Source organism: Puma concolor, chromosome C1 (genome assembly GCF_028749965.1).
Source record: "Puma concolor isolate L17-30 chromosome C1, mPumCon1.1.hap2, whole genome shotgun sequence".
Taxonomy (NCBI): Eukaryota; Metazoa; Chordata; class Mammalia; order Carnivora; family Felidae; genus Puma; species Puma concolor.
The window spans coordinates 220573504-220716523 of record NC_141674.1 but is presented as its reverse complement, the minus strand read 5'-3'; the positions used below and the strand labels follow the sequence as shown (position 1 = coordinate 220716523).

The 143020-nt window shown below is 51.8% G+C and overlaps 2 protein-coding genes across 9 annotated transcripts; both read right to left on the bottom strand.

Annotated features, from left to right (window-relative positions):
* Positions 1–41095: 41095 nt before the first annotated feature.
* ASB1 (ankyrin repeat and SOCS box containing 1) lies at positions 41096–57520 on the bottom strand. Of its 2 annotated transcripts, none has more exons than XM_086720103.1 (5): positions 57343–57520; positions 53297–53438; positions 50761–51063; positions 42729–43114; positions 41096–41462 (listed from the first exon to the last, which is right to left on the bottom strand). In XM_086720103.1, the coding sequence occupies exons 1-5, from the start codon at positions 57389–57391 to the stop codon at positions 41335–41337; spliced, it is 1008 nt and encodes a 335-aa protein (XP_086576229.1). In that variant the 5' UTR covers positions 57392–57520; the 3' UTR covers positions 41096–41334. The 2 variants fall into 2 exon arrangements, with proteins under 2 accessions (XP_086576229.1, XP_086576230.1); XM_086720104.1 differs by having other exon boundaries at positions 50761–51146; positions 53297–53443; positions 57343–57499.
* Positions 57521–78326: 20806 nt separating this feature from the next.
* Positions 78327–139396, bottom strand: IFT54 (intraflagellar transport 54). 7 transcript variants are annotated; one of them, XM_086720096.1, is made up of 18 exons: positions 139129–139396; positions 136303–136371; positions 135768–135929; positions 133889–134032; positions 133363–133785; positions 130844–130915; positions 129871–129946; positions 127193–127294; positions 125661–125756; positions 122346–122447; positions 120147–120167; positions 119196–119259; positions 118705–118788; positions 117545–117668; positions 117308–117344; positions 112498–112574; positions 81626–81849; positions 78327–79969 (listed from the first exon to the last, which is right to left on the bottom strand). In XM_086720096.1, exons 1-18 carry the CDS (start codon positions 139249–139251, stop codon positions 79804–79806), a joined length of 2166 nt encoding a protein of 721 aa, XP_086576222.1. In that variant the 5' UTR covers positions 139252–139396; the 3' UTR covers positions 78327–79803. The 7 variants fall into 7 exon arrangements, with proteins under 7 accessions (XP_086576222.1, XP_086576223.1, XP_086576224.1 ...); XM_086720097.1 differs by having other exon boundaries at positions 119196–119256; XM_086720098.1 differs by lacking the exon at positions 127193–127294.
* Between the last annotated feature and the right edge of the window lie 3624 nt (positions 139397–143020).

Below are 143020 nucleotides of genomic sequence, written 5' to 3'. Positions count from 1 at the left end.
GTTCTCACATGTGCACACACATACACATGTATATATCAGCACATGCATGCACCCATACATGCATACATATGCACACACATTCGTGCACACATACACGTGTACATATGTGCACACACTCCCACCACCACCAGCACACCCACCATGTGGCCTCCACGTAGCATCACTCTAGATTTCTCTAGATACTCTAGACGACATAGTCTAGGTGAGACTCTTGCCTTTTGCATTAGTGTCCTGGGGCTGCCGTAACAAAGCACCAAAAACTAGTGGCTTCAAACAACAGATATGTGTCCTCTCGTGATTCTGGAGGCTGGAAGCCTAAAATCAAGGTGTCAGAAGGTGCTCCCGACTGAGGCCTTAGGGGAGGGTCCTTCCTTGTCTCTCCCAGATCCTGGGGGTTGTTGGCAGCGTTCCTGGGCTTTGGCTTCGAATCTCCAGTCTCTGGCACTGTCTTCACATCACCATCTCTTCTGTGTGTCTGTGTCTCTCCTCTTCCATATCTTATCAGGACATTTATCACTGAATTTAGGGCCACCCAAATGATCCCAGATGGGATCCACAATGACTCCATCTGACGATCCTTAACTTCATTACATCTGCAGAGACGCTTTTTCCGAGTTGAGTCACGCTCTAGCGTTCTGGGTATCAGGACGCCCATGTGTGGGGCCACCGACACACGGTACAGCAGCTGGACTTAGAGCAAAGGGTGGGGGTGTGGTCCCGCCGTCCACTGCTCACTCACAACGGCCCAAAGCAGCTGCCCACCCGTGGCCAATGGAGGTGGGCGCCTGGGGCCCAACACCCAGATAGGGTGGCCACCAACCTGGACAAGGCAACAAAGGGAGCCTCTCCAAGATGGTCATTAGGAAATCCCGGCAGAGCTCTTGAACCCAGCCTGCTTCTCCCTCACTCCCCTGTGCTGATGTTGCCAGAAAAGCAACTAAAGCTGACCCCAGAGCCAGCCAAGGCATCCTCCAAGCCCCAAAGTGCCCAGGGATCGGGGCTCACCCAGCTTCAATGCAACTATCACCCCGTACCCATGGAGGAGGGCACCCTTTGCCCACCCCAGCCCTCTCAGCTCCAGATGGAGGTTTATCCCCAACGCCCACCACCATCCACACTGTTGCCCGGCATCTTGCCTCAGACTCAAGAGACCTAGGAATCCAGCCACACCCCTACCTGACCACCTGACCCCCTGTCCAGAGTCTCCTGCTCTTGAAACAACAGCCACACCATGTCAACCCTCACGACTTCCCTGGACACTGGGCTTGAGGGTTCTGGCCACTTCCCAAGAGGACCAGCCGGATGGAACAGTCGCCGATCATTCCCCACCCCCAGACCTCCAGGGCCCAGCTCATGTCACAGAGAAGCCGTGCGTTATGATGCGTGTGGAACTGACCCCTCATGGGTGTCCCACCCCCAGGGCCGAGCAGTGGCTTGGCCATCCTGCCAGCACCGTCCCTTCTGAACACCACAGGGGGTGGCGGGTCCTCCCACATTCTGAGTCTGAGCTTGTCCCCCAGCTGCCCAGATGCTTCCAGCAGAACGAAGGCCAGGAAAGAGTCCCACTCCACTCGTCAAGCGGGGAAGATAAAAACTGGTAGGTTTGGGAAGGGGAGACCCGTCTTGGATGGGACCCGTGGGCCCCGGTAGGTAATCATCCCCCGGAATTCGGGGGTCCCATTGTGTCCCCTGCCGTGCATGGCTGGACTTTAATAAAAGCCCCTTCCACACACCAGGGCATCCGTTCCCAACGCCTCGTGTTCAACCAGCCCTGGAGAAAATTCCTTAATAAACTATGAGTGTTAATACCCAGTGCAATAAATAAGACGCAGTTAAATTTTACCCGGGGGAAAAGAAGTAGGTACTTCAGAGTCGTAAAAACATAGCTTTTCCACAAAACCGTCAGTTTTAGACATAAATAGAAGACAAAAGGGCACTCGGGTTTGTTCAGACTGTTCCATTGGTTTATACTAAGTGCACACAACATAAAAATCACCTACTCAATCTGTAAACTCATCTTCTGCATCCTGGACATGAAAAGCTGTAGCTGAGGGAGGTGTTTTTTTGGGTTTTTTTTGTTTGTTTGTTTTTTTTGTTTTTTTAATAACTCCAACCCATTCGGTGGTATCCAAACAGTGAGAAGATACGAATCTTATTTTTAAAAACATTATCTAGATTTTCCTTTAAAAATTAAGAAAGGAAGCACACCAAGGCAGGCAGGCAAGTGGGGGCAGCTTCCGGGACCCTCTCAGTTGACCCCCCCCCCCAGGAGTGAGTGGCCAAGAGGGGCCTCAGTATGGAGACTCCTTTCTATCTGGCCGAGGGGGTGCTCCAACTCCACCACCATCCCCCACAAGCACACACACAGGCATCCCTAAGAAGAGAGGATTCTACTGCTTCAAACAGGGACTAAATGGGGCTCCCAGAGAGGCACTGTGTCACAGGCCAAGTGCAGGGCCAGCCCCCAGCTCTGCCCACTCGCCAGGGACCCAGAGTGTGACTTAAAGCCACTAACTCACTGAAGCCACTTTTCTTAGCTAAAAACCAGAGCCCGAGCGGCCCCGCCCAGGGTGGCTGAGTAGAGCAAAGTCATCTGCAGCATGTTCCGAGGGCCGAGGACGGAGCCTGGCACCAAGCGAGCCCGGTCTTAATATGACGACCAACCACCGTTACTATTGCGGGGTGGAGACGCGTACTCGTCGGAAGGGCAGATCACGCGGCAGGAAATCGGCGGATCTGCAAATTGGGAAGCAGCCGCACGGCGTTCAACGACCTGCGTGGACACGGACAGAATTGGCTGCAGAGTACGAGTGAACGCCTGTGGGTCGTCACTCTAAATTCCGTGCATGCATAGCTGATAGAAAGAACAACTACACTCTTTTTCAGATAGAGTTCAAAAATACTAGGCAAGGATTGAGCCTGGGGGGCTCAGTCGGTTGGGCGGCTGACTTCGGCTCAGGTCACGATCTCGCGGTCCGTGGGTTCGAGCCCCGCGTCGGGCCCTGTGCTGACAGCTCGGAGCCTGGAGCCTGCTTCGGAGTCTGTGTCCCCCTCTCTCTCTGCCCCTCCCCTGCTCACACTCTGTCTCTGTCAAAACTTAGAACACTAAAAAAAAAAAATTTTTTTAATCAAATACTAGGCAAGTATCAAGCTAGAGCCAGAGTAAAGACTGGGAATTTTCAGCAAGGCTACGAGGCGCCCCAGCTCGCTGACACGGCAGCCCTGCACTGGTACTTGTGTGGGGGACCCCCCCCCCCCCAGAAGCCTCAGCTCCCGCACACGCGCCCAGGACTCTGGATTGCTACCAGTCCTAAGGAAAAGCAGCTTTGGGCCACGTCCTCTCACCTCTCATCCTTTTCGCTCAGCTGCCTCCCTCTGAATTCTGGGACCGCCCGATTAGGTTCCCCCTTCTGCTCTAACAAATTACCACCACTTCAGTGGTTTAAAATAATACACAGTGATTATCTTACGGTCTGGAGCCTGTAACTCCAAAATCAGTGTCTGCGCTAAAATCAAGGTGCCTGCAGGCTGTGTTCCTTCCGGAGGCGGCTCCGCATCCAGGACGCCTCTCCCGGCCCCAAGATCCTTAACTTAACCTCATCTGCAAAGACCCTTCTGCCTTGGGGGCCGATGTCCACGGGCTCTGGGGACGAGGACGTGGATATTTGGGGGCTGTTACTCAGCCTGCCTCAGTGTGGTAGTGATCGACGCGACCACGGGGCAGGAGGTCAGAGGGGTGCGGGTGGTCACTAGAAGCCGGAAACGTCCAGGAAGCACAACCTCTATCGCGCCTGAGAGAGGCCTCCAGGATGGCCCGAGACTAGATTTGTGCGGCTGAAGGCACCAGGCTGGTGGCCATGTGCGCACTGTGTCCGGGTCTTAATTTATAGCGGAGACCGAGCGGTAACACGGAGAGGCTCCCGCCCTTGAAAGAAGGTTCGACCCTCCCACCACCCCGGGGACACACACTCGCCACACCACGGGGGGCACACGGAGCTGGCCACACGCGGAGGTCAGACAGAGGCACCGGGCTGCGTCTCTGTGGCCATGGTGGCAGGAAGGAGCCGGGGGAAACCGTGGGCCCACGACAGCTAGTTTGCCGCGAAGACATACACCGCGTCGCGAGTCTAGCCCCGTGACTCAGCAGACACGTGGGGAGGTCGGGAGTAACATGTCAAACAGCCGACGCGGGATTGGCAGTGACTGACATGTGATTGACACGGTATTCCAGCAGCCGTAGGAAACCAACACGCGGCTCCTGGGAGGCAGCCTTCCGCCCGCTCTGCGCCGGGGGCCTGGCACCAGAGAGGAAGCCCGGAGCGAGGCTGGAGGGGCCGACGCCTGTGGGTGTTCTCGTCCTGAGTCCCCGGAGAGTGCAGGTCGCCCTGGGGGCCCGCACGCAATGGAGGGTGGCAGTGAGGAGGTTTCTGGATGGCCCTGCTCAACACGCCGATCCACCGGGCTGATGGTGGTCTGGGCTCTCGTGGCCCGAGGAGAACCCCAGGAAAGCAAACCCCCAAACACCACGGCCTTGGGAAAGCCGCCCGAGGCTGCGGAGAGCGGAGCCTGGAGGCGCAGGAGGTGGAAGGCCCCGGGACGTTCTCGAGATCTCCGCGGCTCAGCGTCTCAGGGTGCGCTGAACTCGCCGTGGCCTGGGGGGGAAAGAATTACGGCTTGTGAGTCAGGAAAGCGAGAAGCAGCCCGGGCTCTCCCCCCGCAGGAGACACCAGGGTGGGAAGTTCAGGATGAATTTCAACTGTGAGGACCAAGGTGATTTAGAAGGTAAAACATTTGTGTTTGTGTCAGATTTCTACACCTTCCCCCGCGGCGGCCCGGCGCCCCTGCTCCCCACACCGCATCGCTCAGCCCGCGCCCCCCTGATGACAGCAGGCTTCGGGGGCTCACGTCTGCAGGTTAGAGCCCTCCGCAGCCCTCCCGCTCCCCCGGGGCCCACCCGGAGCCCTCCCCGGACCTGATCCTTTGGCCGGGCCACCCGGGGAGGGAAACCCGCCCTCCCGCCTGTGGTCTCGCCGGCACCGAGGGCCCGGAGCACACACTGCGCCCATTGTACGCGAGCCCGGGCTGGCCGGACGCCAGACTCACCCCCGTTATTGCATATTTTTTAAATCCCGGCATTTATGCATTTGGTGTGGTAGCTTTAGGTTGCTGATGTACTTAATTTCACCACTATATTGAGTTTGAACGCACTGAAAGGAAAACACGCAAATATGAAACAACGCCTGGCCCGCCTCGGCCCGGAGAACAGGTGTTTCCTATCTGTGCCTCCCTTGCTCTGCTCTTGGCCTGCTGGCCGTTCGCCTCCCCAGGGGCTAGGTGTGCCCAGAGGTGTTTTGTCCTAAACGGCTCTGTGATAAACAGGCAGGGCCCAGGGCCCTGCTGGACCTCCCCTTGGGACAGCTCTCTCTTAGGCCTTTTAAATGTAGCAGATTCGGCAAGAGGGCTGTCTGTCACGTAAACGGACTGAACCCCAGGGTTCACCGTCTGCCACCATCGGGTATTTCTAACTCCCACTGCAGGTGACAAATAAGACTCACGTGACTCCCTGCGGACAAGGTGCGAGATCGACACCAAATTCCACCCCTCCATCCTTCCAGAATTGTACCCTACAGGTTGGTAAAAGTGATTTTAAAAAATAATACTAGGGGCGCCTGGGCAGCTCATTCCGTTAAGCGTCCGGCTTCAGCTCAGGTCATGATCTCATGGTTTGTGAGTTCGAGCCCCGCGTCGGGCTCTGTGCTGACAGCTCGGAGCCTGGAGCCTGCTTCGGATTCTGTGTCTCCCTCTCTCCCTGGCCCTCCCCGACTCGTGCTCTGTCTCTCTTAAAAATAAATAAACAGGGGCGCCTGGGTGGCGCAGTCGGTTAAGCGTCCGACTTCAGCCAGGTCACGATCTCGCGCTCCGTGAGTTCGAGCCCCGCGTCGGGCTCTGGGCTGATGGCTCAGAGCCTGGAGCCTGTTTCCGATTCTGTGTCTCCCTCTCTCTGCCCCTCCCCCGTTCATGCTCTGTTTCTCTCTGTCCCACAAATAAATAAACGTTGAAAAAAAAAATTTAAAAAAAAAAAAATAAATAAATAAATAAATAAACATTTAATAATAATAATAATAATAATAAAGGGGCAGACTAGCAGAATCAAGTGACCAGCAGGGAACCCCAAGTAGTTTGGAGAAATTGCATTCTCCCCAGGGCCATATTGGATTCGGGCCTCGTCTCAGGCCAGTGACAGAAGCTTGACTTGGAGTGATCCTCCCTCCAGGCTGGAAGGCTACACCAGCATTCAGCCCAAGGGGGGGCGGGGGGGAGAGGGTGCCATCAGCCCCATGGCCTGAGTCCCCCGGGGCAGCGTCCCTCCTCCGCCACTGGGCCGGCTCCCTGGGCGGCCACAGCAGAGTCAGACAGCACACCATGCTCAGAGGGGTCCTGCACCTGGTGGCCAATGTCTTGAAGTTCTTCATAAATTCCTTCGGGTTTGTGTTCGGTAAATGAAGTCCGGTGGGGACAATGGAGCCTGCCACCTGCCCAGCCCAGTGACCTGTACCTGAGGGCTGGGGGCAGGCGCCAAGTCACAGGGTGGGCCCGGGGCCCCTACAAGGGTCTGCACTCGCACGACATCATCTAGCAAATGAAAACCACTACGACAGGTCAAAAGAGAAACCACAGGCAAAGTTTTGTTCCTGCTTATTGAACAAGGGGCTGTGTTTTCGTTCGGCACTGAAGCCCACCAACGGTACAGCCACCTGAGCTAGTGCCCGGGGTCCACCCTGGACGCAGGGGAGACACCGCTGCGGGGGCAGTGACATCGGGGCCAGAAAAGGATCCGACATCCTAACTGTAAAGACGAGGCAGTGGAGGCCAGAAAGGAGAGCGAGGTCCTCAAGGTGGCCCAGGTGGGTCCGAGTCAGAAAAGAGGGGAGAGTGCGGGGCGCGATCCTGGGTCAGAACCACTACCCGGCAGGTCTCCCTGCAACAGAGGAGTGAGGCTGGGGCCTGTCACCTGGCCAGAGGTGACATTTGCATGGGGGGCACCCCCGGGCTGCTCCAGGCCCCTCAAATCTGAGCTAGGCAACCGCAAAAGAGGTGAACTGATTTCGTTAGCCCCCAGCCTTGCCCCTAGCCAGTATGGAGCTGGGTTTAACAGGGAGAAAACAATCGGTGACTCTTCGATATCTTCAACCTCCCCGGGCGGCCGACACAGCTGTTGCCCCCACCAAGAAAGCACTTATTATGAAACTATAAATGAGATCAATATAAAAACCTTTTTAATGCTTCTTTTGCTCTGACTAGGACCCCAGTAAACACATCTATCTGTTAAACACATACAGCCCCGGAATGTTTCATTAAGTATCAGAGTCCTCTAAGTTCCTCCTCAGGCCCAGCCCCATGAAAAGAACAGAATTTAAGAGCCGCGAGAACGTCCACTCGGCGGGCCTGCCACACGCCCTGTCACAGGGCCCTCTGTAGGACTGAAAAGATTCTGGCTGGGGATGGAGAAAATGCATCTGCCAAAAAGGTTATTATTACCTTAGCAGTGATTCATTTAAGTGGTTTCCCGGGAGTGGTGTTTTATTATGATTTCTCAGCTCTCAGCTTGGTTCTTTCCCCTCAGGGGGGACCAGGCAGGTCAGAGCACACAGGCGGCCCATTCAGCCAGCCCGCCCCCAGGGCCTCCAGCCGCAGCAACCTCAGCCCTGCCTCCTGCCCCAGGTGAGCTGAGCCCTGGGGTCCCTGAGGTGGGCCTGGGCTCAGGAGCAGTCCACATCCTGGGAAGGAAAGCCGCGGGTCAGGCCATGACGCCCTGCCCTTGCTCCAACCCTCGCTATGCCAAAGGAAGACAGAGACAAAGCACTGAGAAAAGAAACTTTCCTTGGAACTAAGGTTTGCAAAGGAGCCAGGCTTCAGAGACAAGGCTCACCAATAAAAACACAACGGGGGGCGCCGGTCGGTTAAGCAGCAGACTCTTGGTTTCGGCTCAGGTCATGATCTCACCGTTGGGGAGTTTGAGCCCCGCATCAGGCTCTGCACTGACAGCACGGAGCCTGCTTGGGATTCTCTCTCTCCCTCTCTCTCTCTCTGCCCTTCCTGCACATTCTCTCTCTCCCTCTCTCTGTCTCTCTCTCTCTCTCTCTCTCTCTCTCTCAAAACAAATAAATGAACTTTAACAAAATACATTAAAAAAATAAAAAACAAAAACACTACCGGTATTTGGCCAAAATGTGAGCTTGCTGAAGCTACCAAGTTGGCGGTCAGTCTCTTCCTGGGTTTGGTGGGGAAGCAGCGGCGTGTGACCTGATGATGACACACAAACGATGATGACACACAAAGCAGATGCTGGGGTACGTGCTGACATCGCAGGAGTGGGTGCTGTCGGGAGTCAGTGACCTCCAGGGCGAGTGCAGGTGTCCTCGCTGGGGGGAGTAGACACCTTGAGACGGGGCCTTCACCGCCGACTTCTAACCAGCCTTCCCCTACCCCCTGCAGGAGTGAAGGGACAGCCATTCTCTTCCCATGACACGCTGACCAGAGCCACAAAGGGTGCGCGAGGAGCCCAGGCCAGATGGGGAAGCGCTCCCCGTGTAGCCGCGAGCTCTGGGGTCGCCGAAGCGGCTCCTTCACGGTCTGCCCGCCTCCCCAGAGAATCAAGGCATGTCTTGGGAAATGTGAGTCTGTCTCTCAACGGCCCAGGGGGAGGCCACCCCCCACCAGATACGGTCCCCCCACCCCTACACTCATCTTCTTGTCCACTGAATCCTCTTGAGAGAGAAGAATCTGCCCAAGGGAGACCCTCCCTCCCTTCACAGCGACCTGACCCTCCCACGGGGCCAGCCAAGCACCAAGCCTCCTGCCCAGCCCCATCTCACCTCTTACACCTCTTACACCTGCACCACCCCGCACAGGGGCCACTGGTCAAATATACACCAGTGTCAAAGATTCTGTGTGAAACAAGGACATGAAATATCTCATTGATAATTTTTATATGGTTTACAGGTTGAAAAAATATTTTTTAAAAAAATTTTTAATGTTGATTTATTTGGGGGAGAGAGACAGAGACAGAGTATGAGCAGGGAAGGGGCAGAGAGAAGGAAACATAGAATCTGAAGCAGGCTCCAGGCTCGGAGATGTCAGCACAGCACCTGACATGGGAGCCGAACCCACGAACCGCGAGATCACGACCTGAGCCCAAGTCAGAGGATTAACCGAAGTCAGAGGATTAACCGTCTGAGCCACCCAGGCACCCCGAAAAAGTATTTTAAACAAAATATACTTAAAAATATATTAAAATGAATGTCACCTGTTTCTTTGTACTATTTCTACTGTGGCATCGATACAATGTTGAATTAAGTAGCCACATTGTAGAAAAGGACAAAGAAACAAGTCTCCAACTATCTCAGGGCCAGGAACTGACTCCATCGAGAAGACTTGTCTTATTTGAGGGTCCCCCTTGGTAAGATCAGTCTGCCCCAGGAATGAGATACTTTCACCTTTCAGTCTGAGTCAGGGTGAAAAGAAGAACGTCTGGGCTATTGCCTAAAGCGAGCGCCCTTTTGAGGGGTTCCCCTAGGAGCCCCTTCAGTTACGACAATCCGGAACTGAAGTTCAGGAATGGTGGCTGACTTCCCCGAAGTGGCACAGCTGGCTGGTGGCAGAGGAGAAATTGCAGCTGAGGCTCGGGGTGACTCACGTTTTCCCCTAGTTTATTAGGTTTTTACGTTATGTCGGTGCAAAGAAGGAAGGAAGAAAATTGGATGTAATACTAATCTGATTTTGTGCCTCTTGTAGGAGGAGGCGGCGGGTAAGGGGAAGGAAGTGGAAGAGGACACCTTCACTGCAGAATACAACGTGGCTCTTGGATATATACAGATGCGGGGGGCAGGGGGGTGGATCCAGGCACGTATCTTGCCGATTTTGAAAGAAGCAGTCTGACAATGAACCGCGTTCACAAAGGAAACCAGTGTTGGCTGGGAAAGCCCAGGCCCAGCAGGTGCTCACCTGGCCTGTTGGCGCCAGCACATCTAGTTTCTGCCTCCCGTTGGCCACCAAGCCATGAAAAGCCCCACTGTAGGACGCCTGGGTGGCTCATCAGTTGAGCGTCCGACTTTGGCTCAGGTCATGATCTCGAGATTCGTGGGTTCGAGACCCCGCGCCAGGCTCTGTGCTGACAGCTCGGAGCCTGGAGCCTGCTTCGGATTCTGTGTCTCCCCCTCTTCCTCTGCCCCTCCCCTACTCGTGCCCTTTCTCTCTTTCTCTTTCAAAAATAAACATTTAAAAAGAAAAAAAGAAAAAAGAAAAGCCCCACTGTGTGCACAGTAAGTATGCAATTACGTGTTTCCCCACCAAGATGTCACCAGAAGGTGTGATAAGAATCTCATGAAAGCTATAAGCCAGGTGCACACAGTTCATCCAAGAGTCAGTGCTCTGTGCATATTCGAGGAAGGAAGGAAGGAAGGAAGGAAGGAAGGAAGGAAGGAAGGAAGGAAGGACTGTAGTCATGGCATCCAAGAGCTCAAACTATATCACTAACCGCTAGGGTCAAATGGAACCAACTGTCTTTGTGACCATGGTAGGGACAAGAGAAACACAGAAATCCTTCCCTTCACCCAGGTCAATAAGGCACAGGTGAGGTGTGAGGGCCAGGGGTGAGCACAGAGAGGCCCGGGGCTCAGGGGACACAGCAGGGTCTCGCCACCACCCCCTTCCATCCTCACCCCCATGGACTGTCTCCCTCATGTGTCGGAAAGGGGGCTCTGGTCCTTCTCAGCCTCCTTTGGAATCTGGAAACCCCATCCCTGCTCTCCTCTCTGAAGGAGGAAACAGTTTGGGTTAGTGGAGACCGCCCACATGCTCCCCCTCTGTCACCTTCCCGATCTGCGGGAACACTTACGCAGACCTTTTGGGAAGGACTTCTGGTACAGAAAGTAATCACTGGTTCAACTAAAAGCTGGAGAGAAATGACAACAGGGAAGCCAAAGTCCAACGTCTCAGTTATTAATTTTATGAACTACACAGGGTTGCAATCTCTCCTTGCAGCAAACCCCCTTTGTCATGGATGAATGTAAACATACAAAATTTCATTGGCAATTCTGGTCAAAACATTTAAATAGAAAAATTTATGAGCAAAAGAGTGATTTTATTATTCAGTTCTGTTACAAGCAGCCCCCTGAGTTTTAGCTCAGATTTGTTTCAGCTGGAAGGCGGTCTTCTGTTCAGTCTCTAATCCCTTCAGCCCAATTAACATGGAACGGTTGATCAAACGCTCTTGCGTTTTCTTTTTTTCTGATTATAAAAAGAACGCATGTTCCTTCTGCTTCTGGGAAGATGAAGCAGACCTACTTTCTCCCTCTTTCTCCCACCCAGCAGAGCTGGACACTCTGGACATTATATGCAAAGCAAACACAAAGCACCCTGAAAGGTAGTAGACCAGCTGGAGCCCTCAGAACCCGAGGGGCAACACATTGGGAGGTGGGGGGGGGAGCGTCCCTGTCTTCGCTTTTGCCTAGTATATTCCAGACTTGAGAGATCAAGGAGGCTGCAACCCAGAAAGATCAATGGGCAGAGACCCAAAAAAGTCCCAAAAAAGCCTGCTCTCTGCAGGCAGAGGATCAGAAAAGAGGCTGCGTGGCCGCCGGGCAGAGAACTTGTAGACAAAACTGTTCTGCTCCAGCCAAACCCCACAGAGAAAACTGCAGCCACTCCTTTGCCCATGAGAGCAAGCGAGAGTGGGGAGGCCAGAGGAGGGCTGCAGGCTTCTGGCCAAAGTCACTCATCACACCAAGAACAAGGCAGATCTCAAACTGAGTGAAAAAAGATAACCAAGAGATGCTGACAGGAGGATGGCAGAGAAGTAAGGATGATCTGTCTGAGATTTTAAAGCATCCATGACAAAAATGCTTCAAGAAGCAATTACAAATATGATCACAACAAATGAAACCATCAAAAGCCTCAGCAAAGAAATAGAATACATTTGTGGTGCAAATTTAAGACCTAAAAAGTCCAACATAAAGCTCAGCAGTTAAGTTCAACAGCAGAATGGGGAGGACAGACGAAAGACACAGTAAACTGGGAGACAAAACAGCAGACATTGTCCAAACTGAACACGGAAAGAAAATGTCCCGGAGAATGACGCTAAAGAGTCTCAAGGACCCCGTGGACTATAACAGGAGATCAAATGTTCATGTCATCAGAGTCCTGGAAGGAGAGGAGAAAGAAGGAGGGGCTGAAAACCCTTCAAAGATATCATGGCTGGAAACTTCATCAATTTGACAAAAGACATAAGCCTACAGATTCAAGAAGCTGAGCAAGCTCCAAAGAGGATAAACCCAAAGAAACCTACACCCAGACACATCCTATTAACGTCTAAAAGATCAAGACAAGGAAACGATCCTGAAGGAGCCAGGGAAAAACAACGCCGTACTATAGAAAATAAAACAATTCGAATGACAGGAGATTTCTCATGAAAAACCAGAGTCCAGAAGGAAGCAGCACAAGAGTTCAAGTGCTGAAAGACAGAACCGTCTGCCCAGAAGGAGCTACCCAGGGTAAATACTCTTCCAGAATGAAGGGGAATCAAGACATTCTCAGGTGAAGGAGAGCCAGCAGATGTGTCCTAAAGGATGACTTATGAAGCTTTCTGAGCAGAAAGCAAACAGTAGAAGGAATCAGGGACATCAGAAAGAAGGAAAAATACACATAAGAAAAAGACATGGAGAGGGGTGCCTGGGGTGGCTCAGCCGGCTAAGTGTCCATCTTTGGCTCAGGTCATGATCTCACGGTCCGTGAGTTGAAGCCCCATGTCAGGCTCTGTGCTGTCAGCTCAGAGCCTGGAGCCTGCTTCAGGTTCTGTGTCTCCCTCTCTCTCTGCCCCTCCCCCACTCATACTCTGTCTCTCTCTCTCAAAAAAAATAAACATTAAAAAAAATTTTTTTAAAGAAAAGAAAAAGACATGGAGAACTACCATAGGCTTTCCTTCTCCTTCTAAGCTTTCGAGATTATGTTTGATGTTTACAATTATAACACTGTGTGGGACACCTGGGTGGCTCAGTCGGTTAAGCATCTGACTCTTGATTTTGGTTCAGGTCATGATCTCAGCGTCGTGGGACTGAGCCCCAAGTCAGGCTCCACACTGGGCATGGCACACACACTCTCTCTCTCTCTCTCTCTCTCAAAAAAAAAAAAAATTGTAACACTGTGTGATGTGGTTCTAAATATATGGAGAGTAAATATTTAAAAGAGGGAGATCATAAATGGAGTAAAGGGACATAAAGAAAGGTAAGTTCCTATACGTCATTCCGCTTAGCAGAGAGGGACCCGGTCAGCCCTGTCTGAAACATAGCATCCAGGGCACCAGTGCCCCACCCACACTGCACTGAGGGTTAAAATCTGCACCCAAGGGGCTCATTGGCCCCTGTCCACTGGGAGAAGTGGGCCACATGGCTGGGCTGACCACCCCCCCCCCTTTCCTGGCAGGGGGCTATCCTTTCTACCACCTCTTGCAACCAGATGGGAAGCCACATGCTTCTTGCTGAATGTCACCTGGAAAGCATAATGGAGTCACTTGAAACTGCTCTCTGCTCTGAAGGGCTGGGCCTGTCTGGGGAAAGACTGGGGAACCTTCCAAAGGAGGTTTGAGCTCCTATCATCACCTCTACCTGTGTGAGCCTTCCATTAACCAGTCACTGCTAGAAGTTGCTATCTGGCCTCATCAGGGCTGTCCTGGCAGTGTATGTTCAGAGACCCCTCAGCTGAAGCCAGTGTCGGGGATCAGGGCAGAGTCAGACTGAGTATTCCCTGTGCAGGTGCTACCAAGGTGGACCTATAATCCAAAAGAAGAACAAGAATGAAGAATGAACAAGATCTTCCCCATCACCAAGAGGAGGAAGGACGACATGTGGGGCACAGGTGTCTTAAAGGGATTCCAGAGTAATCATGAAGAGAGGGGGTCCTGGAACATGGGTAACTATAGGGCACAGGGTTTCCTTTCTGGGAAAAAGACAAGGTACAGGGTCTCCCAACCACCAGCTGGCTTGTGTTCAAAGGGGTCACTGCCTTGCCATCAGAGAGGTCCCACTTTTCGCCTGTGGGACCGGTTTCAAAAACATTGGAATGCAGACAGCAAATAGGGACCAGGGGACCCAAAAAGAATCTGAACTTTTAGAGGCAAGCTGACAGGGAGCTAAATCTTGAAGCATCCAGGCTGGATCGATGACAGGTTCTGCAGACACGTTTTCAGGGACAGGGAGATGAAAGACGAGTGTGCAGCAGAAGGACTCAGAGCTGGTGCCAGGGTGACCAGACAGTTTGCGCCAACAGTGTAGTTAATGGTGAACACATGTCTTTGCTCTGGGGGCTGGAGTCTGAGTGGCTGAGGTCAGTCACATGGGCACTGTATGCGTATGTGACTGACTGTGAGAAGGAAGGGAGACGATTCATTTTCAGAAAGACCAAACAAAAGCTGTGCTGTCCAGTTAACAGTAGGTTTACAACCCGTTGGAAATGTGTACGAACCCTCCCCACAATGGAGTCCCAAACCCTTAGACGCGTCACTTCCTGGTTCTTCTTCCCCGCTGCATATTGTGGGCACAGGTGACTTCCGGGTGAGGCTGGGACCTCTGTCGTGCTCAGCCAATGAGGAACCAGGGGAGGGACTTACCTTTGTAGTGCTCAGCCAATGAGGAACCAGGGGAGGGACTTCACGCTAGGAGATAAATTGTCTGCTGTAACCTCCCCCAGCGTACCTGCCCCTCAGACCCTCGCTCTTGCAAGAACATTGATTAAAGCCTCCCTTCACTGTGCGCTGAGTTTCCGCCTCCCTCCTTTGATTGGGACTAAGCACACTGGCCCAATTTACAGCAGGCAGCTTATCTCCTAGCACGGAAGTCCCTCCCCTGGCCCCTCATTGTCTGAATACTACAGAGGTTACAGCCTCACCAGGAAGTCGCCTATGCCCATGTAAGGTCAAAAAGTCATCTGATTGGAACAAATGTACTTTCCCTGAGGTGACACAGAGACTTCAGTTCTTTGGCGCATGCTCATTGCAAAGCCCGTGAAAAATAAGCCCGCGAAACAGAGCGGAGCGGGTAAGAAGAACCAGGAAGTGACGTGTCTAAAGGTTTGGGACTCCATTGTGGGGAAGGGGAGTCCGTACTTATTTCCAGTAGGTTGTAAACCTAGGGTTAACCGGAGAGCACAGCTTTTATTTGGCCTTTCTGATAAGGAACCATCTCTCTTCCTTCTCACAGCTCGATGGGCTTATTTCTAACATGACCCCAGGAAAAGCCCGGGCCACCAGCAGTCGGGCGAGCTTCCTCTGTTGCCAACACTCCACACGTGGTGTCAGCCATCGCGGTCTGTGTGCCCTCCTAGCGTGGCTATGCACTTCCGGCCAATGAGATCTCCAACAGGACCCACCTGTTGTTTAGAGACACACAGAGGAGAAAAAAGCAGACACCTTCCACGGCCCCGACTGCCTGTTTCTGGCACATCTGGCCGCAGACCATGCTCTCCAGAGCAACACTGCTGACATTTTGGGCTTGGTCACGCTGTGTTGGGGGGGGGGGGGGCCTGTACTCTGCCGGCTGTTGAGCAGCATCTCTGTTCCCTATCCATGGGACGCAGCCCTTTTGCATGTGGTCACTAAAAATGCCCCGGGCCATGGCCGTTGTCCCATGGGGGCAAAGTCACCCCAGTTAAGAACCACTGCTCTAGAAGCACACAAGTAATGTTCAGCTACTTTCTTCAAAAGCACTTTAGCTTTCTTTATGAAACAGACACACACACACACACACACACACACACACACACACACACCACAGAAAGCCAACTTCCCCGAGGTACCAATGAATAAACATCTCAGGGCAGGTGCACATGAGTCGAGGCACCTGAGCGGGAACACTTGCTGAGGGTGGCAAGGCCAGGGCCTACTGGCCACGTGTTGTGAGCACAGGGCCCAAGACGGATGCCAGGCAGGTCTACACTCCATTCGTGCTTCCCGGGAGGCCGCGGGGAGCCCAGCCAGCCTCTGCCCGGCGAGAGCGGCTCGGAGAGCCTGGCCACACCACACCGCTGTCATTTGGGTCCCACGAGACAGCCTGTTTTCCAAATCCCCGGGTGCCGTGGGAGGAGTCTGAGAACGTGGAGAACGTCACTTGAAGCAAGACATCAGGCGGTGAGAGCACAGTGGAGGGGCTGACACATCCAGCCGCCCAGCCAGAGCCATCCACAAAGCCCGTGGTCAAGGTCGCTGAAGAAAACTTCCATTCCTTCATGATTCACATCCCTCCTGGCTCCGCAGAGAGCAGAGGCAGAGAAACAAAAACTAGTTGTTGGACTCAGAGAACATTCCAGGGCTCCAGGACTGACACACAACGCTGGGGCTGGAGCAGCCCCTGGTGGGGGGGGGGGGGGGGTCAGGCCATTCTGACGGGCGGCAACCCTGAGGCAGAGGAATTCCTTTTCTCCGTGTCCATCTATAAAATGCTGCTGGCAGTTGGTGCATTTTCCCTTTGAGAGGAACCAGAGCCATTCTGACTGCCGCCCCTGGCCCCTGGGGGACAGGCCCTGCCGAAGGGGAGTCCGTGCAAGGGGGAGTTAGGTTCTTGGTGTGCGGGCGCCAGGGCCAGGGCGAGGCCCGACAGCAGAGAGGCTGTGGAAGGAGCCACGTGGGCTGAGGTCACTCGCCCTCCACCCAGGACTTTGGGGGGGGGGGGGGCGGTGACAGCTGACCTGGGGGAGGGAGGGAGCACGCGGGAAGGAGGGGAAGTTTGTCAAGACTGACGATTGCCAGAACAGAGTAAGAGGCTCAAAGTATGATCAAAGGGCGGCCTCTCCTGCTTTTGAATAATTCTAAACACTGTATAAGAATGTGGACTCCACCTCAGGCCTCCGGCCATGTAGGCCAAAGGTGAGGCTAATCAAAGTAACTTCTGGAATGTGCGGCTGGACCCCAGCGCGGAGGTGCAGCTGGGGGAGGCCGGCGGGAGGGCCCTGCGTGCACACACCAGCCCCGCCTCCCTGCTGCACCTGGGGAGCCGGTGCCGTTAGAAAGCGGATTCAGACCATGTCCAGGGTGCTCATTAAACCTGAACTTTAAACCATGCCCTTTCACCCTTCGGGGCCTTGGCACAGGCCCCTATCTGTCTACCCTCCCCCATCCCCAATCTACGAGACTGTTCTGGAAACATCCTCTCCCCACGAGAGCCCCAAGCCCCAGGGCACATCACCGAATAAGCTGGAATCCCTCCTCTGGGGCCCACACGACAACCAGTGAGTCACTTTCCCATCCTTTTCTTGGGTCACAGGGCTGAAGGTCCCAGAGGGGCAGGACCAGGTCACCCTATTCACGGGGCACCAAGAGCAGTGGCTGCCACTTGACTGGGGCTCCAGAAAGGCTGGTGGAATGGGTCCATTTCCTGGAGCTGCTCTAACACAGAACCACAGACTGGGGGGTTTAACGCCACAGAGCTGTATTCCCTCGCAGCTCAGGAGGCCCGAAGCCCAAGGGGGAGGCAGGGGCAGAGTGGGATCCTTCTGGAGGCTCTGAGGGAGAATCCCTGGCGAGCCTCCCTCCAGCCTGTGGGGGCACCGGCAACGCAGGGTTCCTCGTTCCTCCTTCCTCTTCCAAGGACACCGGTCTTGGGATTTAGGGTCGCTCTTTAGGGTCACACTCCAGTAGGACCTCATCTTAACGTATTTACGCCTACAAAGACTCCAGGTCCAAATCAGGCCACATCCGCGGGTAGTAGGGGTAGGACAGGACGGGATTCAGCCCACTGTAGGTCAGTCCCGGCCCAGAAAGCAGTGTCCGCAAGCATCCCGCCTCCCTGGACTTTCCGCTGCCTGCGCTGGTGGTGAGCACTTCCCGCCCGCAGAAAGGTGACTGCGTGAGACCAGGTGGCTGTCGGCCCTTCCCAGTGAGGGAGCAGTGGAGCCCCCACACCTGCAGTTCCAAACAAGACCAAAGCCTCAGTCACTAACCATAACCAGATGTCAAACACACACACACACACACACACACACACACACACACACACACCATGCCACAGTTGGAGGAAGACCCCTGTGGGGGTAGGTGTGCAAGTGTGTGTGTGTGTGTGTGTGTGTGTGTGTGTGTGGACACCCACAGCTGAGCCTCAGTCTGCGGAACTTGAGAGCTTTCGTGGACTTGATGTGCTTCCTTAGATAACAATTACCTTTGAGAGGGGCGCCCGGGTGGCCCAGTCAGTTAAGCGTCTGACCCCGATCTCGGCTCAGGCCATGATCTCATGGGTTCGTGAGTTTGAGCCCCGTGTCAGGCTCTGCACCGACGATGTGGAGCCTGCTTGGGATTCTCTCCCTCTCTCACTGCCCCTGTCCTGTTCACTTGCTCTCGCTCTCTCTCTCACTCTCTCTCTCCAAATAAATAAACATTAAAAAATGTCTTTAAGAAACCAGTCGGGGGAGGTGGGAGAAATCGTATTTTTCAGGCTGCAGTGAGTCGTAAAGGGCAGCTGTATGAGTCAGCTCAGGCTGCGGTCACGAAGGACCACAGGCTGGGGGGCTTCAGCCCCAGAAATGTATCCTCCCACAGCCCTGGCAGCCAGACGTCCACGACGAGGGGCCGTTAGGGCTAGTTGCTGGTGAGGCCTCTTCCCGGCTGGTGGACCGTCCCCCTCCTGCTGCGCCCACACAGCCTTCCTGAGGGAGACGCTGGGAGAGCCCTGGCCTCCGGTGCGTCCTCCTCTTCCTCTGAGGACACCAGCGCTCCGCCCGCGTGGCCTCTTTTAGCCTCCATCACCTCCCGAGAAGCGCGGTCTCCACATACAGTCACCTCGGGGGCTGGGACTTGAACACACGAGTGTTGAGGAACACGCTTCGGTCCATGAGAAGACGCGACTGGAGAAGACGCAGCTACTTGAAAGGACACAAAGCACCAAGGAGAAGGAGGCCCAGTGGGGCTGGAGGAACACGGAGCACGGCACACCCTCGCCCAGGAGCCTGGCGTGGAGGCGTCACCCCTGGAACTATGCCCGCTAGAAACACTTGCAGCTCCCTGACTCCCTGGAGGGGCCCGGAGTGCTCGTGTGAGGGGGGTGAAGAGTGAGGGTCTGAGAGCAAAGTGGCACCCCGGTCTCCCTCGCAGGGTCCCCGGTGGCCTCAGTACCATGTGCGGAAGGAGGGCTTCCCAGGGGACCGCGCACAGACTCGCGGGAGCCCAGAGCCAAGGGGACTCCAGGTGTGGCGGGGTGACTAGGGGACCCGGTGCCACCTGTCCTGAGAACCCGATGGTCGGCAAATGTGAGAGACGGACAGAAGAGCCTGGGTCCTATCAGGCAGTCATAGCAGATAAGAGCTGTCCAGCCGTTCTCTGGTGCTTTCTTCCAACACTCCCCGGGGGCCAGCCCTGTTTCAGCCTCCAGACCCCCTCGACTGTGCTGCATGCCACACTGGAATACCCAAAGCTCAGAGGGCTCCCGGGAAGCCACCCGAGGGGCTTTACTTCCCCTCACGGCACACACAGACAGTAAAGGGGGGTCCTTCCCTTTCCCTAGAGGAGCTCGGGGTGGCTCAGAGCAGGCTCCGGGGCTCAGGGGCACCAGGCCCTCGCAGAGCCCCCACCCCCTCACCAGTGGGTTGGCACTTCTCTCAGGAAAATGCACAAACGGTACTCTGCTCGTGAAATCGGTGTGCCAACTACCAACACCCGCCAAGGAAAGCCCACGATTCACCCCGCAATGCGGCCCTTGGCTTCTGAAGAGGCCACCCCAAAGCAGCCAGCCAGCAGAGGGCGCCCCGCAGTCCCCGAACCTCCCTTCCACTTGGGCTGGCGTCTCCAGCTCCGCTCCTCAGCACCTCTGCTCACGGGAGGTGGTGATGGCCCCATTCACCGCACATGGAGTGGGTTTATTTGCTGCCGGGACTTTCCAGTCGCTTAGGGTGAAAATAATTGCATCCACATGGCATTTGTTTATAGAGGATTTCACTCGTGTTTCACTGAGTACCTTCCTTTTAACTCAGTGACTGAACCACCACCCACCAGGTTCCCCTTCTTCGGTTACCGTTGTTTCCTGTTCCCTGAGCAGAGTTTGGGTTCTGTTAAATGGTGTCAGGTATGGCGCAAGAGGGCCTCAAGTGTTGAGTAAGGGTTAAAGATGGCCCACCACACATTAACTATAGAGACCCCCTCAACCGCGTTAGCCCTCTGGGCCTCAGTGTCCCCCCTCTGTAAGGCAGCAACAATAACTCTGCTGACTACTTCATGGGACAATTACGAAAATCAAGTTTAAAACTCATCTGATAAAAGGCAAGCTGCTGCCGAAACAAGCGGTCTGGAATTATTTCATCAATCTGCCCGATCGTGACAGAAAAGCTCATATCAGACCAAACTCCCCGCCAACAATAACAAGAAACGCTGGATGAAACACAAAGATCCCAGGGAGAAGAAAACTGATGTGAGTCTGACACCGAGTGCCGCTCCCACCCTCCAGGTGTTTGACAATTCATCAGCAGCATGGATTGGAGAGGACTGGAAGCCGAGCAGAAAGCGGCTGTGAGAGAAGCAGATTTCCGATTTCCGTCAGTCTCACAGGTCTGAGAGAGAGAAACAAAAAGCTGGAGTTCAAGGAAGCAAGTCAGCCAAAACGTGAGGACTTTAGGAAACAAGGAGAATGCACAGAGGTGAGCCCAACACTCTTCACCAAAGAGTGTGATCTCCTCAAAGTGATTCCTGATTTGTGACCATAGCCCACAGGCTGACAGGTCCTGGAGATAGCAAGTCAAGAGTCCAAAAAGCCAAGCAGAGCTTCAGGCAACCCCCACTATGCTGTGGAGTCGTTGGAGTTCAGGGCGCATCAAGGAGCACAGCTGTGAGCAAAGACAATCCAGAAATAGACTTGGCCTTGCGAAGACTAAAACCACCTCAAATCACTTCACCATCTCATTACATTAAATCAGTCTACCCCTGATCTAACTGCCTGTCATAAACCAAAGTAAACCCTCTCTAAAGGAAGATAATGTCATTCAGAACTGCATCAATTTCTGGTACAATGCCCAACATGCAATCAAAAATTACCAGACACACTGGACACAGGATCAGGAGGAAAAGTCACAAGAGAATAATAACATAGAAACGGTTCAAATATCCATCAACGGTAGAATAAACAAATTAAAGCATAGCATATTCATATATTGGATTTCTACATACCAATTAAAAAACTGCTATACAAAACAATATAGATAAATTCATCCATAATGTTAGTAAACAACTCAGGCATAAAATTACATAATACGGGACCCATTTATAGGAGATTCAAAGACAGGCAAAAGTAATCCATGGTGATAGAGGTCAAAAAATGGTTATCTTTGAGGGAAATATCATATGCAAGGGATATGATGGAGACTTTGGGGTGCTAGGAACTTAAAATATCCTGATACAGGTGATTATTATTTCAATATGAATATAGATAAAGATGAGATAGAGATAGAGATTGAGGTAGAGATAGAGGTGGGTGTGTGCGTGTGTGTGTGTGTGTGTGTGTGTGTGTGTGTATAACAAATCATCAGGCTAAACATGGGATTGATACATTTTATCATATATAAATGAGACCTTATTGAAAAAAGAAAAGAGGGAAATAACATTTAAAAAAAAATAGAACTCAATACATGACTTTAAAAGCAAAGTATACAGGGTGCCTGGTGACTCAGTCAGGGGCCGCATCTCAAACCTAAACTCTAAAATTGTACATCCAACTATACCCGTTCCATATTTTTCACTAGGAGGCCTCAAAGATACCTCAACGGAACATTTCCAAGACCAAGTCTCATCTAATAGCATCCACATCAGTGAATGGCAAGACTCTATCCAGTTGCACGGGGTAGAAATCTAGGCAGTTGTGACACCTTGATACCTTCCCCCTCCTCTGCACTCATGACCTGATCAGCCACCAAGACCAGAAGGTCCAACTCCCTAAACAATCCTAACATCAGCACGCTTTTCTCCATTCCGCTCTCCTACCCCACCGACCACCACACCGTCCAAGCTGCAGCGTCCCAGCTGGCCTCAGGAAAGAGCCAAATCGTTGGCTTCCCCTAGACACCAAGACTGGCTCTTGTGGCCGGTAGAGCTTTGCAAGACGCACGTCCCATTGTGACTTTCCCTACTTAAAACCGTGAGGTGGCTTCCTGAGGCTGTTGGGATGAGGGCCAGAGTGCTCACCTGGCCTGGTGCACACCCACCATCTCCACCTGCTGGCCTCCCCAGCCCCCTCACTCCCCTCTCCCTCCAGCCTCACTGGCCTGCCTCCTCTCAGCCCCTGGGGTGGCGCGGCGCCCCTCCTCCACGGGCCTCTGCACAAGATCCCCCTCTCCCTCCACCCTCAGACCTGCCCCTTCTCCTAGTAAACTCCCAGATTTGGGCTAGGTGTGGCTTCTCCTGGGGAGCCCTTTCCCCCACTACTTTAATACCTGCCTCATTAAACAGTGCTCCTTCCCTAGCTATCCCCTGCTCAGGTTCATTTAACCTTTGAAATAAGCCTAAGCAGTGGAGGATGTTCTTGGTCTCCCCGCCCCCCCCCCACCCCGCTCCCCGCACATGAAGAGACTTCTCTTCCCCCAGAGAAAAGAAATGGCCAAGGTCACAGAGCTGGGGACAGGTCCCTCTCACTGAAGGCTCAGTGCACATCCGATTAATGGAGAGAAAAAAAACTAGCCGGCAAGTAGAGCTCACTTAGAAAATTATGACACTAAGAACAAGCAGACAAGAAAAATGCCGTGATGAGGCGTTCCTTACTTTGAAATTCCTTCCCTCCTGCGTGTTCTCTTTCTCCCTCGCTGTTTTCCTCTCTCCCTGCATTCAGTAGCTAACCTGTCTCTCTTTAAATAATTCCCAAGGAAGCAGCCTGAACAGTCTTTCCCACAGATTTGAAAATTCCCTGCAATAAAAATGTCAAGGGTGAAATAAGGCAATGCATTTTCTCAGTCCCACCTCAGGCCAAGTTACACAGTAAAGGACCAAAAACTGAACAATAAAACTCGGGGTGAGGGCCACCTTTAACTTGCTGGAGCCCTGGCTGAGGTCCGTATTCAATGCAGCGGGTGGAACAGCTGAAGCTGTCACTCTCCAGCGTTCTGGTCCATGGCTGCAGTCTGCTCAGCCCCCCTCCCCTGCCCCCTCCCCTGCCGTGGCAGGTACAAACCCTGGAGGAACTCCGATCCACTCTCACAGGGCTGATTGCTGCCACACTGTCCTTTCTCGCCAGAAGTAAAAGCTTGCATTGTGCCGGTTCAGAGTTCCTCCACCAGAAGCCCTGAGGGTCCCACGTCCCCAAGGCTCTGGAAGCCGTCCCTTTTGTGGCTCTGCCCTGGGTACAATGCACCTGCTAAACTGAACCCAGGATGGTGATCACGTGTGTCCCAAACGGACCAGTTCTGCCACGCTGACAGCACATCCGAAGTGGAAGCCCGGTGCGGCGGGGGGGGGGGGGGGGGGGGGGGGGGGGGGGGGCTAGGCTGATCCCTGCACCAATGGAGACTGTGGAGACTGTACGTGCAGGCATCTCACACCCAGGACAGTAAGTGACCAGGACCTTTGTCATCACTGTCTTTCACCAGGCAGCCTATTCATGCTTCCCACTGACTCTGGACCCATGGCGCCGGCTCTGGGTCTGTGACATGCCTCAGGACCACTGCCTCTTCTCTGGGCCTGCCCAAGATAAGGTCAGGGCCCAGACTAAAGACCCAGGTGTGGGCCCTCCCGAGGGTCCTCATCCCCAAGATGCCCCACAACGGGCAGTGCCACACTTGTAAAGCCGATTTAGATTTGAAGGGCCTTTGGGGGGAAACGCTGCTTGTTTCTAGAGGCAAACCAGACATGGGTGATGCCCCAATGATGTACTGATCCCCAAGTCTTCGTTCTGTTCCACTGTTCATTACCCTGGATTGGAACCCCCACACAAACTCCCCATGCGCAGTCACGGGCAAATCCAATCTCCGCGCTCCTCTGAGGCATCCTTCGTTTCGATGCTGCCATCACGGACAAGAATGGGAAACGCCAAAGATACTTGGTTATTCACCAGAGACTATTCCTCCCTGTGATTTTGTAGGTAAGGAAAATCAGAGCCAGAGCACGGATACCCTGCCCAAGGCGAGAGGCCCAGCTGGCAGCAGACCCAGAGCCCTCCAAGGCCTTCAAGTAGGTTCTGTGTCCATAGGAAGACTCACGTTAGGGAAGGTGTACTTGTCTCCTTCAGCAGGAAGACCCTACAGGACTCTAACACTGTCCCCACCGCCCAGGGGCCTTCTGCTTGTCCCTCCTGGCTCCGTAAACCTAGTGCTTTTGGTTTTCGTCCCATTTTCTGTAGAGATTAAGAAAATGTTTGAAATCTAAGGTCCTTCTAAGTATCAGTGACAAGGGAGCACTGGGTTTGGGGCTTCCCCTGAGATGGCTGATGTGTCATGATATAAACCTAGTCCAAAGGAAATCAGCATAGACAGACGGACACACACACATGCACACACAGGCACACACACACACACACACACACACACACACACACACACTCACACACCACAGTGGTGTCAGAGGAAGCCTGGGGGAGAGTCAGGACTTTCAACACTGCCCAGTGGTAATGAGGAGACCACCCTGCCACCCACACCCCTACAGCTTCTGGGGAGGCATCCTCTCCACCCCCCAGGGTGTCAACAGAGGCCACGAGGGGAACCTGGACTTCAACCCCACCTGACAGTAACTCCTCCCAGCGACGAGGTATCAGGGGTTACCTGCTAAGGCAGGTTTTATTTGAAATAAAACCCCAAATACCCAAAATGTTCAGGATACAACCAAAAATCACTCATCATTCCAAGAAACAGGAAACTCTCAACTTGAATGAGAAAAGACGGTCAGCAGATGCCAACACCAAGCTGATGCACACAGGAAGTACCCGGCAAGGATTCTGAAGCAGCCATCATAATAATGCTTCAACAAGCAATTACAAACACACTGGAAGTCAATGAAAAAACAGAAGCCTCAGCAAAGAAACAGAAGACGTGGAGAAGCTAATGCACATTTTATAACTGAAAAAATACCGTAACCAATGCTTTTTTTTAAAACTCACTGGAAGGCTCCCCGGCAGAGCAGAGAAGGCAGAGGAGAGACTTGTAAACTGGAACAGCAGAAACTTCCAGTCTGAACATCACAGGAAAAGTAGGCTGGCAACAAAAATTCACAGAGTCTCAGGGACCTGTGGGGATGATGACGTAAGATCTGACACTCATGTCATCAGAATCCTGGGAAGGGGAAGACACACACACATACACACACAGAGACAAGAAGCAAAGCAAACACCAGGAAGAGTAAACCTAAAGACATCTGCACCGAGACACGTCATAAGACTCCTCGAAGCTAAGGACAAAGAAAACATCTTGAAAGGAACAAGAGAAAAACATCTTATTTATTTATTTATTTATTTATTTATTATTGAAGTAATCTCTACACCCCAACGTGGGGCTCGAACTCACGACCCCAAGATCAAGAGTCGCAGGCTCTTCCGCCTGAGCCAGCCAAGCGCCCCCAGAAACATCGTACCTATATAAGAAAAGCAATTTAAATGACATGATTTGTCATCAAAAACCACGGAGACCAGAATGACGAGGCACAGTATTTGCCAAGTGCTGAAAGAAAAGAACCAGGCTGAGCCGGACTCCGCTGACCGCTCAGTTCCTTCTGTGAAACCAGCAAGGTCAGAGCCAGCCCGGCCTCTCTACCCCTGCCACCCACTGAGCCTCCCAAGTGAGGCCCATTTTACCAGAAATCAAGCACAAGCATACACGTTGACTTGTTGAGGATTTTCTGTATTTATGTTGTCAAATAACAAGTTTTGCTTTCAACGTTCTGATTCTTATGCTATTTATTTATTTGTTTTCCTCGTGAATTGCCTCAGTGCACCCAACTCGAAGCCCTACATTTGTCACCATTGCCAGAATGCTCGTCATAGGTTTCCTCCAAGTACCCTGTGCCACAGCAGGGACACCTGCTTCCATTCCCAGTTGCCAAGGTTTTTTTTAAAACACTTTTTCTACATCTACTAATACAATCATATGATTTCACCCCTTAATCTGTAAATATCAGATATATAATTTATTGTATAATGTAAACATTATTAAGGAAGGCCAAAACACAAACACACCCCCCAAAATGTGTACTGCCTCAAAAATGAGAAGTTTAGGGGCTTCTGGGGGACTCGGTCGCTTAGGCATCCAACTTCATTTCAGGTCATGATCTCGCGGTTCCAGAGTTCGAGCCCAGCGACAGGCTCTGTGCTGACAGCTCGGCCTGCTTTGGATTCTGTGTCTCCTCTCTCTGCCCCTCCCCCACTTGTTCTCTCTCTCTCTCTCTCTCTCTCTCTCTCTCTCTCTCTCAAGTATATAAACATTAACAGCAATTAGAAGTGTCACTTGTGTAACAACCCCAGGTGGAGGTTCCTGATTGGCAGGAAGCCCCCCCCCCACTCCCGCGCTAGGCTATACTCTCCCCTCCCCGCCCCTTCCCGCCCCCAGCTGTCTGCTAAACCGCGGAGCCCGCCTTCGTCTGCGTCCAGGGAGCAGGCGCCTGGGGAGGGAGCACGGACTCTGGCGCAGAGCCAGCGGCTGCGGATACAAACCCAAGGGGGGCTTAACGCATCCTACTTTCCATGTCGCTAACCCAGTTCGCCGGATTTCCTTTCGGATCTCGCCTCTGTGCCTGAGCTAGGCCAGGGTGCCTTTTCCCTCCCGCATCTGCTGGGTTCTGTCATCAACCTATGCGAACTTCGCAAAACGAGTTTAGTCGTGCCAGGGTTGTGTAAACGCACTGCCTCCCTCCCATCAGCTCGAACTCCCTTTCGCAGCCGGCCTCCGAGACCGCGGCGTCTCTCCGGCGCCGGCGGCCGCCGAGCCAGGCTCTGCCGGTAGAGGGGGCTAGAGGGACGCTGGAGGAGGGCTGGCCTTCCTCCCTGCTCCCCGGGCCCCGGCTGGAGTCGGCGCACCCAGGGAAGCCCGCCTCCCGGGAGTGTCGGGACACCCGAGACGGCTTCCCCGAGGACAGGTCAGCGGCACCCACCGCAGGCAGCTTCCTGCAGCTTCTGCAGGTGGCCCAGCCACCTTCTGGAGAGTTCAACGACACCCCATGGAGGGCTTGCCAGCCGCGCCCCAGCAGGCTCCTCGGCAAGTCTGGTGGTACCCCCTTTCCCCAGGGGCAGTTTCCAGGTGATCGGTGTAGACCTCCCAAAGGTGGGGGCGAGGGGAGCGGGACCGGGAAGGCGGGGTCTAGCTTCTGCTTGCTCGGAGTTCTTGCCCACCAGTCTTCCCCAACAAACATGGACCAACTCCAGTCCAGATCAAGCCAACACATTCCTCTCCAGTCTGCTGAGCTGAACCGGCACCATCTCCAACAAGGTCTCAATCTCCACGCCTTAGGGAGGGAGTCCTCCCCTCCACATTCTTCCTTCCTTGTTACTCTCCCTCAGGGTGTTCCTTGGAACCCTCTGGCATCTCCACATAGTAGTTAGATCCCCGGAAATAGTCAATATTCTTCACATCACACCTGCTTTGTTCAGATTGTGGTGTGGTTACTCTGGACTGGACTGGACCCTGACGGGCACAACACTGGTACCGGGAGTTTCCCAAGGGATAGACGTGCATGGGCGGGACCTGGGGATTAATTTGTACTCTTAATCTTAGATATACGTGGTTGAACTCAATACCTGTGGGAAATGCGATGCTAGTAACCCATGGCATGCACTGGTGTAAGACAAAAGTGTAGACATAAAATGTAATTTATAAAATGTATGATTATTTGATGGCAAAAAAATAAAATCAATCTTTTCATTAAGAGTAGTTTGTATTTGTTTTTAATTTTTTTAAGTTTATTTTTGAGAGAGAGAGACAGAGGATGAGCAGGGGAGGGGCAGAGAGAGAGGGAGACACAGAACCCGAAGCAGGCTCCAGGCTCCTAGCTGTCAGCACAGAGCTGGACGCGGGGCTCGAACTCACAGACTGAGAGACCATGACGTGAGCCGAAGTCCGACGTTCAACCGACTGAGCCACCCAGGCGCCCAAGAGTAGCTTGTGTTTTTTTTAAGAGTTAATCAAGTTCTGGCCTCCGGCTGATTGGAATTCTGACCAAAGCAAGTGCCTTGGAGCCCCAGTGGTTGCTGAATTTGTTGTTTTATGGAAGTAATGACGACTACAGAAACTTGATGTGGGACCGCCTCTTGAGTGCATGAGTGCTCACACAGAGAAGGTGACAAGTCATGGTGAGACCCAGAGAATTTCAAGGACAGCTGTAAAGGAAGCTTCCTCCTTGTAGTCACAGGGCTGATGTTTCCCTTTCTCAAGGGAAAGCCAGGACACTGACTGGGAGAGGATCCTGAAACTCGGAGAGGGGACATCTGGTCAGACCCAGATGCAACTGACCATCATAAACCCTGAGTCACTCTGTGCCTCTCTTATCAGTAGTAAGTTTGCCCCACGGTGTCTTAGAAGATTAATCTTCCTTTGCTTGAAAATCCTGTGACGACCTTGCCAAGGAAAAGGGATGCCTGGAAAGGGGATATTCATTCACCACAATACCCTCTGTTGCCACCAGACCCATAACTAGGCCCAAAGTGCAGAGTGCTTCAGAGGGACACACGGGTCCACGCTATGCCCCAGGAAGAACGGTTTGCACACCGAAGAAACAAGTAAGACTTTGCTCGTATATATCAGCAGAAATATGGGGAACATGTGTGGATTCTAAGGGTGTTGGAACAAAGCGGATGGAATATAACACCAGGTCAGACCAAATTTATCGATGATGGTAAAGTTACTAGAGTCCAGATTTAAGGTTCTCACTTGGGCAGCGGGAGGTGGCTCTAAGGGCGTATTTGGTTGCTTAAAACTGAAACCTAAACTCAAAAACGGCCTCCATTTAACAAGGTGATAGGAATGTCGGACTGGATTTATCGTGTGAGACCTGCACCTTTATCTCCTAACTACACACTTCAAGAAGGCCCAGGAGATACTCCCTTCACGAGGGCACTAAGAAATACATTCGTGAGAGGAGCACCCGCATCCTTGAAAAGCTCTGGGATTACTCTCCTTGGCAGGTAGGTGTGATGGAGGGGATACTGCCACTGGGATGGGCTGATGGCTCACTTCAGCGGGGGTGATGGGATCTGGAGGAGCAGAGGCCACACAGCAGGACTTGACCACCAAAGGCAGGGGGCTGCATCTGCCACAGAGGATGGCAGGTATGTAGCAGTCAGCAGAATGCCACAGTCCACAGGGATCTCTGACAGTGGTTAACTGAACGCGGCGCCTCTAGAAAAGAATACTGATGATAAGACATGGCAAAAAAAAAAACCACTTTAGATCCAGTAGCCCAAAACCTGACTTGAGTCTCACCTGTGGGTTGTGACTGCCTCTCAGCCAGTCCCTAGAACTAACTCAGTGTACAGGCCTCCAGCCCCTGGCCGAAGGGGAGGCTGGGTCCCCGGAAGAACACTGCCACCCGGCCTCAATTACACCACCTGGATCCAAGCCTTCCCAAATCCATTCTCCACTTGTCAATAGAGGGCGCTAGGGGGGTCCTGCGAGGAGGAAGGGGCTTCTCTTCAAAGTTCCATTGCACTTCCTTCCTCCCCACGCCCCAGCACTGGGCAGGTACGTGACACGCTGGCTTCAGCAGCACCCAGCAGCTTCGCGGCGTTCCCAGGGAGCCCGGCCTGCCCCGGCTAGCTTCCCACCAAGTTCCATCTCACCCCCTACACTTAGGCGGCTGCCCAGCAAATTTCTCTGGCACTCCAGCAGGTGGACCAGCCAGTGGCCTTCTCTGCCCTAGAGTGGGATGCAACCACTACAGACCCCCCCTTCCCCTCCCCCACGATCTAAAAGTAAAGCATTCCTATGCAGCCTCCGGTAAGCCAGAATACCACAAAGCAAAGAAACTATGGCCATTCATTTATATGGAAAATTTTTGAGGGTTCCCAGACCCCAAAATCACCTTTTAGACTTTTCTGGTTACCTCAGGACACATCTTGCTAACAGATGCACAAAATAAATCGAGACAGAACACAGATGCTCACACAGTTCAAAGCTACGGTCTCCTGGTGCTGAGATGCCGAGCGCGGGTTCCTGGGGAAGGAGCTTAGCGGGGCCGCTCTCACCGCTCGGGGTACGCGCTGCCTCCGTAATGGCTCACTGCACGATGAATGCTCAACATTACTTTTGCTTTTCACCTTTTTCACAGAAGTGAAAATGCCCTTCAGATTTCTTTCAGTCAGCAAGAATAGGCACTAATACAGGTCTATGGTAAAAGTGAAGTGGTACTGATGCAAACTTTCAAAACGTGGAGGATACCTGTAGATGTGGACGGTGAGCATAGGTATAGGAGATCCGGGTCTGAAGATCCTGAGAATTTCTGCACACGCTCCTCTGGCGAAGCTACAGTTGCCAGAGCATCTAGAAATGCCCATTTACAAGGGCACATCCCTCCTAACTGGGCCAGTCTTCCCCACTCCCTATCACACCTGGTGTTTCTGCACTAATTATGGCTCCTACATGGCCCCTGCACGCCCCACAGTCAAGGACACCTGCCTCCTAGGTTCTGGACTTCAAGGGTCATGGCTCCTAGGTAGATCGTGGGAAGCTTTCTTCCCAGCTCAGCAGTGCTGGGAAATGTGGGACATGCCCTGGGTACAACAGACCAAACTCAGGCCGCCTGAGATGCACTGCTGGGGACTGGGGGATGGGCAGCCACACCAACCACCTCTTCAGGGTGACCTCCAGACCCCAAAATAATCCTGACATCCAGGCCACAGCACTGAGCCCACAAAGCCCTTCAGTCATTCCCTGGAGGTCTTGGCGGGCAATGCAAAGCAAGCCAAAAGCGGACTGAGAGTTCTTCCCTGTCATCAACTCTCCCCCACCACGCATCCCCTCAATGCTGCAGACCCCAATTCTGCGCTCAACCCACCCCACAGTCAACAGAAACCCCCAGACCAAAAAAAAGGTGGCTTAAACAATAAGGCTTTTATTTCCACACCCAGCAGATTAATGGGAGGAAGGCAGTTCCTTGGGAAGTTTGACCTGGAAGCTGGACGAAGCCAACAAAGAGCCCTATGAGGCCAATAATATCTCTGAAAAAAAGGTAAACGATCCCTATAAGCCACAAAACGAGCCCAGCTGAGGTCCTCCTCGCCAGAGCTGAGACACACATAGATCCTAACTAGTCAAGCAGAGAATAAAGTCCGCTGGTGGCCTCAGGCTGCTTCTGAGTGTCCCCAGGGACTGGGAAGAGCAGTGAGATGAGTCCCTCCCAGCTGGCAGAGCTGGTGACGGGGCTTCTGTCGCAGGCACTGAGAAAGAACTTTGGCTGGGGTCCCCGCAGGTCAGAAAGTGATCGAAGCTCGGAAGAGCCTCCCACACACCTGGCACTCATTAGGAATATAGCCAGCGTGGGTGTGTAACCCTACGACGTTCAACTTCCGACCCATTGCATCCTCTCGGAGGCTATTCTCAGAGGTTCTCTCCTGCGCATTGGGTCATGCTCGACAAGGAGAACGCATTCCCTGCACACTTAAAGCCTTTCTCCAGTGTGCTGCTGAACGAGGTAAGGCCCTTGGCTGAAGGTTGTCTCACACTGGCTGGCTGCGCTCAGAAGGCCTTTGTGGAGACTTTTCTGGTGCTGAATGAGGAAGACTCTGGTGCAAGGCCTTCGTCCCCCTCTGCATTCATAAGGTCTTCCTCCAGTGTGAATTTGCTAGAGGTGAAGGCGGCCGGATCTGCAGCTTAACGCTTTCTCACACTAGTCATCCTTCCAAAGCTCTTGTGCAGCGCAAATGTGGCCTTGGCAGGTTTTCCCACATCCGCTGCACTCCTAACAGCTTTCTAGGCTGGGAACTGCCCAGCGCTGCATTATAGCAATTCATTCTGCGCCTTCAAAGGCAATCTCTCCGGTGTGAACATCCTGATGCTGGCTGAGTGAGCTCAGCTGTGGCTAAGGCGCCAGCACTACGGCGCTTCGGGGACCATTCTCTCGCGCACCTTCCCCGGATGCGGCCTTCCCACACTGGCTGCGCCCACGAGGCTGTTCTCCAGTGGGAACCGTGCTGCTAGCTGCGGGCGGCCCGCTCGCGTCTGCTGTGCCTTCCCGTGGGAAAGGCGGCCCCAGCCGCCCCGCTCCTGCGTGGAAGCCGGCGCGGGCGGGGACGGTCCTCCCCGGCCCCCGGACTCGGCGGCCCCTCCGCAGGCTCTCTCCCCGCAGCTGCTTCGGAGCTGGTTCACGCGGAGGCCGAAGCCTCGCTCGCACGCCTCCGCACACGCAAGGTTCTGCCCGCGGCCAGGCCTCGCCCGGACCCGCCCGGCCGCCCCGCCCCGAGACACTGACAAAACACCCCGCCCGAGGGAGCCAGCCCCGTCGCATCACCGCGCGGCGGGCTCCCAGCCTTGTCCGGAGGGGCGGGGGGGTGGGAGGTGGTCCCACTCCTCCCGGGGCCGGCACCGGGCCACGTCCGCGGGCAGCGGGTCCTGAAGGCTCCCGCCCCGCCCGCCCTCTCCGCAACGGTTCACCGGCACCGCGAGACCCCGCCCGACCGCCGAGAGTTCGGCACCAGAGGCCCCGCCCCCTCCTAGTCCGCGAGCACGGGAACACCCTCCCGGCTTTTCACTGGCCCGACGCTGTGTGACGTCACCAAAATGGGCGCCGGGAAATGACATTTCCACACGGGGCGGGGCTTCGCTGCCTCTTAAAGGAAACGCGCCCAAGACTTACGAGGCAGGTGCTCCAATGACACTTCCTGCAGAGCGGTGGAGGCTGTGGTTACTGTCCGAGCACCTCCATAGAAAGTTCTATTTTTCCAGAAATTTGTCCATGTTCTCTAAATTTTCACTTTTCTTATCACAAAGTCGTTGATGATATCCGTATTAATGGATAGCAACATTATCCGTAACATTGCCCTTTTTAATAGGGATTTGTATGCCTTTTTGTCTTGACTAGCCTTTCCGAAGGTGTGTATATTTTACTTAGAAAGAAGCATATTTTGGCTTGGTTGCTGCCCTCTCGTTTTTGTTTTTTATCAACGTTTATTTATTTTGGGGACAGAGAGAGACAGAGCATGAACGGGGGAGGGGCAGAGAGAGAGGGAGACACAGAATCGGAAACAGGCTCCAGGCTCCGAGCCATCAGCCCAGAGCCCGACGCGGGGCTCGAACTCACGGACCGCGAGATCGTGACCTGGCTGAAGTCGGACGCTCAACCGACTGCGCCACCCAGGCGCCCCTCGTTTTTGTTTTTTAATGAATTTCTGCTCTTTCTTACTTTCCCCCTTCTCTCTCTGGGTTCATTTGGCTGTTACTTTCTTACCTCACACTATCAGCCTTTCTTTTAGGCTTCACCCCTCCATCTCTCCCCACAGAAAATGAGGATCGTATGTACAGCTTTCACTCACACACACTTCCCCACCCTTGACCCTCTTCAGAGCTTTATGGCTGTATGGTTCGAACTCAGTGTTGATCCTATTAGGGCCATGTATGTCAATACTAACCCCTGCTGAGTCAGCTAGTATTACCGGGGTCACTTTTTCTTTCCCACCCATCCTTTTCTTTTCCTTGGAGTATGTCCCTTGGTTTCCTAGGAACTTGTCAATAACTGAATCCCAACTCCTGTACAAGTACGTTCAGAGGCGAGAAGCAGTCTAATAACTAAGACATCTCTGGGGCTCGCTCACATCTAATCGAGACTGGATGCCTTCTCTTCTGATGTACAGCCGCCATCCTGGAAGCTTTCACTGTGCCAGCTTCCACCTTGCGCCTTGGCGTTGGGTCTGTTTCCTGTATACCATGTTTTCTCCTCTCTTGGTTTACTTCATTTTGGAGGAATAGTACATTAACTAGTGGTTTCTGCGGTGTATGTGAGACATAAATTTTTAAAGAAACTAAATCTTTAGCTTGACTTTTAAGCTAGCTCAAAATATTCCCTCCAGAATTATGAAAGTCAAGGTCCACATTCCTCTACGGTCCCATGTGGCAACTGAGGACCATGATACCTGATACTCTGTATGTGTCCTGTTGACTCTCTCCAAAAGTTGTAGCATCTTTTCTCTCCGGTATGGACATTTCAGTGATGTCCTGTCAAGAGTCTTCCATTGTGTTAGCACTACATTGGCTCTTGTAATCTGGAAAATTTGGCCTTTGTTCTCAGAATGCTCTTGATCTGTTGGAATCCACTGCAAGACATGTGACCATTTCTTTGCTCACATTCAGTACTGGTATGTTAGGTCTTTGTCAAAAACATACCTGCATATGAATTAAAACATAAAGACGAGGGGCACCTGGATGGCTCAGTCGGTTAAATGTTTCATTTCGGCTCAGGTCACGATCTCACGGTTCAAGGGTTCAAGCCCCGCATCAGGCTCTCTGCTGTCAGCGCAGAGCCTGCTTCAGATCCTCTGTTCCCCTCTCTCTCTGCCCTTCCCCCACTTGCACTCTCTCTCAAAAACAAATAAACATTTAAAAAAAACAAAGATGAATTTATTGCAGGGTTTTCGGCCTGCAAACCAGGTAATGCAAGGCTCCAAAAGCAATCAGTTCCAAGTTGCTCACAGACTAAAGGACACATACAAAAGTTGTTTTGCTTTTTCAGCTGATTGGTTACCTAGTGGTCTTCTTTCTTATTTGGATCAGGGTAGTGGAGTCGGGGAGTGGGGGGGGGGGGGGGGGGGGAGAAGTCCAAAGAGAGAGTGAACAGACCTGGCGTTTGGGGGCTGGCTGGTGTCCTCTGCTGACTTCTAAGAAGAGCTTTCAATTCCTGTAAGGTTAAGTTTCCTTTACGCGCCTGCGCTGATGGTCTACATTTTGTCCCTGACATAAGTGACTCCATTTTAGTCTGGTTCTACACCATCAGGCTGGTGAAATTCCCCAAGAAGTCTCTTTCTGCTCTGCTGCTGCCTACAGGATAGGAGCCCGATTACCCAGCTGCAGACTTTACACACGGAAGGCTGGATGCGGCACACCTCCCTTCAGGGCCCACTGGGCCGGGGCAGGCACAAGCATCCCACCGTGTGTAGCGGGGAGTCCTGGCGGTCCCGTGACCTGGCTCTCCGCCGGTCCTCACACTCTCACCCTCTTTCACGGCCACTTCTAAGGTCCCTGGAACTGCCGACCCCAGAGCCTTTGGGAGCTTGGCAGTAAAGTCAGATTCTCAGATACGCTCACTTCTTGCAAGGTCGTTTTCTCAGATGTGTCTGTAGTAGTTACCATTCATCTATTTTCTTGAGGTTCCAAAATTTTGTTGCCATTCAGTCATCTTAAGGGATTTATAGTTTTTTTAAAAAAGTGAAATTCCCTATCATTTTAACAGAATTTCGGAAAGGAGTTCTGGCAAACAGCCACAAACCTACCATACAGGAGACTGGAAAATGAAGACTATTCTGGGAATTTAAGTGTCCAGCTAAAACTGTGGGTTCTATTATCACAGATAAAAAAATGGACAGTGAAGGAAAACTAGCAATTCTGCCACACAAATTGAGCTGGTTTTGAGACAGAGACAAGCCACCTTTTCAGTAGAGCAGGAGGGGTGTGTGTGTGTGTGTGGGTGTGGGTGTGTGTGTGGCTGGGGGTGAGGGGGGGTCGGGGTGAAGAATGAAGAAAATATCTGAAATCACACACACAGAGAACGTGCTAGAGCATCACTGAGATATGAGATATGTCTTTATTTAGTTCATCCATTCCTGGGTTCATCCCTCCTGCTGTCAAAATAAGTCACGTACAACATGGGCCCAGAGACCATGGTTTTTCCCACAGTTCTCCAGCACCTCCCCCCTGCAGAGCACTGTAGGGATGTCACCTTACTTGAAAGCCATGGGTTTCAAACACTTTAGGGGCACGGTCTCTTCAAACTGGAAACCCCACTAAGTAAAACAGGTTCCATCCAGCAGTATAAGCCTGTGCCACATTCTGGGAGCCTCCCTACAACACAGCAAGATCCTTCAGGGCAGCTCCCAAAAGTCCCTCCTTCCATATTGTTAGAAACTTTCCAGAGAGAAACTTTCCCGAAATGTGTATTCAAAGATTTCACAAGACCCATTTCTACCCATTGAGATAAACAGTCCCCCAAATTAAGGCATGGGCAGGGTGAATTAAAGGGTAATAAAGCATTTATTAAAGTTACAACAACGTATCGAAGACATTCATCACACTTAGAGAAACTCGTCACCAGGCACGAGGGCAGGCACAGTCACGGTCCCCGCTGCTGCGGGGGACACTCATTCATCACCAAAGCGGAAGGGAGAAGCAGGCCACGGTGAACACACCCTGCAGCACGCCTCCAGGGACACTGGCCCCCTGCGTGTCACACTCTTGTGCCCAACACCCACAAGCACCGGGAGTCGTGCAAACGGAGCCGAGCAGGGACGCTGCTGTGGTGTCGTACGTACGGGAAAGCTGTGTGCACACCCACCATACTCCAAATGCATTTGTGCACATCTGGAAGCAAAACAACTTAAAAAAAAAAGATCCCCACGTATTCCAGACACTGAGCAATTACGTGTTAAGGCAACAGAAGTCACCCCTTCTCCCTGCCTCACTCCTCCAGCTGATTGTCTGCCCAGAACTTCTAGTATATGTCGTGTACGTCACTACCCTCCACTTCAAAATCCGCACGTCCCTCCGTGGACACAATCCCACAAACCATTAATGAGTGCACATCAGTTACTCTACTCCACACCAAGGGGGTCAGGCTGGGGGTGGAGGGGAGGATGAATGAGTAAGCCAGAGACAGAGGTCACATGGCCAAATGAGGCACTTCCAGCGAGCAGACACAAGCTGGAAGGGAATCCAGACCCCTCAGGACTGGTCGCTGAGTGCCCGGCAGGCACAAGACCCACCACTAGCGTCGTCACCAACATTCAGCGGTGCCACAGGCCCCCAGGGCCTGAGGTAAGGGCAGTCGTCGCTGAGAAGGCCTGAGAAGGCCACGCAAAACTTCCCGGGGGTGCTTCTCACAGACCCAGGAAAAGGCCAGAGGCCTATCACCACAGGGAGCTTCCGTCACTGCCAGGACGTAAGCACGCCCTTCCTAACGCCGCACGTGGTGATCCTGAGATCAGCGGGCAGCAGAAATGCTGTGATGCCCTCCCGTCAACAACGTATAGGCTGTTTGAAGAGTCCGAGAGGACTTCTCATCACCATGTAAACACACACCATAGCTAGACCGCGGTTCCCTGACTTTGAGACCTAAGAGACTGGCAAACTTAGAAAGAAATTCTGGGGCTTAACAAAGAGCAGCCAATATATTATAACCAAGAGCATTTTAAAAAATAAAAATATTGCCCTCTATTATCTCCTTGATTACATAAAAGTACATTTTATCACCCAAATTAGGAAGGTCATTATCTCAAAATAAAATATGATCCTTTAGGTCGAATAAACTTGACTTTGTACGTTATTTAACACATGTCCTTATCCTTGTGACCTGCCCAGAACCCCCTGTGCCAAGGCCTACGCTGTGGGCTCCCATGACCTTCGTTGCCCCATGGGACACAAAGGACAAGCCCGATCCCCAAGGTCACAGACTCTTCAGCACCATCATCACCTCTAACGCATATCCGCTGAGAAGAAGGACAACAGTCACAGGGAGAGCAGTTTACAGTCACAGGGACTGCTCATGCACAAAGTGCCATCACACGCTCTCCCACGCGTCCTCACGAAGTCCCGTGGGAAGGCACAGTCAACCGGCTGCCAGTGTGAGAGCACAGCCTCCACGTCACCTGGGACCTGCCCGGGCCACACGGCAGGGAGCGGAAAAGCACAAAGCGCGTCTCTCTCGGGCCGATCTCCCTTTGCTCAGGCCCACGCTCGCGGCACGGCACGTTCCTCTCCTCCTTCTGCCCCAACCTGTATTTACGGAACCAATTCGTGGGAGAGGGAAAAAAGAAAATAGGACGGCACTTAAGCCTGAAAACGGAAACACAGTCAACGTGAGGAAACTGCTAACTGTCCTCTCTTTTCAAAATCACCTGACAGGTGTGTGTTGACGGAACCTTAGCAAAGATCAAAACAGAACATCAAAAGCCAAGCATCGCTGCCTTAATCCCTTTCCGTGAGCAAGGCAGGGCATAAATAAATAAATACATAAATAACATAAATAACATGAAAAGGCACGGCTGGGCGTGACATCGATGGCTTTGGGAAATGTACTCAAAATCCCCACCCAGGATGCCAGAGCTGAATTCTCAGATATCGACGCTGCCCCGGACCCTAATCCCTGCCCATCTGTCCACAGCAGCCAAGGCCCCTTGTGTGGGGACAGTAAGGACACTCCTGACACCAGGCTGGCGGGACACCAGCAACTTCCCATTGGTTCGCTGTGCCCCTCCCTGGGGACGACTCTGGGCCCAGCCAGGCAGCAGCCTCATCACCACATTTCCTTGCTACCCCGGACTCGGGTGCCCCATGCCTCAGAAACGCGATTTTATGAAGTGTTCTGACAGTTACTCTCTCTTCTCCAGGATCCTATCCTTGCCAACAAAAGGAAAGGAGGCTTTAGTACAGTGTCACTCAAAACAGGTAGGAATGACCTTAAGCAACTATCCCTGTTTTCAGATTTGTGTTTGGCAGCAGAAGTTTCAAACTAGAGGCTGAACCTCAAAGTTGCTAGGATTCCAAAACAATCAGCAGAGTCTGGCTGATCAGACCTGTCCTCCTCAAAGGAAAAGCTGAGGCCCCAGTCCCCTGCAGACTGCCCTGGGGCACAGCGACGTTCTAGGGGCAGAGTGGGAGACACCCCCGCCACCCCCCCCCCCCCCGACTCATGCTACCTCCCTGGCCAGGTCTGGGTGAGGCCCAACTATGAGGATCAACTCAGTCCATTCCTTTTAGAAAGACCCTGGGAAAATGGTTCCACCCCCCAGAAACCAGCCCTGCACCTGCTCCACTGGGCAATGGACGCTGACACCACTCTGTGCTGGGCCCCTGGCTCCGTGCAGCCTGAAGGTTGCGCCTACAGGTGCGAGACCTCTGCACTGGCCGCATGCCCAGGTGCTGCTTTCCAGAAGGTCCGAGAACAGAGCTACCCTCCTACCCTGGGCAGGGCTGGAGAGGCCCTGCCCCTCACAGGCCTCTGCAGAAAGCACCCAGCGGGGCAGACTCCGTGAGTGCCCCGAGTCCGGACGCAACTCACCCAGAGAACCTGGGCCGCAAGGGGACCCAGAGCCGGAAGAGCTGAGAAGTAAGGTGAACTACCACCTACTCCGGACTCCTCTCTCAGGCCTACCAAGGTGACCAGCCACGGCTTTCACACCTCCAGTGACACGCTGCCCCTACCAGCATCCAGTGCACCCACGGGGCGCTCAAGCTCCCCTGTGCCCAGGCAGAGCCCTACCTCCCCGAGGTCCTGGCACAGCCCGTGGGCCTGCTCCCACCCCGAGTGCACAAGGAGCACCCCCAGCCCTTCTCAGCGGAAACCCTGGCAGCACTCGGCCGCAGCTCTAATGGCGCTGGTCCCCAGCTACCCACACCCGCAGCTGCCGACTGCGCCAGGACCGACCCCGGCTCGGCACGCGCCAGCCAGCCAGGGCCCCAGGTCTTTGGTGGCGGCACACAAGCCCAATCTCGGGCTCGGACAGCCATCCCACACTGACACCACGCACGGCCAGAGCTTGTGACAGGACCGCTTCAGCCGCATAAAGCCTCCAGTGACTTCGTCTCCCCTCTGAACCATCCAGCGACTCCTCTGCCCTCAGACCTCACACAGGCACCCACAGGTCACAGCACAGCTTTCCAGGGGAGCCGTCCACCGCACACAAGGCGGGGCTTAGAATTCTCTCCCCGAGCCGCATACGACAATGACCGACACCGCCTGTCTGCTGGGCTACGCATACAACGCTGTTAGTCATTAAATAAACCTGTATCATTCATCAGTGCCATTGTTACAAACAAGGTATCTCTTCTTACAGAATATCTACACGCAGATTTGCAATCTGCCCATTTCTAAAGCCTTCTAAAGGTTAGAGTCGCCATGATTCCACACAATGGTCCTCAGAGGCTTCAAAGTGCCACATGTGGTTTCTCCAGAAGCAGCATCTCCTGGAGGGCTCTGCAAGGGCAGCCGGCGGCCCGCCCCGCCCCACCCCTGTGGACACAGCCGAGCCGCACAGCCCAGGCGTGAGTGAGCCCTGCCCACAACCGCAGCCTTGGGGATGGTGACCCGGCTCATGTCACCTCCCGGCACCCCAGCAGGCCGGCGGAGGCCCTCTGACCTCACCGCTATCCCCGTCCTCGGGTTCTAGGAGCAATGACCAAGACGTTCGGTCCCCAACGGTGAAGACCAATCAACCAAACACCGCATGTTTTGTCCTCTGGACACCAAGCAACGGAGACTGTGGAACCACCCGGAGGACGACCGAGTCTCCCCGGCCCAGGGCGCGTGAGGACTGGGAGGCATCGCCGCGGGGCCTCCCTTCTGTCGGAACTGGCAGTGAATGCTGTTGGAGCGGTCCTTGGTCCGAGTATAGGCGTCAGTCTACTGGCTACTTCTTCGGTGTGCGCCTCCCAAGATCAATCCCCGTCGGGAAGCTCCTCAAAGAGAAGCGCGAGACCCGGTGGCGCAGTGCCGGGCACGGTCGGTATCAGGACGGGGGCAGCGCTGCGGAAGGTGCCTCTTTAGATGGTGAGCAAACGCAGCACTGAGACAACACAGCCGATCTGTGAGGCCAGGGGACCCTCGTGCAGCGAGGGCAATTAACGGAGGACACCGCCACCACAAGAAGACAACGCTCCAGTGGCAAGGAAGGGCCGGTGTAGACGGGTGCCACAGGCCACCCCGGGGGCAGGGAAAACAACCCGGCACGTCCATGAACTGCGTTCCAGAGCTCTACTTTTCCACCAAACTCTCCTCGCCTTTAGGCATTAGGAGGCCTGAATCAAACAACTGAATGGAGAAGTACAAACATCAACGGAAGTACAGTTCTGGCAAGTGCTAGCGGTCCTCCCTGCCGGAGCTAGCTATCCGCAGGCCTCCAACCTCAGCCCGTCCTTGCACACGCGGCACGGCCCATTTCGTTAATATGCGACTGTGAGAATCCAAAACAGAGATACCGAGGAAGAGCGAAATTAGGTTTTGTATGAACTTTTCAGCCGACAATGACCCAAGGACTGTCCAGTGCCCCCAGCACCCGAGATGGAGTTACAAGCCGTGGGAACAAGGCCGTTTCTGCTTTACCAACAGCCAAATGGGACTTGGTCTGAGGACAGGGGGTGGTTGGTTCACAGGGGCAGGACCGGGTGTCCACTTTCATCAGTCACCTTCCTCTTCGCGCAGTCGACCGCTGCATCTGAGCTCTACTCGTAGAGCAGAAACTTTTTTACGGGGTCCGGCAGAGGCAGCGAGGGAATCAGATGGAGTCGGTATTTGCCAAGAGCTCTTCTCACAGCCACCCGGCACAGGTTCAGCAAGGTCCTGGGGACACCTGGAACGCCATGGAAGAGAGGGACAGAGAGGGAGGGAGGTTAATTCCTCTCCTAAGCCTGAAGACGGAAGGCTGGCTGCGACTGACAGAACGCACTGATGCTCACTGCCAACTGCCCAGCTTCACAGGGGACAGGGAAGTCCCTGGCGAGGAAGGTCTTGTCACCTGCTCCTCCCCCGCCTGCCCAAGGGGTGAGAGCTTCGTTCCCCGGGGCACCTGCTCACCGTGACGGCCCCTCCTTGACCGTGTTTCGTTTCCTAGAGAGAAACAAGGGCCGACTACAGAAGGCCCCGCCAGGTGTCAGCAACTGACCTACACGCGCGCAGTCAGCCTCCGCTCTCAGTCAAGTCCAGAAACTCCAAGGAGGGCCAGGACAGACAGGCCAAGCAGTATGTGAGGCGTGCGGGCCCACAATGTTGCTCTGGGACAGGAGAGCCCAGCCACGGCTCTGCCCCGTGGAGCAGGCAGGACGCAGGAGGCTCCACTCCCCTGGGGTGGCTCCCGCTGACCACCGACCAACTCTTCCGGGGAAGCCCCGGCAGGAGCGGGTTCTAATGACAGCCTTCGGAAACCCCAACCACAAAAACACAACAAACTAAAGTTCTATGAGAGGTAAGGGTGGGGGCAAAGGTATTCAACCCAGATGCCCTCGAGACCCAGGCGAGAATGAGGCCGGGTGCGGGCAGGTCGCAGAGGGCATGCAGCAGCCTGCAGAGGCGCACAGGGTCAATTTCTGAGTCCCAGAGACAGACTCTGGCAACAAGACCAAGCCCCGGATCAACTGCAAACAGCCCATCGATTTGTTAATTCGTTAGCAAAACCGTTCTTCCGAAATAAGCGCACGATGGGCTTTATCCTAACAAAAATCAGAGGTACCACACAATAAAAACAACATATTTGTGTGGGACCGAAGAAGGGGGTGAGGACCCCTGAAGGGGGCAGGGCCGGCAGTCTGGTGTCAGGCCAACATTTAAAAACCGTGTGTCAGAGAGAGAACTGGGGGGCCACAGAGCAGAGCAAAGGGGTAAAGAGCACATAATTTCAGGCACTCTGAGAACACGCACTTCCACGGATGTCTTTGTATCGACTCCTGGTGTCTAGGAATTTGAAAAGAAAAGACCCATCTGGAAGTACTCTCGAAAATTCCTAGCCGCAACTGAAGATTCTGACTAAGTGCTCAGTTGGAGGCTTTTTTCATCCCTGCCACTCGACTCCTTCAACTGACCCAAACAGCCTGCGAGTCAGAACGGAAGTCAGGCCACTTACTTCTGGCCTCTTTAAAGACCTGCAGTGCCTCGGGGTCTACCTTCCTTCTGCCTCTCGACTCTGGGCCCAAGGAGTCCCACGTCACCAGGCTCAGGTTGGCTCCAAACTCCACGAGCAGGCTCACGAAGGCGGCCTCGCAGCCGTGGCGCAGGACGGCATCCATGACGCAGCCGGGGGAGCCCCTGTAGAAGCCCTGCGTGTTGACGGGGCCATTGCAGTTGAAGTCGGGGTTCGCCCCCGCCTGGAGAAGCAGCTTGAAGCACTGGAGGTTGTGGTAGGCTGCGCTGATGTACAAGGGGCAGACCACCAGGGAGGTGAGGCGCCGCGAGAAAGGGGGCCGGATGTCAGGAGTCAGGTGGTGGTTGACATCAACGTCAGCCCCGTACCTGCAGGGGAGGCACAGGGACAGTCAGACCCAAGTCAGCAGCTTCCCACAGCAGCTTCCCACGGTTGTCTTCCCTCGGGAGACAACCTGACCTCCGTGAGCACCGGGGGGCCGCACAGGAGACTCCACAGATCACAAGGGTCTCGTGACTTCCAGCAAAGGTAAGACAGCGGTTAAGAACTTGGAATCCACTCACGCAAGAAATTTACAAGGGAACTCTCTAAACCCTCTGAAGAGCCAACAATCCCACAGCTATTTCAGCTACTTCAAAGCAAAGGAAAAAAAAGGAAAAACTCCAAAGTCATCTGATGAAATTGGCCAAACAATCCCAAAACCCGACAAAGGCCCCACCACAAAGACAAACTACCAACCGATTTCAATCGTGAATATCAATTTAACAACCTTCAATAAAATGTTAGCAAAGAGAATCCAAAAGTATATTAAAAAAGCAACGTACCATGACCTCATGAGGATTATTCCAAGAATGCAAGGGCAGTTCCAGTATTAGAAATTCCATTAACACAGTCCATCATATTCACAGAACTAAGGGGGAAACCACGATTATCTCTACAGGTGGGAAAAAAAACTTGAAGGCATGTGACAAAACTCAACACTAATGCAGGTTCGTAAATACTCAATAAAGTAAGAAGTGGTGGACATTTCCTTCTCCAGACAAGACCCAGATGTCGGAGTCTCACCTAATGGGGGGCAAACAGGGGCGGCTCTCCTCCCGGACCCACTCTCCTGCCTACCATCAGTCAGGCATTTCAAACAAAAGTGTTAGCGCAACCAGACAAGAGAAAGCAATCAGCCACTTAAGATGAGAAAGAAAAGGAAAAACCTTCCCTATCTTCAGAAGGTATGATTATGTCTGGAAAGTCCTGAATAATTAATAAAAATACAATAAGCAATGAGAGAATTTATTAAGTACGTTAATAAAGCTATAAAACCAACAGCCTTCATATATACAAACAAAAACAAGTTCAAAAACAAAACGGAAAAGACCTCGTTTATGACAGCAAAATTAAAGTGAGATATCTAAGCATAAACCTAACGGTACGTGTCTAAAATGTGCATGAAGGAAGTTATAAAATCCTGCTGAAGGCATCACACATGTAGCTCTCAGAAATGAAAAGACCCACCACCGTTGCCTTGGCGAGGAAGGGTCTACATTAAGAGGTCAATTTTCCCTAAGTTTATTACATAAATGAAAATCCCATTCGAGAACTAAATAAGTTCATTATAAATATAAACAAATAATAGTAACATCCCTGGAGTTATAGAAGTTGATTATAAAGGTCATTTGGAAGATCAAATAAGGAAAGATGTAAAAGCAAAGCTTTTTAACATGAAAATTAAAGAAAAACTTTTACGTAGCAAAAAAAAACCCAGCATAAGCAAAGTAAAGCCGTATGTACAAAATTAGGGGAATGTTGCAAAGGATTAATATCCTTAATATATAAAGAGCTAATAAACGGAAAAGATCAACTGCTCTATTGGAAATGAGCTAGAGAGGCTTAGCCATATAAAAGGATGCTCAGCCTCGCTCATAACACAAATGCAAATTAAAACTACCTTTACACCTGAAATTAATACAACATTATGTCATCTATAGTTTAAAAAAAGAAAAACTAGGGATGCCCGGGTGGCACAGTCAGTTAAGTATCCGACTCCTGATCTTGGCTCAGGTCATGATCTCACAGTTTGTGAGTTCAAGCCCCACGTCGGACTCTGTGCTGATGGTGTGGAACCTGCTTGAGATTCTGTCTCTCCTTCTCTCTGCCCCTCCCCAGCTTGTGCCCACTCTCTCTCAAAGTAAATAAAAGAAACTTTAAAAATTTTTTAAAAAAAGAAAACAAGAGAAACTACCCTGAGATACCACTTCTCACCTATCAGACGGGGATAAACCCAAAATTTTATTGACCAGGCTCTAAAGAAACAAGAAGTCTCGTTCAGTTCTGGCAGCAATACAAAATGGAACCGTCCCTACAGCAGGAAATTTGGCAACAGCTGGCAAAGTTACATATGCATTTACCCTCTGACCCATCCATCACACTCTTGGGAGTCTATTCCCAAGATACATCTGCACAATTCTGAAAAGAGGCATGCACGCAATTCACTGAAACATCATCCATAACGGCTGAAGGCAGGAAACAACCCACAGGTCCCTCAACAGAAGACCGGCTGAACACACTGTGCTCCACCCGCATAAAGCCGCGCTGTACCACAATGAAAAGGCGTGAGGAGTGTCGCTAAAGACTGCTCTGGAATGACCTCCAGAATACGTTTCACAAGTGAGAAAGGCAGGACAGTCAAAGTGTGTAGTATGCTACTGTTTATCTGGGGGAAAGCGGTTGCAACATGTACGTGTATGACACTCCTAGACATATCCACACTAGGCTTACAACTTAACAAGGGGGAATAAACCATAAAAGTTTTTAAATGGTCATCTACAGGGGAGTCGAAGGAGACCAGCATAGAAGTTGCTAGACTTTTTAAATATACTTTGTTTTATAGATTTGACTTTGGAACCAGCTAAATCTATGTCGTGAAACAAATTAAATAGAGAGCAATCCCCAAAAATTAAAAGCAAAAGAAACCACTTTAACCCAACTGTGTAGCCACCTGGTGCCATCACATCCTGCCTGCAGGGTGGCTCCTCTTTGCAAAACAACCAGACGATCCAGACCACTCCCAGCATCAGATTCACCTAGAAGAACCCAAGACAGGAAGCACAGCTTGCCAGTAGGACAGCTTCATGCAACACCCCCCGCTCCCAGATGGGCATGCTCACGGCAGTCCCTGAGCTAACCCTATGGCTGTCCGCGAGCTCTTCTCTTCTGAGGCCCGGTGACAGCCCCGACGTGAGGAAATGCATCTCTCACGGGACGGGTGCGTGGGCGGCCAGACCTAGAAGCCTCAATCTTCAGCAGGGCCCATCTCTAAACCATTCTACAAAGGCAGTCTTCAGGGTCCCCACAAGGGACCTGCCCTGGTCACTGCGCTCAGGGAAGTCCAAATACACAACTTACTGTCAGGATTTGGAGTTCCCCCAGCCCAAGTGCAAACTACCAACCCAGGTCACTTTAAGCAGAGGCCACTGATTAAAGCACAAAGGGTGGCCTGGCTCAGGTTATCAGTGTCCTGGCAAAGTTTAGAGGACGTCTGCTAAAAAACACTGCCTGGCACAGGGTGTTAGAGCCCACGTGGGGTGAGGAGGCATGTGTGGGAGGGGGCAGCAACATTAAGACATCGGTTATAGATGGAGGGACTGGCAAAATAAATAAATATGTTAAGGATAAGTGGAACCAGGCCTCTGTCAGAAAAGCCAATAATAAATCTGGAAAGGGAGAAAAGTAAGATGACCCCTGTGGTACCAGATTGGATTAGAAGTATTGGGGTAAACTCAACTGTCACTGTATTTAGAGACAGAAATACAGACAGAAATGTGTATATGTATGGGGCACCTGGGTGGCTCAGTTGGTTAAGCTTCCGACTTCAGCTCAGGTCATGATCTCACGGTGAGTGTGAGCCCCGCATCGGGCTCTATGCTGACAGCTCAGAGCCTAGAGCCTGCTTTGGATTCTGTGGCTCCCTCTCTCTCTACCCCTCCTCTGCTCTGCTCAGTCTCTGTCTCTCAAAAATGAATAAATGTTAAAAATAAAAATAAAATTAAAATAAAATTAAATATAAAAAATAAAATAAAATAAAAAATTAAATTAAATTAAAATAAAATAAAAATAAAATAAAATAAAATAAAATAAAATAAAATAAAATAAAATAAAATAAAATAAAATAGAAAAGAAACGTGTATAAGTAACCTTAGCTCTGTCCAGTCCAAGAGCCCGAAAAGAACAGCCCATAAGCAATAAACACTCCCAGTAACCAGATCTTGGCTTCTAAACACCATTCTCCACTAAAAAGAAGCCAGGACTCCTTGGAGAAATCTCTAATCCCAGAGCTAAGACAGGCACAGTACTAGATGAGCTTAGAATATATTGTTATAGGAGAAAGTAAGGAATTGTTCAAAGGATGTTGGGGGACAGGTCATAAGGACAAAGCTGGGTTCCAGTTTGACAGGGCTCCCTGTAGCCAAATTTAAGACAATCTGAGCATCAAAATAATAAAGTAAGGGATTATGACTCACTGGGAAACCACAGGTCTAAGACAAATAAATGAATACACTAAAAATTTGATAAGAAATAGGATAAACACGTGTTTCACGGTACCCCCTCCACAAAATACTTACTAATTAAATAATTACAGAGGGGAAAAAGTATAGCTTTACAGTGGAGAAATGTGACAGACGCCACCTTAATCAAAAGATCCAAGCGAACTCCAGCGGGACAAGTGCAATCGCGTGCAACCTGATAGGGTGTGATGAGAAGAGCCCAGCCTCACCCCTGTGAGATTCCCGCCCAGCAGGCACTCCCCGGCTCCCAGCTGGGTCAGCACCTGCCTCTCTGAGCTTCCCCCACACAGCCCTGCAATGCCACACGGGCTCTATCAGCACGTGTCACTGAAAATAGGGAATCGTGGAAAGTAGTGACGACGGGCCAACGAGCAGGGTCTAGGGCATGGGAAACAGCATCGTTCTCCACGGTTGGCCAGCAGTTATGTTCTATCACCTGCCTCTTAAGCACTGTTCTGAGTGTCCGAAGGGACTCCTCCCTGAAACTGACACTTCTGCTCTCAGGCAGCACAGGCCTAAGGAAGAGGAAGGAGGGGCACACAGGCTGATGTGCTCACAAGACCATCCGCTGCCCCACGGATGCCACGTAGCATCGTCAGACACCACAAACGCAGACATCGCCTATCCTCTTGGACCACGGAAACATCCTAAAACACGTACCAAACCAAGCAGAGGCTGGTGTTTCGTTTCACACACTCGATCAATTAAGAAAAAGAGAGCTCGATTTTACAGGGTGGTTTTTTTTTTTCCCTCCTTTTCTTAGGGATAGGTGTTCCAAACTGTTTGTAATTTTGGGCAATAGGACAATCTGGTATTAGCTGAGCTACGGGAGAGACAGCCCCTCATAAAAACATACTGGATAAGATCCAGTTCATTTTAATCCTGAATATTTTCCAAAATTCCCCTCCTGCATTTAATATTCTGGCAAGGCTCCACCGGGACAACTCAGTGAATCAGTATAACTTTTGCACATACAGAAACAGCACTCCTTACCTTTTAAAAAAAAAAAAAAACAAAACCATCAGCAACATATATCAAGGGAATTTAAAAGCAACAAAATGGAATTTACTTGCAGAGAAACAGCAAATTACAACGTGACAGCAAAGGGCCCTGCATATAAGGGACAATGACTCAAGGCAGGAGCTGACACTGTATGTAGATTGTATTACTTGTTCAGTAACTGAACCACCCCGTTCCTATTTTCCAAGTCAGTAAGTCAATTACCTGGTAATTCAGAGAAAACTTTTTACTATATGCTCTTGGTACCTCATTGTAAAAGTAACGTCCTAGGCTCCAGTGAGGGAAGGAGATGTCCACTAACAGTAACACTTTCTCAAACAGAGCATCTGTGTGTGGACTTCTGAAGGACGAGCCTGCAGCTAACCCAAAGCAGGTATGCATCATGAACTGACTGAGATGCCTTCAAGGATTTCTGGAACCAAGATGCAATTTCACTGACCGATCTTACGAATATTTCCAAATTAATGACTAACATTCTCCAAGATGCAAAGACAGGGGACTGAGGTGGCTTAGATCATCAAGCTAAAAATCCTTAAAAAGAAGGCAAAAAGCATCACAGCTTTATCACCTTCTAGCAAAACAACCACATTACCCTCATTTGTCTCTCCAAAAGCCAATTCCGTGGTCACTTAAAAATATTTTTTTTTGATGGAGTAAATATATTGTCGGTACCTGGTTCAAAACCCACATTCTGTGCCGGGCATGGGGGACGGCAGACCTCCTGCTCCTCAGAACCACCCCCACTGGGGCCTGGCACAATGGGACCCTTATAATCCTTTCCACACTGCAAACTGGCTACCTCAACTACACTCTGTCCAACCGCAGAACAAAATGCCTCCAGAGCAAGGCACGGAAAAAGGCACCTTGGTAGAAAGAAGTCACTGGAGGCAAAATATGAAAACGTAATCTTGTTCGGATTTTTTAAAAAGGTAACTATTAGTACAATTAAAATATGACCAAAAATAAATAAGTTAATTAAGCAAGTAAGTAAGTAAATAAGACCATAAACCATGTAAAGTAACAGAAAGTGGTGCGCCTGGGTGGCTCAGTCGGTTAAGCGTCCGACTTCAGCTCAGGTCATGATCCTGTGGTTTGTGGGTTCAAGCCCCGCATCAGGCTCTGTGCTGACAGCTCAGAGCCTACAACCTGCTTCAGATTCTGTGTCTCCCTCTCTCCCTCTCTCTCTGCCCCTCCCCTGCTCACTTCCTCCGTTGTTCTCCCTCTCAAAAATAAAATTTTAAATAAAATTTTAAAAATTTTAAGTAAAATAAAATACAGAGAAAGCAAAGAAAATACAGATCATGGAACATGATACAAACTAAGGAACAGCTAAAAAACAAAAAGACAGACACAGACCTAACATCAACTATGGCAATAATGTTAACTCTATTAAAAAAACAAAGAATCCCATACATGCAAAGAAGAAAGGTGAGCACCCAAAGAACCACTTAAACCCAGAGTAAAACTAAATGGCAGAATGCTATATAAATGAGCTTTCAGTGAAACCTATAGTTACCTTTGGTTTCGATAATGTGCATACAACCCACAGGCAAGAACTTCTAGGGGCTCAATTAGCATCAAAACATAGGAAGCAAAAAATACTAGAAATAAAAGGGGACACTGACAAATCACAACACTGATTAAAGACCAACAGACTTCTCTAAACTTGTGGCAGATCCAATGGCTAAAAATGTAAAAAAAAAAAAAAAAAAGAGAAAGAGAGAGAGAGAGAGAAAGAGAAAGAGAAAGAGAAAGAGAAAAAAAAGAAAAAGAAAAAGAAAAAGAAAGAAAAAAAGAGGGGCCATGAAACACAATTGAGGCTACCATACTGTACTACGCAAATAAAACACCCACGGTCATGTACTTTGTTCAAGCAACCACAACAATGTAGTTCGACATTAAAAAAATAACAAACTCAAAAGAATCCCCCCAATGCAAATTACACACTCTACATTACCTGTGCACAATACTATGCAATTGGTTCATAAAAAGTTGTATTCAACCCTTCTCCTCCATAGCCATAAGAACAAAGAGGAGAGCGACTTCAATAATACCAATTTCAAAATGAGGAAAAAGCTTAGCAGATATGACCGAAGCTATAGGCAAAGACAAATTAATAATCTTGAAAGTTGACACTTCAAGAAAAAAAATAATCATTCGATTGCAAAAGTTTGGGGAAAAATAAAGTAAGGCAAATGGGAAAAAATTAAAACAAATTAACCAGTAAGCACAAAAATAACTGATAGAGCTAAGAAGGAGCGGTTTAGAAAGACCTACAATAGACAAATCTTTTAACAAGCCTAACGTGAGACAGAGAGAGGCAAATACAGACAACAAGGAATGAGAACACGGCCACAGGAACTAGCAGCCATGGGGCCACGCCCCCCGCAGGGACCCATGCGGGACAAGGGTGGCCGGGCCTCCGCAGTACTGACCTGATGAGGGCCTTCAGAATGTCAGCCCTGCCCACACGCGAGGCGTGGTAGACTGGGGTGCTGCGGTGGTGCCGGCTTCCGTTGGGGTCGGCGCCGGCTTCCAGGAGGATCTGGGCGCTCTCCAGGTGCCCGTTCACCACAGCCACGTACAGGGCGGTCTGTCCCTTTACATCCACGAGGTCCACCTCGGCCCCTTTCCGGATAAGGAAGTCCACACAGTTGCCATGGCCGGCAGTGGCCGCGATCCTCAGCGGTGTGCAGGGCAGCCAGCCGCAGCACCAGACAGACTTCTCGTTGATGCGGCTAAGAAAGAACATAGGGGAGCCAGGCTGTGAGGGGCAGCCTGGAAAACTGACGAGCCGCTCGGCTTCCTCTCATACTGGTACCTACATGAAACAGACAGCAGGAGGGCAACCTCTTCAGACGGACACTCCTGTGCTTTAAGAATGCCCCCACGTGTGTTGTTTTATGAAATGCTGGATCCGTGCACGTGGCAGAGCAGATCTGAAGGGCCCATTCCACGGCAGAGGAAACTGAGGCACAGGCAGACAGATGGGCACTAGGGCTGAGATCTCAGATTTCCTGATTCTCGGTCCAGAGCTCTCTGCTCCACAAAGGGTAGATGGGTCTGCCCAGGGAGTCAGTGCGGGGTGGAGAGCAGGACACTCGCTGGGAATCTGGGTCAGGGTCCCGAGGCCCCTTTTCACCAGCTACCAGCTGTGAAGGCCTGAGGTCGGGCCTCGGCATCCTCACTGGAGCCAGGCGACCGCTGTGGTCCCTCTACCTGTGACACAGCACAAGTCACAGCCTGCAGGAATCACTAAGGCCACACGGGGCTACCCTCCTGGCCAACATCAGCAGAGGGAAACTGGCCAGACTCAGCTCTCATCAAAAGGGAAAATCAGGCCACGGTTCCCTGTCAAGGAGTGCCACGGCCATGCAGTCCACTGACCCACCACGTCCTCCATCAAGACGCGGTTCACTTCACGCTCCCGAGGCAGCTGTGACCAGAGCCTGGTGATCCAGATCACGGAAGCAGTGACGCGGAAATACGTAGTGGGCCAGGGGCTCCTCCTTCGGCGCACTGGCTTCCACTAGCCAAGGAGACCGAGGAATGCTCCAAGGACTCCTCATCAGAGAAGTACACAGCAACAGGAAAATATCGTCGAGACAGATTTACTAAACCCCAACATAAAACAAGAAAAAAAAGTACTTGGAAAAGCAGTATGAAAACACTTGTCTAAGACCCAGCTGAACTCCGTCTCATTCTATTGTTTTTATTGTTACCTCTGCAAATTCAAGCGTTTCTTTGGGCTTGAGTCATTCATATTAAATATTCATGTGGAATCCATCTGATGTCTTTGTATGATAATCCTTCCTAGATATTTACAGCTTTTTTTTTTAATACTGCTATCTATTCTGAACAATAATGCTAAGACATTAGAAGTAGAAAAAGAAACCTACTCTTGTATTGTTAGAAATCCTTCTCTTGGGAGCTAATCATAAAATGTGGCATTAATTTCACCACTCATACGCAGGCTTTTCTTCTATCAACTTCCCTGAAGGGGAAACAGAAACACAGAGCATGAGGAGTTTCCGGTGGCAGGTCAGTTTCAAATCTAGCTGGGACTCCAGTCCTGGACACACAAAACAGAGAACCCCCGGAGGCAAGGAAGACTCTACGCTCTCCCAGGTGTCCCCAGTGGGAAAAAGGTAACATCAACGCTCCTGCTGCTACAAAGGAAGAGCCTGACGGGGTTGGAGGATCTGACGGGCAACACGCAGAGCTCTATGGACAGAGGGAATAAGAAAGTGAGCACAGAGCAGATCCCAGGAGGGTGAGACACCTGACCTGAGACAGAGCCCCAGGCCCAGGAGGCAGACAACTGGGGACCAGAGAAGCTAGAGGAGAGCACATCAGGGGTGATGTATAAATGGGGTACATCAGGAAGTCCACGCCCACCAAGGGGTAACCAAATGAAAATAACAAAGGGGAACTTATGTATACAGCTTAGGGTAAAAGGCCACGAAAGACTTGGGGGTGCCTGGGTGGCTCAGCTGGTTAAGCATCTAACTCCTGATCTCAGCTCAGGTCTTGATCTCAGGGTCGTGAGTTCAAGCCCCTCCTTGGGCTCCGTGCTGGGTGTGAAGCCTACTTTAAAAAATTAAGAAAAATAAAAACTATTTAAAAAAAAAAAAAAAAAAAGAGCCACAAGAGACTTGGAAGGGGACAGGACCACTGTTGACGAGAGTAACAGTGCTGCCATCAGGATTACCATCAAGGAAACTGACACCAGAGAGGGCCAGAAGTTTCCAGGAAATATAAAGGTCAATGACAGAGCGAGACTTGAACTCAGGTCTCCCTACAAGTCTGACCATGCTTCCCCGGTCTCCTTTCTCCCCCTGGCCTGGAAAGCACCAGGGCCTTCACCTGCAGACCAGGGAGTCACATGGACCCTCATGGATCATGCACTTCAGCTCCGCGCAGACCCACGGGGCCCAAGCACCGGGCCAGCCCCAGGACAGTGACGCTCACCTCCGGTAGCTGTCCTCTTGCAACAGGCTCCTGAGGGTCTGGAGGTCCCCCACGTAGGCTGCATCATGGAGCCTTGTGTCCTCACAGTGCTCCAGCGGATGGTCACAAAACTGCTCCCTCAGCCACTCCTTCAGATTAGGACCTGCACTGAAGAGAGGGGCTCCTGTCAGCCAGGGGAAACCCTGCCAATACCAGCCAGGAGGGGGCGCCATCTGCAGCGAGCCCTCTGTCCTCTGGCTACGGGACCCCTCAAATGCTCAAGAACGAATCATTCCCGTGCTCCAGAAAAACAGAGAAATACAGAAAGTTTCCCGTAATGAAAGAAGCACATTCCCGACACCAAACCTGGCAAGGGCAAGAATTTTAAAAACGCTGGTGGGGTGGGAGGTAAGGAGTCAACCGTACTGAAGGATACAGAAGATCCTACATAAAATATTAGCAAGGTTCAATTTAAAATACGTATCAAAAAATCCACCATAGGGGCGCCTGGATGGCTCAGTCGGTTGAGCTTCCGACTTCAGCTCAGGTCACGATCTCGCGGTCTGTGAGTTCGACCCCCACGTCGGGCTCTGTGCTGACAGCTCAGAGCCTGGAGCCTGCTTCGGATTCTGTGTCCCTCTCTCTCTGCCCCTCCCCCACTCATGCTCTGTCTCTCTCTGTCTCAGAAATAAACATTAAAAAAAATTTTTTTTTAAATCCACCATAATATCACTCTACCTATCCCAGGAATGTAGGAGTGTCTTAATATTGGAAGAAACCATAGGATCACCTTCTGAATTACAGAAAGACACTTGCCCTTGGCAAATTCAACAGCCAAACAAATGCGGCTGTTTGTAACAAGCTGACCTGGGTAATGACCTCAGAGGAGTCTACGTGAGTAACTCACCAGCCGGTAACCTAAGATGGGGGCACTTCACTAAATATAAGTTACACCTCGGTAAGAAGGAAAATTTAAAAATATGTGGATATAAATAGAAGGCCAGCCTCGCATAATAGACTATAAACCTGCAAAATAACAAAGACTAGAAGCGGTGAGCACATACCATGCACCCGGGTTAAGAGTCGATGCTAGGAAACTTTTATTTTTTTTTTTATTTTTAATTTTTTTTTAATATTTTTTTTAACGTTTATTTATTTTTGAGACAGAGAGAGACAGAGCATGAACAGGGGAGGGGCAGAGAGAGAGAGAGACACAGAATCCAAAACAGGCTCCAGGCTCTGAGCGGTCAGCACAGAGCCCGACGCGGGGCTCGAAATCACGGACCGTGAGATCATGACCTGAGCCGAAGTCAGATGCTTAACCGACCGAGCCACCCAGGCGCCCCGATGCTAGGAAACTTTTAAATGGTACCACATAAATGAAGAGGTTTAACAAATCTCTTGGGGGGGGGGGTATTTATTCTTTTAATGTTTATTTACTTATTTTGAGAAAGAGAGCATGCCAGCGGAGAGGGGTAGAGAATCCCAAGCAGGCTCACAAACCCGTGACATCATGACCTGAGCCAAAACAAGAGTCAGACGCTTAACCGGCTGAGCCACCCAGGTGCCCCATCTTCGGGGTTCTTATATGCAACACAAATATCATAAAAGTTTATCTGGAAATAGGAATGGGAATCATTTTTTTTCAGCACATATGACACGAAATCTACCCTACCAGTTAGTTAACAGAACTGATTATTTGTCATCAGAATAAAAACATAAACAGAATCCACTGCTCAGGAAAGACCTTAATATAAAGATAAATGGGTATCAAAATCTGTAAGGGATAGAAAGAGTAGTTGCTATCGACTGAACGCTTGTGTCTCCCCCAAAAATAATGTTGGAATCTTAACCCCCAAGGTGATGGTTTGAAGAGGTAGTGACTTTGTAGGTGACTGGCTCATGAGAGCAGAACCTTCATGAATGAGATTAATGCCATTATTAAGAGAGACCCCCAGAGAGCTCCCGCTCACCCCCCACCACGTGAGGACAAGGCACTGCTGCTGTCTATGAACCAAGAAGCAGGCCTCCCCCAAAGAATCCGCTGGGGCCTTGGTCTTGGACTTCCCAACCATCAGAGCTAAGAAAAATAAATCTCTATTGCTTTTAAGCCATCCGGTAGTATATGGTATTCTGTTATAGCCTGAACGGACTATAGTAGTCAACAAATTTGTAAAATCAGATACCTACTTGCAAATTCTCGCATTTTTCACCTGACACTAGAGCTCAGAAATAATCTCCAGATAATCAAGAGTTCTGCATACAACATCACAGACAGGGAGGGGCGTAAGGAAAGCGCACGAACTCGGCTCCCTGCATTCAAGTTCCTGCCTTGCCACCCTGTTCCAGCATGCGACCAGGCACAGAAGGTCACCCCTCCGCAGGTGCACTCCTTCCAATGATGAAGTTGGTTTTTATATTCAAACCGTATCTCTTTTGAACACCTACTGTATACAAGGCTTGGCCCTGGCACAGTGGGGGTGACGAATGTTTCCTTGCCCTTCAGGACTCAACGGATCATTGGCAGATGGGCAGGGCAGCAAGGGTTCACAAACACATGGGTCCCTCAAGCTGATCCCACAACACCTGTGGCAGATCAAGAGGCAGGCCCCAAGGAACCCTTAGGGCCGCCCCAAACTCACCTCCACTGCAGTTATCCACAGTCTCACCCCACAGAGTGAAAGAGTTCAAAGCAGGAGGGGGTAAGATGCAGAAAACATAGAACAAAGCCTGACAGGTTAAGTGGGGGGCCATGGACTTTTGCTAGGTTCTTCTCCGGCCTCCCCTCGCTGGCCGCTTTTCAACCCGCTCCCTGGCCCAGCTCAGTGCAGCCTCCTCTTCCCCAGCTCCAGATCCCAGGATAACTTCAAGTTTGTGCTTTTCTGATCAGCTTCTCCACTGTCAACGCAATTACTCCGCAGAGCACTTAGACCTTCACTGGAAATGTCCGCGGCCCCTCCACTCCCGGGCCTGCAACACTCTAAATAACAAAACAGCACTGCACAGATACAAAAGAGCCCTGTATACAGGGGCAGAGCAGCCTTTCTTCCACACGGCTCCCGTCCCTACTGGGAAGGGGCCCTCAGGCCTCCTCTCAGCCCATTCCTCTCCCTCAGGCTGAAATGACAGCCCAGGCACCAAAGTCCTGATACCTGGGGTCAAAGTCAGTATCAACCGAATCTCAGGATGGAAGGCGCTTTGTCTGACCTGCCCCGGTTCGCTGGGCTGTCCCCCGCCCAGGCAAGGTCTGGCCTGCAGGAGTTCCTCGATAAACGTCTGGTGGAAGAATGGAGGGATGAAAAGGCCCACTTGAGCCAGTCTCCAGGTGTAAGAAACTCTTGGGAGACGAACCCGTAAAGTGCAGAGCACACAGAAGCACTCGGTAGGCAGGGCAAACCCAGACAACCAACACGGAGGAAATCCCGCCACAGGTTAGGGCGAACCTCTCCTCTCCTGTGCTTAGGAGGAGGGTCTCAAGGTGGAAACCCTAAGTCTGAGGGCCATTGTGGGAGGTCGCCGTGAGCCTTCCTAGCTGCCTCCTCTGCCGGTGGGCCCCTGGACATGCTGTGTCACGAAGAGCTCGCTGGGGACGGTGTTATCGCTGTCCCTTGCCTGTGCGTGTGATGTACCTCCCCAGGCAAGCCGTGGGTGGCGGGGCGGAGAAAAAGACACCTGCCCTCCGGAGGGGCTGGCCTCTGGGGGCTTTCCTGACCCGTGCGTTCGGAGCTGGGAGATGATCCATGTCCTACGGTTACAGTTGGGGTCCTATCAAATCCCCACCGGCTCAGGAGCCGGCAGTTAGAAAAGCAAGTTCCACAGGACAGTAACTCCGGCGCGAGGACGTCCACGCGAGGCCGAGGAGCGGGCACACGCAGCGGCCGGGCCGCCCCGCACCGAGAGCCGCGCTGACCCGCCCCCGGCGGCAGGGCGCGGCTGCGTGGGCCCGGCCGGCGGGGGACGAGGAAGCACGGCCCGGGCGCGGCCGCCGCGTCCCCCCCGCGGGGACGCCGGACCCTGCCCTCCGCTGCCCCACCGCCCCCGCGGCCCGGCGGCGGCGCGCACGTTACCTGCGGGCCCCGGCCCGGCCCGCCCGTGGGGGCCGCCGCCCTCCGCCATGGGCGCTCCCGACTTCCCCCGGTCAGCAGCCCCGAACCGAGAGCGCCCCGCCGACCGGAAGCAGAGCGGCCACAGCCACTTCCGGCGCCGCGGGCAGGTGGGCCGCGTCGGGGGCGCGGCTTCCGGCGAGCGCGCACCTCCCTCGCGGGCTTCCGAGTGGGGCTCCGGCCTCCGGTCCCGACGCCTCCCGTCCCGACGCGAGGCCCAACGAGCGCCGGCAGCGGGGCGCTGGCTGTCCGGGGGCGCGGCCTGTCGGGGGTGCGCGCCGTTGGGCCTGGCGGTGCGGCGGTTTCTGCACGAAAGTGGAGCGGTCTGGAAAAACAAGTTCACCTGGGGGCGGAGCCTAGCGCTCTCCCGCGAGCGCTGGTTGGGCGGCCCCATCCCCGCCCCCGGTAGGGGGCGTGGCCTTGTGCTCGCGGGTGTCTGCGAGACCACGGGCGGGTCGGGAGGCTGGTGGGAATCGGGTTTGTGCGGGGCTGACGGCGCGCTCCCGGGAGTGCGGGTTAAAGAAGGCCTGCGTGGGCAGCAGCGGCCCGCTCCGGAGCAGCCCCTGGAGAACGTGGATGCGAAGGTGCCGGACTTCCAGCTCGGTTCCCCGCGGCCGGTTCTGTTGGCCGGGCGCCACTACGGGGTGCATGTATCAATGTGCTACTAGCAGAAGGCACCCCAGAATGCTTTCTGTGAGGGCGGGGCTCTCGTCTATTAAATTGTAGCATTTATTGACTGCCTGACACAAAGCATTTATTGAATAAATTAGTGAACAAAGGAATAACTTCTGCGCTCTCGCTTCTTGCAACGTTGTCAGTACAGTCAATGTGTGTATTGAGCGTGGTTCTGGAGCTCGGATTCCCTTGGCCGCAGACCTGGCAGGCCCGCGGGGGTGTTTGGTGGGGGAAGAGGGCTTCCTGCAATGCTGTTTGGACTTGATAACAGCAGACAGCACCCCTGGCAGAGGGTTGGGGGTGACGCCCTTGGTGCTGCACCGCCGGGAACCAGGGGTGTGCCCAGCCCACTGGGTCCGGAATCACAGAAACAACCCAAGTGTCCCTCAGCGCTGGAATAGATAGAGTGTGGTCTGGTCATACAATGGAATGATATGCATGTTAGGAAGGACATTCTACGACATGGATGAACCTTGAGGACCTCATGCTAAGTGAAATAAGCCATTCACAAAAGGACAAATGCTGTATGATTCCACTTGTGTGAGGTCCCTGGAGGAGTCAAATTCTTTAGAGAAGGAAAACAGCACAGTGGAGCCAGCGGCTGGGGGCGGGGAGAATGGGGATTTGTTTAAAGGGCACAGTTTGAGTCTGTGAAGATGATAAAGTTCTGGAGATTGACCACGGATCAATCACACAACAGTGTGAATGCACATAACACTGTTGAACTGTACGCTTTAAAAAAGTTAAGTACGTGTGCCTGGGTGGCTCAGTTGGTTAAGCGTCTGACTCTTGATTTGGGCTCAGATCATGATCTCACGGTTCATAAGTTCAAGCCCCGAATAGGGGGCTCCATGCTGACAATGCGGAGACTGCTTGGGATTCTCTCTTCCTCCCTAGCTCTCTGCCTCTCCCCCGCTCACATGTGCATGCTTGCTCTCTCTTTCCCTCACAGGATAAACTTGGGGGGGGGGGAACATTTAAAATCATAAAGTCTATGATGTATAAGTTACCACAATTTTTTTTTAATGTTTATTTATTTTTGAGAGAGACAGAAACAGAATTGAAGTGTGTTAGGGGCAGAGAGAGAGAGGGAGACGCAGAATTGGAAGCAGGCTCCAGGCTCTGAGCTGTCAGCACAGAGCCCGACGCGGGGCTCAAACCCACGAGCCGTGAGATCATGACCTGAGCCGAAGTCGGAAGCTCAACCGACTGAGCCCCCCCAGGCACCCCTAAATGTTACCATCATTTAAAAAAAAAAAAAAAAAGGAAGGCTGGCCCCACTTACCCCCACCCCAGAGGTCCTGATGCAGATGGTCTGAAGTATGGCCTGGGCCTTCACGATTTTTGAGGCTCAGGTGATTCTAATGTGCAGCCCTGTCCCAACCACCTTCAGCAGTGCTGCCTTCCCGGTCCCCAGGCATCAGTGCCTTTGTATCTAGGGGTTAAGTGGCCAGAGCAGAGCGTCACTCTGTGCCTAGGCCTGGCTTTGATGTTGCCCTCGGAATCCTGTCTCTTCTTGAGAAAGATCTGAGGCCCCACTCCATTCATGGCCTCCCACCCCTCCTCCTAAGCGCCCACCAGGCGAGGACGGTACGGTCAATGCCAGCAGGCGCTGGAAGAGGCATGAACCCTCCCGTTTTTCAGGAGCCTGAGGTTAAGGGGCCTGGTGCCATTCCCAAAGCACACAGTGGCTGAGACGGCGCTCGGCACCCCCGGGGCCGCTCTCCTCAGGCCTCACCTCTCTCCAGGGCCCACTTCCTCCAGGTCTTTTAAGCCCCGAACACCCACCAACAAGAGGATGATCAGTGAATTCTGCAGATGGGAGTAATTCAGCTCGCGTAATCTATAACCAACAGAGTTTGCCAGTGCCAGCCCAAGCGTGGGCTCGCGGGGTATGCCAGCCCATGGACACGGGGCCGGTGCCACCCCAGGCACAGTGGGGGCTGTGTCTGCCCCCCTCCGAGTCCCAGCAGCACCCTCACATTCTCCCACACCCACTGCTTCCTCCCACCCTAAGATCACCCACGGCCTCCTGTTGCCATCTGACAGCTCAGGCCACCCCCACAGCAGCCCACCCATCTATGTCCCCAGAACAAAATGCCCACTGTCCCCAGGATGAGCCCTCCTTGAAGTCTAGCCCAGTCTTCCTGGAGGACAGCTTGGCATAATCCTTGATCAGAAATTCCTCTTCTAGGCATTTATTCTAGGGAAGTAACCAGATGTGTGAGAGATTTAGCTATGGTGCTACTCATCAGGCATCATCTTTATAGCAAAAATGTCCAACGATAGCTTTCTGGCTCAGGAGGTCTGGGCTGGGGCCCCTCGTCCCCGCTCCTGTCCCTTCCCCTCCTCCCAAAACACTGCTAGTGCTCCCAGTGGCTAGAAGCCTGAGCCCCACAGCTGCATGTGGTGAGGACCCTGGCCCCGGGCTCGGTGGTACTGGCAGCTCGATCCCCACCGCCCAGCTCCGGGAACAGGCAGTAAATCACCAAACGATAGGGTGGGAGAGGGCAGCTTTCCTGGTTCTGGGGACCCTTTGGGCCTGCATTTGGGGCATCTCCTCCCAGGAGCCTCAGGCCAGGCCCCCCTTCTCCCACACTGCATCCCGGGTTGGGGACCCATCCTCCTTCTCTGCCCAGGCTGGGAGGGAAGCAAGGGTCAAAGCAAGTCAGAGGCAGTGTCCCAGCAGGCCTCCAGCCAGGCTGGGGCAGGGAAAGGCAGTGGAGAAGGGTGGGGAGCGGTCAGTGTGGCCGACAATGCCTCTTCACACACCCACTCTCCCGGGCAGGAGATGGCCGAGGACAGCGTGGAGCCCCGGGCTGACCTGCTGAGGTGTGTGTCCCCACAGGTGGCAGCGAGACCACGTGTCCTCCATCTTCTCCTTTCACCACCTGCCTAAGCACCTGCCGTGCTCCCGTCACAGGGAGGGGGAGGGAGATTCTGGGGCTTGGCGAGGAAATCTCAGCCCCAGGCCTCCAGACGCAGGAAAGCCTGTGCCTGAGTCTGCAGGGGGTAGTGACTCACGGCAGAGCCCACAGACTCAGGGACGACCCGCCCAGTCCTAGGGGACCAACCCTCCTGCTGCGCCCCCGACCAAGGGGGTTCCCGAACGCAGGACTCCCGGTTTTAAAACCAGAGTGAGTTGGGCCCCTCCCCCAGCCCTGGAATTGCTGTCCGTCGCCCTGCCCTGAACTGCCTCCCCCCCTCGCCACCAGGTCAATTTTCCCTGCAGAGAAAGTAGCTGAGATTCCGGCTCTGTCATGTGGGCTGACAATTCCTATGACATCCTGGGAACTCCCACGTGTTCCTTCGCTGGACACGTGGGGCCCTTCACCCCAGCCTCCTCCCTCGGGCAGCTCCCAGGACACATCCAGAAGCCAGTGTCTGCACGACCCGGACCCTGCCGGCCCCCCACAAAGCAGCCCAGGGCGACGTGTTTCTCCAGCTCCCCGGATGCCTCCCTGCCCCCACCCGAGCCTCTCGGGGGCGCCTGGGCTCCCCGCCAGCCCCCACGCACACATCCGCCTCGTTTATCTCTTCCCACCTGGACTCAGAGCCGTGTTATCTCTGCTGGCGGCCACGGAGCTTCCTCGAAAGCTGCCTCTGGTCCGACAAATATTTTGATTCTCTCACGGGAGCTGCCCAGCACTTGTTATTGAACAAACGGATAAAGTCATTCATCGACCAGAGCTAACAAGCGTCCTCGTCCAGGCGCTGTGCGTGGTCCCGCGTGCAGGGGTGAGCGGCCCCGGCCCTGGCCCACGGCACCTGTGGCCCAATGTGGCGGGGTGCGCGGTGGCCCCCCCCCCAGAAGCAGAAGCCCACCTCCCAACCTCTGAAACCGGACAGCACAACTTTGTTCGGAAAAAGGGTTTTGCAGATGAAATCCGGGCAATGATCTCAGGGCCCTGGACTCAGTCTAGGCCCTTAGCCCAATGACAAGTGTCTTGATAGGAGAAGGGCAGAGGGAGATTGGAGACTCAGACACACAGGGAGAAGCCACATGAGAAGGAGGCAGAGATTGGAGGATGTGGCCACAAGCTAAGGAAGCCGGGGGCCATCAGGAGCCGGAAGAGACCGGAAGGACCTGCCCCTGGAAGCCCCAGGAGGAATGGGGCTCGATTTCAGACCCCTGGCCTCCAAACTGTGCGAGAATACATTTCTGCGTTTTTAAGCCACTGAGTGTGTGGTGACTTATGGGGGTGGCTGCAAGCAATGAATACCCCCAGTAAATGGAGCCAGAATCACAAATCACAGGCTGAGCGAGGGCTGTGAGGGACAGAGCAGGGCTGGGGCGCAGGGAGGCTTCTGCAGGAGGCAGAGAAGGGCGGAAAGTTAACCACGAAGAGAAGTCCGGGGAACGGGCAGTTGGGCAGTGGGGTGAAGGCCAGGGAGGGGCCGGCTTACTGACCGGGCCTCCCCTGGTGTCACAGGGAAGGCTTCGGGGTACAGGGATCGGATCAGGTTTGACAAGGGGCACACTGGCTGCCGTGTGCAGAGGGACGAGGAGGAAACGCATGCAGGACTCCAAGGAGACCCGGGGTGACCCCACGCCACCCACACCAGCCCAGCCGGAGCCCAGAGGACAGAAAACACCTGTGTCCCGTGGGCTGGGCAGCGTGGGGCGCTGGAAGGTTGCGTTCATTCCTGCGAGAGGCCCGGTGGCCAACAGACACAGACCAGGCCCACGGAAGCTGCTTTTGGTCCAAAGGAGTCTTCAGTTTGGCTTGGGGACAAAAGGTGGCCTAGAAAGGCTGGCTGCACTGGACTCAGAAGCTTCTCTGACTCTTGTTGTGTTTCTCTCTTGCAGCCTGCTCGGGTACGGGTCTCTGTATTTATCTCTGCCTGTCTCTTTCCCTTTGTGCCCCTTCTCTCTCTCCTCATCCGTCACCAGTTAAGCGAGAACTTAGCGGCTTCCAAGGACAGCGATCCTGGGTCATCTCCCAGGGTGTCCGTGGGCCAAGCACTTGGATGGGGCATAGCAGGAAAGGCTTTCCTCTGCCTCACGATGTCCGAGGCCTCAGCTGGGAGTTCAAAGGCTGGGGCTGGGGGCGTCTGAGGGGCGCCGGCTCCCAGGCTGGTTCCATCAGAGCACGACATGTGGCCTCCCTGTGGGCTTGGGCTCCTCACAATATGAGGGCTGGATTCCCAGGGGAGTGTCCACAGAGAGGGAGAGACCTTGCCCACCTCTCGATAAGGAATGTCAATGTCGTTTCCAAAGCAAGGACGGCAGTGGGGGAGGGACGTATATCGCTGCCGCTATTTTAGATAATTCAGTCGCTCTCTCCGCCTTTCCGTCCATCTCTCCCCATCACTCTGTCTCTCCATCTCTGCCTCTGTTTCCCTGAACCTCGGTCTTGCTCTGCCCCGATGTGTCACTGTCCCTGACTCTCTCCCTCTAGCACCCCGTGTGTCTCACCCTCCCTCTCTCAGCTTGCCAGCCTCTCCTCTACCCCTCTCCGCAGATGGGTTTCCTTGGTCCTCTCTGAGCTTCAGCCCCTCCCCCTGTGACTGGTCGTTGGTCTCAGAGACAGAAACTCCAGCCTGACCCTTCGCGACCATCAGCTCAGGCATTCACCTCCACCATGGGTCTCTCGGTTCACATTCTGCAGACAGAGCCCTGGACAGCCAGTGGGCCAGGGTCAGGGTCCTCTGGCCCCAGAGCCCCTGCTCTAAGCCTGTATCGACCAGCAGAGTCTGGCCACTTGGATGATTACGAGTTTCTGCCACGGTCTTTGGGAAGGCGGTTCGGTTCCCCTCATTCACACAGCCCGTGGGTGACTTGTCAGGACTCCCCATTGCTAATGAGGGTCTCAACTCAAACCAGTAGGGACAGAAGCATCTATCCCATTGTAGCAGGCACTGTTCATGCCCGCAGCCACCATTCTGCAAAGAGGCAAGAGACAAAGAAATACGTGGAAGTTATACCCCTTGCCGGAGGCAGGATTCCCACTCCGAGCCTCCCACGGTTTGGTTCCTGCCGATGCCTGAAATCACATTCCACCTGCGTCCCCCCTTCCCTGTCCCCTGCCACTGCCTGCTCCACTCCCCTGGGAGCCCATGCTTAATCTCCGGAACACACTTTAGGGTCTGCCCTGGGAAGCCCTCTGTATCAGTCAGGGTTCTCCAGAGACACAGAACCAATAGGATGTGTGTGTGTGTGTATGTGTGTGTATGTGTGTATGTGCATTTATACGTGTCTATTACTACACACGCACACACACACACACACACACACACACACACACACACACAAAGAGGTTTATTTTAAGGAACTGGCTCATGTGATTGTGAAGGCTGGCAAGTCTGAAATCCAGGCCAGCAGGCTGAAAACTCAGACAAGAGCTGATGTTGTAGTCTTGAGTCCAAAATCCATAGGGCAGCCTGGCAGCCTGGAAACCCAGAGTCTGTATGCTGCAGTCTTGAGGCAGAACTGCTTTTTTTTCAGAGAAACCTATTTTTGCCATTAAGGCCTTCACCTGATTAGATGAGGCCCACCCGGATTATTAAGGGTAATGTTAATTTAAAGACAGCTGATTGTGGATGTTAATTCCATTTGCAAAATACCTTCACCGCACATCTGGACTGCTGTTTGACCAAACAACTGGGCACCACGACCTAGCCAAGCTGACAAAACTGAACACCCACTAAGACGTCTATAGAACAGGGGTGTCCAAGGTGGGATGGTCTTCAGGCACAGCTGGATCCTGGAACCCAAAGTCTGGCCCCAAGTGTCATCAATCTTTAGAGTTGTTTTGCTCTGGGTGCAGCCTCCACTGTGACAGTTTCCTCTGCGTGGCGTCACCATCGACCTTCAAACACCTCGTTCAGCAACTGCGAGAAAACAGCCTCTCAGCCCTCATGCTTCCTCCATGCCAGGGAATACTCTGAGTGCCATCCTGTGGCCCCGTGCCCACCACAGGGGCCGGTGCCAGGCCCAGAGCTGGGTCCCCGCCCCAGGGCCCGGGAGGTCCCCCAAAAGAAGTAGATAAAGGGGCAGAGCAAGAGGGCCACGGAAGACAACGCAGCCACATAGCCCCTTTCTGCCACGTCACGCAAAAGCACGTTGCTTCGGTAACTTTCTTTCAGAAATTTTTTGATTTTGATTTTCAGAAACTTTTCTGATGTTTGAAGACGAGACAGCGATATTCTTTTCTCAAAGGTCACAGCCAGAAAGTACCTGCCATTCAACCTTCAGTTGCCTCTATCCGGTTGACCCAGCGCCACCCGCGCCCTGTCCCCTGCAGCTGTGGACACACTGCGGTCAGCACCGAGGGCACGTGCTGGCTGCTTCTGAATGCGTAAAGTAACCCAAGAATGCCCTGGGCTACAATTAATAAAGATCATTGTTCCTAGACGTGAACAAAGCCAGCCTTTATTTCTTTATTTGGTGGCCCATTTGGTGAAGCACTTAGGAAGCGCCCAGGCCAACATACACATATAGTGGTTTTAATTACATCCTGTGAATTTATTTTTCCAGAGAGAAATATTTCTTGGGGAAATGTCCATAAAAGCGACGTCAGCAGACGTGTGATTGTGTGTGTGTGTTTCCTATAGGAAGTCTGTTTAGTTTAAGTACCAGCTTGAGCACAACTCCTTGCAGAGGCAGGGGGCTGGCGAAGGCCGCCCGCAGCCCCAGAGGTGGGGATGCCATGACCTGGGGCCTCAGGCTGAGCTGGGCGTGTGGCCCCTGCCACCGGAGGAAGGCAGGTTGGCCGAGGGCGGACGGTTTCCATAGACTCACTGTCCAGGCAAGTCTCAAGGCTGCTCGCACAGCTTTGTGCACACAGGTCCGCTGGCTGCTTCACGTGTTCCTTCAGGAGACTTCTGAGCGATCGATCAGTTTTAGAAAGAAGGAGAAGGATCCCGGATGGAAGTCTGAGATGCACGACAGAATGACGAGCAGACATTGGTAAATAGGTGAATACATTCTGAGAGAGTTGGCTGCCCAGATAAGCAACAATAAAACAATTCGCAAACTAAAAAAAAACAGGCAAAATCGAAACACAGGGCTGGGGCGGCGCCTGGGCGGCTCAGACCGTCAAGCCTCCAACTCTTGGTTTGGGCTCAGGTCATGATCCCAGGGTGGTGGGATCAGGCCCCGAGTTGGGCTCTGTGCCGACAGCTCAGAGCCTGGAGCCTGATTGGGATTCTGTGTCTCCTTCTCTCTCTCCGCCCCTCCACTGCTCATGCTCTGTCTCTCTCTCTCTCTCTCAAAAATTAATAAACGTTAAAAAAAATTTTTTAGGGGCGCCTGGGTGGTTCAGTCGGTTGAGCATCAGACTTCCACTCAGGTCATGATCTCGCAGTTCGTGAGTTCGAGCCCCATGTCGCGCTCTGGTTCTGACGGCTCAGAGCCTGGAGCCCGCTTCGGATTCTGTGTCCCCCTTTCTCTCTGCCCCACCCTTGCTTGTGCTCTGTCTCTCTCTGTCTTTCAAAAATGAATAAACATTTAAATAAATAAATAAATAAATAAATAAATAAATAAATAAATAAAATGAAAAAAATTTAATTAAAAGAAACTTAAAACACGAGGTACTACATCATATTAGCCAGGGGTATCCTCGTATTGTTGGAAGGAAGCTAAAGATACGGATTAATCTTAGACTTTGTAAACTCGAAGGAGTTTAAAGTAGCTAAAGTAACTATTAAAATAACGACCATTGGGGCGCCTGGGTGGCGCAGTCGGTTAAGCGTCCGACTTCAGCCAGGTCACGATCTCGCGGTCCGTGAGTTCGAGCCCCGCGTCAGGCTCTGGGCTGATGGCTCGGAGCCTGGAGCCTGTTTCCGATTCTGTGTCTCCCTCTCTCTCTGCCCCTCCCCCGTTCATGCTCTGTCTCTCTCTGTCCCAAAAATAAATAAACGTTGAAAAAAATAAAAAATTAAAAAAAAATAAAATAATAAAATAAAATAACGACCATAGTTTGAAAGCATAACTTTCAAACTAGACAGGTCTAGGAAAATGGGGTAATAAAAATAAAAAATAGGACAAAAACTTTTCTTTTTCCAAAACAAGGCAAAAAAAAAAAAAAAAAAAAACAGGTAGGGGGAAGTGAGCAAGAACAAAAAAGTAGGAAAAACTGAGCCCACGTAACGAGAGAGTATAATACGTCCAAATGGAATAGATTGTCCAGGTGAAAACAAAGACTGCCTGACAGAATGTTTCAAGAGACACAAAATGTGAAAATTCAGAGAGATGTAAAGGCAAAGGATGAAAATATACATCAAGGGAAATAATGTTCCTAGTAGGCAGGACACTTTTCAATACCTCTCTCAGTAAGTGATGAAACAAGGAGAAACATCTTCCAGGATGCACATTTGGGTGAGACCATCAACGGGCTTGACAGAATGGGCCTGGATGGTATAACACGGTGCCCAAGATCCTTTTCAAAATTACGCGGAACACAAAAATAAGTGTGGGCAGGGATGTGGGGGGATGGGAACCCTGGGCGCTGCTGGTGGGGATATACAACGGTGCCCCTGCTATGGGAAACAGACCGGGGATTCCTCAAACAATCAGAGAATCCTCATGTGATCCCCGCAACCCCAGTTCCGCGTATCCATCCAAAAGAACGGGAAACGAGGACGCGAACAGGGATCTGGACAGCCACGTTCACGATCTGGACATGACTCACAATAGCCAAGCACTGAGAGCAACCTGTGTGTCCATCAGCAGACGAACAGATAAACAACATGTGGTCTCTCCATGGAGATGTCAGCCTTGAAGTGAAAGGCTGCCGAGGCTACAACCTGGATGAAACGCAGCCGTCGTGCCTGGTGAGACGAGCCAGTCGCAGAAAGACAGCACTGTGTGGGTCCACTTCCGTGAGGTCCCCAGAGCCGTCACACCCACAGGGTCGGAGCAGAAGGGTGGGCGCTAGGGGCTGGGGGGGGGGGTGTGGGGGGCAGGGTGTCCTGGGGACAGAGTTTCAGTTTGGGGAAGGCGAGAAAGTTCCGGAGACAGATGGTGGTGATGACCGAGCTCCCCTGTAAAAACGGTTTGTAAAGATGGGAAAAGGGACCCACGCCAGCGGCCAGCATGTGAATGGGGGTTCACTTAGGAAGGCGGGGCCGTGAGCCATGTTTGTTTCCCTCTTGGCGCTGGTTTCTGGCCGAACAAATACTCGGCGAGCAGAAAGCTCAAACAACAAAGGTCTTTGAGCCAGAAGCAGCAGCAGCTGTGGGGGCAAAGGACCGGGAACCGCCACCCACCTACCTCTTGAGCCACTCAGTGCTGCTGCTGCTGGCCTGACGCCTGCCCCACACAGGATCCACAGAGGCATCGGTGATCAGGGAAGGACACGGGGGACCCCGCCCCTCCCCTGCTTCCCAGGTCAGGACCCTGGCTGGGGCAGCCGATCTTCCCTGGGGTGGAGGAGGCAAGTTCTGCCCCATCTGCAATGCCCCCCACCCCCACCCCCTGTGTTCCAGCTCTTCTCTGGTTCTGGAACCCCCCTGCCACATGCCAGACCCCTAGGAGCGCCTCAGCAGCCTGGAGCCACTAAATTGACGGGGAGGAGGCCACACCCAAAGCCCCCAAATGCGCCTGTTCCAGAAAACAGAGGCTGAAGGAGCTAGAACCTCAGGAGGCCCTTTTGTCTGCTACAGGGCAGGTACGGTTGTTTGTAAAGCGATCAGCTCACCTTCCTTGCGCTCCTCCCGCGGCAGCCCCCCCAGATCCAGCGGACCCGCCTTTACAGGGGCCTGGGGACTCGGGAGGAATGCCACCTGATGAACCACTTCTGGAAGGAGATGGTCTTGGAAGGGAGGATCACCCCAGGCACTTAGGGGGGGTTTGCAGGGGCTGCCCTCCGGTGGGCGGAGCCGGCAGGGGGGAGGCCCTGAGCCACAAGGAGACCCTCCTGCCCCCCAATCCCAGCCAGAGGACCAAACCCGAGACTGTCTCCTCCCCTGGTCGGGGTGGGGCAGGGGGAGGTGAATTATAAATATTAACAGGGATATAATACATCTATTCTCATAGAAGATGTTGTTGATTTTGGCTGAACTCCTGTGTGCGTTGTGGCCGCAACTCAGAAGTGTGGCTCTGACACGTGCGTCATTATTGGGGTCACTCTGTCACTTTGCCCGTTTCCACAGTGTCACTACTCCCAGCCCGGCTGAAGGGAACGAAAGGAAACAGCAGCTGGGAAGAGACGAACAGTCCAGATAAAAAATAACCTCAGGGGCACAGGAAGACAATTAAGTGATGAATTCTCCCTGCTGACTACTTCTGTTTTTACTATAAAGTGTGTGGGGCGCCTGGGGGGCTCAATCGGTTGAGCGTCCGACTTCGGCTCAGGTCATGATCTCACGGTCCGTGAGTTCGAGCCCCGCGTCGGGCTCTGTGCCGACAGCTCGGAGCCTGGAGCCCGCTTCGGATTCCGTGTCTCCCTCTCTCTCTGCCCCTCCCCCTCACCCCCTCTGGGTCTCTCTCTCTTTCTCTCAAAAACAAATAAATACTAAAAACTTTTGAAATAAATAAACATTAAAAGCAATTCTTTACTGTAAAATCACGCACAATTCCCGGAAGCGTGACATTCGTGGGGCACAGGCGGCTCCGGCCTGCCCGGCGCCCGGCGCCCAGAGCTCAGGGCCTCGAGTGCCAGCACCTGGGGGTCGGCCAGGCAGGCAGCCAGGCGGCCGGGTGTGCACTGGAGGCGCCCCGCAGGCTGGGCCCCGCCAGGCCCCTCTGTAGGGCACGGGGAGGGGAAGCCGCATGACACGTGGTCCACCTCACCCCCCCGGGAGACCACCTTGCCCTTTACAAGCTGTGACCTTCCTCATTCCACTGCTGAGGGGTCCGAGAATCTAAACAGCACGCACGGTTGTTTGGGCAGGTGTACAGATGAGGGAGATACAGAAACGGGTGTGCAGCCTTGCAGGACAGGAGCTCTGTGGGGTCGGGTGGGGACCGCCCTCGGCTGGGGCACGGGGGCCACTGTGGCGGCGGGGGGGGGGGGGGGGCATCGGGGAGGAGCACACGGGCTGAGAGAACCAAGTCCACGGCCAAGGTTCTGATTTCACAAGCATCCCCATAAGCTGAACGCTTAAGAGGGGTTTTTTTGGAACCTTCTATTTTTAAATGCATCCCAGTGTTTGTGTTGAACGTGCCCCAAAGACACTTTCCTTCAGACGCATAATCCCTGAAGCGGAAAACCCACCGGAAGAGCGCCAGCTCTGTGGGCCCCCCCGGACGAGGCGCCGGGCAGAGAGCAGAGAGAGGGCAGCTCCGAGGTGGGCCCAGCCGTGCGGGGGACGGGGTGGGACCCGGCACCCACTCAGCCTGCGGGCACTTTCTTCGTGGGCCCTTCCTCCGCCAAAGCATTAAAAATGATCTTTTACAACTGTGTTGATAGAAAGACGACTATGTTAATAGTACATATGAAAACTTCTACTCTGACCTAAAAGTTCCTTTTTATCTGATTATAAAAGAAATCAAAACACCTTCACAGGTCCCTAAGGTACCGGGGGCCCCACAGACCCACTCAGATTTAGCGGCTGCGGCCCACAGGTGGCTGTGTGGGTCCAGCCCGGGTGCGGGGTCTGGAGCAGGGCCGGGGTCCCCCACAGCGCGCTGGGCTCCCTTAGAGCAAGGACCTCCTTAGCGCTGTGCTCAGATGACAGGACAAAGCAGCCCCACCGCCAGCAGCAGCCTCCAGGGCTGCTCCCCTGGGCCACACGCTCTGCAACTCAGCCCCGGCCCCGTTTACCCCAAAGGTGCCTGGGATTTAGAGCTGGCGGAGGCCTGTGACTTGCCCCTGCAGCCTTGGCTTTGTCATCTGTAAAATGGGTAGGAGGCCTGACTCCCAGCCCCGGAGAGGCTCACATGGGAAACTGGAAGCGAAGGATCCTTGTAAACGATTTCCCACCAAGAGGGTTCTTTTTCCCCGAGGCCCCAGCAGAACGGGAGAGGAGACTTCCCAGACGGGGAGCCCTGACTGAGGTTCAAAGCCCAGGGCGACTGCAGCCAATCCAGGCAGCCAGGCAGCCAGCCAGCGCCGGGCCTGTGATCGCAGAAGACAGCTTTGCCCCGGAGTGTAAATGACAATTTTGGAAAATCCCGGAAGGATCTCACACAGGCTGCTTGAAAGTGAAGCAGAAAAACTGGCGAATGCCCTTGTCCCAATCAGTATCTGTTCCGAGAGGCACATCTCATCAGGAGCTGCCTGCCATGTTCCCCTGGTGTCCCTGGGGCCATGGTGGAGGCGGTTTCCGTGCAGGAGAGAAGGACAGAAGCTCCCTAGCTGGAGGAGGGCACTTGGGGCCCAGACAGGCCTCTCCAGGCAAACTTGAGCGGTGACAGGGGCCTTGAGGGGACCAACAACCACAGCCAGGCTCAGCCTGCCGGGGTCCTGAAGATCATCTCTGCTGAGGCCTGAAGCTCTAGCCTTTGTGCACGAGGGGGTGTGCGTGTTAAGAGACAGCAGACAGGGCAGTAAGGGGCTGGGGTGTGCAATTTCTGACAATAACCCACAAAGTAGGTGCCATGTGGATTAACCCAAATACAGGGGAAAGTGAGGCAGGAAGTTTCGGCCACTTGCCCGAAGTCACAAGCCAGTAAGGGAGCCCAGCACAGGCCGAAGGCAGGGCGCCCTGACCTGCTGGGATTCCAACCCAGGTTAACTCTGTCCTGTCTGGATTCTGGACTCTCGGCCACGTTATTTCTTGACAGGAAGGTTAAATGTCGGTCTCACACGCTTCTTCCCCACGGGCATCTTCTATGAATTGACTATATCTTTCATCCATCATTCAATTGGGCCATAAGTATTTTTCTTATTAATTAAAAGTCTTCATCTATTATGAATATTAACTCTGTTACAGATGTTGTAAATATTCTTCCAAGGGGGCCATCTGATTTTTACTTTTGCTTGGCTAGACCCTGAGATATTTTCCCCATGACCCCGGGATCATGACCTGAGCCAAACTCAAGGCTCAGACACTTAACCGACTGAGCTATCCAGGTGCCCCAAAATAGAACTATTTAAATTTTTTAATGTTTATTTATTTTTGAGAGAGAGAGAGTGAGCAGGGGAGGGGTAAGGAGAGAGGGAGACACAGAATCCAAAGCAGGCTCCAGGCTCCGAGCTTTCAGCACAGAGCCCGACATGGGACTCGAACCCACACACCATGAGATCATGACCTGAGCTGAAGTCGGACGCTTAACTGACTGAGCCACCCAGGCACCCCAAAATAGAACTATTTTAAATGACATAAATATATAAATAGTATGATAATAAATGTGCTAAGAAATAACAAAAACATCTATAAATATGATCAATGCAAAGCATTCTTCAATTATTTTCTTCTAGTAGTCTCATGTTTTTAAGTCAATTTTTTTGGAACTTATTTTTGCATGTGGTCCGAGGCAAGGTTATAACTTTATTTTTGCCACGTGGATAACCGTAGGCTTCAATACCATTTACTCTCACAACAATCTGAACCGCCTGTTTTGAAATACCACATTTATCAGAAACGAAATCCCCAGGTTTACCTCTGTGGTCGGAAGTTCCTGTGCTGTTTTATTGATTAATTTATGTTTTCCCATACTTCGTTTTAATTACAATAGCTCTGTAGTATAGCATCGGCTTAAATTTCTTCCATATCCCCATTGGACTTTTTTTTTTTCACTGCATTCAATTTACAGATTGGTTTGGGGCGGTGGAGGGCGTCTGCACCTCAGTCCTCCAGGGTTGCTGGCGCTCGGGACCATGACAACGCCCAGGGCCCGGGGGACCCGCACCTGACCGGCCATCGGGTGGGGCGGGCAAGCGGCTCCTCTGCCTGGGGAAGCCCAGAGTCTCACTGGCTTCTCACTGCCAAGCCAGAAGGGCCTCACTCACTTTGGGAAGACAAAACAAATCTTCCCAGAAGTGCTGGGCCCCGTTAGCTCTAACGGGCCCCGTGCCCGGCTTCGAAGCCGCGAACCTCTGGCAGGCGTCTCTGTTTTCAGTGCCACCACCCGGCAGGCAGGAGCCCCCACGTGGGGGCCAGCCGGCCATGGCAGACCTGTGCCTTTCCCTGCCCTGTTTATCCCCAGGCTCGAGGACCAGGCAAGGCTTTCCTGCGAGACTTCAGCTCAGACCGCCGTCCTGTTCCCTCCCAAGAAAATGCTAGTCGTGGGCTCTCTAACCGCACAAGACTGGACTTGCATCTGGACTTAACTGCGTGTCTGTGGCACATTTCAGTAGGCGCTTCCCTCCGCTAGTAGAAAATCAAGTGTGAGAACCTCCGCCCACAAGGGGACGTGGGCCGACCAGCTGGGAACACCCCATGGCTCCTGCCAGGCCCCCCGAGCCTGAGGGGGCCATGACCACAGGCTCAGAGGTACAGGAGGGGGTGTCCGGGCCACATGGACCCCAAACCCCAAGCTCCACTCCCAGGCCACCGTGGCCTTCTTCCCACCAAGATCTTGTCTTTGCCTTGGGGGTTTCTTAAGGGAAAGGGAAGCCTCTGTCACCAGATGAGAACAGTTCATCAGGGCAAAAGGCACCTGGTGGGGCGCCCGCCCCCCAGGCCTCACCAGACTGTCCTTCTCTGCCAGCGGAGGCGAGGTGAGGCGAGGACCGACACAGGGCCCAGGCCGTGCGTGTCACCGGCTCCTGCCCCCCTCCCCCCCCCCGCCGTCTCCTCCCCGTGGGCGAGGGGCACAGTCCCATCGATGACCCCAAGGCCCGTCGTAGGGAAAGCAGGCCTGTCGTGCCCCGCGGGCCAGCAGGCCAAGCTTCTGGCCTGGGCTCCTCCCTTGTTACGCTTGAAACCCACACCCGTCCACCGACTATCGCTGATACCAAACCGTCTGTGCTTCAGCAAAATGCGGTGACCCAGGAACACGGCACAGAAGCCGGCGATGAAAAGTCACCCGAGCGTCCGGGTCCCGGTTTTGATTTTCGAGTCTGCCAAGGGCCTTTCCAGGTAGGGTTGGATTATGACCCAGGAGGGGACCATCCATCCGAAGTGACAATGGGGAACACAGCCCGGCCGGGAACGCGGGCTCCCTGGGCGGCTGCCGGCGGGCAAGAACGTGAGTCCCGGGGGCCGTGGGCGGCGGGGGTCTGCACCCTCCTCACAGGTGTCCTCCACACCGTCTCGGAAGGCACCGGAGAAAGCTTTCACCAGTGTCCCTCGTGGTGCAGAGGTGAGGAAGGGAGCGGCAGCCTCTGGCAGGGGACGCACGGCTCCCCGCACCGTCAGCCTGCGGCACTCCAGAAGCACTGGGGGACCACGCCCCAAGGACAGGCACCCACAGAAGACTGGGGTAACTGACAACACGGCGGGGGGGGGGGGCCCATCCCTCACAACCAGACGGCAAGCACTGGGCGACAAGAAACAGGGATGATGAATACGTAACAGAACTAATCGATGAGTAACGAGCCCCCCAGGCACCCCAGAGCACACTTGAAAAGCAAGGTGTGCAACAGTGTATACGGCATGCTCCCCTTAGTGACTCTGTGTGTTGTGGGGAGTAGAAGAGTGAGTACTCAGTCCGCTTGCTTTTCCCTAAAGAAACAGCGCGGCCAACGGGATGGCTGCCTGCAGGGGCAGGGACGGGAGGGAGGGAGGGCTCCGTGTGGTCTCCTTCCTGCCACTTACGTTACTGATCCGTGTCAATAGATCACCTCTTCAAAAATAAAAAGACCACCTTAAATGAAACTGTAGAGCCGTGTTTTAAAAATTATAATGATGCCACACACAAATACACAAAAAACTGGAATGATTAAGGATAATGATACATAAAAGAAACGGTAAGTTTCTTTTTAAAAAAAATCATCTTCAGGCACCCGGGAGGCTCAGTCGGTTAAGTGTCTGACTCTGGATTTTGGCTCATGTCATGATCTCGTGGTCACGAGATCGAGCCCTACAGAGGGCTCTGTGCTGACACTGTGGAGCCTACATGGGACTCTCTCTCCCTTTCTCCCTCTGCTTGCGCTCTCTCTCTCTCTCTCTCTCTCTCTCAAAATAAATATTTAAAAAAATTTGAACGTTTATTCATTTTTGAGAGAGAGAGAGAGAGAGAGAGAGAGAGAGAGACAGAGCGTGAGCAGGGGAGGAGCGGAGAGATGGAGATCCAGAATCGAAGCAGGCTCCAGGCTCCGAGCCGTCAGCACAGAGCCCGACGCGGGGCTCGAACCCACAAAGAGTGAAATCGTGACCTGATCCAAAGTCCCACGCTCAACTGACTGAGCCACCCAGGTGCCCCTCAAAATAAATATTTAAGGGGCGCCTGGGTGGCGCAGTCGGTTAAGCGTCCGACTTCAGTCAGGTCACGATCTCGCGGTCCGTGAGTTCGAGCCCCGCGTCAGGCTCTGGGCTGATGGCTCAGAGCCTGGAGCCTGTTTCCGATTCTGTGTCTCCCTCTCTCTCTGCCCCTCCCCCGTTCATGCTCTGTCTCTCTCTGTCCCAAATAAATAAATAAACGTTGAAAAAAAAATTTTTTTTTTAAAAATAAATATTTAAAAAATAAAGTATATTTAAAAATATTAAAAACTCATTTTCACACAGCACAGTCACAGGGTGCCCTGCTGGGCTCTGGTGGGAGCCACGATCAGGCCGTGGCCCAGGGCCAGCCGGGCCTCGTCTCCCAACGCCTCCCAAGGTCGCAGAGTCCGGCTTCATGAGACAACACGGGGGTTTCCACGGCGCTTCCAAGGCCACGCAGCCCCCGTCACGTCCTGATGCTTCCTGCCATCTTTCACTGCGGCAGGGCTGGTTCCGATTCACGTTCCCACGTGCTGAGTCGGTTCTCCAGTGTGTGGGTCCGGCCCACGCACTCAGGCCGGTGTGAGTCACACAGACCCGCCTGCCACAGCTTCCCCCAGACAGTGGTTGGGAAAGATGTCCAGGAGGCAGGCCCACAGGCAATTCCCTCCAGGGCAACACCATTCACAGACATGGCCTCTTTGGCGAGGTCCTTCCAACCGATGACGAATCCGGACATTCCCACATCTGTCCCCAGGGGAGCGGACACCTCGCCAGATGCCTGAGGTCTAGACAGCACAGCCGCGATCTGGCTCAACAACCCCACCGGCTGCAGAGCCCACGAGCGCCTGACGGCCCTCGACGCCCCGACGGCCACGTGCCACCACGCACGTCCTGTGCCGTCCCTACCAGGAAGGACGCTGGAGAAAAGCCAGAGCCCGTTGGGGCGGGACCACCCCCCACGGGGGAGCAGCAGCGCCCGTGTTCACACCAGTGTCCCCCGGGGAGGGAGCCCCGCGCACACCAGCTGGTAGCGTCCAGCCGGGTACTGGCTTCGAGGAAGGCTCTGAAGGGCAAACTTAAGTGCTTTCTGATGTTACGGTTGTGGCGATGGCGGCGCTAAAAGGCTTTTTCTGAGACCCAAGTGGGAGACGTGAGAGCACAGTGAAGGACAAAACAGACGACGTGAGGGTGACTGATGAGCCCGGAGGCCCTCCGTCCTGCGTGCCCTTGCGACTGCCTGGCAGGTGACAAGGGGGCGGGGGCCCGAGGGCGCCCTGCTGGCAGCTCTGGCCCGGGGAGGCCAGCGTGGGTTTTGATCTCACTGGTCTACAAAGCCTGGACCCCTCCCCGGCTAACCGGGCACAGCCTCCGTGTCATTTATGGACTTCACGTTTTGAACCCCGTTTTCTTACCAGAAAGATCTCCTTGCTTGGTTTAAGAAGCTATCAATTTGGAACTCAGCTCTAAATATGGATTTAAAATTTTTTATAGTTTCAAAGCCATTTAAATGTCTTTTCTCTAGCTGAATTTTAAAAAAGTCTTTCCCTGGGGCGCCTGGGTGGCTCAGTCAGTTAAGCACCGACTTCGGCTCAGGTCACGAGCTCACGGTTTGTGATTTCAAGCCCCGCATCGGACTCTGTGTAGACAGCTCGGAGCCTGGAGCCTGGTTTGGATTCTGTGTCTCCCTCTCTCTCTGCTCCTCTCCCGCTAGCACTCTGTCTCTGTCTTGCAAAAATAAATTTAAAAAAAAAAGTTAAAAAAAATGTCCTTCCCAATCTCCCTTTATGAAGACGCTCGTTAACAAACAAAAAAGGATGTCTTGTAGGGCCTCACTTCTGCCTTACTGTAAGGCTTGTATAACTATACTTATCAAAACACCTCTTAGAAAAATATAAAAGTTTTTTATTTATAAAGCGCATCGCAGGACAGCTAACCTCAGAGCCCAAGTGCAGGCCCCAGCTGGGCTCCGGAGCGTGACAGGAGTTCTGGCCTCTGCCGCTAGGGGGCCTCCGCGACTCCCGTTCTCACTTCCACCCTCTGCTGCGGACCACGTGGAAGCCTGCTCCAAGGAGGCGGTGCTTGGCTCCTCGGAGGCGTGGCCACGGAGGCGAGGAGGTGAGCGGCTCTCTGCATCGCCGGCGTGGGTAGAAGATTCCGGAGCTGGGCTCGGAGTCCAGCTCTGAGCGGAATGTCTTCCCCATCGGCGGGAACGGCTGAGCACATGGTCTTGCTGTGCGCGGCCTCGTTTGAGCCGGATTCTTGAGGAAGCTCGAGCAAACGGGTCACCCTTGGCCCGTGACCTTTGACATCTACCTGTTCATTCGGCTGCGGGTCCCCGCCCTGCTGGCCCTGCTTTCGCTCTATGCCCTGACACTGCGCACGGACGGAAGATGCGTCTCAGTGAGCCGGGTGCAGCTTAGCGATCAAGTCCAAGTACACTTCAGGGGACCTGTCAGCACGGAATGCAATTCCAGGCCACCCCAGATCCTAACCCGCACTTCGTGCCACTAAATGACATCATCTTCACAGATTTCAGTCGTTACTATTTTTTTAAGTTGCTTACTGAAAAGAAAAATAAGCGTGAACACGGGAGCAGAAAGCTCAAATTTTAGTCCTGAATTAATTTTTCCAAAGCTTTACGCATTCTCTTCGAATGTAAATTAGCGTCAGCTCAACTTTTAAATTAAAACTCCTGCAGTGTGACTTCAGTACTTCCTGGAAATGTCTCAGCCAAAGTAGAGGAAAACACTTAATGATCTCCTTTGTGTATCTTCTCAAAGTAATGAATAACCTGAGGACTGACTGTGCCTATGATAAGATATGGTCATAATCACATGCAGAGACTTTCTATAACTTCATGAATGATCCTGAAATTTCTGATAAATGCTTACCTGGCTTATAAAACCTCGATTTACACAGAAGAGGTGTAAGTGTCATGGTATGAATGAAAAGATAAATTTCCCTGAACTTTCTTCACCAGAAAAAGCAAAATACGCACATTTGAAAATAAAAAAACCCCCAAATGCTTATAAATGTTTTTTCCAGGTGTGAACTGAATTGCACAACCCATACGCTTCTAGCAAAAATATGTGATCGTTTTTAATGATTTATGTATAAAATAAAAATAAATTTTATGATACAATTTGATAAACTACTTCATACAAAATCTGCCTCACATAAAATGTATGCAATTTTTTTGCAACACAAAAACTCTATTCAGATATACAAATTCATAAAAGGCAGACATCTTGAAGCAAAACAGTCCCTGTAGGGCTAAGTCGTTCAACTCAGTAGGAGAGAAGAGAAGTGTACGAAGGACAGTTAACTGGCCGGCCGCCCGCCTCCAACAATGTATTCAGCACAATCTGATCACACAATTTAACGGTGCGCTGTAGAAACGAGGAGATGGCCCGTGTGTGGAAACGGCGGAACTTAATCATCGGATGTCAAGCTTATTCAGCTTGGAAGATCACGTAACTACCTTAGAAAAGGACGTATTTTGGAAATGCCAGGAAGAAAACCTACCCATGCCATTCGTGCTAATCCTTAAAGAAGCAAAACTCCTCAGGCAATTCTAGCGTTTCAATGGCACTGCGTGGTTCACACAACAAATATCTAGAAATAACGGTATCGGGACCCAGAACCCAAGACCTGTGAGTATGTCTCTGACCAGGGGACAGCCTTTACGTACGAAGTTAAGACTTTCGTAAATGTTGACGATATCGTATGTGAAAAACTAAATATAAACCATGTTTTTAAAAAGCCTTGCTTTAAAAAACAATTTCCCAAAAAAATGGTAACATCAAAAAAATGGGGTCAACTGGTGCATCCTTCGAAGTCTTCCTGCCTCCCAGGGACGCACGACTGAGCGCGGAAGAGGGAAGAGGCCGAAGCCGCGGGCGCAGGACAGCGAGGCCCCCCACCCGGGCTCACTGCTGCCTCCGTGGGGAGAACCCGGGGGCCAGACACCCACCAAGGACACACTGAAACCTCCTCAAATCTCTGAACTTTAAGGCTGTAAACACAAGCCAGAGGCAACAGGGACCCATGAGAAAATGCCCTCGAGCAGCGCGGGCCATGGGTAAGAGGTTTAAAAACCTCCCGCGTGCCTCCTAGAGATACAGGCTCAAATGACCCCTCTGCAAGGGGGATGAACTCAAAGTCAACCTTGCTCATCAAAGTCGACCTCGCTCTGCATGTAAGTGCCAGTGCCCGACTCGAGGCCTGAGACCTGAAGACGAGGGACGCGGGTCTCCCTCGGCGCGCCAGCACCGCTCGCCTGCTGGAGGATTCTGGCACAGAGCTGAGCACACAGGCCGCAGCCGAGACACGGAGAATACGCGTGTGGGAGTCCCCTCCACGGGCCACACGCCCGCGGGAGGAAGGTACGAGAACATGGCCCTTCCGGGCGGGAGCGAGCCTGCGCGTCGGTCAGAGGACACCGAAAACTTCATTTTTTTCGGGAAACTGAGCTTAGAGAGGAGCGAGGCTCTCTCTGCCTTTTTATTCTCGGCCCGAGGAGGGCGGGCGGCTTCCGAGACGTCCGAGCATTCACCTTCTGGAACTCAGAGTGATGCTGCACACCATTTTCTGGATCTTCTCGTCGTTCCTCAGGATGTTGGCCTTCACGGCGCAGATCTTGTCCTGCTGGTCTCTGATCAGCTGCTCCAGCTCCGCCAGCTCGGCCTTCAGGGGCTCCACGGCACAGTCCGTGATGCTGGCGGGAAACAACACAGGGGCTCGTGAGGACCACGCGGCTCCGCGGACGCGCGCTTCTTGACCAAAACGACGCAAGAAGACAAACGGAGGTTATTCACGGCATCCACAGAAAAGGGCTAGGAGTACGAACACGCTCGGGTGATGACACGGAGGGACGAAAGCCCCACGCCTGGGAACAACGGGGGTCACAGCCTCACCGCGACCCGAAGCGGAGTCAAATGTGAAATTATACACAGGAGCCTAATGTGTCTGAAGTCTTTACGTGACGTACGCTGCAGAGAGCCCTGGGGACGGCGCGGCCACCAAGACCGCCACGCCGGGCAGCCCTCCGCCTCCCTCACCTTCCTCCAGGGGGAGGCTCACCCAGCTGCAAGGGCTTCCCCCCAGAGACCCTCCCTCCGGACTCCCTTGCCCAAAGCATGAGGCCTTTCAGTGCTGGGTTACGTGCCAGGAAAAATCTAGAACATACTTGGGAAGGCAGAGGTCAAATCAGCCTTTCCCTTTAGTATTTTTTAAGCATATCGATACAGAATAAATACAAAAAGAGTGATGGTGTCCAACCATCCTCCATAAAGCAACATCAGTTTTGCAAAGGAAGAACCATCTGGGTGCTACTTTTTAGTACGTTAAACGAAACGTACAAAGTGCTAACAAATGACCACGCTGGACTCGGCACCAAAAAGTTCTCGGTGATTTCCTAACTCCTGTCGTGCTGGAATTTAAAATCTTAAGGAAATTTTTAAGAATAAGCAGACTAATAAAAGAGTATAGCTTCGTTATAACACAGCTTATTATACGGGCTTAGAGATATATCACTGAGTCCAATCAGATACTTTTCTGGAAAAAAAAAAAAAAACATTAACAACTGATATAGTTTCATGCTGGGATGATTATAAATACAAGAGTGTCAAACATTTCCCTAAGATAAATCTCTCTTTAGCGGTTCTATTTCCTTCACGGTAGCAATTTCGAAATGAGTTCACCTGCATTTATTTCTTCTGGAGTAAAAAGTGAAAACACTGCCAAACTACAAACAGTTACAAAATTGGGGGGGATTGTGGCAAGACACATAAAAAAATAATACCCATACTGCACGGTTCCCCATAGTTTTTACTGCCTACGTCTAATTACGTGCGAAAGGTAACTCCAAATCTTTCCTACTTGTTACAAAGAAGTGCATGTTGCGGTATGAATGCAGAAGACACCGCTTTTGGGGAGGGTGGTGGTTTCCTGGGAGATGTCCCCCCCGGCCCTGGGCAGATGTGGGGCCCCCCTCCCCAGCCCCATGCCCCGACTGACCTCTGTTCCTCCTGCAGGGGAGATGTCCCCCAGGCCCCGGGCAGAGGTGAAGGCTCCCCATCCCCCCCGGGGCCCTGGGCAGATGTGGGGGCTCCCCATCCCCCCGGGCCTTGGGCAGACGTGAGACCCCTCGCCCCCGCCCCCTCACCCCTGCCAACCTCTATTCCTCCTTCAGGGGAGAGGTCCCCCGGGGCCCTGGACAGATGTGGGGGCCCCTCGCCCCCTCGCTCCTGCTGACCTCTGTTCCTCCTGCAGGGGAGATGTCCCCCAGGCCCCGGGCAGAGGTGAAGGCTCCCCATCCCCCCCGGGGCCCTGGGCAGATGTGGGGGCCCCTCACCCCCTCGCTCCTGCTGACCTCTGTTCCTCCTGCAGGGCCTCGGCGTGCTGCTTGTTCTCACGGTGCCACAGCTGCAGCTCGTTCTGCATGGCGTCCACGTCCTCCTGGATGTAGTCCATGATCTTCCCCAGGGGAAGTGCGCTCTTGCACAGGGTCTGGATGGACACACGCAGCTTCTCGATCTCCTTGGAAACGATGTCCTTCTCCTTCTTCCACGCTGACTCAGAGACAAGCAATTTCTCCTGTGGTCAGGGGGGAAAACAGGAAGAGAAGGAAACATCCTCATTTCTGCGGGCCTGCCGAGGGCGGAAAGACACGGGAGTGGGGACAGTACTGGCTCGGGACCCACTGTCCTTCCTGTGAACGTGACACTTGGGCCAGCCGCAGCCCCGAGCCATGGGAGCAGGTACACTGTGCCCACCGGGGGTCCGTGCCTTCCCTTCTCAAGGGTAGAGGGGTCTTGACCTGGAAGGCTGTCTGAAGGGCAAATTTCTATAAAGTAAGATTTATTCCCCAACTGACCAGAAACTTAGAGTTACTGTTACCAAGGCTTAGGGACACTGATGATTTTCCCAGACAGACTGGCAGAAAAGGGATCTGACCCTGCACCTCACTCCTTGAACGGGCCTCTTTTCCATCTCAAATGACACCGTAACCCAGCTCGCCAGGCGAAAAGAGGAAGGGAACCCTCCAGAGAGGAGGAAACCTGGCAACGTGGAGGGGAAGGAGAGGAAGTCTGCAAGCAGGGCATGGCCAGCAGCACCAAGCCAAGCGGAGGGTCAGCTGGAGAGGGTTGGACTGAGCTGGCTGGTACAGAGGTCAAGGAACCTGGGGCCTCGGTGGGAATCACTGGTGCAGAGGGTAGGGGGGAGGTCTCACACAGTAGCAGGCAAAGGAGGGAAGGAGACAGAGGCAACTGGAAAACTTCATTCAGTTTTGGCCAGGAGTTGCTAGGCTCTTTGGCAACCGACGTTTACAATTCTCTTCATATGAGCTTTTATCACAGACATCTCTGAATTTCAGAAATTGACGTAAGTGACAAGAACCAATGAATAGTTTGGCTTCTTGGAAAACCGTTCCCAGGATAATGGATGCTGTTTAGGAAGCCCTCCCTGGATGTTCCCACTCCACAAGGCTGGCTAAGGTGTCACTGCTTTACTGACTTAGAGTATGAGTCAAATGCTGTTAATTAAATTATAACTAATTAACTTGTTTTTATCATATAACCATTTGTGTTACTTCTAATGCCAGTTTCAGACTGTAGGATCCAGGAGGGCAGGAGCCCTGTGTCTGCATCCACTGTGGCCCATATAGGTTCTCCTTAAATATCTGCCAAACTAACAAATGAAGTGACCGAATAGTCTGCCTCTCAAGATTCTGGCTCCACTACCTACTGAACTTGGACAAGCATGTGGAAAGTCTTAACATAATGCCTGGCACACAGAAAATGTTAAATAAACATGAGTAGAAACGAAAGGTAAAACTCATAGAACTAGTAAGAGTTAGGCAAGGTTGCAGGATATAAGATAAATATACAAAAATCAATTATATGTCTATATATTGTCATCACATGGACACTGAAATTAAAAATACAGTGTCATTTACAATTGTATACGTAAACAAAAGAGAAAAGTATCTAGGTGTAAATCTAACAAAATATGTGTGGAACTTGCATAAGAAAATTACATAATGTGGATGAAAGAAATCAAAACAGATCTAAATAAATGGGGAGACATACCATGTTCCTCAACTGCAAGATTCAAACATCGTGAAGATGTCAATTCTCCCCAAATTGATATACAAGTTTAATAAAATTCCTATCAAAATCCAAACTAAATTGTTTGGAGACACAGAAAAGATTGTCCTGAAATTTATCCAGAAAGACAAAGGATCTAGAATAGCTAAAATATTTTTTAAGAAAGAAATAAAGAGGGAGCAATCAGTCTATCTAATTTCAGGACTTATTATGTAGCTACAGCAATCAAGACTGTGTGGTATTGGCAGGATAGACACATAGACCAATGGAACAGAATGAAGAATCTAGAAATAGACCCTCAACCAAGTATGCCCATCTGGTTTTTGACAAGAGTGCAAAAGCAATTCAATGAAAGAAATAGAGCCTTTCAACATGTGGCACTGGAGTAACTGGATATCCAGAGGGGAGAAAGGAACCTTGACCTAAGTCTCATTTCTTGTACAAAAATTAACTCAAAGTGGGTAATGGACTTACATATAGAACGTACAAGTACAAAACTTTTAGGAAAAAACCTAGGAGAAAACCTTTGGAATTTATGGCCAAGCAAAGAGTTCTCCCACTTGACCCCAAAAGCATGACTCATTAAAGGAAGAGGTGACAAAGCTGACTCTGTCACAGTCAAAAACTTTTGAAGACCCTGTTGAGAGGCTGAAAGACAAGTTGGGAGAGAGAACATACTTCCAAACCGTGTATCTGACAAAGGACTAGTATCTAAAAAATATAAACTCTCGAAACTCAATAGTAAAAAAGCAAACAGGAAATCCAATTAGAACATGAGAAAAGACACAGATAGACATTTCACCAAAGAGGATACACGGATGGCCAATAAACTCATGAAAAGATGTTCAAAATCATTACTTATCAGGGAAATTTAAACTGAAGCTACAATGTGGTGTCACCCTACACCTACCAGGGTAGCTTTAAGAAAAAGGAGTGACAATACCAAAGGCCGGTGAGGATGCAGAGAAACTTGATTACTTGGACATGGCTGGTAGGAATGTAAACTGTACAGGTTTTGCAAACAGGTTTTGGAAAACAGTTGGGCAGTTGCTTGAAAAACTAACATGCAACCAGCAGACGACCTAGCAACTGTACTCCTGGACACTTATTCCAGAGGAATGAAAAGTTATGTTCACATAAAGTCTGTACGTGAATGTTTACAGCAGCTTTATTCAGAGTAGCCAAAAATTAGAAACAACCCAGATGCCCTTCAACAAGTGAGCAGTTAAAGAAACAGCGCTACACTCACATGTGGGACAACACTCAGCAATAAAAAGGAACGAACTGCTGATTCACGCAGCCACCTGGCTGGTTCTCCAGACAGTTATGCTGCACGAAAGCGGCCAATCTCCAAAGACTACATGCTCTATGACTGCATTCACAGAACGTTCTTGAAATGACAACATTGTAAAAGTGGAGAACAGTTAGTGGTTGCCACAAGCTGAGGAGGGGGTGAGGTGGGAGGGGAGGGAATAGGCGTGGTTGTAAAAGGGCAACAGGAAGGATCCTTGTGGTGATGGAACTGTTCCGTATCTTGACTGCATCAAGGTCAATATCCTGGTATGATATTGAACATGGCTTTACACGACGTATCGGTGGGGAAAACGGAGTATATGGGAAATCTCCAAAGGCCGGTGAGGATGCAGCAAAACTCGATTACTTGGACATGGCTGGTAGGAATGTAAAATGTACATTATTTCTTGCAACTGCACGTTGAGTCTACAGTTATGTAAAAATAAACTTCACTGACGAAAAAAGTTAGTGGCCACACAAATGCCTTTCAAGTAAAATGCTAAATGACCAAAATGAACTCAAGACAATAAAAAACTACTTCTCAAGGGAAAAAAAAAAATGCTGTCTTTATTATATCCAGATTAGTAAAACTCTGACTTAGTTGAGCAATTTAAAATTCTACTAAAACCCATTCATAATGCTTAGTAAATAATTCCCACGTACTTGGCATTGTGTTGAGTCTGATACAAAACTGTTTAGGGTGCAGAGCTTAGCATGGCTAATATGTGTAAATGTGCGATAAAACAGGTGAGTTGCAAGGGAGACAAAGACACTAAGGGGTTATCTGGCCAAGCTCCCTATTTTGGGTCACCGTGTCAAACTCCCTCATAGCTCTGAATCACAGCGCCAAGCAGAATTGGGAACACTAATCTTACGTTTATAAGTTTATTTTTAAGGGGTTAAGAATTCAAAACAAAATGCATTTGGGCTGGGATTATGAGTGGGGAGAAACTTTTATCATTGCTGCAAACACACTGTGGCAAAACATCAAAATTCTGGCATTAAAAAAAAAAAAAACCAACCAACTACTTCCATCTAAACGAACATGGCAGGGTGGGGTGGATAAGCCAGTGATTATTTGCTCTAAAAGCACACCCCTCTGACGACAGACTGATTTATACACAGCCCGTAGAGCTGTGTCAGCAAATTTCCAGACAAACGTAACATTATAAACCCTTGTTTTATAGACTTTTAATACGTATAGTGAAATATGAGAATCTAGCACCGTATCCACCACCCAGGAATCAGTCACACGAGCCACGCTCAATTTCTGGGAACACAAGAGGAAGATACAGTGAAACTCCACCATTCTACGTCCACTACCGAAACGACGGGGAACACAGGGAGCCTTTGGGGAAACGCGCGGGCCAGCGGTCGGAACACGTGCTCTGCACGTACGAAGCCTCGCCACCTCCTCACTGTACGGCCCCGGGAGCCTCACTTGACCTGCCTGTAGCTCAATGTCCTCACCATAAAATGGAAATAATAATATTTACCCTGTAGGTAAGATTAAATGGGATCATATAAAATAGGCAGCCCGGAGCCTCGCACGTAGTAAACCTTCAATGGGCGTTAACCGTTGCCATAAATTTCTCGGACAGAAAGAACGGAAGCACGAGCCCCTGCGGGACGAGGCCTGCGTGCTCTGCCTCCAGTGCGGCGACGTGGCCCTTCTCTCTCTCGGGCGGACTCGTCAGCTACAGAAGACTCGAAGTCGGGCCTGCTCTGAGCACTCTGTTCTGAGCTCTCCCGGCACGTACCAGAAAACATGTGCGGGTGGAGCGGCGGCACCAACTGACCGGCTTCAGAGAGACAGGATCGTTCATCGAGAATACACCCTCCTCCCCGACACGGTCCCGTCCCCAGCTCTACTTTGTAAACATGTAAATGCCCCGCTGCCACGAAATCAGATCTTGAAACTCTCTGCCGGGAGAGCACATCTCCGGGCCACACTTTTCTGCCGCACTCCGGCCACGGCCTCGCTCTCCATGGGCGACGCGCACGGAGGTGGCAGCGGCGGGTCCCGCGGGAACACAAACCCACCGGCCTGTGGCCTCCGGCTCCTCGTGCAGGCTGCACACTGTTTACTCAGCTGCCTCTCCGGCAGGAAGGACCTCTGACAAAGCGTTTCGGCGTCTGGCTGCCCACTTCGCACATGTGCTTCAGAAAGCGTGAGTTTCCAAGACTTTCCAGGTGAACGGCTGCTTGCTTCTGGGACTTCATACGATTTGCATTTACCGCACGCACACTTGTCCCCAGAAATGTAAGCGTTTGTGTTTATGGCGACTTTTTAAGTTTATGGTGATTTATTCTAAGTCAAATAAATAAGAACCACTGACGTGAAAGGTTTGTTCCTTTAAATTTTGATCGCAATGCTTCACCAGAAGAAAACGTTGTTTTTAAAAGAATGCCTTAGGAGCCTGACCCTTAGGCACTGCCAGAAGTGTCTCAGGAGCAGGATTTAGGGTGCAACACGAGGGCTGTGGCATGTGCACACTGCCTTCCACTCCGTCTCTGGATCCAAGGGGTCACGAACGCTGCCGGGCAGAGCTCTACCCTACATTAAGCAAACCCAATAAACAAAGGCCTGAGTAATGTCGGGTGGGGAGAGGGAATAATAAATCAAAGAGTGTGAGTATTTGCTTTAAATAACATACTCTCCCATGACCTCGGGAACTGATTTACGTACAACCTGCCAAAAGTTCATTTTCTTCGTAAGCCGAGAGTGCCTGCATCCGAGTTACAAGAGAAAGGCAGAGATCGACAGAGTAACTATTCCGAGTGTCCCGTTCATCCAGAGATATTCTACCGCCAAGCTTCTCTGTCAACCAAACACGTGTCCCTAGCGTGGGTCAAACCCGATCCCTTGAACGCACAGTAAAATAAAACAGTCTGCCATCAGATGTTTTAACCTTTTTGCACACATACAAAAAAGCGCATCAAACATAAATGGTATAACAAAATGCTAAAGTGACTCCAGCAGCCTTCGCCTGGGTCAAGAAAACCAACCTTCCCAGGGTCCCCAAAGCCCCAGGCTACGACCACGCTGCCCTCCACGTGGTCCACTACTGGGTCTGTGTGCACCTGCGTGTTTCCCTGTGTGCCCGTCTCCCTCGTAGGGCGCAGACGGAACCACACAGTACATTTCCGCACGTGTCTGCCTCTTCTGCTCAACGTTCTATTTAAGAATCAACCATGTAGCTACAAGCACCTGTATACTGTTCATTTGCATTGCTGAACAGGTATTTCATCACACAAATATACCATGATTTTATTCACCTGCTCTACTGCTGATGGACATTTGGGTTGTTTTTGGTCTGGGGCTCCGACAATAACTATTTAGGAGAAGTGATTATTCTGAACAGCTAAGTAATGAGTCGCTACTACAAGTGTTAGACCACTGTGGACGATCTTATATATGTCCCAATGCACATGTGCACAGGACTCTCTGGGATGTGCAATGACCAAGGGCATTGCTGGGCCAAAGGGTGTGTAGGTCTTCACCTTTGTGACATAACGTCAAAGAGTTTTCCATTTAATGGTTGTACCAACTGACAGCAAATATTTTTCATGAACCGGCATTTTGTTTCTGTGCATATAAAAGAACATCAACTCCTATGGCATTTCCATAATCTGACAGCTGCGGGTAATATCTACTCAATTATTTCACGGGCAGCGGAGAGAAAACCGCCGGCACGTCAGGAAGGTGCTGTTAAGAGAAACCTTCCAGGAGAAGCCGCGTGCCCGGACGGGGCCACACAGCCACGCGGGCGACGACCCGCCTCTGCCACTTACGGCCTAACAACCTCAGACACAGTAACTCTGTGACTCTGTTTCCAGGCCTAGGAAAGGAGGATGGCGCTTATCTAATAAACTACGGTCAAGTTAAATGACGCGATGTCTGTAGCTCCTTAGTCGTAACAAGTGCTCTAGAAACGGCAGCTGTCGTTCTAGTGGTCTCTGACTGAGAACTGGTTGGTAAACTTCCACGGGAGGAAAACGCACGCCACAGCATACCTCGTAGCACCCGGCACAGAACCAGAGCTCGCTACACGTTAGCTCCTTCCACAGACACTGGCGGCCGTGGACGGCGGGGGGCGGGGGAGGAGCCGTCGTGGAAGTCTGTGGCAAGAACGAGTGAGGAGGCTCGGCCTGAGGCCCAGCGGGGTCAGCACAGCGGCTGCAGGTTAGGGACAGCACAGAGGCGACGGCTCTTCAGACTGGCCTTTCTGACTTCCGTGAAGATTGGAAACAGTTTTAAAGCCATCTTTTATCCCACAGGGAGCCGATCTGACTGACAAAGCCAGCAGGCAACAGGGAAATGCAGAGCTCCAGTTGTCAGCCCCGACAATCTCTCCTCTACTTAAAGTAACCAGAGTCATACTGGCCTAAAACTGGTCCTTTCAAACATTTTGATGAAAAGCTATTCTCACATATTTATTCTCAGATGAACCGGAGAATATTCTTTGCCAAGCTCCAGAACATCCACTGAGTACTTACTGTCATTCCATTAAATTTATACAGTAAGTCGAGGGAAAGAACATCCCTATCGTATTGATTTTCCCACCCAGAAACACTCTCTTGACTTTTTCCAGGCCCTTTGCATCTCTTGGTAAAATTCTGCGGCTTCTCAAAATAGTTACTATAAACTTCTTGTTAAATGCGTGGCTTGGTAAGTTACATTTTTGTTCCCAGTTCTGAAGAGGAACTTCAGGCACATTATTTTCAATGGGTTATTGCTGACTTGCAGGAAAAACACGGACTTGGGATATTTATTTTGTCACTGGCCACCCTATGCATTTTTTCTCTAACAGTTAACCTTTTGGGGATCAATTTCCTTGGCAGACTGCTGTCATTTCAATTAATGATGACCCCGTCTCCCCCCCGTTAAAGAACTCCACGCCTCGCCTCTTTCTGTGCTGGCTAGGGCCCCCAGAATAGTCGGACAGGGTTGTGTTTCGCAGCCCTGTTCCCGAGTCTGGTGGGAACACACACAGTCGCTCGCTGCCACGTAGGGTGCTGATGGGGACACGTGCTCTCCTACGGAGGCACCTTCCCACTCCCAGGTCACTGCACGCTCCAGTTGCAAAGGATGCTGAAGTTTATAAACACCATGTCTTCTTAAGAGGCAACACACTCACGGGGCGCCTGGATGGCTCAGTCGGTTGAGTGTCCGACTTCAGCTCAGGTCATGATCTCATGGTCTATGGGTTGGAGCCCTACGTTAGGCTCTGTGCTGACAGCTCAGAGTCTGGAGCCTGCTTCGGATTCTGTGTCTCCCTCTCTCTCTGCCTCTCCCCTGCTCACAGTGTCTCTCTCTCTCTCTCTCTCTCTCTCTCTCTCTCTCAAAAATAAACATTAAAAGAAGATAAAAAAAAAAGAGAGAGAGAGAGAAATAACACACTTACTAGTGACTTTTTTTGGTTCAAGAATAGTTTCTTGGGAGGTAAGCCATGGTCAAAGGGTGCTGCAACCACTGACCTCCACCTGGTTTTAGCTGAAAGGCTGCCTCTTCCCTGGATGTGGCGGCAGAGATGAAAAGGAAATGCTATTCATGGAAACAGAACTATATTTATCTGATAGAGGTGGATCTTCAGTCCTAGAACATATTCTAGTTCACTCTTAATTATATAAAATACATGATTTAGGAACAAAATATTAGTTCCTAACCATGATTTCTAGGGTTCTATAATTCTGTTAAAATATCCCAAGGAGACTCTGGCCAGAATGGAAAGGCTGGAGCTGAAGTAGGAAACAACTAGAAAACAACAAAACATCGGATGCAGCTGTTTCCAGCCCACATCTGACTGAGAGCCCGAGAAGGGACGGGGGCCAGCCCGCCCTCACCCTCGCTCGCTGTGTGGGGACAATCTCCCGGCTCTGGCTCAGAGCGTGAGGGTGTCGGTGAGCCGAGGAGGCAGAGAGCCCTCCGTGAGGCAGCAGACGGGGAGGGCCAGCCTCCAGGAGGGGCCGGGAACCGTCTTAGACAATTACCCATGGACGAAGAGAGCCTGTGTGGAAACCCCGGTTTCCAGAGAAGTTCCAGCACACTGATGGAGGAAAAAAAAACCAAAAAACAAAATACACACACACACACACACACACACACACACACACACACACACACGAGTTTGGAAGCATTGAGAAGGGTAAGAGGAACGGTCTGACTCTACCCCCATCACCTCTCCAAGGGGTCAGGGTGGAGGGCCAGGAGAGACCTCAGCTCATGATCTCTCCCATGGGGGAAAGTGACAGGGTGACAGGGGGTGAGGGAGCACCTGGCCTCCTCAGCCGTGCAGGACACTGCCAAAGAGGCCCAACATCTCTCTCACCCTCGCCAGACCACTGCGTCTTGAGCCGTATGACTGGGGGCAGGGAGCAGCTGGGAGAAGGCAGACAGGACTCTCAGAGGGCATCAGAGGGACCCAGGTCCTACTGCACTGCGGACCCCGCCAGAAAATCCACCCTGCCCGTGGATCCCCACCCCCACGAGCCCACACCCACGCACCCCCGCCCTGCTGCTGGCTCCCTGTGTGCACTCCTGATGGCAACACAAGCAAGCTTTGACAGCCAGCCAGGGAGAACTGCAAAGCCAGTGCCAATCTGCAGGCCAGGGAGCGGCCACAAACAACAGCTGTAGTCGGCCCCTGGGGAACCAAAAGGGAGCTGTCAGCGCCTGCCCGCCTGCCCTGGGGCACTGCAGCGTGGAGAGAAGGCACAGAAAATCAAGAATTCTGCCCCAAGAGGGAGCAAGAAACACAGGGCAGGTGGGTCCACACAAGGTCTGAAAAAGCATCTGAATCCCCAGCAGGGCTGACAGAGGTTACATGTCTCCTGAAGTCGGTGAGGCAAGATGAAAGCGATCACTGCCACTTCAAGGGGAACACAGCAACACAGGACTCCAAGGAACATGACAGTCAGGGAAACATCAACACCACCAAGTATCTCCGTAACTGTTCGGTAACTGACCCCAAAACGGGGAGATCTGCGGTCTACCTGGTGAGGAATTCAGAACGGGTCTTTTAAGGGAGCTCAGTGAGCTACGAGAAAACACAGAAAGACAGTTCAATAAATCAGGAAGATTATACATGAAAAGAATGAGTGGTTTAACAGAGAGAGAAATCATAAAAAAGAACCGCACAGAAATTCTGGAGCGGAAGACCCTATGAACAAAATGAAAACAACACGACGGAGAGCGCACCAACGTCATGATGCATCAGGAGGAAAGAATGTGTGAATTACAGGACAGACCTCTGAGGACAACAGAATGGGACAAAAAGAGTGAAGGGGGTAAAGAAAGGCCACGTGATCGTGGGATACCATCAAATGAAGCAATCTGAGCATTACTGGAGCCCAGAAGGAGGAGGGGGAAGGAGGGGCAGAAGGCTTCTGCAAGGAAACAATGGCTGAAACGTCCCAAGTCTGGAGAGAGGTCTGGGTATTCCAAGTTCATGAAGCTCACGAGGTTCACCAAACAAACTCACCTTCAGGAGATCCTCTCCAGACACCTTATAACAGAACAGGACCACACACAAAGAGGGAATCTTCAAGGCAGCAAGAGAAGAGCTTGCACCTCACCAGGAACCCCATAAGGCCGCAGATTTCCGGCCAGGAGGGAGCAAGGGGATAGGTTTAGAGGCCGAGAGACACCAAGTGCCCATGAGAACACGACCCCACAGAGCTGTCCTTCAGAAATGAAGGCGAGGAGACAAACACATTCCCAGACAGAGAGGAGGAGATTGCCAGCAGCAGGCCCGCCTCACAGGAAATCCCGAGAAGAGTCACCAAGCCGCAGTGAAAGGCGTAGATGAGAACATGAGCGCGGCCAAGGAAACACTGGCGGAGATGAGCAGCCAGACTCAGGCCCCTCACGCTGCCGGGAGGAGGGGTGTCAGCCACTTAACTCTGTATAAAGGTGAAAGAACAGAGTACTAAAAATACAGTCATAACCATTTGTTAATGAACACACAATATAAAGAGCTGAGCTGTGACACTGAAAACCTAAAAAGGGAGAAGTCAAAGGGTTTTAAAAAGAGTTTTTGTGTGCTTTTGAAGTTAGCTTATGACCAGTGCAAAGTAGAACCTTACCTATAAGATGTTTTATGTAAGCTTTGTGGTAACCACGAAGTAAAGACCTGCAGTGGATTCCCAAAACACAGAGAGAACGGAATCAGAGCATACCATGTGGGAAACCATTAATTCACAACAGACATCGCAAGAGAAGAACAGAACAAGAGAACTACAAAACAGTCGGGAAACAATAAGATGGTATTAGTACATCCTTACTTATCAGCAATTACTCTAAATATAAGTGGATTAGATTCTCCAATCAAAAGGCATAGAGTTGCCGGACGGATTAAAAAAAACAAGACCCAGCCATATGCTTCCGACAAGACTCACTGTAGCTTTAGGGACACACAAATTGGCTCAAAAGGATGGAAAAGGATCCTCTACAAATGGAAACCAAAAGAGAGGAGAGGCCACATGTATTACAGTGGACAAAACAGACTTTTAGCCAAAACCTGTGACGAGAGGCAAAGAAGGTCACGTCACTATTTGCTGAGGAGGGCCAGCTCGTCCAGAGGACATGAACACTGTAAACACACATGCACCCCAGGTCAGAGCACCCACGCACCATGCAAATACCAACCAGGGGAAGGAAGATCGCTTCTGGACCCCAGCTGCTTAGCCCCAGAAGCTCCATGCACACAGCCCCGAAAGACACCAGGCACCATGTTGCACGCTGTCTGTGGCGAGAAAACCGGTGGCACTTTGTGAACAGGACGGCGGGCTCCAGGAGAACCCTCGGAAAACCAAACCAGAGGAGCAGACTTAACAGACTGGGAAGAACTGAGATCATCGCAGAAGTCGCTCCCAGGAAGGTCCTTGCAGACCTTTCCTGCCGCCACACTAGCGTTTACGCACCCCCCACACATGTGCACGCAATCGAAGTCACAGACACGCGTCTCTCCCACGTTCATCCCACCACACACTCCCCTGGTCTCTTTACGCCTGTGTGTTACATAGGTTTCGGGGCTCAGAGATCACCAGGTGTGTGCGGGCCTCTCACAGCAGTGCTACCTGGAGGGCAGAGCGCCATGAGATCAGCGAATGTGCTCAGGGAGGGATGGGCTCATCCCTGGTGCTCACACAGCAACCTGGGCACATGGGTCATCCAGGGATCCGTCCAGGTCCCCATCCACTCATGGGAGCAAAGGGAAGATGTATAACTGGCCCACACCCAGGCCACCGGGCAAGGACAGCGGGGCACGCTTTCTATTGGTTAGGAAGAAGCTTCAATATCGGCCTCACCTCCATAGCTTCCCGCTCAAATGAGCCAGATCCAGTTACCGCCACCACCCAGGGACCCAGGCAGGGACAGGCTCTGTCCTCTCCTAGCATTAAGACTTCCGGGGGGTCTTTGGAGGGGTTGACGTGATCAGCCTTGTGCACAGGAACCAGAGGCCGGCATAGGCAGCTTCCCACCTTGTTCCTCCAGGGCCCAGCACCATCTGGACCAGAAGTTCTACAGCAGCTTCTGGTCCCTGGCTGTGCATTAGAATCACCTGGGGAACTTTGTAAGCTATGGATGCCAGGACCGTGCCCAAAGATTGATCTAATGGGTCTGAGGAGGGGCCCTGGCACCAGTATTTAATAATATGGTCCTAATGCACCAATGGCTCTAAGCAGATGTACCTGTAAGTACCTTTCAAAGGACGTAAGATTCCAAGTTCACTTGCTTTACATTTTACAATCACTTTCCATGCTACAGGCAGGGGCCACAAACAATCTAAGTTTAAAAATACACTTTAGGGGCGTCTGGGGGGCTCAGTCGGTTAAGTGTCCAACTTCAGCTCAGGTCATGACCTCACAGTTCGTGAGTTCAAGCCTTGCATTGGGTTCTCTGCTGTCAGCACAGAGTCTGCTCTGAATCATCTGTCCCACCCCTCTCTCTCTGCCACTCCCTTGCTCGCACTCTCTCTCAAAAATAAATAAACTTAAAAAAATATACTTTAATGTTTATTTATTTTTGTGAGAGAGCTCACGTGAGTCAGGGACTGGGGGAAGGAGGAGCAGAGAGAGAGAGAGAGAGAGAGAGAGAGAGAGAGAGAGACCCAACCAGGCTTAGAGACCGATATGGGGCTTGAACTCACAAACTGTGAGACCATGACCTGAGTCAAAATCAAGAGTCGGATGCTTAACCGACTGAGCCACCCAGGTGTCCCTAAAAATACACTTTAAAAGTATTTTTCCCAGAGTGCCTGGGTGGCTCAGTCAAACATCTGACTTCAGCTCAGGTCATGATCTCATGGGTCCGTGAGTTCGAGCCCCACGTCGGGCTCTGTGCTGACGGCTCAGAGCCTGGAACCTGCCTCGGATTCTGTCTCCCTGTCTCTCTGCCCCTCCCCCACTCACGCTCTCTCTGTCTCTCAAAAACAAACATTAAAAAAAATTTTTTTAAGTATTTTTCCCTTTTCCCTATCATCTCTGGAAATGACCACCAAGATTATTAAATTATTTTGCTTTTTATTTCCATCCCTTTATTAACTAATTGGATTTGCTATTTTAGATTTCATCATTTTTTGCCAAGCCTACTGCTACAATCTTTCTTACAGTTCTGGTTCCAGTTCTGCTTTTACATATTTAACCTCCTAAATTTCTGACTGTATTTCATAGCCCCGAAGTACCAGATCGAATTCACCATCAATCATACCCGGCAGTCTCTGGGCAACGTGAAGGCCACGCATGTTAACGGTCGGCACGTGAACTGGCAAAGAAACGCGCAGGCCTGTAACGAGAAGTCAGGCTATCCGAGGTCTTCGGCGGGAAATAAACGTCATGGGGTTAGTGGAGACTGTACGGAGTGAGTCGAAACACTAGAAGAGCAAAGGCAAATTCAAACACAGGAAGTCAGGTCCCAAGTACCCCTGCGAGTGGCGAGGCCACGCTGGCAACCACGTGCGGCAGGTGCCCTGACCCACTGGCGCAGACAAGGCGGTGAGCTCTGGCTTGTGCTCGCCACGTCCGACTCCTCCAGCCACCAAAAGTCAATCCAAAACCACAGCCACAGTCTCAGTGAGCGGTGGACGCCGGGGAAGGAGGTCGCGCAGGGTCAGAGACTGGTGGGCGATGGGGTGGGGGAGGACTAACAGAGCCGCTGGACAGGGAAGGCCCCTCTGAAGGGCGGCCTGTGTGCAGGGACTTGCGTGGTGACGGGAAGGGTCTCTAAGCGAAATGGGAGTTTTCTCCGACAGGTCCTCCTACAGTCCAGCAGGCCCGAGATACCAGCAGCCTGCCTCCAGAAAACTCTGGACCGGCAGCACAGACGAGAGCAGGGAGAGACCTGGGCCTCAGGAAAACAGGCCCCCGATTATGTAGAGACACCTGCTGCTCCCTACTTCCCAAGGACAGCTGGAGTACCCGCGAGGAACAAACCGCGTAACTCTGGGATCCTGCTGAGCCCCTGCCACAGGGCAGCTGGACTCTGTTCATCCCAGGGCTCCTGGGGCCAGGACGGAAGGGGGACAACATGAGGAGTCACTGGGAGCACACCGGAGAAGGACTCTCCCAGGCCCCCAGGCCTCCCACCCACGTGCCCCGCAGGCAAGAGCAAAGGAACCTGGGCCGTGCCGGCAACGGCTGCCCACAGAACCACGCAGGCTCCGAGCTGTTGGACCTCAAGTCGTCATCGAATAGGAAGTGAGCTCCTGCTTCTAAGCAGCAGCCCTGGGGAGACGCACCCCCAGAGAAGACAGAAGGGCACGCAGCCCCACAGTTCCACGACCTTCATGAACCAGATCACTCCTCTGACTTACACTATTCTAGGGCATGGGAAAAACTTTTATAAAAATTAATCACATAGGGGCACCAGGGGGGCCCAGTCAGTGAAGTGTCCGACTCTTGGTTTCAGATCAGGTCACGATCTCACGGTTCGTGAGTTCAAGCCCCACATCGGGCTCTGCACTGCCTGGGATTCTCTCTCTCCCTCTCTCTCTTTCTGCCCCTCCTCAGCTCACTCACTCTCTCTCAAAACAAATAAACTTAAAAAAATTACATAAAATGAACATAATCGTGTTCCTAACAACTAACAACAACAGCACACATGTGTGAAAACTTCAGGCCAATGTCACTTGAATATAGACTTCCATTTAAAAATATTAGTAAACTGAGGGGCCTAGCTGGCTCTGTGAGAAGAGCATGTGACTCCTGATCTTGGAATTGTGAGTTTGAGACCCACTGGGTGTAGAGATTACTTAAGTAAATAAATAAAATGTAAACAAACAAAAAATAAATTAAATATTAGTGAATTGAATATGGTTTTGCATTGGATAATTAATAGACTATGACCAGGCAAAGGTTATTTTCGGAACGTAAGAACTGCTCAGCTTTAGGAATCTATTAATAGATGATAATCTCAACAGCTGCCAAAAAGACATTTGGTAACGTTACACATCCACTTCTGATTACAAGCCTGGGAGATCGCCCAACAATCAGCAGGTGATAAATAAATGGCTGGTGAGGGAATACGGACTCACAAAACACCGTAACTTGTAATCGTAAAACAAGTTCATATTAAGGTTTAAAAAAAGGCTAAACAAATATTAGTAATGTAAGTGTCCAACTTAGAAATCAAAAGGACAACAGAATAAACACAAAGAGAGAAAAGGAAGGAAATTAAGAAAACGGGAGAAATCAGTGAAAAGAACAAAGATACAAAACAGAAGGTCAATGGAACCAAAAACTATTGGTTTAAAAAGACTAACAGACAAACTTCTGGAAGCACTGCCTCAAAAAAAGAAGAAAAAATACAAATTAGTAGCATTATTAATAAAAACAGAACAAAACTGAATTTCAAATAAAGCAGATGTTAAAAGAATTCTATCAAGAGCTTCTTTCCAACAAACTCGAGGACTTAAAAGAAATTAATAACCAAAACTGACTCAAGAAGAAACAGAAAGCCTGAATGCTCCCATAATTAATATAAAAATAACAGCAGTAGCCTAAAATTTTCCTATAAAGGAAACATCACACTCAGATGGTTCTATGGACAAGTCCCACCAAAATGTCGAGAAACATACCTTTCTTTCTTTCCATCATCTACTGTATCTTCTAGAACACAGAAAAGAACTCTCCCTGGTTCACTCTTCACCTTGGGACTAACACAAGATAAGGATCATATGAGGAAAAGAAAATCATGGGCCCATCCCATCCGCGAATATAAATAGAAAAATACTAATTAGCAACCAGAATCGACCAATGGATGAAAAAGAGAAGACAGTGTAGCAATGTTGGTTTCATCTCAGAAATGGAACGATCACTTAATATCAGAAAGCTATAAATGCCATTTAGCGAACTAAAGAAATAAACGGAATTACCTCAATGCAGAAAAAGCATTCAATAAAATTCAACGCCCATTCATGAGAAAGCCCCATAGGAGGAAAAAATCAGACTTTGTCAGTCTGTTAGGTTGCTCGATGCTACATTAAGTCAGTTGGAAATGGGTAAATTCCAGAACTGTTACTAAAAATCAGAAAGGAAGAAGGTGTTACTATCACTGTTATCGCTCCTCTCGAACTGGAGGTCCAGTGGGAGTAACTGGACAGTGGTGAGGACAGCGTTAGGACCAGAGAGGAGGAACAAGGCCACTGGGTCTCGGGGCAACGGCGACACGGGCACAGCGCAGGGGAGAAGCTCAGGCGCGGGCCACACGCCTGCACCTGCACCCGGGCTCTGGTTCTCAGCAGTCCCATGGCCCCAGACAAGTCCCCCCTGATGCCCCCGCCTCAAGCCAGGGGTGACAACAGTACCTGTCTGTACCTCACTCCTCTCTGGGCTAGTATCCAGCTGCTCCTATGGCACAGGAAACACAGAAGGATCAACAGATGTCTTTTTCAAACAACAGTTTTATCGAGGAAGTGATCGTAAGCACTCAACAGCTTGTACCCACCAATGACCAGGAAAAAAATCTAAAGCAGAGTCTTTCCAAGAGCAGAACAACCTCTAGAGTGCCCAGATACAAATCTACCAAATGATGGGCACAAGCGCCACAGAAAAAAGTCACAGATGTTCACTGAGAGGCATCAGAGGAGGCCAAATACACGGAGAGATCGTGTTCACCAACACTCCTGCTGAGTTCCCAAGAGGGTTGTTTGTGGCATTCACGAAGCTGCTTACATGGGGCGCCTGGGTGGCTCAGTTGGTTGAGCGTCCGACTTCGGCTCAGGTCATGACCTCGCGGTCTGTGAGTTCGAGCCCCGCATCGGGCTCTCTGCTGACGGCTCGGAGCCTGGAGCCTGGAGCCTGGAGCCTGCTTCCGATTCTGTGTCTCCCTCTCTCTCTGACCCTCCCCCTGTTCATGCTCTGTCTCTCTCTGTCTCAAAAATAAATAAACGTTAAAAAAAAAAAAAAAAAAAGAAGTTGCTTACAGTACCTCTATGGGAGGTAAGGACCGGGAAGAGGCACATCACCAGACACAAGGCCTGTTCATAAAGCTGACTGAAGCTGTGCGGAACCGGGCAGGGTCAGGGAGAACAGACCGCAGCCTGCAGCCGGGCCCACGGCCTCTTCTTTTGGTTCACCCCACAAGCGAAGAGCGGCTTTCACAAAACAAATAGTTGAAAGCAATATCGAAAGGGTAGTATTTTGGGACACATGAAAGTTCTAGACGATTTGCCTTTCAGCATCCGTAAATAAAGTTTTACCGCAGCCCAGCCACACTCGCCCGTCTGCATGTTGTTCATGGCCGCGAAGCTGAAGACCAGTGACAGAGCGTGCGTGGTTCTCGCAGCTGCAAATGCGTGCATGCCGACCCTTTCTAGAAAAAGCCTGCTAAGCTCTGGGGTCCAGGATCCAGAGAGCGCCGCAGGCACGCGTAACTTTCGCATACAGCAGAGGTAACATCACGGAGCCACGTGAAGAGGATGAAAAGCTGGTTATTTCTACTGGGAAAAAAAAAAACCAACGGCACCTCTGTCTCAACACAACACAGGAAAATCAACTCCAGGTGGATTAAGGACTGAAGTGTCAAAACAAAGTTTTCATCTTTTAAAGAGAATAAGTATCTTTCTGGCCTTAGGACAGAGGAGGATTTCTTAACTAAGACACCAAAAACATGAAATGTAAGCGTGAAGGCCGAGCAATTTAATTACATTAAAATTAAGAACTCAGTCATCAAAAAAACACCTAAAAGAAAGTGAAGGGGACAAGTTCTGAATGATGATTTTCATGTGACTTTACCTCCCTTGGCCCTCTACCGTCGATTCTGTTATTCTTCCATAAAACTGTGTTTCAGGCCAGGCTGGCTGCTTTTCTTCTCTTTGCAAAACTTTCTCCTGAGAGAGCACACGCTAGCAGAGGAGGGGAAGAGAGAGAGGGAGACAGAATCCCAAGCAGGCTCCATGCTGCCAGCGCAGGGCCTGACGCGGGGCTTGAACTCATGAACTGTGAGATCATGACCTGAGCCGCGACCAATGGTCAGATGCTTAACCGACTGAGCCAGCCAGGCGCCCCCCACTGCGAATTTTATACTATGTGTTTCAGGTCGGACTGGAGCTTTTCAGGTGCTTACACACCCCAGGGGACAGGTGGCCCCTGCACCCGTCAGCACAGGTCTGCCCCCTGCTTCTGCAGAGGTGTGGGTTTTTCACGTTTGCTTTTCCTAGTTCTCTGGGTGAACTGGGTCTTAGGCAATTTATTTTTTCGAGAATCCAAGAGCAAAGTTTTTTGAGCCCGTCCAACATCTGGGTAGATCTTTCCTGACTTCTACACCTGTAATGCCAACGTGACTAAATAGTAAGAATCCCGAGTCCACCTGTTTCCCTACAAATCCTGCAGCCCCAGCTCCCTCTTCTTCCAGCAGTTAGGGCTGCAGAGCAAATCTAAAAGCAACTCTGACTTTGGTTTTTTTTGAAAAGAACCTATTGTTTCTTACAATATGTTCTTTCCTGGAACATAAAAGCCCTTTTAAGGGCAGACCCCCAGCAGGCTAAGTGCTCGCTCTCTGTGAAAGGACCCAAGTGCCTCTAAAAAACCATACTTTGTTCAACATCCCATCTAGGTCAGAAACTTACCATTCTCATCACACTTTACTTTGAAATCTGTATTACTGTCCACACTACAACGTCCACATTGGGGCAGCAAACTACGGGGCAAGACAGCCGTGCCTGCTTCCCAGGCCTGGGGCCAGGCCATGCAGGGCTCCGCACCAGGACACAAGGTGAGGGGTCAGTGTGGGGCCCCCCGAGGCTACGGCACCTGCTTACCAGGTCCTCTTTTCCTCCAGAAGCATCGTGAAAACTTCCACTGTCTTTCCGCACAGGGTTTTAGTTCATTCTGCCAGGTGCTGCCTCATACGTGATCATTTGTTCCCGTCCACTTACCCATCTCTTGTGACTTGTGTTTAATTAATTCGCTGAAATTCATCTAGTCAACAAGTTAAGGGTAACTTTCGTCTAGCACCTTGCCAGCCACAGAAGAGACACAGGTCTCCACCTGACGAGATTCTATTCCAGGGGAAAGTCCTTGGTGGTTCTTTCCTCCTGAACCATTCAGTTCCGAAGCCCGTTAGATGGGCCAATCCAGGGAGCACCTCCACCAGGGTGGGGAAGGGGAGAGCCACAGGGCCCAGAGTGAGGACATCCGCGTGGGGGAGGGGGAGAGCCACAGGCCCGGAGTCAGGACATCCACGTGGGGGAGGGGTGCAGCAGCCAGCACAGGGTGGAGGAGTCCTATCCGGGGAAAATGGCTAGCCCAGCAGCGATGAGGAGCCTGCCCACGGGGCAGGGGTTGCTGGAGCCCAAGGTGGGTGTAGACGACATGCACCCGGGACAGCGGTGACAGCAGCAACAGGAGACACGGGATTCATTCACCGACTCGATCTATTAAGGACAACGTGTTCCTCATGACCGGACAAGGGAATTATAAACAAAGGGAAGAAACTAGCCCGATGCCCATGGTGCACGCGCGCGCACACACACACACACATACACACACACACACACACAGTTCCCGTGGCTCAGACACTGAGCGGGCCTGAGAGCTGACATACCACAAAGGCAGTGGGCACACAGACAGCAGATCTGGCTTCTGCCAAGAGGGAGCAGGAGAAATGGCGGCTCCGGGGGCAGGGAGAGTAGAGGAGGCGCTGGACACCCCAGTGAGCTAAGAAGGCAGCCAGAGCAGCCGGCAAGGACGCAGACGCCCACCTGAAGGGGCCCCCACTGGACAAAGCGGACACACCGTGAGCACCAACACAGGAGGCAGAGCGTCTACGCCCTCAAGGAACCCCGCCCACATGAGCCCGCGATGATATGAACAAGAGGTCACACTGAGAGTAAGAGCAGGACACTCACACTTCACGGTACCTTCCAGAAAAGGCGAGTCATCACAGGGGGAAAAGGAGGCAGACAGTGGGGCAGCCTGGCAGGGTCCTCCGCGTGGGGAGACCCGGGCGAGCACCGCAGTCACGGGGTGGCAGGAAACACGCCCTGAGACGGATGCTGGGCCATCAGCCGCCTCCCTTCTGGGAGATTCCTGCCCCGGAGGCCCTACCTGCATCTAACTGTGAGCAACCCCTGCCACCCCCACCCCCCAGCCCAAGGGCCCCTCCACGAAACAGCTGACCCTCTTCAAGGTCGACAAGGTCACGGAAGTGCAGAGGGCGCACTGTTTCCAGGCTGGGCGCTTCTATGCAGGGCGCGCTGGGAGGCCCGGGCTCCTGCGGTGCTGATGCAGAAGGTCCCAGTCTGCAGCAATCGGTCAAGTACTCAAGGATGAGGTCAGCCATTGGTTCTTGAGCAGTTTTCGGGTGGGGGTGAGGGGCCCTTCTCTGAGCCACGGCACACCCAAGCGAAGCTGGCCGAGCGTTAGGACATTATGGTGGCCGCTACCACGCACGGGGACGCGCAGTGGAAGGAGCCCTTCCTTCCCAGACCGGGGGCTGCTCCACCTGCTGGAGGCTGAGCGCAACCCACAAGGCCCCAAATGGGCCCAGCAGGGCAGACCCCGCGAGGACAACGCGACATGCTCTGCCAGGACCTTCAACACCGTGATCAATCAGATCTCGGGAGGATCTGAAAGTTCCCAAAAGTGCCCCTCACAACTTAAAATGTTTGACCTGCTTCTAAATCTGCTTTTCTTCAAAAGTTGCTTTTAACGCTGTGTAAAATGATTAAGTCCATTTGGTTTATTTGTTACAATTACAACATAATTTTCTATCATCTTTCAATGCAAATGAACTCTATTTGTAGTACAATAAAGCTTTCACAAGCTACCTGGAAACCTAGTGAGTACCAAAAATACGTGTATTTGGAAATTACTCCTGAGTTTCAAAATCTAATGAAGAAAACATTTAGAATGCATCGTGTTTGTAACAGGAAGCACACCTTATAAGAGTGAACTTCAGACCATGCGTTAACATGAGGTGTATTTTATTCATAATTTACAGAAAACCAAATGTCTGAAATAAACACATTTCTGTTTTATCTTAATTTTTTTTCTTGTAAGGGATTTAAGAATATTCTGTGAAATCAGAAATTTTTAATGTTCATTCTTATTTTTGACAGAGAGAGAGAGCGTGAGAGCATGAATGGGGGAGGGACAGAGAGGGAGACACAGGATCAGAAGCAGGCTCCAGGCTCTGAGCTGTCAGCGCAGAGCCCGGATTCGTTAGCCCTGAGATCATGACCTGAGCCGAAGTCAGACACTTAACCGACTGAGCCCCCCAGGCGCCCCAAGAATTTTCTGTGAAGTTTAAGGCTTATGTAGAGCAAAACCCTGACATAATGCAAGCTCTTCACTAAGTGGCTGTCAGTCCTGGCCTCGGTGAGAAGGCTTTCCAAGAGGCTCTGTTGTTATTTAAGGGGTCCCGGCTGGTGGGGAGGGGTCTTTGGCCAGAAAGAAAGGTTTGGAGAATTCAATCAGAAAACCTTGATAATGCTCCAATATGAAAAATTATACGTGCATCACTGCTACAAGTAGGAAATCAAAGTATGTATTGTAATGTCAAGCATTTCAGTTTTTTACCCTGAAAATTGCCTTGAAACCCATCTCCCAGAGAAAAGGGAGAAAGCCATGTCACTGGTTGGCCATGTCGGCCCCTTCTGAGCCCAGGTCGCCCGGGTTAACGGGTCATTTATCCGCCAAGCCTGTCCCTCGGGCAGCAGAGTGCTTCACGGGAAGCTGCTTCTCAAGTCAGAAGCAAACAGGCAGGAACAACACAGATGGGAACTCGGAAAATAAAACAAATGCATTTCTCACTTAAAACAATGAGCACAAATGTGTACATTTTAGAAAGGACAAAAATAAGAATAAGGAAAAAAGTCACCAAGAAATAAATTTGTCTAAAGTGAAGCCAAGAAACATGGAATTTCGGGATGAAAATAACTCTGGAAACAACTGCTCCTCCTACAGCCGAGAGCTCCACGCACGACAGGGCCTGTGTCCCAACACGTGCGGGGCTTCCTGGAAATCTGAGACCCGCCTGCTGTGGCCGAGGAGCCCGTGTGCCTTCCTGAGTTAAGACCCTGTGTCCAGGAGCCAGATGACAGATGGGACATAGGCCTGGAGCACAAGGTCTGGGGCCGGGTGCTGGGGCGCCCTGACCCTCTGGGTGCCGGGCGCCAGGGTGACACTGGAGGTGGTCACGTGTGGGGACGAGACCCAAGAGGGGAGAGCTGCCGTGGCTCTCCTCACTGCTGTCACTTGAGCGGGCAAGCAGAGACCCCAGGGCCCCCGCCCAGCAACATGGCTCCCAGCCAAGAATGAAGCCAGACCACACCAACGGCTCCCCCAGGCTCAGCCCGATCGCGGGTAAGCCTCTCCTCTCCAAGGGTCTTTTTCCCTTTAACACCTTCATGAGGTCTCAATGGGTACTTCTGAAAGTGTTCACGGCTCTGCAAACCGGAGAGAACTCTCCAGCAGGGCCGGGGCCTCACCAGTCTCCCCCGCGGCAGGCCCACACTCGCTGGGCGGCCGTAGCTTCTAGAACTGCTCCCCGCACAAGCGCACTGGGGTCCGCTGAGCTTCGCCCACCTTTTACGGTCACTGTGACTGACCTCGATCTGCATTCTAATCCTTACCAACTGATTTTCTTCCCGAGGCTAGAACTCGATCCCTCGTTAACGTGCTGCAGGGACCATGTGTCAACACCGGCACCTGCACTGAGCCCCCAACTCCACAGACTCAGGCTGTGAAAGTCAAACTCAAGACTTGTTTACACAAAGCAAATAGGATATTGATGGACACGAGGCCACAATGACTGGTCAGGCCAAAACTGACTAAATCTAGAAAAGTGACAAATATAATGATACGATTTCAAGTTGACGTTTTGAGTAAAAATAAAACCTTTATTTGTGGCACCATTCCCTGAGTGAACGTACGAAACAGAAGACGATGGGTATTTGAGTTGGAAATGTTTTTAAGGCTACAGCTAGTCACAGTTTTGCAATCCAATTTTAAGTCACACATATGTATTTTCGGGAAAAGGACTCTGACACTTTATCCACATTATGACCTTTGTTTATACAAAGAAGGCCTACTTACTCGTAATGATCTTCACAAAGTTCACATACATGTGACATTTTGATGGTTTCCAAACCATTTTCACAGTCTAGGATATATCCATGGCATGCGTCTGTAAAAATTTTTAAGTGATATCGTTGATAATTTGCTGGTGACAATCTAGTTTTACATCCAAAATCTAAAATCCGCAGCCTGCATACTGGAAGAAACTGCACTCCTTGGGAACATGAAGCGATGGCCTTATTTCCTGAAATGAACAAAAACTCACCCTTTCTGACTAAAGACAGGGTCAGTGGTTCCCCGTTTGGCCACCGAAGTCTCATCAGTGAAGAATATCGTAGTATGTGTCCCTTGTTTCCTTCATAGCAATTTAAATGGAAACAGTATTTCTATTTTCCCAATAATACTGGGACCACAAAACGTCCAAACTAAACATACTTTTTATCAGGTGCAGAATTTCAGTTAAGGGGGGATTCTGAAGAGCATTTTTCAGACAGGGTTCAAGTATTTGTGATGAAACTGCACCACCTAGTGACCAAAATGAGACATAACTTAAAGATGTATTCAGATCGCCAAGCTAAGGGAATAAAATAGAAATCCCTGATGTTCATGTAAGAATTTAGCTAACAATTGTTCACTATATACGACTTACTGTAACTAAAATACAACATGTGCGTGGTAAGGTCATTTCATCCGTCAAGAGTCATTTCAAGGGGCGCCTGGGTGGCTCAGTAGGTTGAGCATCCAACTTTGGCTCGGGTCATGATCTCACGATTCCCCACCCAGTTCATGGGTTCCAGCCCCACATCGGGCTCTGCGCGGTCGGTGTGGAGCCTGCTTGGGATTCTTGGTCTCCCTCTCTCTCTGTCCCTCCCCCGCTTTCTCTCTCTCTCTCTCAAAAATAAACATTAAAAAAAGGTCATGTCAAGAGTCAAGATACACATTCCCAAGGAAATGCTTCTTTCAGATGACTGTCCATGATCTCTATAGACAGCTGATAGCTACATTAGTCCCTCATTACAACTTTCACCGAGAAGGGCAGTAAAATACATACATTCACATCAAATTAAACACACACACCAACTTCACATGTGAAAAGATGTACAACCTCCAGAAGACGCAGTTTATGTGACCAAGAAAGAAGGCGAAGAGAGTAGGGGAGGGTGGCTCAGTCAGTTAAGTGTCCAACTTTGGCTCAGGTCATGATTTCACGGGTCGTGAGTTTGAGCCCCACATCGGGCTCTCTGCTGACAGCTCGGAGCCTGCAGCCTGCTTTGGATTCTGTGTCTCCCTCTCTCTCTCTGCCCCTCCCCCACTCACTCTTGGTCTCTCTCTCTCTCAAAAATAAACATCAAAAAAAATTTTTTTTAAAAGGTGAAGAGAGTAAAATCACGAAAACTTTAAATAAACTAAAAAAGAAATCCACTAAGAGAAATGCTCTATTTCAAAATAAAGAATTTGAAGGAGGGGCGCCTGGGTGGCTCAGTCAGTTAAGTGTCTGACTCTTGATTTCAGCTCAGGTCATGATCTCATGGATCATGAGTTCAAGCACCACACTGGGCTCTGGGCTGGTGGCAGGGAGCCTGCTTGGGATTCTCTCTCTCTCTCTCTCTCTCTCTCTCTCTCCCCACCCCAACTCACACCATCACTCTCAAAATAAATAAATTAAAAAAAATAATTTGAATGAAAAGAAAAAGGATCTAAAATTTACATTCGATTAGAACGGACACGATGTGGAGAAACCCGAAAGAGAATGTAGGAGACAGAAGCAGGCCCGAGAAACCCCGAGCAGCACTTCCCGGTGAGGGAACCATCTCTGAATTGCCCCCTATCACTCTCAAGCATCTTATTTATGACGTTCAAAAAGCAAGTATTTTTAAAGCACAAGAAACACTAATAAAACTGCTCTTCTGGCTGTTTTTCAAAAACCCCTTCATAAATGTGAAGGAAAAAAAATGCTGGCCTGGGCTTAGTATCTTACTATTAGCAGAGTTTATATTTCCTCTTGAAAAGAGAGCAAGTTGGTCAGGACAATGAAGAAAATGCCCAAAGCGGCCTGATTCACATATTTATTCTATAACGTGTTATTCAAGTCCATTAGTGCAATAAGAAATAGCTTTTCTTCCAACACAACTTCAAAGACCGGCTGGAGAGACAGCTGGGCTACAGGCATGCTGAAAACACACGCTGTCTCCAAAGAAAATACAAAGTACTGAGACTAAAGGCAACTACAATTTATGTGAAAAGCAGGGGAAACATCTACCGTTTGATTTTTAAGTGAGACAGAGAGAAGGCAAGCAATTACTATCACGACGGGTACATATGAACCAATAACGGCAACAGGCGGACGTGGCCGACGCAGCTCGAAGAGAGTCTTACAGCCGCCTCTCAGCAAACCAGGCGCGTTGGAGTCTGGATCCGAAGTACAGAAGGCACACACACCTTGCGAGCTTTCCGGAACACCTGTGAAAACTGCCCTCAGACTAGGCCTCAGAGAAAGCTCGACTCCAAATAATCGGTATCATATAGACCATATTCTTTGAACGTGAAATTGTATTAGAAATCGCCAGTAAAAAGACTTTTTAAAAACCCTTACGTTTCAAAGCTATGGAACAGACTCCTTAACAACCCACATGATAAAAAGAAATAAAGTATTTCATCTTAAAGTTCAAGGAACTTTTAATATTCATATTAAAAATTCAAAGATAAACCATGCTTAAAGAGAAATGTACGGCCTTAAATGTATTTGTTTAAAATGACAAGAACTCAGGGGTGCCGGGGTGGCTCAGTTGGTTAAGTGCCCGACTTTGGCTCAGGTTATGATCTCGCGATTCACGAGCTCAAGCCCTACACTGGGCTACACAGTGACAGAATGAAGCCTGCTTGGGATTCTCTCTCCCTCTCTCTCTGCCCCAACCCTGCTCTTGCACTCTTGTTCTCTCTCTCTCTCTCTCTCTCTCTCAAAATAAATAAATAAACTTAAAATAGATAGATTTATTAATTAATTAATTTTTAAAAATGGCAAGGACTCAGGCACCTGGGTGGCTCAGTCGGTTGAGCGTCCGACTCTCGATTTCAGCTCAGGTCATGATCCCAGGGTCGTGGGGTTGAGCCCCGAGGCAGGTTCTGCACTGAGCGTGGAGCCTGCTTACAATTCGGTCTCCCTCTCCCTCTGTCCCTCTCCCCGACTCATGCTCTCTCTCTCAAAAAAAAAAAATAAACAAAATAAAATAAAATAAAATAAAATATAAAGGCTAAAAATAAAAGAGCTAAGTATTTTACACAAGGACTAAAAACATAAATAACCAAGGAAATTAAAAGGAAAAATAAAGAATAGAAATCAATAAAATGAAAACAAAAGTGTCTATCTACAAAACCAAAAGTTGATCCTTTGCTAGAGGGTGTCTATTTCAACTGTTTCTTTAAAGTCTCAAGGTAAAAAGACACAAAATTTTGGGAAGAAAAGGAAAACTGTAACCATAGGCGTGTTTTTAAAATCACAGAGGCACAGCTGAAACGTGTTTATGTCACGACTCTGGAAAACGTGGACGCAACAGTTGCCTGGAGAAAGGCTGGAGAAGGCACAGCCAGGGGACGCCGATTTCCGCTCTCGCCTCTGCAGCAAAGCTTCTTTGCCCCGTGTGCAGCCCGCATGGGGGAGGTGCTGGTTCCAGAAACCCTCGGGCCCTAGCCAGGCAGCCAGCCTCCTCCGCTCACCCATGTGCCTTGCAAATATCATCTTCTGAGCACTCCAGGCAGTGAGGAATTTTGGCAAATTCTCGTCTGTGTGAAAACCTTGATCTTTAACTGAGCATGCTGACTTCTGGAATGAAGATCTCACTTCACGGCCCCTTAGTGACAAAGATCCGGCCACTATCGCGGAAGTGGACGCGGCAGGCACAGCTTCCAAGGAAGAGTCTGGAAGGAAAGGGGCATGCTTTTCTCCTTCTCCCCTTCCTGCTGGCTGGCAGGCAGTCCTGGATGGACCTGGGACAGCTACCTTGGCCCATGAGGTGCCCTGAGGCACGGGGGGTCACACAGGTGCCACCTCCAGACTCTGACTCAGGAGCTACAGCACTTTCCACGTCATTTAAGCCACTAATGTTTTCGATGTCTCCTTCACTCATAGGTGAACCTAATCCTAACTGATTCAAACATGAATTACCCAAAGAGACTCAAAAAGGAAATAGGAAAACGGAATACACTCACTCCAGAAATTGACTTGGCAAAACAAAAAGAAAGGATTCGTTCGAGAGAACAGAAAAGCTAGCAACGTTAAGACTTCGATACGAAGAAAAGAGCAAGAGGGGGAACCAGCAGTGAAGAGAGAATAATCATCAGCCATTAAGGAAATGCAAATTAAAACACAAAAAATTAGAAAGACCGGCCGTTCCGAGTGCTGACGACGACGTGGGGAAGCTGGAATTCTCCTCTGCTGTGGTGGAAATGTAAATGGTACAACCACTTTGGAAAACAGCCCGGCGGTTTCCCGAAAAGATAAATATACGTTTACCACGTGAGCCAGCAATCTTACTCTTAGGTGTTCACCCGAAGGAACGAAAGTGTTTGTCCCCACAAGGGCTCCTAAGGGAGTGTAACTGGCCGAAACTGGAAACAACCCGACGGCTCATCAACTGACAAATGGATACACCCACTACCGAGGATGATAAATCCATACAACTGCAGCGGGTGTATCTTACGACGACGCGCTCACGACTCGCAAGCAAAAGGACACGTGCTGCAAAATGGACACGTCTCAAAGTAACACGATGACTGAAAGAAGCCAGACCGAAAAGGAGCACACGCCATGTGACTCCACCATCTGCGATTCTGGTCAACAAACAAGAGTGGCCAGGAGCAGAGGAGCAGCTGGCGGGTCCTGGCGGGAGCGGGGCGTGGGGAGAGGTGGCCGGAAGGGATTCCGAAGGGCACAGGCCACTGTGGAGGGCGACGCACACGTTCACCGTCCTGACTGTGGATGGCACAGACGTGTGGAAACAGTCTCACTCCACTGGGAGAGTAAATCAGTGCAGCCACTCGGGGAATGATTTGGCGGTATGGGGTGAAATCAGAGCTCTGTGCACCCTCAGGAGCTCTGGGTCTGGGCACAGACGCTAAAGCAAGGTCGCAAACCCCAGCGCCAGGCTGGGTCCCGCTGCTGTGAATAAAGTTTTATTGGAACACGGCCACACATACCGTTTCCTGTTGTCCTCCCTAGGGCTGCTTTCAGGCTATCAGCAGAGCTGAGAAGTTGCAACAGATTGTATGGCCCGTAAGCCTAAAATATTTACCGCATGGCCCTTTGCAGAAAATGTTTGCTGACTACTGTTCCGGAGACACTGGCTCCCATCTGCCTGGACACGTGGAGGTGCGTTCACAACAGTGGAAGGTGGAGTCAACACGACATCCGTCAATAAAGGAATTAATAAACCACGGAATACTAGTTACCAGTTAAGAGGAACAAGCTAGATCCACAGGTATCCAAACAGGGAAGGTCTCAGAAGCACACTGCGGCCTGAAGAAAGCGACCAGCAAACGTACCAGCACCGGGGGGAAGCACCGAAAACCCCCCGAAACAGTAGGAACTGCTTATAAAGTAAGGCTCACACCAGCTCTTCCCCGTGACTGCCCTGGGGACAATGGGCCTGGGGCGAAGGCAGAAAAGACATCAACTTTTCCGGTGTGTTTTACTTTCTTTTATTTAAAAAACTCTAAGAGGTTTTTAGAAGACCAGTCAGTGAAATGTAAACCTGATATTTACCAACACACTAAAGAAAACACAGCGGCATGTGTTTCCCCTGCCTGTAATATACAGACCTTGAAACACTTACTAAACCGTACTTTTCTGGGGTGCCTGGGTGGCTCAGTGGGTTGAGCGACCGACCTCAGCTCAGGTCATGATCTTGCAGTTCTTCAGTTCAAGCCCCGCGTCAGATTCTGTGCTGACAGCTCGGAGCCTGGAGCCTGGAGCCTGCTTCCGATCTTGTGTCTCCCTCTCTCTGCCCTTCCCCCACTTGCGCTCTTTCAAAAATAAATGTTAAAAATGATGAGAAAATAAATAAACTGTACTTTTTTATTTTTCTGAGAGAGAGAGCGCGCGAGCGAGCGCTCCTGTGCACACAGGAGCAGGGGCAGGGAGAAAGAATCCCAAGCAGGCTTCACGCCCAGCGCGGAGCCCAACAGGGGATCGATCCCACAACCATGAGCCGAAATCAAGAGTTGTATACTCTACCGCCTGAGTCACCCAGGCACCCCCATACTAACTGTACTTTTTTTAAAACAGCAAATTGTTCACCAAACAAGGACGTTTTTTTCCTTGTATCTTCTAAAGTCAAAATACCTACTCTGAAATGGACTCTTCCGAGGAAGTCTGAAGCACAGACCTAGCATGCTTTGCATAAAAAGCAAGGCTATAAAATTTAAACCAAGCGAAGCCTCAAAGGTTACCTCCAGGAACAGCCTGGAGGGACACACTCAAGTGCCAGGAACACGGCCAGGGACACCAGGCCAGCTCCGCAGGCCTGAACCGGAGCAGGACACATTAAAATTCCACAGCAACAGACAACAGGCCGCAGAGGAGCCAGCACGGCGGGGGCTGTCCAGCGAGCCCTCAGCAGCATTACCCCCCGCCCCTCCCCCTCCCCGTGACACTACAGGGGCCCTTCGAATGTCACTCTCACCAGTCTTCTCACTGGTGGCTTCGGGCCACATCTTCATGACAAACTAGGACGTTTTAGGCAGAATTATCCACGTGTGCATGTGTGTGTGTAAAACTTATTGGAATTATTGGCTGCCAGCAAAACTATCCAAAAAACATCTTTCTGTTAAAAAACCAGTAAGTGAAGATACACTCTTATTTTTTAAAGTGGCTGTAACAGAAACCTAGCCGTGACGTTGGAGGCACCTGGCCTGCAAGCAGGAACCCCAGGGTCACACGCCCAGGGGTGGCGGCTGGCGGGAAGCCCAGTCCCGACAAAAGTACTCCCACACCAGTAAGCAAGACCGCTGGAGGGCACATACTAACAGCAGGTAGACTGAAAAGCCAGACCGGAAGCTGCCCAGGCTCTTCTCCTGCCATCGGCCAGGGCCAGGCGGCCAGCCTCCTGACCCTGCAAGAAGGGAGACGGTATGCACCAGGCAGGAAGGGGACGGCCACGGGGTCAGAGCAGAACAGGCCTCTGGCCTTGACTCCCGAGCTGCCAGGCGAGGCCACGGCCCCACCCAGGACACACTGGAGGAGCCCTGAGTTTTCTATCCTCCCGGCCGAGGAGGTGGGGGGACCTTCCAAGTGTGTGCAGCCTTTGCAGAAAGCCCTCCTTACCTTCTCTCCAGGTCTGGGTGGCTGCTGAAGCTTCTCATAGTCTTTCTTGGTCTCCAGAATCTTTTTCACAAGCCCTCCTGTTGAGAATCAGTGGTTTTATGTTATTGTCCGCCCTGAGGAGCCCTTCCATTCTAAATGGGGAGGGGGTGGGGAGGACACTAATTTCTTGTTCTTCCTCTTTCTATACTGAAAACGGCTTCAAATAATCTTTATTTGGTGCAAGAGAGCCTGTAATCCACTGATAAGTAGCTGGTGGTGGAAATTAAGGATAAAATTTCAGTGTTTCACTACTAGGTATCCAAAGGATACAAAAATGCAGATTCGCAGGGGAACATGCACCCAATGTTTACAGCAGCAGTATCAACAGTAGCCAAAGTATGGAAAGAGCCCAAACGTCCATCGATGGATGAATGGATAAAGAAGATGTGGTTTATATATATAATGGAGTATTACTTGGCAATCAAAAAGAATGAAATCTTGCTACTTGCAACGACGTGGATGGAACTGGAGGGTATTATGCTAAGTGAAATTAGTCAGAGAAAGACAAACATCATATGACTCCACTCACATGAGGACTTTAAGACACAGAACAGATGAACATAAGGGAAGGGAAGCAAAAACAAGATAAAAACAGGGAGGGGGACAAAACCTAAGAGACTCTTAAATATGGAGAACAAACAGAGGGTTACTGGAGGGGTTGTGGGAGGGGGGATGGGTAAAGGGGTGAGGGGCACCGAGGAGGGCACTTGTTGGGATGAGCACTGGGTGTTGTATGTAAGGGATGAGTCACTAAATTCTATTCCTGAAATCATTATTACACGGTATGTTAAATAACTTGGATTTAAATTTTTAAAAATTTCAGCATTTCAAAGAAATGAGCTCCTCAAAGGTGAAAAAAACAAAACTTTGTAAATGGAAAACGATGAAGAGGAAGAGGAAACAGGTAAGTGTTGCAAACACGTGTGACAATTCTGAGCTGGTTCTAAGCACAAGATACTCCTTTCATATTAAGTCAAGAGTCTTCAGCTTCCTTAGAAAAAAGGAATTACCCATGGGGTAAATACCATAAAAAAAAACACCATTTTCTTTAAAACACCATCTCACCCAAATGTACATCAACATGAAATTGGCTGAGTAAACCCCAAGCACCTGGTCGGTGAGGGAGGCCGGGGCTGGGAGCAGGGGTGAAGCCACTTCCCCGCACCGCTGCAGAGCAAATGCCAGCACACGCTGCCCAGTGACAAAAGCCAGATGGAGAAGCATAGATCCCGGTGAACAGACACACACAGACAGAGACACACACACACGCGCGCGCGCACGCACACACACACGCGCGCGCGCGCACACACACACACACACACACACACACACACACAGACACGTATTCATGTATACTTTTTAAAGGAAAGTATAAGCCGTATTTCTCACTGTTTCCTACAGGGGGAGGGAGAGGACAGGGCAGAAGCCCCGAATCTCTGAATCTATCTTGCTTGGTACATTTGACCTTGGAAACAAGTGACTACTTTACATACATAAAACAAAATTAAATCCAATTTTTCAATGCCTAAAAACTGAAACCAAAATGAAACTAAGAAACTTAACATCAAAGTGGCAAGCGTAGCCTAACAAAGAACTGTTCTGTTAACTGGTTGTCCGTCCCCAGTGGGACGCACCCTGAGAACAGACAGACCTACCAAGAAAACTCCTAGTGTTTTCAGTCGTCTGCTGCGGCTCATTACCGGTGGTGGCGTTCTCCAAGTGCTGTGCGTGCCGTAGGGGACAGCAAACGGACGGCTGACGGCGCTAGGAGCCAGGATGCGGGGCATGAGACAGATATGCATGTATAAAATCAAAGATTTAGGAAAAACTCTACAGAGTAAAGCTGCGTTAGAAATGCCAATGTGAACTTGGATACATTTTTCTCGTCTTAAAAAAGGTAAGAAAACCCCTAGACACAATGACCAATCCAGAGGCAACATGCAGCCAGGCTCCGTGGAGAGATGGAAGGTTCCAGATATGGGGCGGGAAACACGCAGAGCGAGCCTGAAACATCTTCCCCATATCAGAAGACGAGGAAGCTGCAAAGTCTCCCGGGATGTGTCAAAAGGTCCCAGACAGCCACTCGAACAGGCTCCACTGAGTCAACACTGGACAGTCAGAACACTGATGAGAAAGACTGACTTGGCTTGAAATGAAACACATTAGGTGCATTAAAAGGAAACCCGTGATTTCATACAGGTATCAACACCAACCCTCAACAGTCAGATTGGATGGCGACAGGAAACAAACTCAGGAAAACCCATCAACAAAGGGAGAGCATGAATCATGCCGCCCACCTCTCCCATAGAGACTGAGCCCTGGGGCCACGGCTGGGGAGGCAAAGCTGTGCACGATGGCATCCTCCGGCTAACCTTGAGGAAGGGAAGGTCCGTCCTGCCACCAGGCTAACATCACAAGCAGAGAGAGACGCAGAAGTCAGGAAGAAGCACCACCACCTACTAAGTATTCTGGCACCTGACTGGGTCTCTGGAACCAAGTTACAAGCACAGAAGGGCATGTGAAAAACCACAGGCATATCGCAGGCAACACCCAACTGTGGGAAACTCTTACAGACAACCAACCAGCTTCTTCAACAAATACGTTATGAGGGAAAAGGGGAGGGAGGTTAAGAGAGACCTAAGAGTTAACATCAATCAGCTGCAACGCAGGGACCTTATTTGGATTCTGACTCAAAGTAGAAAAAATATACAAAACAACTAGGAAAACAGTATTTGATGACATTAAGAAATTGTTTTGTTACCACAGTAGAATTATAGTTATATATATATTTTTAAAGAGCCCTTCTCTTTTAGAGGGACACGTGACATGTTAACAGAAGAAATGATCTTCTCCAGGACTTGAAAACAATCTGGGGGAGACAGGAAACCATCAAAATCCTAGAGGAGAACAAAGACAGCAACCCCTTTGACCTCGGCCACAGCAACTTCTTACTAGACACATGGCTGGAGGCAAAAGAAAGAAAAGCAAGCATGAACCACTGGGGCTTCATCAAGACAAAAAGCTTCTGCACACCAAAGGGAACAACCAACAAAACTAAAAGCAGCCAAAGGAATAGGAGAGGATCTTTGCAAACAACATATTGGACAAAAGGTTAGTATTCAAAATCTATAGGAACTTATCAAACTCAACACCCAAGAAACAAAGAATCCAGTGAAGAAATGGGCAGAAGACATGCATAGATACTTTTCCCAAGAAGACATCCAGATGGCCAACAGACACATGAAAAGATGCTCAACGTCACTCATCATCAGGGAAACACAAATCAAAGCCACACTGAGATACCACCTCACACCTATCAGAGTGGCTAAAATTAACATAAGAAACAACAGGTGTTGGCAGGGATGCAGAGAGAGGGGAACTCTTTTGCACTGTTGGTGGGAATGCAAACTGGTGTAGCCACTCTGGAAAACAATACGGAGGCTCCTCAAAAAGTTAAAAACAGAACTATCCTATGACTCAGCAATTGGGTAATTTGGATAAATATGAATAGGTATTCACCCAAAGGATAGAAACATACAGAATTGATAGGGCACATGCACCCCAATATTTATAGCAGCACTATCAACAATAGCCAAACTATGGAGAGAACCCAAATGTCCATCGACTAACGAATGGATAAAGAAGATGTGGTATACACACACACACACACACACACACACACACACACACACACACACACACACACTGGAATACTACTCAGCCATCAAAAAGAAGGTAATCTTGCCATTTGCAACAACATGGATGGAACTAGAGTATATTATGCTAAGTGAAATAAATCAGAGAAAAACAAATATATGATTTCACTCATACATGGAATTTAAGAAACAAAACAAACATGGGAGGGGGAAAAAAGAGGGAAACAAACCATGACTTTTAACGAAAGAGAACTGAGGGTGATGGAGGAAGGCGGGTGGGGGATGGGTCAGAGGGGTGATGGGCATTGAGGACGGCGCTTGTCAGGATTGAGCACTGGGTCTTTATGCAAGGGATGAACCACTGAATGCTACTCCTCCTTTTGAAGAATTGTTTTTTAGTGTTTATTTTTGAAAGAGAGAGAGACAGAGCATGAGCAGGGGAGGGGTAGAGAGAGAGAGAGAGGGAGACACAGAATCCGAAGCAGGCTCCAGGCTCTGTGCTGTCAGCACACAGCCCGATGCGGGGCTCGAACCCACGAACTGCGAGATCATGACCTGAGCCCAAATCGGACACTCAAGTGACTGAGCCACCCAGGTGCCCCACTGAATGCTACTCCTGATGCTGATATTACAATATATGTTGACCAAGTGGAATATAAATAAAAACTTAAAAACAAAACAAAGAAAACAGCGTGGGGGAATGGGGGTCTGCAGCAGGCAGAGACTTAGAGAAAACGAGATGAGCCGATCACGGCTGAAGCCATGTGATGGGTACAAGGGGGGTCATTAGGAGACTCTTCCTGCTTTTCCAACTGTTTGAAATCAAAGACATTTGGGAAGAGAACAAATATTACAAATATTGTCGATTTGGAAACAACCCCAGAGGTCGAACCTCTACCCTAACCCCACGCCACGCTGGAAGCTACTGACCGAGCCCCAGGGTCCTGGGGCGCTGCACCCCTCAAATCTGGGACTACGAGCCACCAACCGAGGAGGAGCCCATCCGTGCTGTGGTGTCTCAATGATGCTCCTCAGAACCCTGGCCGACACGGGGCGCTCAGAGCTCAAGGGCACGGGACCCCTCCCGCGCACAGCTGTGCGCACCCCACACTCACCATGTTTCTCCTCTTCCTCCACGTCTACCGCTGGCACCTGGGCAGGAAAGGAAGGAGGAAAAAGCTGATTCTCGAAATCCTGCCTCTGCGGATGTCCCCAAAGCAACGACAGAATTAAAGAAGGAGGACATCTAACTGAAAGGTTAGAGGAACGTTCGTCTCCAGAACCTGAATGCGGGAGCATGGATTCCAGCGTCGTCCAAGTGCAACTACAAAAACACGCTCCCGCTAACTCACCACTTCAAGTTCGGACATCTCAGGGAGCTGGGGGGCGGCCTCCACCACAAACTGGTCGTCTTCCTCACCGTCGGAGTTCTGTGCGTCTACAATTACACTGGCCACGGCTTTGCCACTCCCTGTCCTGGAGCACCAGAAATCACATCACACAGGAATGTGCTGGCCACACGTCTGCATCAATCCCATGCACCCCAGGCTCCGAGGGAGGAGTTCAACCACCAACCACCTCCAGAACATCACACAATGTAGGCCTGGGTCCCTGTGAGTCCTGCCCTCTGTGCCCCTACTAATGTTGGCCTCTGGTCCTCACCCAGCCCCCTCCCTGTGCCCCTATCTCACAAGGGCCCCCAGAGCCTCCCCCACCCAGAGCCTTGCCCCTCCCCTGGCCGCACTCTCTGGACACCAGCCCTCCGCCTGCGGCCTCTCACCTGGAGGGCCCTATCCTTCCAAGTTGCAACACCAGGGCAGGGGTGGCAATGTGGCCACAGACCCCTGCTTCTGGGTCTCTCCCAGGAACACAGCAGCCTCCCCCGGTCCCACTTTTCTGGGTCCTGCTCCCTGCCCAGCACCTCCTCTCCCCCGAGTCCTCCCCCCAGGTGACCGCTTCCATCCTAGGGCTCTCTCAGGCCTCCCGTGGCCACTCTCAGGAACTGCCCCGCCCGCTGCCACCCCACTGCAGGCCGCTGTCAGCTCCCCTCTGCTCGCACACTAACTTCTGCTGCACCTGTGCCTGGACCACAAGCCTCCAGACTAAATGCACCATGGCTCCCACCTGCCTTCTCCTCCTCCCGACCCGCCTAACACAACCACGCTTCACCGAGTGCCCGTAACTCCCTCCCCACGATCACAGCACAGCCAAGTGCACGCACACACATGCAGGCTCGCATGCACACGTGCACACCCTCTTCCTGGCTTCGGGGACCTTGTATAAGGTCAGGAGGGAACCTGTGCTTGGGCATGAGCTCTTGAAACGGTACACGTTTCTCCGGCACCAGGCCCTTCAACCCTCAAAAGCATCATCCTGCCCCTGGCGGGGCCCAGACTCGCTTCGCCCCGTGCTCCCCCACACCGCCCCCGGCGTGCCCTGAACCCCTCCCACACACACTCCCCCATCAGGAAGCCCTCTCCACCCTCACCCCGCCTCGCAGCAGAGGCCTCACCTGTCCGCCGTGAGCGCCTCCGCCCCGTCTTGACGCTTCACCCGGGGAGGCGCTGGTCTCGCACTCCCAGGCCGAGGTGGTTTTCTAAACCCAGATATTGGAAAAACAGAGAGGGAATGTGACACACTTGCACATTTCAAAGGGGACGACAGAAAACCCAGGTCAATGTCATCGCTAATTTCCCACCGTCAACTGGTCAGGACGCAGTCTGCAGAGCATTAAGAACATTCCAGTAACCTGACAAGTTGAAAGTATTCGTCTTTTAATCCTGTCTTTTCATTAAATTTAAGATCCAAAAAGTAACCAAAACATTACCATAATTATGAATTTCCCTAAATCTTTAAAATGCCCTATGTGTAGTTACTTATACCCAGCATGTGAAAATTAAGCAAACGGTTTTTGCGTTCTTTGTACAGGCATTTCCTCATAATTAAGCTCAAGCACCGGACAAACGGCAGAAGGTGCAAAGAGAGAGCACGTTGGCCGCAGACCTGATGTTGGCCGGAAGCTCGCTCGGCAGCTCGGATTTCTCCTGGACAGAAGGTCCGACTTCTTCTGAAGCGTGACAATCGCATCAGCACAAAGGAAGAAACACAAATAGGTAAGTGCTTGAAAAGACAGCCATCAGGTAAGTGCAAATGCAAACGAGCTTTATTCGTCTATCATTTTAATGAAGACAGAACAGTCGTTTCTAGAGGTGGGGAAGATCTGGGAGATGGCGTTCAAACCCTGGAAGTACAAACCGATTCTGTTTCTTTGAAAAGGTGGGTGGATCCGGTCAGCTACAACCTGAGAAGGATGGACGTGTGTAATCAGCAGTGTCAAGAGGGTCACCTGCCACCATGTATTAGTGACGGGCGGTGGGTAACTCCAGCCGCACACCAGACCCTCTGCACAAAACGTCATCACTCCAACATGTAACAGTAACGAGCGTGTCTCATCACCACACACACACACACACACACACACACACACACACACACACACGACAGGGGTCCTAGAAGGACGGTCATTTCCATGAGAAACAGTGCTTTTCATCTCCTTCTTCGTATTTTTCTGCATTTAAACAGATTCTACTTTGGGTATGGACCAAATTGTTTCTGTAATCTGAATAAAGCTTTTCATTTTGGTGAAAGGACTTAATCAGTAAGTAACAAACTCTATTAAGGCAATTAAATTCATCCCACTATTTAAAGTAAAAAGCCTTTGTATTCTAGAGAATAGAATGAATCAAAATTTGAATTTAGAAACGTACTTTTTACTCTGGAAAGAGTCCTGAGATGCATTCTTCTGGAACATAAGGTGTGTAGATTAATTCTTAAAGTGGTACACGTATGGTTCCTTAACAAATCTGAGAGTCTATGTTCATATTGACACACACACACACACACACACACACACACAATTTATAGCAAACACACTTAGTGCAGGCCATTCCTTACCTGTATCACTAGGGGAGTCACCTAAAAAAAAAAAAAAAAAAAAAAAGGCACATCAGAAAACCGACTTTTGTTTCAGTGAAGCTCGGAATATGAAACGAGCAGGACTAGGGAAAAACACAAACTAAGTAACACAAACGCCTGTCGGGAAAACACGGCCCTTTCCTCGGAGCCTTTTCCAGTGTCCCACTGTGATCACTTTGTTTTCAAAGAGGGAAAGACAAAGAAGAAAGGAAACTATGACCCATAAAATGCCATTAATGAAAAGACGAAAGGGATATGGAGAGAGAGGATCACACACACAGACGAAAGATACAGGCAACAGCTGACATGCCCAGGGAGCCGCCAGCAGACCGACGGGGACACGAGGGACGAGAGGGGTGACCTGGCAAAGAAGGCTCCGGGCACTCTGACGACTGGACAAGAGCGACGGGGCCCTCCCCGCAGAGCTGGCCAGCAGGGCTCTGCCCCGGCCGAGCTCCCTATGGGCTACCTTTGCTCTTTTCACCCAGGATCCTTCTTCAAGGGCTGCTTTTGGGGGACAGAGGTGACCTACGTGGCCACAAGCACACGAGTGAAGGCCCGGCAGGGGTGGGGTGGACCCCAAGTCACAGGAGGACAATCTCCGTGTGACACGACCACGTTTGCAGAAGCACTGAAGCTGCACGGGTCTGAGTCAGCGCCAGGGACCCGGGGTCGCCCCGAGGGCACACACGCACCCACAGGGGGAAGAGTGCTCCTCGGACACCTTAGCCTGCCCGCCGAGGCGCACTTGAGAACGTTCTGGTCACCGGTCATAGAGCCACGTGAATGATGCCCCAAAGAAGGTGGCTCTAGGGACAGGAGAGGCCACGCCTCCGGGGCGACGGGAACCGGCAGGCCCTACAGGGCCCGTACGTAGGGAACACAGGAGCCTCCCAGAGGTCACGCTGCACAGAGTGACAGGGCAGCGGCCAGGCCCAGTGCAACCGTGGGTTGGTGGTTAGGAAGCACCCGGAAATGGCGCTTCCAGACAGCGCCACTGGAAGGACAGGGTGATGGCAACGGGGGGCTTGGGCTCAACCCCGGGACGGGCCTGCCCTGGGGCCAAAGCAGGTAGCAGCAGACCCTCTCCTTGACACCGTGCTGCCTGGCCCTGGACCCCAGACTCCTAAGCTCTCGTCGAAACTCACGCCACCAGGTTGGGGACACACCGTGGCTGCTGGAGCTCAAGGCTGACACCCGGATGGTGAGCTCACAGCGGCCTCACCCCTTCACAGGTGGGGTCCCCCGCCCTTTGGCGAGGGCTCCAGCCTCAGGGGCGCAGGTCTCGTCCGGACCCTTCACCAGCTCTGCCTCTTTCCCCGCCCACGCACACCCCCTCCCTGGGCAGACCCTGCCCGGAGCACTCCGGAACCTGCCTGTCCCCCCACCGCCCACACGGCCCAGGCCACCCCCGCCTGGACCAAACTGACGCGACCCACGTGCGATTCAGCCGCTCAGCCAGCACGCACCCAGCCCCATGCGGCCCCGTGGCCCCCACGCTCCCGGCCAGCACCCCTCACCACACGGCGCCCCCCAGGCCGGGTCCCCGTGCCCACCGCCTCGGGCCTGCCACGCACCCGGCCTGCGGCGTGCACGAGCCGACGAGTGTCACCCGGCCCGCGGACGCTGGCTGCGGGACGTCCCCTCCGAGCCCGACGCGTGCCCGACAAACGCCGGACGCATCTTTCACCACAATGTTTTCTCGATGCAGAGAAAAACCAGGCCCAGAGCAGAATCTCACCAAGGTGCGACTTAGGACACCCCGAGGACATGACAGAAACGTCGGGTCAGGGCAGTGTCCCGAGCTGTTTAAAAGTCCTCTCTGAACACGAAACGTGGGAGGTGTGCGGCTGGGCCGACGGGACTCCAGCAGTGACTCTGAAGCTCGGTTCGGGTCGTTCCCGACTCCGCCTGGGCTCCGCCCGCCACCCCAGAAAGGACACTGGGGTCACCACGCAGTGACCAGCCTGCCCTAGCCCAGCTGATGTGAAAAGGCGACAGTGGGCCACCCACCACATCCAGTCCCAATGAAGAACCGGGGACTGGACTCCGTGTGGGTCAGAAAGCCAAGGGGACCTGGCTGCCGCCCTCTGGGGAGAGAGGAGCCCCCCGGGGTTACATCCGGGGGGACCCCTCTCCCTCACCGAGAAAGGAGTGAGGAGACGGTGTCCCGCTTACCTTTCTGCTTCACTGCTGGTTCTGGCTCGACGTGCTCACGCCTCAGACTAGCTGAGTTATCGTCTGAAACGTTAGCTGAGTTAGTAGTAGCTTCCTTTGTGCCTGACATAAAACAGTTTAAAATGGGTCACGAAGACGCACACACAGGCGGGTCCCCTCCGGCTCCAGTACTTACCCTGCTCTCCCACCCCACAAGCTCCCAGAACACCCACTGAAGGCAGCTTTGGAGAACTCACACCCAGAACGTTCCTCTCAGCGTGGCTGTGGGATCAGGAGAGGGAAGGGGTGCCCGGACTGTGAGCAGACCCCAGGCCCACTCAGCCCAGGCGGAGGCGTGGAGTCCCCACGGCCGAAGCCAACTAGCCCCTCCACCGCCATTTCCAGAACCTTCTCCACCCACCTCCCCACTGCGGCCAGGCCCAACTGAGAAGCCGCAAATAGGTGGCCGTGTCAGGAAAGCAGGGCGAAGAGAAAAATCCTTCCAGCACAGTGCACAGTCCTAGCGATTGAAAGTTCCCAAATAACTTGTGTACTGATGGCTGACTAATGTGCCAATGTCTATGAAAATAGAAAAAATATCAAACACCTAATAAAACATTTTTTATACTAAAAATAAGGGGCAGGAGGTGCTAGAGGAACAGATTTTCAACTGTGGCAGGACCCAGGGTAGAAAGCTAACCCATCACCACAGGACCTCACTCTCTAAAATGAAATCAGGAGACAAAAATAAAATTAGAAAAATTGTTCCCTTTCCTGAAACACAACCTTACAATTTCTTTAAAGTATTCAAATAAACAGTTTATATCAGAATCAAACTATCATTAACTATCAAAGACCTGATTTTATGTAATAGAACTACATACAATAGAAGACACACAATTTTCTAAGGAAATTGTTTGATCTATAGAAATGCTTTAAACAGCCTGATTCCAATAGTTAATTATTTATGATCTATAAGACAACCAAAGAATATGATATACTAACCTCAAAAATAAATCTAAACTTAAACATCAGCTTGGCAACTGTAGATTATCAATTTTAAAAGAAAACACAAGAACTATAGGTTGTTACACTTTATTTGAAAGTGTCAAAACTTTCCTACACTATACAAAACCCACCACACGGTAAGTGATTTCCAAATGCATCGCCTCTGCCTATATCTCAAGGGGACCAATGACACTTGGCACCATTTCACCGCTTCCAAGGTCTTGTGGCATTCTTTCTTTCTTTCTTTTTAATGTTTATTTTTGAGAGAAAGAGAGACAGAGTGCAAGCAGGGGAGGAGCAGAGAGAGAAGGAGACAGAATCCAAAGCAGGCTCCAGGCTCCGAGCCGTCAGCACAGAGCCCGACGCGGGGCCGAACCCACGGACTGTGAGATCGTGACCTGAGCCGAAGTCAGACACTTGACCCTGAGCTACCCAGGCGCCCCAACTCTGCATTTTTATAATAAAAAGTTGTACACAACAAAGCAACAGGACATGGGTGAGAGCACCCGAGCACAACGCAGCTGTAAGGATGTCCCCATGTCCCGTCAAACAGCGGCAGAGAGAACAGGCCCATCACGCAGCTGGCGCTCCGATACGGAGCAGGGAAGAGGCGGACAGCTTCCCTGTGGGGTGGTTCGGGGCGCGTGGGAGAGCAAGAGGGAGGACACAGCAAAACGCAGGAACGCTCCCGTGACGCCCCGGTCCCGTGGGCGGGCCGCTGCGGCCGAAGTCAGGCCAGGGCCCGGGGAGCAGGCACAACAGGGGCCAAGCATGGCTTAGCAGCACCAGCTCAGGGTGAGGGGACCCGGGAGGAAAGGCTCAGTGAGCAGACCCAGCACTGGATCTGGAAATCACGCCCAGCTGGAAAATCAGCCAAGATGAGGCAGCTGAGAAAACGGAGTCCCGACAGCACGAGATGACCCCTGTGACAGGCATGCTGGTGACCTGCAGGGGCGGGACGTAGGGGCAGGGGGTGGAGGGAGGGGACCGCCCAGGGACCGGGTGCAGGGCTCCACTCGTGGCCGCCAGGGGGCACCGGGCTCCGTTCCAATCTCTGCGAAGCTCTCAACTGAGAACTGTGTGCCACAGGGTTCCGGAGAGAACACCCACCAAGTGAGGGCACAGGTCTAAACAGCCACTCGGGTGTACTTCCATCCCATCAGGCCATCTCAGCACAAGACCCACAGTAACTAACGGGGCATCTGCAAAGCAGGTGCCGTGTGGCCCACGTGCGACAAGCTGGCCACTTTCTGGGCGGAGCTCATTTAGCCTCAAGGCAGGTGCTTCTACACCCACTGAGCGCAGAGGGGCCTGCGGCTCGGACCACGCACCCAGGAAGCTTGCTCGAGGCCAAGAGGTGGCAACGGCAGGAATGGGGTCTTCCCTCTGGTCTGGGACACGGGCAGACGGTCACCGCCCGGCCGGCTGCCCCAGGTGGCGGTCTCCGCTCACACGACTGGCACCACCCACCCCTCTCCCGTGCTACGGGGGCTGCCCGGGGCTCCCCTCTTCGGAGCTGCCCGCAGCTGAGCCTCCGCAGAAAGGAGATCCGTATACTTTGAGAGGATGTGGCCGAACGGCAGCACGCCCCTCCGCCGTCAAGTTCGTCGGTGAGAACCCCCTCTGCCCCACCCCCACTCGTGCTCACGCTCTCTCTCTCTCTCTCTCTCTCTCTCTCAAAAATAAATTTAAAAAAGCATTAAAAAAAAGATTTACGCTATATTTTCTCTTAAATGTCACTCAAGCTTCTTAATATTTCTGAAGAATTTAACGTCACAAATACTGACACTCATCAAGGATCACCCCATCTGAAACCCCGAATTCATGCACCTAATGGCTCCACAGCAGCAGGGCGGGGACGCGACGCACCTGTCCCACTGCCGCCTCAGGTTAAGAGCGCAAGCCACGGGCAACAACGTCCCCTCGTGCCGCAGCAAGCACCCTAAAACCATTTTATCGGGGGCATTCCCTTAATACAACACAGCAGAGCAGGACCGGAAAGCTGAATAATTTCTCTATCCACCCGTCCACATCGTTTTTCTAAATCCCACCAGCAAGATGAAGAAAGCATCTTGATCTAGATGCGAAAATGAGTTACGTGTAAAAAGGCACGTAAAAGTTAACTAAAACTGAGTTAATATTCTTTATCATAACTTAGCAAATTAAAGCAAGCGGAATATCAATGTCATTGATATTGTATCAATATTTGGTATCATTTCTGATCTTCAGTACGTCATGATCAGAATAATAAAAAATATAACTACACCGAGGTAAATACTTTACGTCAAAGTGGTAAAGAATTTAAACTAAAGAGTATCTTTTTCTTACCTATATCCGAGGTCGTAGTTTCCTGATCTGGTTCATTATTTAATCCAGACACTATGGAGCCTAATATTTTAGCTGAGATACTATCTTCCTTTCTTCCTAACACAAAATAGTTAACAACAGATTAAAACATTGCAGAAGACTCTGCGTGTGGGGCAGGTCTTCCCGTTGGGACGGACAGGGCTTTACACGAGGCTCATGGTCGTTCCAGAGTCACAGGACACACACCTCCTCCCCTCCTCCCGCCGCCCCTCCGGCCCCCGGCTCTCAGGACACCCTCTCTCCGGACTGTGGGACCCCCAGCAGTACCGCCTCCGCCCTGCAGGTCCTGGCGGGCTCCAGAGCCCGCCCTCTTCACCTCCACGGTCCCCTACTTGAATTTCACACGAGTTTCCATGTCAGGGAAAGACCACCGTGCAAAAGACCCCCACCTCCTTCGACGTCACCTTCAGTGGCTCCTGCCCCTCCCTGAACCCCGGGCCCACGCCTCCGACTGCTGTCTCCACACACCAGCGGGCTGTTCGCAGGCACTTGAACCTCGTGCGCGGGAAGCAGAATTCCTCGCGCTGCCGCCCACCCCACCAAACGTTTCCTCCCAAAGCCCCGTCGCTTCAGTGAACGGGCCACACAGGTGCCCAGCCCCCTCCCCACTGACCTTACCTCCGTGCCCTCTCCTTTCCAGCAAGTGCCCCGCGGTCACCCCGCATATCTGTCATCCTTCTATAAATGTGTCCTACACCAGTCTGCTCTCACCAGTGACGCTCGGGTCCCTGCCATCACAGTCTCACCCGGACACCTACCTGCCGTCCGGCCTCCACACTTGCGCCTCTCTAGTTTCAAAAGGAGATGCTTCTAAAACCTGAGTCCGGCCTCACGTCCTCCCAGGGCTTCTGCTCACACTCGCTACAAACACTTGACCGACGTGGCCTGCACCTTGGGCCTCCCTCCTCAGGGGCCCCTCCCCCCTTCCCCTCCCTGTCCGCCTCGCTGCTGGGCCTCCCGTCACTCACACAGGCGAGGCTGTCCCCCGCCCAGGGCCTCTGCCTGTTCCCAGACGCCCGCACGTCCCCCGTCACCTTGCCAACTCTGTGTCCGGATGGCCAGTCCTCGGAGCCTCTCTGCCTACGCACCCCGCCCCTACCGCACCCACCCCTCTCGGCTACAGTTTCCATCAAAAGTCTCGTCATTAACGTGAAGGCAGCACCCTCGTTCTCTTTATTATCTGCCTTGTCCCTCTACGTTACACTCCCCGGGGGGGGGCAGGTACTCCAGAAATATCTGCAGAACACTCAAATGGACAATTTCAGCCCGTCACTGACTTACGGTAGGAGACCCACTCACGGTTGGGGCAGCTCTGGCGGGCAGGGCTTCACGCCCCGAGCCTGCACCACCCTGGCCAGAGCCACCCCTCCACAGCCCCGGCCCGGCTCAAGCAGGGCTCCACCCCCAGAGCTGCACCTGTCCCCTGGTCAAAGAGAAGCAACGGTGTCACTCTCCAACATTCACAGCCCCCACGAGGGCTTGCTTAGTCTTACCGAGCTGTTTCACGGTATGTTCCTTCTTAGCTTTACTGTAGGAAGGGTTATGTTGTTTTTCAGGGGAGGCACTATTTTCACTGGTTCTAGAGTCCCTTCTTCCTGATGTGAAATTGCACAATGAAAGTATGTGTTAAACGTAACTTGTAATGCTTCATTGTACAGTCACTCGTAGTATATTTTTCTGCTATAAGACACTACTTAATCATAGGCAAAAATCATCGTGTTGTTATGAAGAATGTTTTTTGGGTTCTGTGGGGATTCTAGAAGAGCTTTAAGAGTCTGTGTGTCTAACAAACCTGGGACCCCACACTCCAGTAAATGTAGGCTCATCTCCTTGAGTAGAACATAGATGTCCTGTGCCTCATGCACCTTGCGGATGCTGGACATTTGCCCAAGTGCCCTGTGCCGTACCCATTTGAGCACGGCAGCTCTGGTGGGGGAGGCTGGGCGCTGAGGTCCGCGCCTGACTGGCAGGCAGGGGAGAGCCCACCAGCTTGCTGACACCTCGGTAAAGCTCATCATCACAAAGCCTGGAATCTCTGGTGATCGGATCTCAGTGAGACCACGGGAAAGGAGCCCTAAGGCACAAGCTCCCCAGTCAACTCAGACGCACACACCCTGAGCTATTAGAAAAGCAGACAGTAGGGGCGCCTGGGCGGCGCAGTCGGTTAAGCGTCCGACTTCAGCCAGGTCACGATCTCGCGGTCCATGAGTTTGAGCCCCGCGTCAGGCTCTGGGCTGATGGCTCAGAGCCTGGAGCCTGTTTCCGATTCTGTGTCTCCCTCTCTCTCTGTCCCTCCCCCGTTCATGCCCTGTCTCTCTCTGTCCCAAAAATAAATAAACATTGAAAAAAAAAAAAAAAAAATTTAAAAAAAAAAAGAAAAGCAGACAGTAACAACCGTCAGCTTGAAACAACCCGAAACCAACAGAACTATGGGCTGAGATGAACACAGGCCAGGTTTGGGGTGCAGTGACAACAGTCAGCGACACGCACACGTTCTGACACTCATCGCTAGTAACGGGGGAGAGAAGACACCATCGCTGAACAAAGTGACCACAAACGAGCGCAATCCTGACCGCCGACACCGCCCAGCACGGGCACACGCGTCCTCTTGGGGGAGGCGGAGACACGCGTCCTGACTCGAAACCATAGGTGTCCAGTCTTCCGCAGTGAGGGCACAGGCAACCTAATCCTGACAAACTAATTAGTTCTGTTCGAGGGACGTGAGACTCTTTGATGCAATGTTGTAAAATAACCTGGAAGAATAAGCGCATAAAATGGCTTAATATCAATAATTCTGGAACACCTGGTGTTCCAGAAAAATAAACTGAGAGCCTCACCTTACAGCGTCACTAAAAAGATTAAATATAAAAATGCAGGATAAAGCACAAATCTTCGTCTCTCGAATCTCTAGACAAACTACAAAAAAAAAAAAAAAAAAAAAAAAAACGACTGGCTGCTTCCAGTGCAGAAAAATCAAGCACTCAGGCAAGTAAGGGACGAAACACAGCGAGTAGAGATGAACTGGGGGGGGGGGGAAAAAGAACAAACACGTATCTAAAAATCGGCAGACATGCTTCACAGACAGCGAACTTGTGCAAATTAAGGACAACACGGAAACTCCATCACAGCAGTGACGAGCCCACAAAGGAGAGGACAGGCCCGAGAGGTCAATACACATGATTAACACACGTTAAAAATGCACAATTTCACTAGCAATTAAAAAGAGCCAGCACCGTTCATTTTTCACGGACCCAAGTCGGCAAGCCTCAAAGACACCGGAAAAGGCGTTGGGCGCGGGGAACTGATGTGCACCTTGGCTGACACCCGAAAGCCTGCCTGCCCCGGGCACCAGGGGCCCCTCCCGGGAGCCTCGCCCACAGAGATCGCCCACAAGAGGCCAGGTGCCGGCACAGAGATGCTCAAGGGCACCGCATACCATTATGAGGAGAGGACTCTGCCTCATCTCCGTGCCACTTCTCACGTCCAACTAGGTCCACGCTACCTGGACCTCTACGATGTAGGAAAAGGATGCCTTCTCGGACACGACCGCTGCTCAAAGTAACGTGACACTTCCCTGGAAAGCCTGCAGGGGTGCTCGCCGGCACCGGCCTGACCCTCGCTCCCACCTACTGGTCCGTCAGAACCAGGTACTGCCCATGGGCTAAGCCCCGGCCGGGCCTGCCCACTTGAGCTCCAGCTCCTAGCTTTTGGCATGATTCCTGGGGACCATTTCTGATCTTTAAATGGTAAACATCACCTAAGAGCAGGGTGCTTTCGTCGGCCACTCTGCATCAGGATTAAATTGAGCCTACCGATTCACACGACCAGAGTCAAGGAAACACGAGCGACTGGCAACCATTTCTGGAAGATTAAAATTTGAGCACATCTCCCAGATTGCAACAGATCTCCAGCAAAGAGGCGCTCCCCTGCCCCTGGTGTCATGGGCTCACACACACACATGCACGGGAGACAGAGGGAGAGGAAGGGAAAGAGGAAGGGAGAGAGGGAGAGAGGGAGAAAGAGACAGACAGACATATCTTCACCCCTTTCACATAGCCTTTGTTCATTCCCCCAATGGTACATCTGCCTTCTAGCCACAGGACTTTTTTCTACCAGATACGGTGACCGATTTCCATATTTTCAGTTACTTATAATGATAAATTTGCAGTACCTTCCATTGAATTTTTGGATCGCCGTTTTGACATCTTTGCTGTCACGGACCCAGACACTCTAGTGGAAACCTCAGTCTTAAAGAAAAGAGAAGGAGAAGGAATGAATTAGTGCGTATGTCACAGCAATACGTTGAGCAGACTTCCTACTCAAGCTCTGCTTAACGAAGAACAAAGAGCAAAGAGAACACCACCATCCAGACGCTCGAGAGCGGAACGGGGCTGCTCCAGACCCAAGGCTGAACTGAACACACGGAGGCCCCTTCACTCTACAGTCAGAAACCAATCTTCTGCAAAGGCCTAAAAAGGCCAGCGGTCCACCAGCCACACTGAGAAACACTATCTTAGCAACTGTGCTCCCGAGGACTCACTCTCGGTGGCTATACGCTATTCACTCACACGTGTCAGTCCGTAACAATTCACAGTGCGAGCGTTCACGTTTAAAGACAGCACAAAGCAGCCGCTGTGGTTTTGCTGCACCTGCCAGGATGACTCCTAACTGGCCCCCAGCCTCCACTCCACACCTCATCCATCTTCCCTGAAGCTGCCTGGATACACTTTCTGAAATGCAAACTGGACTGTGAAAGTCGGGATGAGTCTAACCTCTGGGGCCCAGAGGCGCAGAGATGACATGGCCCAGCCTCAGCTGTCCCCCAGCCGTAGGATACGCACCGCAGGGTCCCACATAGGCTGGGCACAGCTTGGAGGGGTCCCTCCAGTGCCCCTGCTTTCCCTGTCTGCCTGGAGATTGGACCCTCTCCCGGATGACGCCCCCATCCCTTTGTACCCCATACATCATACTTGTCAAATAAACGAATAAGCCCACAGCCCACCATGGACATCTGGACTCCTGCATGAGCCTGGGCCATGTCCCACGCCCGGGTCTCCGTGGGCTGGAAGAGGCCACAGTGCTGCGGTCACCACATCAACACAGCTACCCGTTTACGTCTCTTGAAATTACTTTTTAAAGTTTACCTCTGTTTCAGCTTTGGAGTCTTTCACAGATCCATCTGACAACTTTTTAGACACCTCCCCTGAGTTCGAGGACTGTTAAAAAAAACAACAACAATAATTCATCATATTCTGTTGGTATTCAAATCTGTGACATCTACAAACACATCAAGATGCGAGACGTTTCTTGCTGACCAGCAGCAAGATCACTTTCCCTTAAGAGCATCGGTCACACTCCAGGCCTGACACCACCCATGTTTCCAAAGGGCCTTCCGGGACCTTTCTCCACGGGGCAGACCGGGCAGGGCCACGGGGTCAGGGCGGTGCCTCTTGGGAAACTACGGAACGGCTTCTCCTAGACATGCGGGATCCCCACACCAGGCCAAACTCCTCAGCGAGACGCAGGAATCTGGAAACGGGGTAAGGAGTGAACAGAAACGGACACACAGCCACAGTCCGTGCTTCCGAGAGTGGGGCAACGTCCGAATGGACGCTTCTTTGTAAGCGAAGGCTTCAGGCTGTGCATCGGGAAAGAGCAAATTACGTGCAAACTGCACACGCCAACTCAGTCCTACAGTCAGGTCTCTAACAGACGCATCTTGATGCGAGGAGGAGAAAGCAGGAGAGACTACACAGAGATCGTCCTCCTCGAGGACTGAAAAGCAAAGGACTACGGTTCAAGTCAACGACCACGTGTCCTCCTAACTCCCTGCAGAAGGCACCAGGCTGTCCTCCTAATTCCCTGCGGAAGGCATCAGGCTCTGTGCGCAGCCCCTCGCCCGCCCCGCTGTCCCCTGAGGGTGAGGAGTCACCGTACCCCCAGCCCTGACACCTGGCCCTCCCCCCCCCCCACACCCCCACACTCTAGACACACCAACCACCCGCCTCATCTTCACAAAAAGCCTGAGGGGGACTGAGAAGGTCTGATCATCGTCTCTTCCAGACAGAAATCGAGTGGAAGAGAGTCAAGGGAGCTGACGGAGGGTGAGGACGGGAGCCTCCCCAGAGCCGCCGGTACCAAAGTCCTGGAGCCTGGTTCCCTGGGAGGTGTCCACACGGGTGTCCTCACCACCAGCGAGCACTGCCCTGCAGACCCCGCAGAGGAACCCCAGATTTACACGGGAGCAGCTGGCCCCGCAAAACCACCCCGACGGCCGGCTTTGGGGGCCTGGAGGACCAGCTCTGAGCAGAAGCACAGGCCCAGGGCACCCAGCTGGCTCAGTCGGTAGAGCAGGCGACTCTTGATCTTAGGGTCGTGAGTTCAAGCCCCACGTTGGGCAAGGAGCATACTTAAAATTAAAAAACAAATAAGTAAATAAAAATAAATTAAAAAAAAAAAAAAAAAAGGCAGCAGCAGCACAGGTCCCTCGCCCTGGTCTCACCCACGAAGTCAAGCCATCACTCCCACCAGGCTCCAGTGTCCCACAGACCCGCCTATAAAAACTCGTCTTTGGAATTAGCTTTCTATTTATAACACCGGTCACAGCATCAGCAGTTTCAGTGAACGTACAGTATGGGAAACTTCATAAGACCTGGACAGCTGAGAAGGTCATCCCATTCCGGGGGCTGCCCAACTCGGGCACAGAAAAAAACGAGAGAACGTGCTAGCGCCTCAGAAAAATGAGGTCAGTGAAAAATACTTTTTCTTAGACCTCTAAAAAGAGGCCAAAGGTGCGGAAAGCCTTTGTTATTTCTAAAGCCTTTCTCTAAGGGAAGCCTGGTTTTCAGGACACATATCACAGGGCCCATCACTCCAGGGGGCTCCTGGGAGACCCTGAGGCTCCCCCAGGGTCATGCCCACTGGGCCCGTCATCGCCCAGTACAGTACATCCCAGAGATGCCACAGGGCCGGGAGGCACAACCCCGAGTGCCAGCACTGGCCCTGCTCCTCACTACCCAACCACCTCACCTGGGCAGACCCTGAACCTTTCCAGACCTTGGCCCCTCCTTCCTAGTAGCTGGAAACCAGCAGATCTCCACATTCCGCCTCTGGGACGCCAAAGTGTCCCCGTGAGAACAGGCACCTGCAAAGCCAGTCCTGACGGAGGCCTCCCCACCTCTATGAGCCCAAAAGTCACCTGCACGTTTAGAAAACACCGTCTGAAACCAAATAAATTTTCTGGCCTGTCGTAAATGTACCTGAAAACTTAATCAAACGAGAATTACAGCAATCAGAGGTCTTGTGCTCCTCCACTAATGCGCACAGGACTTAGAGCGTGGCCCTAACCCTGCCAGAAGTCAGCCGTGCCCACAAGCCAGGCGGTGCGTAAGAGCCTGCACACGGCTGAGGCACACGTAGGAACTGCGCGCACAGCGACGGCGTGAAGCTCCGTCTTCCCAAACGCCCACGTGCACGCCCACAGTGCAGAGGTGAGGGGAGCACCTCGTGAAACACCTGGCAACGCCTGGGGTCGGTGTGGGGTTCCCCTGGGAACCCGAGCCTGCCGTAGGTGGTGCTGGAGAGAAGCGGTTTCCTAATCATGCCACGACGACGACAGAAATCACTGCAGGTTAAAGGCAGAGGGCCGCAACCAGGACTTTACCTTCCTCTCCGGTTTGTCGTGCTCTCTGCTCTTCTCCCTGTCGGGGTTCCTGGAGAGGTCCCCGTCCTTGCCCCTCCGCCTGTCGCGGTCCCTGTCCCGGCCCTTGTCTCGCTCCCGCTCTCGCTCTCGCTCCTTCCGTCTCTCCTTCTCCTTCCCGGCCTCACTCCGTCGCTCTCTCTCGCGCTCCATGTCCTTGTCCCGCTCTCGGGTGCCTCTGTCCCTGTCCTGCTTGGCCCGGTTCCTGGCTCGCTCTCTCTCTCCTTCTCGGTACTTGTCCCTCTCCGGCTCCTTGTGTCTCTCACGGTCGTTCTCCATCGTCTTGTCCTTGTCCTTGTCTTGTGCTTTGCTTTCTTCTTTCACTTCTTCCCTCTGTTTCTGGTCTCTCCTCGCACTTTCCTCATTTATCTCAGAATATCTTTTATCCTGAAGAAAAGGTCAAAATAACAGCATCACTTATAAACACCTTTACCTGGGCTACAAAAAGACTCATTATCTCCCTTCCGGATATGCGCAACTTGCAATTCACCTCTTTATCTTCACGAACTCCGGGCCCTTCCTCTCGCGCATTCCTGCTGTCCAATTCCTGAGACTTGGACGTCAGGGAGGGCCTTGCCTTCGCGTCCCCCCTCTCTCCAGCCAACACTCGTTTCACCGCATCGTCACTGGAGAGCTGGTCATCAGAGCGGGAGGAAACGAAAGGCAAGGTGACAGTGACATCAGCACAAGTGACAAATGCGAGCGTCGGCATTCAGGGACAGCTCGTTAAACGCGTTCTGCGTCTCCCCAGGAAGGTCCTGGGAGAAAATACTGGAAGCAGATGCTGTTAGCACAAAGCACGGCCTCTCCTGGTAACTGTCGTCTCCGGCGCGTTAGCACGGACAACAAAGGCGACCCACACAGTTCCACAAGTGCCTGAACTCCGCCCAGGATCAACCGGGCCCCGCATGGAAAGGGCCTCACGGAATGATCTAACTCGAGCTCTATGAAACACAAAAACCCTCCTGCAGCGTCCCTGCCACCACGCAGAGGCTTCGAACACCTCCGCTCAGGAATCCCGCCTGTTCATTCCACAAGGATGCCCTGAGCGACTGTCACACGCCAGGCGCTAGACCACAGGTCAAGGACGCTTGTGCGTACTGGGGGAGAGACCAAATGCGACAATTACACGCCTGGGAGGGAGGAGAGGCCAGGGCTCTGGGACAGCCGATCCCACACCTGCTGCCAGACAAAGAAACAGGAAGCATGACCATGCAGGGGACCTCAGGGTTCAGGCACAGGTGTGAGAGCTGAGAGGGAGCCGGGGGACAGGAAGTAGACCAGATCTCCAGAAGCCTTGTGAGCCAGGCCATGGAGAGGCTGTGCCCAGACGCAACAGGAAGCTGGCAATGGATTCAGCAGGGAAGGCAGGAGTCAAATGTGTTTTGAAAGAGAAGGAACATGAAGGATGCAGGGGTGGGGACTGGGGACAGAGCCGGGGCACTGGCGGAATGAGCTCCTCGTTTCCAAGCCTGAGAGTTGGATGCAGACCAGGGCGAGACTCTCTGGAGGCCTCCTCGGGGCCCTGCTCCCCACCCCCACCACCGCTGTGTGGGCTGAAGGCCACCCTTTCCCACTTTGGCGACATGGAAGGTTAGCCCCCGCCCACGATCCATAGGGTCCACGAAGGGCTATATCAGCAGCTATGCCCTCTCCCCAGGCCTTAGAGACACCTGCTTCCATCACCAAGCTGAGATGTCCTTAACGTCCTTGGCAAGAATGACCCGGGCTGGGTCTAAGCAGAGACCCCAGCTTCAAACCCACAGTGAGGATCCCAGGAAGTAACCAAGCGGCCCCTGTACAAGTGACACAAGGTGTCTCTGAAGGCAGCACAGCTCTGCAGCCAACAGCCAGGAGGAGAGGAGGAGCAGAGGGACAGTGCGGGGCAGGGGGAGGGAAGGAAGGGATGGAGAGAAGCAGAAAACAGAGGCTGGAAAGGTAGGCAGAGGACAGGAACATCCCACGAGCCCCAGAGAAGAAGAAAAGCAGGTCCTCTGCCCTGCCCACCCCCTGCCCCCGCCCCCGCCCCTGCGCTGGAAGGAGGCCCAAAAGGAGAAGGCAGGCAGGGCTGGGTGCACGGGCACGCAGCCTCCAGCCACCCGCCCCGAGAGCAAGCGCCTGTGAGGTCCCCTGGTTCACAGTGAAGCCTGGAGAAGGTGTGCGTGGCATCCCCTCACTTGTTTCACGGTACAGTTTTAAATCGCTTCTCCTGCGACTCGGAGGCTGCGAAGCATAGCCTTTGACAGACGCCACCGGACCCTCTCCCCACGCTTCCGACCCTGCCGTCCCCATCTTGCTTTCTGGTCCTGCCAGCTCTGCACCCCTGCACTACCTTGCTGAGACAGCACTTTGCAGTTCGCCAGCATTACCTTGCTGAGGCAGCACTTTCCAATTCTCTGCAGCAGCTCGTTAGTTCTCTCAGGCTCGTGCCCGGCCACGATCCGCACTGGTTTCGCCGACAGCGGCTCTCCTGAAACCATCACCACCACGTCTATGGCCTTCTGAAGGAAGCTAATTTTTGCATCTTTATCCTGAAAGATTTCCATTCAAAACACAAACAAAAAAGTACTTCCAAAGAACTCTGCACCTTCTTCGGTATGTTCAACAGGCACGCTTACTGTTGGTAGATGTCAAATCTGGAAATACGAACCCTCTGTCACAAAACAAAACGACTCGCTGACGCTTTTAATTCTAGCGGAGAGGCCGGAAGAAACCTCGAAACACTGACTCCATTTGTTAACGGATAAAATCAGCACGATGCGCAGTTGGCGGAAAAAAGGAAACGGAACGGGAAGGGCGAACCGCAGCCCACAGAGTAACCGACCCCTCGAGCCGACACACACCCGGCACGCCGCTGACAAAACACCCATTCGTTAAGGTGAGGGTGTGACGCCCCCAGCCTACCTTAACGTTGTCGGACTTCATCTCGGCATCCGTGTAGAGGCCCTTCATGAAACCAGTCACCCTGATCACCTTCAAAAGATCGAGGCCACGGTCAGCACCTCACGGGACAGCCCCTTCATCAGCCTCACCCCCGGAGCCCCACGGTCAGGAGCCGTCAGAGCCTGTCCACATCCAGGATTTAATTCCTTCACTTGCTCAACAAGCTTTGGAGTATCTACCGCATGCACGGCCTTTTACCAGGCAGGACCCAGTCTGGAAGTGGGGACAGGTGAATGTTACAAAGACTTGCAGGGCACTAGGGAGCACTAGATCGGTCCCCAACCCAAATGCAGGAGGGGCAAGTGTGTCAGGGAAAGCTTCCCAGAGGAAATCAGATCTAAACTGAGGCCACCGCTACCAGGAAACCAGAGTGGGGGGCGGGGGTGTTTAGGAAACACGTGTCAGGCTAAACGGTCCCTGCAAGTTCCCGGGGCCAAGAGGGTCCCGTTCAAGGGAGCAAAAGAGTTCAGTACAGGGATGCCTGGGTGGTTCAGTCGGTTAAGTGACCGACTTCGGCTCAGGTCATGATCTCACAGTTCGTGGGTTCGAGCCCCGCGTCGGGCTCTGTGCTGACAGCTCAGAGCCTGGAGCCTGCTTCTGATTCTGTGTCTCCTCTCTCTGCCCCTCCCCCACTCACACTCTGTTTCTCTCCCACTCTCTCTCTCTCTCTCAAAAATAAATAAACATAAAAAGAGAGAGAGAGAGAGAATCCTTAATATTCCTGGAACCTTTTCATTTTGTCTCTTTTGACGTTTTCCTAGTTTGCAGGCAGTAAAATTGTGAATAATAATTTTAAGGGACACAAAACATTAATCTCACAAGATCAATGCTTTGATTTATGAAAGAGGCTGAGTTAGTTGAGCCGTAGCTAAGATACCAACGGTGATTTGAACACAATACTCAGAGGCAGTGAAGAATTTTCAGAGGAGACTCTTCACCCCCTACCTGAAAATGCTTTCCAATAGGTCAATCATCCTAATATCCTTAACAAGTAGGTGCCAATTAATGAATTTGCCTTTACACAGGGCAGAGAAATTAACTTCAGCATTAGATTAGGAAAGAAAACCCATGAAAGAAAAGCAGACCGTCGGTTCCCAGCGAAGAACGTGTAACTCCTTCCACACAGCCTGGCTGCCTGGTCAATCGAGTCAATTCCTGCTAGAATGTCCCTCCTCCTCCTCCACTTCAATGTGCTCTGGCCTTCCAGGAGCCCAGCACCACACCAAGACCCACAGGATGAGGCATATGCCCCCTGCCTCCCCACTTCAGTGGCCAGACAGGACTAACACAGAAGATAAAGGTGTCATGTCGGGCCATGGTGGCACGCACTGGGGTCAGGCAGCCTCACCTCCTGGCTTAGACATCACTACCTGCCTACTTCGCAGGATAACACAGCACACAGCCCAGCTCCCACCAGGCTCTCCACACGGCCCTGTCCCCTCCCAAACACTGGCCGGGACAGGTGGAAGGAGGTAGAGGCTAGGCAAGACAGCCCTGGGATGTGGCTGGGATTCCAGAGTCTCAAGCACAGTTAGGGTGTTTAACACAGAGGTGCACATTATAAACTAAGCTGAGAGAGCGGATAAGTAAAGCAGTTTGTGGAGAGGAAGGCGCCCACCGGTCGGAAAGAGAAGTGAAGACGAGCACCAATTCGGGGAGCCCTCAGAAGCCTGCAAGTTCAACCTGATTCCTAACTCCCAGAGGCCACGCCCAAGTTGCTGGGTTCAATACCCTTCTTAGCTGCACCACGGAACGCGCCTCGGCCTGAGTTACCAGGAGCCTTGACAGCCCGGTTCAACGACGAAGGCTGGCTGTGCACCTTCTGTGTACCTTACTCAGTTCAGTTCACCCAGGATATGGCAACAGACACACACGGTCTCCACCGTTCGGTAATTCACCATCCACTGGGGAAAAGTTACAGACAATCTCCATGGAGGCCAGGCTGTGCCCTTCAGCGGCAAATATCAACCTGCTCTTCTAGAGTTTTCCCTTTGGGGTCCCACTACAACCACCTTCAACAAATTCACCCCCAGGTTTTTATCAAACATCTAAAACATGGGGACCACGGTGCAGAGTAGTGTGGAGAATGCTCGGGAAACATGAGGATAGAAAAGAATAACTTCAATATCCCACAATGTCTGGTCACTTTTCACGAGCCAGGCACTGAAAGGGCGGGGGGGGGGGGGGGGGGCACAAAAACGGCCCTGCCAAGCTAAATGGAAGATGAGTTCTAACAGATACACAGGAAAGAAATAAGGCTCCCTGGGGGGCGGAGGGAGGCGGCCCAGTGGGGGTGGATGAGAGGGCAGAGCAGGGGTGAAGGCAAGGAACTCGGTGCACAGGCACCGCGGGATTGGGCCCAGCGGGCCCAGGCAGCGGCTGTGCTGGGCTAGGCGAGGCCGCCTCTAACGCCAACCCTGATTCTGGCCTAGACCCCTACCTGGGCCCCGATCCCAGGCTCCGAACCGGCCCGTCCGCACCTGGGCCCTGACCACCCCCCCACACCCCCGGGCCCCGCACCTGGGACCCTGACTCCCGGCACTGACCCTGACCCGGGTCCCGACCCTGGCTCGTCCGCACCTGGGCCCCGGCCCGCACCTGGCACCCCAACTCCGGCTGCACCTGGGGCCTGACTCCTAGCGCCGGCGCCCACCCGGGTCCCGACCCGCACCAGGGCCCCAGCCCCCACCTGGGACCCTGACTCCGGCCCTCACCTGGGTCCTGACCCCCACCTGCGTCCCGACCCGCACCAGGGCCCCGACCCTCGGCCCCCGGCCCCGCCCGCACCTCCGTGATGATGTCGTGCAGGTAGCGGAACGGGGGCTTGTTCAGCAGCTTCTCCGTCAGCGGCGGCCTCCGGATCACCTTCCCCAGGGCCTCCTGCGTCCGCTTCACCACTGCCGCGTTCATGGCGGCGGCGCCCGAGCCCGCGCCCCCGCCGCCCCCGCCAACCCGCCGAGCCTAAGCCGCGCTCCCGGGCCGCCGCCGGCCCCGCCGCCGCCGCCGTCCGCTCCGGCCTGGACGCAGCGCCCGGGCTCCCATCCCACAGTGCACCGGAGTCGGCTACGGCGCGTGCGCGGGGCCGCAGGCGCCCGTCGCCAGGGCGGCGCGGCCTTAGCAACGGACGCGCCGCGGCGCCCCGCCCCAGCGCCTGCTGGGAGAAGTCTGCCCCAGAAGTCTTGCCCGCGCTTCGCAACTTGGACGAGGCCACGCCCTTGGTGTTCTAGCAGGTGTCGGTGATTGTGTCCCACCCGTCTGCGGGCCGCCGCGCACAAGTTCACTGCAGAAGTCCTTCCAGCAGTTTGGAGGCTTTGTGATCTGTTTTTGGTTCTTTTTTATTAAAAGATGCTGATTGTAGCCCCATTTTTAAATCCTTTGTTTTATTGAGATATAATTGACTTATATGGCATCAGTTTCAAGTGTAGGACATAATGATTTGGTATTTGTGTACGTCGCAAAATAATCACCACAGTAAGTCTAGTTCACATCCACCACCATAGTTTCAAAAGCTGTTTATTGTAATGAGCAACTTTCAAATCAAATATGTAACACAATATTAACTGAAGTCACCATGCCGTCCATTATATCCCCATAACTTAGTTATTTTATAACTGGAAATTTGTACCTTTGACCCCCTTTATCTGTTTCTTTCTTCTAATCGTACTTTTTAAAATTTTATTTACATTTATTGTTACCATGTTCGATGCTCTTCGTTCTTTGGGTAGATTCAAATTTCCATGTGGTATCATGTTCCTCCTGTCTAAAGAACTTCCTTTACTATTTCTTTTAGCAAATATCAGCAAAGAGTGCTCCCACGGTTCCTTTATTTGAAAGTGTTTATTGCACCTTCACATTGGAAAGATTGTTTCACAGAGCATGCAAAGCTGGGTTAACAATTTCTTTTCCTTTCAGTACTTTATACATTTTACTCCATTGGCCTCTTGTTTAGTTTCTGAAGATAAGTCTGCTGTAGACCTTTGTTCTATGTATCTGGCTGCCTTCAAGATTTTCTTTTATCATTGGTTTTTAAAAATTTGCCCATGATGTTTCTAGGTGTGGGAGTTTTTTAACTTAAAATTTATATTTGATTATTATTCATATGCAATAAGCTTTACCTATTTTAAGTATGCTTACTGGTCAATGCATTTTGGTCACTATATACAATTATGTTACCACCACCACAATCAAGATATTTCCTCTCGCTCACATGCAGTCTATCTCCTCTCTCTGCCAGCAGGAGGCAACAACTGATCCACTTTCTGTCGTGATAATTATGCCTTTTCTAGAGTTTCATATAAATGCAATCATAAGGTACATAGCCTGTTGTGCTTAATTCTTTCTTTTACAATTTTGAAATCCACCCGTGTTGCTACATACATTAATACGTCATTCCTTTTTGTGGCTGAGTAGTATTCCATAGTACATTTTGTTTATCCATTCACCAGTTTATCAACATTTGGGTTGCTTTTGGGTTTTGATTATTTATAAGTAATGCTGCTAGGGGCACCTGGGTGGCTCAGTTGGTTGAGCATCTGGCTCTTGATTTCAGCTTGGGTTGTGGTCTCACAGTCATGGGATCAAGCCCTGCATCAGGCTCTGAGCTGAGCGTGCAGCCTGCTTGGGATTCTCTCTCTTTCTCTCCCTCTCTGTCTGTTCCTGTCCCCACTCCCTTCTCTTCATAATAAGTAAATAAGCTATAAAATCTTTTTTAAAAAAATAATGCTGCTGAGAACATTTACATACAAGTCAGGGCAAACATAGTTTTCCTTTCTCTTGAATAAATACCTAGGAGTGGAATTCCTGGGTTGTATGGTAAGAATATGTTTAACTTTACAAGATGCCACCAAGTTTTCAAACTGACGGCATCATTTTTCATTCCCACCAGCCATGTGTGTGATTTCCACTTGCTCCATATCCCTGCCAAGACCTGACAGGTCAGTCCTTTTTTTCTTTTTTTAGGTCACTCTTTTTTTTTTTTTAACATTTATTTATTTTTGAGAGAGCACGAGTGGGGGAGGGGCGGAGAGATGGGAGACACAGAATCCGAAGCAGGCTCCAGGCTCTGAGCTGTCAGCACAGAGCCCGACGCGGGGCTCAAACCCACGAACCGTGAGATCGTGACCTGAGCCGAAGTTGGACGCTCAACTGACTGAACCCCCCAGGCGCCCCCTAGGTCACTCTTTTTAACTTGAGTCATTCCTGGGGCACCTGCGTGGCTCAGTCAGTTAACCATCCGACTTCAGCTCAGGTCACGATCTCACGGTTCGTGGGTTTGAGCCCCGCGTCGGGCTCTGTGCTGACAGCTCAGAGCCTGGAGCCTGCTTCGGATTCTGTGTCTCCCTCTCTCTCTGCCCCTCCCCAGATTGATCTCTCTCTCTCTCTCGCTCTCAAAAATAAGTAAACATTTAAAAAATTAACTTCAGTCATTCTAGTGGTGCTCTGATGGTATCTTATTATGCTTATAACTTGCATTTTTCTAGTGATTTGTGATTTTGAGCCTCTTTTCATGTACTAATTGGATATTCATATGTATTTGGTGAGAATAACTCATAAAGTGTCCAGGCGTTCATGGAATCAGTGCTATGTGCTGTGAAAATTGATAAAAGAAAAGAGTGTTTAGCATAGTCAGAAGGCCAGCAGGCTGAGCTCTCATTCCTAGCGTTGGTTAGCAATTGCAGATCCGACAGGAAGAGAGGGAACTTGCACATGGATATTATTTTACCATCCCGGCAGCAGGAGGAAAGATTTCCTCCTGGCCCAGCAACAGCCCAGCCAATGAGAGACAGTCACAGCTCAGCCAATGAGAAGCCACTGTACTTCCAACTCCCGCTTTACTTCAATGGACTCTGTTTGTAACAGCCCTCTGAACTCACCCTTTCCTCTATTGGAGAGAATTTCTCTCCTTTGTCCTAGGGACTTGCCTATGGTTTTGCTGTAGGTTGCTTGTCCCTGATTGCAATTCTCCCCTATTCCAGAACAGCCTTATTTTTAAGGTCAACAGGGGCTGGGGACTTCTTGGAGAACCACGTACCTTCCAGTAAGCAATATCCCTGCCATCCTCTGATATCCGCACATCACTCACCCCGCTGCTAATGGCACCCAGGACAGCATTTGGTCACCCACACAGAGGCCAGGTGAGCCATCGGGGCTCATGTCCCTCCAACAGTGCCAACCTCGCCTTTTTCTGCACTCCACCAGGCAGGCAGACTGGCTGTCTGAGACTTCACTGAGAAGTCAGGGGCCACCTAAGAGAATGGCAACCTAGGAGGGAAGGAATTCGACAAGCCTCGTTATATAGAGCTATTCCGTGCCCCGTGGGGAAAAAGCACGCAGCAAATTGCACCCTCAGAGGTGTTCCCTCCTGGGTGGCCCTCAGTTAGTAACCCTCCCCCCAACTTTCAGGTCTTACCCCCTTGGCCAGAGCACTTCTATCCTCTGCCCCCTGCCTCGTCAAATTGCCCTGACTTTCTAGAAACCCCACCATCCACATATGTATCTTCTCATCCACCCCCTTTCTTCAGCACTGGGTTCTCCATTCCAGACTCAGCCCAAGGCAGGGGCAGGACTGCCTAGCAGTTCAGTCCCTTGGAACAGTCCAGCGTGATGGTGGACACTGTGAATCAGGTCCTTCCGGGGTTCCAGATCTTCACTGTCCTCGTGTTTGTCCACATATTTGTCT

Coding starts and splice junctions, on each gene's coding strand:
- ASB1 (XM_086720103.1), bottom strand. CDS start 57,391: ATGGCGGAGGGCGGCGGCCCCCACGGGCGGGCCGGGCCGGGGCCCGCA. Junction 43,115..50,760: donor ATTCTGAAGGCCCTCATCAG/GTCAGTACTGCG, acceptor CCTCCCCTGCAG/GTACGGGGCTGACGTTGATG. Junction 41,463..42,728: donor GGTCTTTAAAGAGGCCAGAA/GTAAGTGGCCTG, acceptor ATGGCGTTCCAG/GTGTCCCCAGGACCTTGCTG.
- IFT54 (XM_086720096.1), bottom strand. CDS start 139,251: ATGAACGCGGCAGTGGTGAAGCGGACGCAGGAGGCCCTGGGGAAGGTG. Junction 120,168..122,345: donor ACCAGCAGTGAAGCAGAAAG/GTAAGCGGGACA, acceptor TTTTTTTTTTAG/GTGACTCCCCTAGTGATACA. Junction 79,970..81,625: donor GCCCTGCAGGAGGAACAGAG/GTCAGCAGGAGC, acceptor GTTTCCCGCCAG/CATCACGGACTGTGCCGTGG.